The sequence below is a fragment of the Ciconia boyciana genome, chromosome 1, assembly GCF_034638445.1.
Source record: "Ciconia boyciana chromosome 1, ASM3463844v1, whole genome shotgun sequence".
NCBI lineage: Eukaryota > Metazoa > Chordata > Aves > Ciconiiformes > Ciconiidae > Ciconia > Ciconia boyciana.
Window position 1 is genome coordinate 88282115 of NC_132934.1, and position 144179 is coordinate 88426293.

Below are 144179 nucleotides of genomic sequence, written 5' to 3' on the forward strand. Positions count from 1 at the left end.
TGCTCGGCCCTGCTATTTTTAAAAAGGCCACACTTGTCCCCTTTGCGCATGACCCCCCGGGGGATTTGGGAGCACCTGAGGCTCGTCCCGGTCGCTGGAGAGCTTTCCCGGTGCGGGACGTCCCGGTGCGGGACGCTTCTCGCACTGATGAGGAAGGAGGGAAACGCGGGCAAATGTGTGTGCAGGCGAGGGAAAAGCCTCCAGGTTCCCGGTCAATCTCTGCCAAACAAGCAGTCAGACTCAGATGAGCGCTTAATTGCTATTGTGTTTTTGTTTTCCAAAGGCAGAACCCCTATTCCCCGAGCGCGGCTGCAATGTGGCACAGGCTGGCTTTGTCTGGTTGCTGTGCGGCCGCTCTCGTCATGCTGGTCCCGCCTGACTGAAGCCTAAAGTCAGGAGTACCTATTTAGCTGCCTGCCACCCACGCACTACAGAACTACTGGATGCAGGCGGCTGAAGACTGTTCACTCGGGCAGTGGGCCCGAGCCCTGCAGCGGGTCTCCCTCCCTCGCTGGCTGCTCACCGCCGAGGAGATGAAGCCTCTCTGCGCCCCGGTCTGTGCTGAGCTTGCCAGATCCCGCTCTCAAGCTCTTGCTTTGCTGCCCCCTTCTCCCGTGGGCGAGCTGCTGTGCCCTCCGCAGCCGGCTCTCCCTCCTCACCCGCCCGAGCTCCACCGCAGCCGGCCGGCCGTGCCAGGCGAGAGCCGGCGCCTGCTGCCAGCGGTGCCTTTCCCAAAGCCGGAGCCCGTTGCGGCTGAGACGCCCGCGCCGGCTTCACACGAAACCTCCCGGTTGCTGCGCCCACCTCGGGCAGCCTCGGGAAGCGCTGCCGGGCTGCCTGCCCTCGCCCCGGCCGGTCGGGGGAGCTCCGCTCTCCCCTGCTGCGGGGATGTCCCTGCGGTTCGGCCCCTGCGGTCAGGAGCTGGCTGCTGCACCCCCCCGCCCGCAAAACATTGTTCTCCGGGAGCCTGAAAGGCGCCATTGCGGGAGAGGGCGAGGGAGGGCTCACGCGGCGGGCTGGGCAGGCCGGCCGACGTCCTGCAGCTCTGGCGTCCCGCTCCCGCCGGCCCCCGGCCCCCCGCCGGCCCCCCACCGGCACCGCTCTGGCTTCGCTGCGGCTGCCGACCCCGGTGCCCGGCCTCACGGCCCCAGCCCCGAAAGCGCTGGGGAGTGGGGTCTCTGCTCCCCGGGGGTGGGCTGCAGGGTCGGCCCTCGGACTCCTCCTCCGGGGATGCCACACGCCGCTCGCTTGACCTCGGGCGACGGCGTGGCCCCGCCGGCAGGGACGCGCCGGGGGCGAGCACGGGGGCAGGGAGAGGCCTTGCGGCGGGGGGAGCATCGCACACGCTGCCGGGGTCGCGGGATCGCCTGCTGCGTGGCCACGTCTCCTCCGGGGCACGGAGAGAGAAGATAAATTCACTCGTAGTATCAATATCGTGATAGAAAGTGACCCGGACAGGAAAACATCCAGCACCGAGGCGGGAGCAGGGGGGATCTTTGTAGGTTTCCGCGCCTTTGCTGGGAATTGCCGGGGTGGGCTGTGGGGAGCCGAGAAGGCTGCGCCGAGGAAGGGAAAAAGGTTCAACCGGATCAGGGCCTGCTCCACGGCGGCATGGCCCGTCGCCCTCCGTTCGCTTCCAAGGTTTCTTCTGTCTTCCAGCCGGGAAAAAGCCCTGCGAGGCGGGCAGGGCGCACGGCAAACGAGGGACCGCAGGCAATAGCAAATCCTCCCGGGACAGCCCAAAATTTCGTCCTGAGATAGCCCAGGCCCGGCAGCTCTTTCGTTACTAGAAACTAATAAAAACAGTATTAGAAACTAATAAAAGTTCGCTTAATACTAAATCCGGGTAAATTCCGGGCGCGGAGCAAGAGCGGGCGAGGTTTGCAATGCAGAAAGGGAGCGCGGGCCGGGGCCTGACGGGTCACGGCCATTTTGTGGGGACCGGAGACGGGTTTCTGGCGTGCCTGCTTTACACAGCAGTCGTGTTTCACGTGGGGCGAAATAAGCGGTGTTTGAGGTTACCGGGGTTGTGCTGCATGCGTTGCTGCCCGTCCTGGAGGCCGGGGACCGCTCTCCTGCTTTTGTGGTGGTGCCTAGCGCTGGCAGCACGGCAGGATAAACGCCTGTTTTCGATAGCAGGACGATCACATCCCGCAGCCACCGCTCTTTTGAATAGTCCCATTAAAGTCTGCGGCGTTTTAGGATCGGCCCTAAACGGGATTGTTTACAGTATAACACATCATGTATGAGGTAGGGGAGCGCACAGACCTCTCTTGGTTCAAAGAGCTGTGCCTTGAAGAGAAAAAAAAAAAATCCCCTTATATTTATTTTTTTGACTGAACACACATTGAAATGCTGTGCGCAGCTCGGCTTTCTTCCCCGGAAAAGCGGACTTTGGATCCCGGCTCGGTAACAAGGAGCCGGTTGTCCGTCTGCAGCGCCCCATACGAGAACCATTGTGTGCAAGACCCGCAGCATTTTCTGGGGGACGCCGCTTTTTCGGCGTGTGCGAGGTGTGGGGACAAAGTGGGGACCAGGGGGGAGCATGGCTGCCAGGTGGGTCCGGCCTGGACCGGGGGGAAGTGAAAGCACGCTTGGCCGCTCCCGCTCCTCCTCCCAGCCCGGCAGCTCCAGCTGGGGCGGCTGCAAGGTACCGTAGGCCCCGTGTGGGGGTGAAGCCCCGGATCTGCCCACTCATCACACTCAGTCCTGCGGGTTTGGGAGCCGAGGGTTGCGTTCCGTGGGGCTGGAAAAAAAAAAACAAAACAAAAAACCCCAAAAACTTCAAACCCCTCAACCTACCCCGAATTATAATAGCGGCAATAATCTGCGAAGAAGTAGCTCTTCAACGCGCCGCCGTGTAAATGCTGTTTGCTACCGGCGTGAAACTGATTTCTTTTTCTTTCCCGGCGGAAAAGTAGAGTCGGGTCCCCGGCTGGGAACAGTCATCTTTTAGACTAAAATCTCCCCGCCGGGACGCGCATGCGCTGCCCCACGCCTGGCCCCGGCCTGGCTTTCCCGGTGCTCCTCGCATCCCTCCGGCCGCGCCGCGGCGAGGCATGGGGCGACAGGGGAGGCACCCGCGGCCCGGTCCGGGCTCGGAGCAATAGCGGTGCTGAGCACGGCAGGACTGAGCCCCTCGTCCTCCGGGAGATACCTGTCGCCTGGCGGGCAACCTCCCCAGGACGGGCTCATGTGCCCTGGCTCTGACAGTGAATCTGGTTAAAGCTCTTGTCCTAGAGCTTATCTAGATACAGCCCCGCTGCCGGCTTTTCCCCGCTCTGTCCGAGGTCCGCCAACCCTCTAGGTCTCCTCCGAAATCCCGCAAGGGCGGTTTATTTATTGGAAAAAGAAAACAACAGACCCAAGAACGGCTGTGAGATCTCTCTCAGTCCCTTCCCGCCGGCCACCACCACCCCCGAGTCCACCTGCAAACGGGGTCAGGGGCAGGAAGAAGGAGGCCCCTGGGAAACCTCAGCGACCCACTGCAGATGGGGCCGGGGGAGCGCGCAGGGGGGGCCGAGCCTAGCCCCCCCTGCCCCTCGGCACCGGCCTTCCCGTGTGAGCGACCTTGTCTTGCTTTGCCACCTCTTCTAGGGGTGTGTGGGGGGGCAGATATGTCTGTCAGAAAGGCAACGTGGCGGGTGGCGAGCTGTGGACAGGCTGGCATTGTTGATTAGACACCTATTTTCCTCCGCGTCCCTCTCCTCCTCGGAGGGGCCGAGCGGAGCGCAGCCTTTTTGGGGAGACCTCTGCTCTCCAGCGGGCCTGCCAGTCCATGCCCTCCGTGGAGCTGCTTCCTGCCTTTCGCCACCCGAGAGCTGCAGCCACGCAGATTCACCTGTCAGCAGAGACCTCAGCACCAGGCAGGGAGAAAATCTGCAGCGGAAGGTTTCTCCCCGAGGAGGAGGGGAAAAAATAAATATATTATAGCAAAGCGGGCGGCAGGAGCAGGAGCAGCCGGGAGTGGGTCCCGGGACGCCCGTGGGTGTGAAGCGGGGTGTCCCGGGCGAGCGCGTCCCCAGGCTACGCCCGGGGACTGCAGCGCACAGGGAGTGAGGAGCAGACCAAGCGTGCCTGGGTGTATCTGCGGGTTTTATGCAAGCAGCGAAAGCTGAAAGCTGCAGAAACTCCGCGACCAGGCTGACAGCCAAGCGAAGTGGGTTTGTAGGCGGCAAATGAAGAAAGAGATCACCTAGACCCCCGCTTGTCGTTCCGGGTTGTTCTGAAGTTTGGCGTAGTAAATACAAAATGCATGGTTTTTAACCCTGCCTGTGTTGTTCCAAGGTAGTAGCTGAGAAGGCAGAAGGGTCTCTAGCCGGGACTTTCGTCTTTGTTTGCGAGGGGAACCTGCTTTGTTTGAATTATTCATCATAATTGCCTGTTTCCAAACAGCTCCACAGGGAGGCTCCGAAATGGAGCCAGGTCTGATTAGTGCCTGCGAAGAAGCGACGCCCGGAGCTGGAGGAAGTTCAGGGACAATTTAAGTTCCCGATTAGCCTCCCGTCCGGGAGCACTGGGGCCGGGATGGGGCTGAGGCGAGGGACAGGCCCGGGGACAGGGGGCATCGTGTTGCCTTAAGCCGAGGAAACCTGGCGATGCCGTTCTGCTCTGCCTGGTCTCCTTCTGCCGCCCCGGAAAAAGGAGAGACAAATAATGTACGTGCCCTAGTCTGCGGTGCCGAAATGAGCGGGGGGAAAGTCCTGGTAAAGTGGAGGGAAAGTAGTGGCTGGTTTTTATAGTCCAAATGTGTAATCGGATTTTTTTTTCTCTCCTGATAGAACGCAGATAAATTTATGAAGGGAGAGCTAAGAGAATAATTACAGGGTGAAGGTAGTTAAATTTTATTTCGAGTCCCAAAGGCAAAACCTGACATTTTATTGCAAACATCTGGAAGGCTTAAGAGACTGGCATGGTGTTTGTTTAAACACTAATAGAAATTTTTATTCTGTAAAACACAAACAAAGCGCATTTAAAAACACTTGAGACTGTAAATATTTTGCGGTGGTTCAATTCTCAAGGCCTGAGAAAACCGGGGGAAGGGAAGGGGGGAGGAATCGACGGCATAATAGGGGTATAATTATGAATTAGTTAATAATAAGCAACAATACCGTTTGTGCAGACAATAAAAATAAATTGCAGGCGTATTTTTTTCCGCAGTCACAATAGCTGACCCCGCGCAGCCCGGGAACATCACCTCGCTCGAGTTTCCAAGCGGAGACTTGTATTCGCTTTAAACTCGCCTCTTACGAGAGCGCCAGCCTCGAAATCCTTCGGTCCGTTTTAAAAGATAATCGACGTTGCATTAAAGTCCAGTAAATCACTCGCTCACATTATCGGACAGCCTTCAGCCCGCACCCGCTGACTAGTTTTAACATTGTTTTCAATTGCTAACTTTAAAGAAAAAAAAAAAAAAATCCCCGGACTAGGTTTGGCTAAAGGACCTTCGGTGAGGTTTTCCTTGCTGTGGAGCAGGGTTTGAAACCGGCTCGGCTCAGCCCCTGCGAGCAGCACATCTGGACAGCACTCCCGCCCCGCAGCCGGCTCCGCTTATTTCTCTCTTTTCCAAATATTGCCATATGTAAACAAATATTTTCAGGCTCGCTGTGCGACAACTGAAAAGCAGGAGTGAATGATTTCTTTATAAACCCCGGGGCCTGGCCCTGCGACCCTTGCTCCTGCCACTTTATTCCAGGGAGCCGTTTCCTGGATTTAATGGGAGCTACCCCTGCGAGTAAGGGTCTGGAATAAAGACCAGGCAAAGGGACGCATTCATCTCTGGCGGCCGGGGGTCAAAGTCGGATCTCAGCGCCTGAATCCAGATTAAGCCCAGGCTGACTCCAGATTTACGCCGCTTGCCGCGGGGAGCGGGGACCCGGTCCCTAACACCGCTCCGGCCGAGAAGAGCCCCGGGGACCGGGCACCGGCGGCGCAGCGCGGGTGCCTTTTGCTCAGCGATGTTTTGGTGCAAAGGCTGAATCGAAATCCCATCCCCCGGCTTGGGGAGTGCGGGCGAGTCCTCTCCGCGCAGGGGGCAGAGATCCCTGCGAGGAGGCAGCGCTGGCTCTCCCCCTCTAGCCCCATCCCTCCGCTTTACCCCCGGCGCATCCGCGTGTGCACGGGGCCGCCAGGTCGCTGCGGGGGCTGCCCGTTCCCTCCGCTCGCACCGAGAAGCGGCACTGCCTTTGTGTTCATCGCTTTTGCACCGCCCGGCGCAGACGGACAGAGGGACGGCGAGCTGTGCTAAATCTCCCTGGCATCGGCGTAGCGGCAGGGGAGGAGGGAGAGGAGCGGCCTACGGCGGCTGTGTCCCCGCGCCCCCGGACACCGCTCCCGGGACGGCGGGGAGCTGCTCTCCCACCCCTGGCAAAAGGGTCTGCTCCCTAGGGTCTGTCAATTAGGCGCCGTATTGGCATGGAAACTCAGCAGTGTTTCTGCTTGCTGCTGCGGAGGCCGTGTCCCGCTGCCAGGGCCGGGCGCGGGGTGGTCTCACATGGCTTTGCAGACCTCGGGCGGCAGCGCGGAGAGCCCCTAGGTAAGAGACCCAAAAGGGGTCGGGGATGCTTTAAGTTGTCGACCCGTAAAACCACACTTCAGGCTGTGAAAAACGTATTTCTGAGCTCTTACATCAGCCTCAAATTTCGTTTAAATCGCCCTGCCTTTCCAACACCATTTCGTCTCGCTAAAACGCTATAAATAATCCTCTGTTTTCTTGGGCTCTCTTTCTAAAATCTCCCACCAGCTTCTTTAGAAGCCTTCCTCGGTGTCTGTCTCGCAGACGAGTGTTTCCGAGGCTTTCGGAAATAGGGAAACGGATTTTTTTATTTGTGAGACATTCATTCGCCGGGGGAAGGACACACAGCCGAGGGACCCGCTGGAAATGCATGTGCCCCCTCCGGGTCCTCACTTATCGGCCAGTCCCTCTGCCGGCTCCCTCCAAGCCCCTGCTTCTGGCGCTCCCTTCTTCGGGCTGCTCCCGCCCCGGCAGTGCTCCCCGCGGAGCCGGGAAGCGGGGCAGTGCCGGGAGACACACACGACACCCTGTGTGGCAGTGCCGCCGTGCCCGGCGCTGAGCCCTTGGCGAGTGACCTGTCAAAGGCGATGTACAAGAGGGGAGGGGAAAGGAGCGGCGGAGAGGGGTGGGGTAGGGGGGTGTAAGGCGGGTGATGGGGACGCACAAAACCTGCTCCTCGGCCTACATAGCAGGGCTTAGCTTTTCCGGGATTTCCCGAATAAATCGCTTCTTTCTCGCTTTTCATCCTAAATCCCTTTCCGTGCGTGTGAACCCCGGCAGGCTGTTGTCACGTCGGCGAGAGCCAGTGCGTTAGGCCGGGGAGAGGGAGCTGAAGGGCTCCGCCGTACCGCGTAGAGGTGGGCATCGTGGGGTCACTCTGGTAGCTAAAGGAAGTACCCCCCCCGCCTGCCCCCTTCACTTGTGTCCAGCCCCATCGAAAAACCTCGCCTAAGAAAAATCTCGCTCTCCCCCGGCGCTGCCCGAAGCAGCTCAGCGCCTTCGGGGAGCATCGGAGAAACACCAGCCAAAAATAATCCCTTCCTGAAATTTGGTGTGTACCCTCGCCCGCTTTTCCATCGTGGCTCGATCCATATTAATTGCCTCCCTTACTTTATAATTATTTATTTTTCATTTTGAACCTGTATTCGATCCTCGGGATCGAATTAACCCCCGGCGGCTTTCCTCGCTGTGTTCTCCCTAGGCGTGTTTCGCTTGAATTCACCTATTTTTCCGTGGTCCCATCAGCTAATGAAAGCACACGGTGCTTCCTTCACCTTCTCAAATGCAGCCCTTTTTCCTTTTCACTGCGAGCCCCCCGCGCCACGCGCGACCAAGGAGCGTGCGAACAGATGCGGGCCCGCCTCAGCCTGGGGGATTTCGGGGCAGAGTGAGCAGGCGACCAGAAATAAAATGCTGAATATCGTCCAGGCAACCGGCCGGGATCTCTACCTAGAGGGTTTGTTCTCGCTGTAGCTAAAGTGGCAAACAGAAGCGGGAAAAAAAAAATCCCTCTTCCCAAAGAGAAGGTGCTGCCCTGCCCGGGGGTGTCGGAGTCTATCTGCCCTGCTGCCAGCGCCAGCGCACGCCGCCCGCTCAGCCCCGCCGCTCCACGGACACGCATCGTTTCGAGGTGAAACTTCACCCCCCGCCCCCCCCGAGACGTTGCAGTCGCCGGGCCAAACACCGATTCCGCCGGCAAGCGCAAGTAATACATGGCATGAATGACGTTTTGAAAACACCCCCTCATCCGGCACCCCCGGGCGGTAAAGCCTCTCTAGGGTACTTTGCGTGGGGATTAGCTAGCACCAGCCCCTGGGAAACGTGGGTGCGGCGGAGAGAAGTGCGGGAGTTGTTACCTCTCTGTATTTAGAGCTATGGGTTTCCTACTGGCTCTCCGTTCTTCAAACAGTTAATTCTCCCGGCCGGTGCTCCAGGACTCAGATGGCCAAAATTCCTCGCCCTGAAGCCCGAGTCTCCCTCCCCTCCCCATTGGGTCACAGCTTTTGGGTCTCTCCCGAGCTCTCCCTCCTATTGGCCGGGGACAGGTTTGGTGGGGTTTCTTCCCCCCCCCCCCCCTTTTTTTTTTTTTCCTTGACAGGCGCACGCAGCCTGCCTGGCTCTTGGAGGAAAAAAAAAATCCCAGAAGTTTGGATCAATCAGAGAGAGACAGAAGGAAAGGGGAGAAGGGGGAAGAAAAAAAAAAAGATGAAATCCAGCCTGCAGCCCCTCTGAGCGAGCGCTGGAGACCTGGGCTGAGCACACCCTCCCGGCTCTGCCTACGGAGTATCTGCAGCCTCATGTAGTGCCTTCAGGAGACTGAGGGCTGGTTCTTCTGGGGGTGCAGCTGGGGAGGGGTGGGGGGAGAAAGAGGCGAGAGACTCTGCCTCTGGTCCCCGAGCTCTGCGGTCCCAGCCACTGGTCGCTCATCTGCCCAAGGGTCTGGGCTGGGGGATAAGATGAGTGAGAGGCGAAGATCGGCGGTGGCCCTCAGCTCTCGAGCGCACGCTTTCTCGGTAGAAGCCTTGATTGGGACAAATAAAAAGAGGAAACTGCGAGACTGGGAGGACAAGGGGCTGGATTTGTCCATGGAAAGCCTCAGCCCCAACGGCCAGCTAGGGGACAATGAAGACCCGACTCAGTGCCTGGAACTCAACCCCGGTTAGTGCAACTCCTTCCTCTTCGGGGACCCCCCAGCCCCACTCCCTCTCGGCCGCTCGCCGCTGAGCCCTGTCAGCAGCTCTGGGCAGGGAGGCAGCGCGTCCCGGAAAACATCCGGGACGGGGGGTAGAGGAAAAGCGGGGGGGGGATTTTGCGGAGATTCTTTGGATTTTTTTTTTTTTTTTCGGTTTACGGGGACTTTTCTCCTACTCACTGCGGCTCTTTCCTCCCCACAACTCCATGATCTCCCGGGAGGGAACGGCGTGTCCTCCCCCGCTTCCTCCTTCTCCCTTCCTCCTCCCTCTCCGTGCCTGCCGGTCGCAATAGTTCTTCTCGGGTGTCTCGGGACACGCGTTTCGCCTTGCCCGGGAGCTTCCCGACCATCGCGGGGGTGCCGCGTGGGTCGGGGGCAAAGGAGTGGGGCACGACACTCGCATCCCCGCGGGCGGGATCACCCCTTTCCTCTGCCGTGTGCCTTTCCGAGACACCGGCCACCACCCCGAGTCTGCCCCGCGGAGACCGTGCCGCCCTAACCGGAGGTTTCGGTGGAGGAGGAGGCGGCGGGCGCCCCAAATCAGCGTTGCACCGAGTCGAGGGGCACCGGCTCCGTGCACAGGCACCTACGCCCCGCGGCGAGCTCCCACCCGAGACCTCCGCGGGCCGAGGGCGGGCTCAGCCCAGCAGCTAAGGGCCGGGGGCCTGATCCTTCCCCCGGGATCGGGCCCACCGGGGCTCAGCGGCGCGGCCTCGCTCCGCGCCCGGGACGGAGCGCGCAAGCCCCTGCGGCGGCGCGGGGGGCGGCGGAGGGAGGTCTCCCCTCTTTGCAGGGACACTGCTCCCGGCAGGAAAAAGGGCCTCAGCCGGGGCTAGGGGCAGTGGGTGAGGGGGACTCCGAGGAGTCCGGCCCCCGCTACCGAGCCTGGCGCCTCCCGGGAACAGGGGTGTTTGCATCAGCGCCGGGGCCTGGCCCCTTGGTCGGCTGCACGGTGTTTGGGGAGAGAGAGCACGAGACTTCCTTCGTGGTATTTTTATTTTTAATTTAAAACTTTTACCTGTTTATTTATTCTTATTTAAAAGGGAGACGGTAGCTTGGAGTGATCATTTGGCTCAAGCGAAGCCCTCGGTCTGCTCTTGTCCTCCTGGCCGTTTCGCTCCGGCCTAAAACGACGGTCCCGCAAAAGCAGCCGCGGACCCGCGGCCACCCCGAGGGGTGGAAGCGCGCTGCCCCCCGCGCCCGCGCTGCCCCCGCGCCCTCCTCGCCATCCCCCCGCCCCGCTATCCAGCGCCTTGAAATGGGACGGAGGGAGTGGCCCCGATCTCACAATTATATTGTTCCGAGAAAAGGAATTTTAGGTAATTTCTCTTTACTTTTTCTGTTAATACTCAGGTGGGGGGAAAAGGTCAAGCGATTTCTGTGCGCGACCCCCTAAGAGAAAGGGCAGAAATTTCCTCCACTCACGCCAAGTCCACTCCGCTGCACTTGGAGAAGAAAACACCTTTTTTTTTTTTCTTTTTTTTTTTTTTGCGTGACGTTCCCCGCGCTATCCATAAGCATCAGCTGCCTAAAACCCGGCATAAAACACCCCAACCAACCAAACAGAAAAACAACGAACAAAAAAAAAGGAGAGAGAATTAGAGATCGAGGCGTAAAAAATATCTGCTGTAAAAAAAAAATCTATTAAGTGTTTTTGAACGGAGCGAAAGACCGGGAACTCCGGAGACCTCGCCCCGCTCCACTCTCAAGGAACTGCATTTCAATCTGCTTGTAGCAGCAGCAGCCTTTCCCGGTGCGAATCCTAAGGAGAAGTAGGTAAACTCTGCTGCCTGGGACCTCCCTCTCAGCGGAGCGACGGGCGTAAAGGAGAGGGGACAGAAGCGATCAAAATATCAACCACTAAAAAAATAGCTCACGGTTTCCGAGTCTTCCCCGTTCTAAATAATAAATAGGCGAACGACACGACGAAAATCCGCTTTCCAATAACAGAACATATATGTGCATCAGTCTTCTTTTTTAGAACCGTTTCTCATTAATTTTTATCCACAAAAGGACATATTTTTGGACGGCCTAGAAGTTTAATTTGCCCATTTCTCCATGAATTCAAAATAAAAACTGGAAAACTCCCCCTGCGCCAGACTGGAGAGCGGGAAAGAATGGCCGCTAATGCCTGAAACCTTAGAAAGCAAACGTGATGTTTTTCATAAAGCAAAGGAAATCAAGACCAGTTTTAGAAATCATTTTTAGGTGGTTGATAGACTTTAAATAAAGTCCGCCACTGTAATTTGCACAGTCACTTCGTTAAACCTAAATCCTCCGCGGTGTACCGTTGCTGCTGGGTGAAAATTGATTAGCAGCTGTATAATGGCCACCAAATTCCATCTTTATAAGACCCAATTAAGAATAAACTTTACACCTAAAGTATTTTAAACTTGCCAAATCTCCAGCGATATACCAAAAAAAAAAAAAAAAAAAAGGAAAAGGGAGTTTTTATAGCATCCCAAAGGTTCGAAACTCAAAGTTGCTGCCCCCGAGTAGCGTAGGAAATAACTCAGGGCTGTTCCTTCTGCTGGAAATATTATTGGTACGGGTGTGCTTACAGAGAGGCCCCGAATATTACAGTATGTTCTGGGAAATTATGTGTTGATTTTGCCTGTGATAATGTAAACCGGTCTAGCCCGATTTATCGATCTCTTCAGCTCAAGAGGGTCTGAAAGGCTCAGAACCGTTCGCCGCGGGGAAGCAAACACCGCCAAGGGAAGAGTAAGGCTTCGCTCTCCTTTTTGCAGCTCTTCTCCGAGTAGACGGGTGTCGGGATTCCTCTCCCACGCTCTGGCCACGTCTCGCGGGGATCTCCCTCCCCACCGCGAGTGGCACTGGGTGCCCCGCGGCTTGGGGGGTGTCGGCGGGGCGGCCCCGCTCCGCTCCGCTCCCTGCGTGGGGGTTTCGCCGCCCTCGGTGCGGCTCTGCCCTGGACGTGCACAAAATGCCTCCTTCGGGGGGCGTGGGAGGCAGCGCTCCTCTTTTCCCCGTTTTGGCGAAATCCCTCACCCCTTGTGTGCGATTTTCCAGCCGTGCCCAAACCCTTCGGTGACAATATTGGCGATGCCGGGTCGCCTCGGGTGCCCGAGAGACCCTCCCCGCGGCCTCATCTTCCCGGGAGATACGAGGTGGCAGGCTGGGAGGTGCCGGGGCGGCGGGTGGCGTGGGGAAAGGTGAGAAAAGCCAGCGGATAAATCTCCCAGGTTTGTAAAAATATCTCCCTAGCATCCGAGTTATGTATGTCTCAGCAATGAATCGTACCGCCGGAGTTAATGTGCTGTTTTACGATACTCATTTAAAAGGGGGATAAAGCTGGATTTTAATCACGTGCGGGTTTTAATCACGAAGTTGTGAAAAGGGATTCGGGATTACAGCGGCTCTCCCCCTCTGTTACTTCCCCCCCCCCCGCCCACTCGGGGCGCACCGCGCATGGGGCCGCGGCCGGGCCGGCGGGAGGCAGGGGTCGCCGTGAGGCTCGGCGGAGCGGAGGGGAGCGAGGCGGCCGGGAGCCTTCCCGATCTTGCCCCGCCGCCGGGCCGGGCCGGGCCGGGCCGGGCCGCCCCGCATCGTCCGCTGGCCCTCGGCTTTCGCCGCCGCAGCCGCCTCTGCAGCAAGGAGGAGGAGGAGGAGGAGGAGGGTGGCGGGGCGCAGGCGGCGGCGGGCGCCCCTCCGTCCCCTTGGCAGGTTTGGTTTCAGAGGGCAGCAAAACAATGGGCTCGGATGTCTTGTGGGTATTTATAGATTAAACCTGAGCAGCGGAAAGGTCACGGGGGGCCCAGGCGTTGCCTCCCTTGATGTATATATTATTTACCATCGTTTACAGCCGTGGCTTTCGTCGGCCCTTCCCTCTGGCACCCCAGGGGCGCAGGGACAGACCGAGACAGAGCCGAGCGCGCTCCTTTGCTCATCGAAAGTTTCAGACGGTTTTTTTGGGGGGCGACGTCTCCCCGCGGACGGGTTTCCCCCCCCGAAACACGGCTGCTTCCTTAGGCGGTCGTGGTCGCTACACGGAGAGACGCTACACAGGCGCTTCAGAGGCAGAGCAAAACGGTCCGGCTAAAAATTTGTAATTTCTCGGCTTTGGGACGGTCTTGTTCCTCGCAAAGAAACACGCTAGCAAATTGTAAACGAGTTTCGCCAGTGCAGTCTTCATATCACACATCCCATCGGTATTTTTGATTGCATCTATTAAAAATGCACATATCAGTTTAAAAAACCCAACCAAACAAAAACATTTTCGAGAGTTTTATTTTTGTCAGTCAGCGAACACATCGTATTGCAAATTGTTTTTTGTTCCATGTATTTTTCTAAAACCACGAACTACTGCAAAGCTTTGCAATGAGAGAAAACAACACGGCACACATTTTGAGACCTACAACGTGTTTATTACAGTCGCTTATCCATAAGATTAAGATCCGATAGCTTGACAAAGCCTTCCGTGGCTGGCAAGAGTAAAACCTCCATCTCTTTTATGACGGTGTGTTGTTCTCCTGCCTATCCTGGGAGGCTACATGAATATCCATCCTAATCCCACTCCGCCGCAGTGTACCTGCTCCTCCTTGCCCCCGAGCAAACCCCCTCCACCGGCGGGGATGCCGGAGCCATGCAGCCCACCGATCCTCAGGAGAGGCAAACAAATTTTAAGAGCAGGAGAAGTGTGATTGATCATACGTGATTTTTTTTATACCACTGCTTCTGAATGCTCATATTGATGAAGTCCCATTATTTGAGCAGCGGCTGTTAAATCCGTGAGTAGGGAGTGACTTAATTTGGTTCCAGACGTAGTTTCTCACTTCAGCTTTTGTTCGAGCGCTTGGTGGATGGGACTAGGACTTCAAGAGCTGGCAGAGAACTTTTTCTTGTCTCTTTCCTGAGGCAGGGTGAATGGGTGTACACTGTCCTTTGCATGGTCCGTGAGGCTTGCCGATGAGCAACGCTCCATAACAATGAGGTGTAAGACAGAGAGCGTCAGCTTTGCCTTTGGCAGAAGAGCTTGGGACTGGAATTTATTGATGCAATGTCTTTCGAACAAATGCATGTGACTGGGATTATATGAATTCATTCCACCTGTTGGATCATCAGTTTGCCTCTTCAAGAGGGGATACCGAGCTCAGATCCATTGCTCCCTTGTGTATACGATGGAAGGAAATGCGAAAATCTGACCCTCGTAATGCCTCTGCTCCCCCTGTACTCTGGCCGCAGAGCTAATGCTCTTGCCCTTCCCAGAGGAGGCAGTTGCAGGAGGCAGATGGAGCTGTCCAGATGAGAGCCAGGAGAGCCCTGTGGGGGCTCGGGAAAGGGTTGCCTTGGTCAAGTTCATACAACTCTGACCTTGGAGCCGGAGGAGACAGAGAGTGAGAAAGATTTGTCTCTGCAGTAATGTGTCTTACTGAATTGGTGAACTCCTGCTGCTGGGTTTGTGAAACTCTTCCTGCAGAGAGGTGAATTGCTCACACTGTATTAAGAGGGCAGGTAATACAATAATAGACACAGATCTTAGAGAACAACAGAGTGATAGAAAAAAGGCAGCATGTCAAACAATATCTTCCTTTCCTTTATATGTATTTTAAAACTGCAGTGTTTTTTACGCAGGTTTATTCCATCTGCTGGGAAGGGGAAAGCTGCTATTTCAAAAGATGTTTCTTGTCTTTGACAAGAACTTTGGGAGAATCCAAAAAGCTTCTGTTACAAGCAAAAGTCAAGTAATTCCTTACAAACCATCAATCACATCTCCCTCCTCCCACTTGGGACTGAGCGCTTATATCAAATATCAGCCCAGCTAGCCTCTCCTCAGGCAGAAGTGTCCTGCTTTATCTGTATTGGTCTTTAGGGAAAACTGATGCTTTTTTCAGATGGAAAAGTTGAAAGATGTCTTCCAAGAGCGCTACATTCAGGAAAGAGCATTTGCATTGTTTTACAACACAGTCAGTGCCACTTAAGTCACTTCTATTCACACAGATCACTGTTCCTGTCTTAATCAGTTGGATTCCTGTATGAATCTTTGCTTGCGGTCTTATGTCTTCAAAGGTCAAAGAGTGGGGGTTTTTTTAACTTTTCTTTTTTCCTGCCTTCTGATCCAGATTAATAAGCTTACACTAGTTTAAAAAATGCACTAAAATCAGTCCAAAAGCACTCGGAAAATTCCTGGATATATTGAGACCAGCTCATATGGCATTTACATCAGTTCCTGTTGCAAGTAAAATCTATTCAAGTGCAATTTAAATCACCCCAAGCGTCCATATTGAGATCTGTAGTTTACACCAGTGATGTAAAATCAAGTCCAATGAAAGAAGCTTAAGTTTTCTAAAACTGACATTTCAGAGATCAACAGAGTTTCCCAGAGAGGCTGAGCTTGCTAGTGCCTGTTGATGGAGTTACAGGATTTTAAGCCAGCCCTTAGCTCTCTGACATCCTCCTGAGCAATACAATTACTTTGCAGTAATGGGATGGGAAGTTATGTTTAAATCCTGACAGCAAAAGCAAGGTGGGCATACATGCAAATGGTTAGTATCTGTCATCCTGGGAGCTCTGTGGCTCCATTAGGAAGAGAAACAGGGAAACGCAGGCAACTGGGGGCTTCCCAGCGCTCCAGTGCCTAATCCTGCCCAGAGCAGCTCTGCATAGCAGGACACTGAAAGATTTTGCTTTTCTGGCTTATTATTCAAACTAGAGTTTCCACAAGTAGAGAGTACTGTGCAGCAATGCTAAGCCATTTTCATTTTCAGAGAAAAAAATGGTGTAGCTTTTTGCTGCTTATTTTCAATACTGGTTAAAATAGGTTATGATTCCAACCTTTCTGCCTGCAAAGCATCTCCTGCCTCAAAATACAATGCCATTGCATTTCTTGTGGTAAAAGCTGTCATGTGCTTTGGTGAGAAGGGCTAGGGAAAGATAACACAGTGTTATGGTAAAATTAAATTGAAATATCTTTGAAAGCTGATTAAGAAATTTTAAAACTCTGAGAGGAAATGTAGCGCAAATTCAAGTTCTAGCAACAATATTCATGCCGAGGGCATCTTTTAATTGCATATTCTGCAAGATCAGAAAACAATGAATCAGTAAATCAATCCAAGAAGTGACAAAAGCACTTGTTACAATAATATTTACAATAATATTTCCATATGCTGTTTGCTCAGTTGAGCTTTTGATCTGACAGTATTGTGAAGATGGTGAAAGGATTGCCCGAGTCAAACCCCTGTGACAGTGGGTTGTCCACTGTTTGCTGTATATTTGCATATGTAAACTTACAGCTGCTAGAGAGAAGGCTGCACCTAGCAAATGTCTTAGGCCAGCACATACTGATTCACAACAACAGAGGAATTCAGAGGAGGATTTTTAATCCGGGGACTCAGCAGAAAAAAAGTGAAGATGGTGAGGAGTCATTTAGGTTTGGTTGAATAAAAGCTATTTTTTTTTTTTACTTTATTGAGAAACAGGAAAACGTAGGTTTTGGCCAACCTTTAAATATTTATTTTTGTATCGTCAAACTACCTCACATTTTCAAGTTATGCAACCATTTTAAAATGGATTCCCAAACCTCCTTGTTTAAATTAATTAAAAATATTTTTAAAATAAGTTATAAAATGAATTTTCAATTAAAAAACCAAGACATTTTGATTAGATAATAATGAAATCAAGTATTTGGACATTCAAAACTGCTTCCCAATTTTTCTTCTTTTAACAATCAAAGTTATTTGCCAAATTCTGCAGGATTTCATAACTAATTTTTCATATCTCCAAAGCTGTATTTTCTTGGTCATTTCACTACATATATATTAAAAAAAAAGTTCAGCTAAACTCTTGCACGGTAGAATTTAGTCCCTGTCATAGTGGACAGTTTCACTGCACTGCATCTGCACCTGCTCATTCTTCTTAAGGCTTTTGCTTTTTGGGAACAAAATCTTCCAGTATTGTTAAATGAACATTTTCAGCAATGTCCACACGTGTAGCTCTTGGAAAGGAGCTTGGGAAGAAATTATTGCCAACCACCTTTAAAAGAACTAATTTACAGTTTCTAGAGAGTACTTAACCAACTGGTTAAGAACTGACACAAATCATATTAATAATCAGCACATTTATATGAATGCAGCCACAGCAAAAATTGTTTGAAAATCAGTGGGCCAGGGCACACAGAATAATTATGAATGACTTACAGTTCTTTCACTTCACTCAGGGATTGGATGCACTCTTGGCTAGCATTAACATTTTTCCCATGACCAAAGTATTAACAAAACCAAGCCTCTACTTTTAGGAGCTTCAGGAAAAAGAGAACTCCCTGGTCAGAAATCTACCCCAAAACTAAGGGGAAAACTGAAGACACCAGAGTGTCTTTTCTTTTAATGAGAGTGAAGAGCTGTGCATCGTAGACTTCTTAAGAAGCTGCACCAGTTAATAGCAGTATCAATAAATAAGATATCAAAAGTGCTGACTGACTGTGTGGGTGCTTACGGACAGAAAATAATTCTAAGGAGCATACGTCATAACATTTAGAAAGGTATGGTGCGTACGATGAGTAGGTTAGGGAGTCTTCAAAAATAGGTTCTTGTTTTATCCCTGAAATGCCTGCAGATCAGTTCTGTAAGTTTGAGTTTGCTGAGGAAGAAGGGACCTTGGGAATAGATGGAGAGATTCACAGATAGACTTTTTTTCACCTACTTGCTGCAATGGATTGTCCTCAATCCTGCTCGGAGGTTCCTATTAAAAGGTCAGTTATTAAATGTTCATAGGTGTTATTGTCATCACTTCTACAAGCATCACTTAGTTGGATGAATAAATTATCCCAGCGCTGCCCTGGCATCCCTCTTTCAGCTTTGCATGTAGATGCACTTTGCACAGAAAAAATGCAATTGTATTTTTATTGTGCTTTAAGCAGTCATTCTTATCAGGGCAAAAAAATAGCAGAAGAAGATGAGTTGAGTATTCCCTTGTACCCCCTCAGACCTTCATGGAAACACTCGCACTGGCTTTTTCGAAAGCAGACTTCAGCCTTGAGGTTGTACTGGACTCTGCTGCTGTCTTAGCTTGTAATAAAATACCATGCAATAATTGGGATTAGCAATCCTAAATTTTTAGTTTACATATCCTCTTGCAAAGATGTGTATTGCCCCTGAGTTTGTTCTTTTATTTATCAGGTATCTGCAAAATTAGAAAGCAAAGACATTGGAAGTGTCCTATGACATTGCACAATACAGTAACACGAAGGCTGTGTGGAAGCACATTTATGAGGCAGCTGCTAAAGGAGGCCTGATTCCACAAGATGCCAAGCATCTGCATTTCAAAGGACTTTATGGTGCTGATTTTCAAGGGCGCAGCTTTTGTGACCTTATTTTCAGTGGCGTTAAGAACACATAATAATCATGGAGATGTTGACCTCTCGCTTGATTTCTGCTCTGAGATGCCCTAAACAGACAGTGATAGCCAGAAAGTAGCCTCCCCCTCAGCACAACTGTCAGATTGGAATAATTTTGACTTATGTACGGGGATTTCTTTTTCATCTGCTGGAATACTGAGTCTGTATGAGTAAAATAATCATGACAGTGAGGTTAATGCCTGGGTGATCACTTTTATGCTATGGAAGGATCATGTTTTCCTCTGCTCTTCAGTTTTTGTGCAAATGCCTGATGGTGTGAAAACTATCAGGTTGGATCAGATACAGGTTTCTGGATTATGCCCGTCTTTGCAATTTCTAAGTGCTCCTGCCTTTTTATTGTGTAATACAATAAAACAGTGCTCCATACAAGGCAACGAGGCTGTTATTTTTAAACTGAGAAGTTGTTTTTTACTTCAGAAAACTTAATCTTTTTATGCCAGAAGGTTGTAGGAAGCTGGGAAAATATAGAATACAGCACATGACCGTGGGTCCCTAATGGTTTTTATTTTGCTCCAGAATTTAAAAGATAAATAGAAGATTTATTATTGTAGGATTTGGGGTTTTCCTGTGCCAGGCTCCTTGGAGCAAATAAAAAAAAGTCTTCATTTACCATCAAACAACCCTAGCAAAGTCTCCATCTGCCTAGCGTCAAGCCAGTCACGTTATTCACTTCAGTGCTTGTGAGTGTTACCCACATAAGACTGTAACATCACAGTTCTGTTATGCAGGTCCCTGCAATGCTGACGGAGTGGCGGAAAGCCTGTGCTGCCCTGTTAGAGACTGCTTAGATTATTTTGTACATAGTAATTCTGTTTACTCCATAACTCAGGAAATTGCACCTGGACTGGGGAAAGGGAAGGTGGCTGTGAAAGTGCCTAGCAGCGTGCTGTTACAGAAATGGACAATAATTAATAGCTTTTTTGAAAATATAGTCATATAATGCAGCTTCAGGGAAAACATCTCATTCTCCTTGGAATGAAAGATCCGATTGTGAAGAAGCTGTTTATTAAGAGTGTTTCAAGACTGATTGCTTGAGTGACATTAACGTGCTGAGCATCATTTATCTGGGGTAATTCGGGAATAATTAGAAAAAATTGAGAGGCTTGACTGAGTACATACGGGGCACATGAGTGAGTAATCCAGTATGGTTACAGCCTTTAACAGAAAAGCAGTTCAGCCCCAAAAGGGGACGGAAAATGTCTAGGGCATTTGTTGCCTCTGTCCTTTTGCCATGTCAGATGCCCTGTCCCTGGTTGTGCTCTCAGACACCCGCTGGACTGGGATGTCCCTGGGCTTCTGTAGGTGCTGACTTGTCCTTGGGCTGAGAAATAGTAGAGGAATAACAAATCAAGAAGAGGAGTGCTGTAGCTCAGCCTGGATGAGGACGGGGTGCCCCGTGTTGCTCTGAGGGGCCCACTTGGCGGGGGCAAAGGACATAACATACCAGTGAAAGGGCCAGGTCACTGTTGTGTTAGCTTCATTTTAATGTTGAGTCATGTGTGTACACTATCCTTCGGGGGGTGGAATGATGGTGAAATCAGGAAGAGATGAGTTAATAGGGGCAAAGGAGTAGAAAACCATGCAGAAAGCGGGATCACTGTTGGGAAGGGACGAGGAGAATGAGGCAGGAAAGGGAGTGGTTCAGGGTTTCATCTCCTACCCACCAGCTGCTCGCATGAGGAGGAATTAGAAATTATTTTCAGACTTTCTTCCTGCATCTGGGTACCCTCCTGTTTTTTGTTTTTTGTTTTTTTTCCCCCCAAATAATGAATGGCATGGTTCCTATAAATGAAATATACATTCAAAATATTTTATGAAGGCAACTTAGTACATTATACCAGACAAACGTAATCATTTGGTGTAGCTTAGATATGTAAGAGGCCTGGGGGAAAAAAGGGAAAACATTGCAAATAAGCAGAAGCTTTCAGGAAAAAGAACAAGGTTTCTTCCCATGGTCTTTGTTCTCCATGGTTTGATGTGAATAAATCAGGAATTTCAGGAAAAATTATAAAGATTCTTCTAGATGAAATATTTTTTCTTACAGTTAACTCCATAGGGTTTTTTAGAATAATATTTAAAATCTTTTTTGCTACTTTTATTCAGGCCTTCAGTCTTTTTATAATCAATAGATGTTACACATGGAGTTGTTTTAAATCTATTTTATTATTCAGTTGCATTGGCTGTACATTATTGATTTCCATTGTATATAAAAATCAGATATTTCAGTGCTTTATATTATTAATATCTAAATTGTCAGTATACAGAAGTTTTTTATGTGTCTGAGAGAACATGTTAGTCATTATTGCAATGAATGTAGTTATTTATTATATAGGTATACCTAGAGGCAATTTCTAATTGCTAATTAAATTACACATAGCACATTTCTTATTGTTAAGGAAGTAATTAAACTTGGCTTATGATAATCAGCTACCACAAATAATTCAGTCTTCCTCCTCTACTCAAAATTTCTACTTGTTATTTTGTTTATTTGTGTGCTTTTCCTGGGGGTCGGGGTGGAGGGAAGAGGGAGGCAGCTTTTCTGCACAGCAGCAAAATTTTTTGGAAATGTCACTCTGGGCTAGGGCGATGTAATTTGAATTATGAAGAATTATGAATAGTGGTAATGTTTTCTTATTACAATTATTTGTAGTTGAATGAGAATATTTATTTGTAAACTGACCCTTAATAATTTTATTTACACATATTCAGACAATTGCTGTGTATTCATAAAAACACTTCACAGTCCTGAATTAAAATATAAATAATTACATCTCAGATAGCTGCTATTCACTGCAGCATTTACACAGTGATATTTGCTGTGCAGATAAATGGGAAGAAAAAGCTTATTATTATTATGGTCATCTAATGAAGTGTATACTAGTTATTTTGTATTTCTTTCCTGAAAAATAATTGTGTGTCTTTTTTAGTCTTTTTTGCCTATTTCCACTTCCTTTTTTATTTGCTCTAGATTCACAGTTGTAGTATTTTTGACTTGTCTGAGTCATGACTTTTCTCCTGTAAATCAGGATGCTTATCTAGCTTTATTTCTGAAGCAAGAAGTGATTCATTGTTAGCACTTGGGCTGTTGCACATACTTAGACTGTTGACTCTTTGGGACAGCACGGTGATCTTTGCTTACATTTAACAGTACAGTGGAGCATCAATCCACATCCAGGGCTTTGGATATTACAGTTGTACAAAGAATAATATTTTGAAGGTGTTGCTGGTTAGTCACCTTCCTTTAATAAGACAACATTCATACCAGCCGTTTACACTGTGGTTGGCTAAATTTTTTCCCATGTACGTACTAAGATGTGATCTTCATTTTGTATGCCGGACTTTCCTTCTTTGAGCACAGCAGGTCAAATGCTCTTAACTCTTCCCTGTAACTCCATCATTAGGGAAGCAGGGATTTCAACCAGGATTTGTCATTATTTTACTTGTGGTCTGAGTTTGACATAATTTAATAATAAATTCAAAGGGACGCTCGATGATATTTGAGTAGGAACTCAAATCTCAGTACAGTGGAAACCCTACATGAATAATGAAGAAATAATGAAAGTAGAGTTTTGTGAAGTAGAACAGAGGTATTGTGTTGTTTTGGTGCACAATGAATTACAGGTGAAATCTCCATTTTATAAAGGAATATTTTGTGAAAAAAAGTCAGAAATTCCTGAGATATGTTTCCTCTTTCTCTCTCTAAGATGTTGGGAGAAAACCTCTTTCTTCTTGTATATCTTAAAAATAAACAAGGGAGTAGAAAGCAGTAATTTCTCATTTGTGGGTGCAGAGAACAATCTGAAGCTGAAGATTTAGTTTGCAGAGTTTGCAGAGCAATTAAGAATAACAGGATTCCCAATTCAAATTGTTGGCTCGAAATGCATCCTGATTTAGTAAGGAAAGCACAGGAATCAGTCAGTGATTGAGTCCCTTACGCAAGGGATTTGCAAAATTGGAGATAGAACAGTTTCATTTTCTTCAGTTAAACTTTGGCTACCCTCGCACAGATATAAAGCTTATTTTTTATGAGGGCATGAGTTTCAACAGTTATTTTAAAATATTTGTTTCTTTGTTTCTCTTCAGAAGAGTCTGTAGATATCTATTTGGGGCCAGATTCAGCAAGCAGCTGAGAACTCTAGCCCATCTTGTCACTGTATTTAAACAAAAGCTTAACAGTGACAAGACTTATACAAAATATCAAATATTCCTCATTTTTAGTGAATGTAGTTCTCCCTCTCTTTTTTGTTTTTGTTCTAGAATTTATTTTGTTTAAGAATTTGGGATTTTTTGCAAGGAAGAAATTCCCGCTGCTTTTACCAGATCAGAAAAAGTGACTGTCTAATATTGAACAGCAAAGAATTTGGGTTCAAATCCCATTTTGCTTGCTATGTACTTTCTCCACATTATGTGCATGTATAAGCCTCTCTATATAGATAGATTTATAGTATGTACATGTATATATTATACAAATAATATTTTTGGATATATATATATTTTTAATAAGACTGTAGTCTAATCTTTTTCTAGGGCCACTAAACCCCTGAATTTAAACATTTAACATATTTTAAGAGTTTTAGAAATACCAGTCTTTTCTGTTCCTATTTTGCACTTACAGTTTGTTATGGCAACAAGTATTAGATACTAGTATTACATTTGACAGCTAGAAATAAGAGAATCGTGCTCTGCAAACGGTTTCAGGCATTTGGTAATGAAATTTGGTTCATTTTACAATGGAATTTAAACACCTGTTTTTGTATAGGGCAGCAAAAAAAAAAAAGCCTTGCTTTTTAATGGGAGAAGCATTGTTTTATGCATCGATTTATCCAATTAAGTTTGCAGCAAATACCTAATGTTCAGGAGTTGAAGGTAGAACTGTCTGCTGTCTTTGGTGAGAACCATGCAACAACAAGAGCATTCCCATTTATCCAGCAGATATATTCATGGCAGCAAGGGTTTCCCTCCAGGCAAAAGTGGAGGTGAAATCCTCTTTTAGAAGGGCAATTAAAAAAATTCCCCGTGTTAAACAGAAGTGCAAAAAACTCTTTTAATGAAAGACAGATTGCAAGAGTTTGCCTAAGATTATCACTCCGCTAAACTGAAGCAGAGCAGCTGAAATTCCTGCATCCTTTGCATCCCGTGAGCAAGGCAAGGGCAAAAGCTGGGGCAAAAACATTAAATAGCATGGGAGCAAACAGCTGTGAGGAAGAAAAAGCTGCACTTTTAGTCACTGAATCTCTTAGCAAAAGAAAATAATAGTTTAGTAAAAGCCAAAGTAAGCAAACTCTGGGCTGTGCCATGCCATAAATCCTTAAAGGGTCACTCTCAACTGGGATTAAAAAAAAAAAAGATCAGTTCTGAACTCCTCCAGTTTCTGCTCCCTTTAAATACTCTGTGGCATTTAAAAGTGTATAAAACTTCCATTTTTGTCCCTGGGATCTTTCCTTCTTTGTGTTTGCAAAGGTGGTTTCTGTTAGCCAGCTTCCTCCTTGCTATCTGAGGCCCTGATCCTGCCAAAATGTATTCATGTCCTTTATTGTGGCGAGTCTCCCATCAAAATCTCTCCCAGCAGGAAAGGTGAGCTCACATTTATGTGTTTGTAGGATCAGCGCCTAATTGTAGGGGAAATGGAAACTGCACAGAGTTCTGTCCATGGCGCAAAGTAAACAATAGAGAATATGGAGTAAAATATATTTTTTTAATACTTCAATTATAGAAACACTAGATGTGATGTGTAACTCTAGTAAGGGACCGACCCTTCAGAGAGGAATGTAATTTTTCATGTTGTAAGTATATAGTTTTAAGCAGAAATAGCTATTAAAATAACATGTATTGAAATTATTGTAGTTGTGAGGAGAGGAATCAGGTTCTTTATTTTCATTCTATATTTTCCTTTTAATGTAAAATTGTCAAGCCCTTTTGTTGCTTGCCATTGAAGTGCAGTGGGACTTTGATTTTATTTCCCTGGTTGCATGATCTTGTTTTGCATATTTAGCAGTTCTGATGATGGAACTTAAGATAAGTCCCTTCAGAAATTGCAGTATTTGTTAAGTCACCTTTTATGGTGGCAACAGAAGACAGAATGTTAAACAAAATGAAATTGTGACCCCTTATATGTCCTTATTCAAAAAAATAGTCTCACTGAAGTCACTGGGAGCTGGAAAATATACCAGATGCAATTTAGACATTTACTTGAACCTAAAAACTTAAACTGCATTTGAAATTGCAAAAAAAAAAGTGTGCTTAAATCATCTACATGCTTTCAAAGATGCTATCAAGATTTAAAGTATGATACTGGCATGCATGACCATAACTGAAAAATCTAATCTAGCCATAGCATGCTACCTTTAACTTGTGCTACAGCTGGTTGAGATAAAGACTGCAAACCTGCTGTCATCTTACAGAGCTAGGTAAAGTCACTGCACAAACCTCTGTCAGACCCAACAGGAAGAATGGGAATGATAGCAGACTGAACTGTTAGGTGAGAAATGATCTTTCTGAGTATCAACCTGAGATAAAAGTTGGGGAAAGGTGTTTTGCTGTTACTCAGTTTTTGGACCTCAGTTGCAGGAAAGTTATGAAGAAGAGAGGCAATCTTTATATCTTCCTGTCTCTTCTCACACACTGGTGCAGCTGTTTTACTGAGAGCCATTTGCAGAGCACAGGTGAGATGTTAGTATTTAGAACTTGTAAAACAAAATATGAACGACTGCATAGCAGCACTTCAGAAAGATTTTATAAGCATTTTCCACTCCAAAGGTCTAGTTTTGCTCTTCTTCTGGGCCCAGAACTCTTGATGACTTTTAAAGGGTATTTCGGTGAAAGAAGCAAGCTTCTTGCAAGCAGCTGGACAAATGACTTGCATTATGTCCTGATGTCCCCATCACAGAAATGTTAGTTCCTCCTGTCCCTTCCCCAATGGCTGTATCCTGTTGTTTACCAACATTTTCAGGTCCACATACTTTTCCCTGAATAACTCATAGCATCCCAATTTCAGTCCCAACTCCTCTACTACAGTCAGGCACAGGGTAGCGTTTTCTCCATCTGTCTCTTATCTCAGGATGTTCTGCCTGGATGTGCACGTAGAGCAAGTAGCCAAGACAGCCTCTTAGTTGAGAGTGCTAATTTGTTTAGCCATTGATTTTCACAGAATTTGTAGAAATTAAATTCCTCTGAGACCTCTATCCATCTGTCAAAGTTGGTTGAAGCTGACCAGTGAGTCAGTTTGGATCAGTGGGTCCAGAATATTAAGGGGAAAGGGAAAATTGACCATCTGATGGCCTCCCGTGAGCCTAATTTCCCAAGAAATATAGCTTAAACTTTTGATACATAGACAATCTATCCCCTTACATTTTCTATCCCAGTGTTCAAAGGAGATGCTTTAGGCTAGAGTTACTTTATGTGCTTATGAAGGGATGATGAAAAAATAATGTTCCACACTTTCACACAGTTTTTGTCATTTGTATAGCTTCATTCTTCAACTTTCAGATCTGAGTGCCACTTTAGGAAAAAAACCCAACTGCATAATGCTTATGCACATACTGCTAAAAGGCACTAATTCTCTCTGCCCTTTTATTCCTGACATAGGTCTTTTAAACACAACATTTCCTCTTCTTTCCCACAATATATGATAAGGAGAGACATAGCTAACAAAATGCAGTATATCATGATTAGCGAACAAATCAGCACCTGAAGATATAAACAGAACGTCAAAACTTAAAACTACTGGTTTAGAGACTTTGCAGATTCACACAGATGTTTATAAGGTGGTTTGCAGACTTGCTTGGCAGCTTGGTTCAAAAGATATTGCGCTTCCTGGTGGTGAGGGCAGAGGGGTGTGTACAGTGGGGAGCTGAGCTTGGCGCCAAGTCCTGCTACTTACCTGCTGCTTGACTTCAAACCAGATGTAGGCCATATTGGTTTTGATCCTGTTCATTTTGTTTCAGCTGGTATTTGAGTATTCAATCAATGATAAATAAACTTGTGTGTGTATGAGACCCATTGTCTGATATCTAAAGTACACTCAAATATGGTGAAATAAAGATTACCATTTGAATGCAAAGCTTCAGTCTTAACTCTTGTTTTGAGAAGTTCAGTGTATTAAACTGCATTATTAAAACACTTTAGGGTTTTATGAATGTCATTTTACTTGCTTGATTTTTCCGGAAGGAGATTTGAGTTGTTACACATTCAACTGATGTACTGTAACATTACCTTAATGCTGACTCGGACAAACTGGTCAGGAGCATTTTCCCAGAGATCGCTGTGCCTTCGCCACTGCCCCTTCCCTTGGGCTGTTTTAGAAGCCTTGACAACTCAGAAGGATATGTTTCCCCTTATTTGTTAAATGTTAACATTTGTCTAATGATAATTAATATAGAATTAAACTTTCATATTTTTTTCAGTGGTTTCATATAAATAGTTACATCCTCTGAGTGAAAATCTCCCTGACAGGGAAACCCAGATTAAGAACCAGTTTACCACCTAAGACTAATTTAAACCCCATATTAAGGGTTTAGTATAGTTTGCTGGCTCTTGTGTGGAACACTGGATATGAATTTCACCAGAATATTTATAGATACAACATTCGTCCTTTGTATCACCATCTGCTCGCCACCTCTATTTCTCTAGCTGAACTTCAGGGTCTGTACCAATGTCATTGGAAGCTTTAAAATCTGCCATTAAAATAACAACAACAGCAGAGATCTGCTGTTAAAATAATAGCAACAACATCCCTCTGTGGGATGCTAGGGAACACACGACTATGGACAGGCCTGATCCAGCATTCCTTTCCTGCCCTAGGAGCTTTTTTTGGGGAAAAAAAAAAAGAAAAAAAGTAATGCATGGTCTGACTCCGTTTGTGTATAGATAGATGGAAATGTGGAACTACTTTCTCCCATTGTCCTTCTAGCTGAACACTGGGGAGAGAGTGGAACAATGCATGGAAATGCCATGGAGGGAATGTAAAGAGATGCTCAGCAAATGAATTCAATATAAACAGAGATAAAACCACTGATAATGTTAATTTATATGCTTTTCAAATGACTCTCCATGTAATTGTGACTGAGCCAGCTTCTACACGTTACAGTTAATGGTAGCAGGGTTACAGTTAAGGGGAGCAGTCCTTATATCTGATAGCAGTGGGACTGAACTTGTGGGTCATGTGTGAAACACCCTGAAAACACAAGCACAGTTGTGAGCAAGAAAACAAGGTGTGAAAATGAAAGTAATAATTAAACATTAAATGTCTGGCAAATTTTTATTTGATTGTAAGGGAAAACCATTGTGGCAATATCACCTGGTTTGGTCTATGAGTTGTTCTTTTTTCAAAGGGTCTAGGTGGCCAATGATATAGAAAAAGTTGAGAAATGCTCCTGGATAGCATCTCAGCACATGCACATGTCTAATGGATTCACATCATATTCAACAGCACAACTTCTTAGCACATTTTCATGCGTTTGACTAACAGAACTTCAGAGACAGTGTAATTCCTGACATGAAAATAAGATTGTGGTGCTTGTATGAAAGAAAAAGATGATCACAGTGATCAGTAATATATCTTGAGAGGCTTTACTTTTCATATTTTGATGCTGCTTTGATAAAAAAAAAAGTGTAAGACTTTAAGGAGACAATCTGAAATGTAGCATAATGTGTTTTTTTGGACAGAAAGAAACTAGAGTGCTTTAAAAATTGCCTTTTTCACAGAAGAAGAATTTAGGACTGAGGAACTAAGCTTACCATAACAAAAGGGTAGAAAGGACAAATCCTCAAGACAGAAAGTGCCTTTGGATTATTTCTAATCCTGAAAAGTGCATGAATGACTATTTGAAATGGATATTAACGGTGTAAAATCAATGGGGTGTTTTAGGTGCCTGGGGTGGGATAGGGAAAAGGACATCTCTCGTGCAACAAAACCTATGAATTCCCATCCTTCAAAAAAGAAACTTACTGTAATTAATTTACATATAGAAGTAGAAGGAAGTTTGCTGGTTTTGGTGCAACTATTTGGTGAATAACTAGGCAGAAAAACAATTTTGTCTTGTGGTGCAATCACTGTGAAGTGTAATACTCACTGGAGGAAGCATAAGGAATAGAGTCTGGAGGACCAAGACTGTTATTAAATATCAGCTGTATGACTGCGTGGAAAATATTAGTGATAATTGATAACTGGTCATTTCAGAACAGCAACATTGGTATTGGTAAAGTCTTCAATCTCTAAAATACTCAAGATCTTGCTCAGCTATTGCATAATACAAATAGACACTTGCAGTTTCATGGCATAGGAAGAATATACACAGAATGAATTAACAAAGAGCAACATAAAATGTCAGAGTATTAAACAATCAATTATTATTTTCACAATGGTGAAGAGTAGCAGGAACACCATCTCTGTATGCAGCTTTATTGCCTCCTATATTGTGCAGGATTTTTTACTTTGCTTCCCTTACGTGTTCAGAGTGTGCTGTTGGCCAAGTGGAATATCAGATGAAGGTGTGAACTGCTAGCATCTCTACCGTTAGAGGGGAAAAGGCTGCTGCATTTTGTTTTCATCTAAACTGTGTGAGTCTGTGGAAATGAACAGGAGACCAAAACAGGATGGGAAAAGAGGAGATCTCCATAAGATAAGGGAACCCAATTTATTATTTTTAAAAAACAGGCATATAGAAGAGACGTATACCACAGTAATAACAAGAAACAGTCTACCATTTAATAACTGTAGAAGATAGCATTTATTTTTATGGCAGGTCAAGAGCCTGATCCACAAAACAGATGAAACTTTGCTTTCACAAGCTCAGCAGGCCAGACCCATACCATGCAAGCCAGGACTGCAGTTGGACTGGTCTTTGAAGTTAGTTGTATTTGCCTTTGCAGTATCAGGCACATGAAGCCCAAGAATGTTAGGGGACAAAATTTTTAAAAAATTACTGTAGAGAAAAGGGGAAGTTGTATAAAGGAAAACAAAGAGAAAATCCACATTCTTGCGGCTATAAATCAATTCCAGTGACCTGACTGAATTTTCCCTCGTTGATACTATGTGAGGCTGACCCAGAAAGACAGAAGTATGAATACAGTAGCCAATTCAGCAGAACAGCAGTGAGATAGGCATTATCTGTGTAATCTGAGATAAATTCCTTTTATTTTTGTTCAATAAAAGTAAGAATTGCACAGTGCAAGCCATACAGATGAGGTCAGACTGGGCTGCATGTCTTCTGTGTGCCTATGACTGCCTGTCAGTAATGTATAAGAGCTTGAGACATGGGTTCGAGACTTTAATTTGATCTTGCAGATCTAGTGCCTTTTACTTCCTTGGTCTATTAAGACACTGTAGGATCTCTCCTACTTATTCTCGGGTTTTGCAGAGAAGCAAATTGGAATGAAATGCTCAGAAGAAGGTTCCTGGCCAGACACACCTTCTCTGTCAAGGATGTACCTGCCTTGCTAGGAAGAAGTATCCACCATTAAAACAGATAGTTTATTTGGGTACATCAGCCCTGCTCCTTCTTGCTTATTCCTGGCTACTTTAAGCTACTTTCTGTTACGCTTGTTTCTTACTATCTCTTCCTCAACTGTCCAGCTTCCTTCTTTTGTTTCAGAAGCCTCTTTCTTTGCTTTTCCCTAGAAAACTCACCATGTTCATACTCTTAGACCATCTTGCTTACAGCAACATTACTGCTGATAATTCTCTCCAGATGTCATCTGGCACATGATCATCAGGCCAGGCACTTCCTAAGCTATTTACCTTCCATTAAAGAAAAAAAACAAAAACAAAACCAAAGACAATCTTCTGTTTAGACAACTAAAAAACCGAGACCAAAACACAGCTAGAACATGCAGAAATTGCAAAACAAGTTATTCAAGATCCACAAAAACATTAACATGATACAATTCATATAACAGAAGAATTACGCCTGTTAACAGAGGTGAAGAAAAGTAGTATGTGAATGATATATGTGGAATATGTAAATAATCAATACTATTCATAAAAGATATCATGGCTAGGAACTTGGGCTTATTACCTGGTGAATTTCTGCTTCCTGTGTAAGTAAAAAACAGAATCTGGATTTACAAACACTTTTCCCTCTTCTGACTAATTTCTAGAAATGCAGCCTGATGGGGTTCTCCGTCTGTTACCAAGGCATCCCAGAATTAGCAGGCTGCATCTTTAAGGAGGAAAGGAGAGGGCTGGTTCAAGGAGGAGATTTGGTATCTTCCACATTTGATCATTTCGCACTTACGGTCTCACAGCAAGAGGGATATCCTCTCTTCCTTCTACACCAAGTGAACTCCATGTGAGGAGCAGGCAGTAGGCAGCCCAGCAGGTCCAAGAGGATACTGCTGTCTGCTACAAGGGCTAGGGCTCTGGTCAGGTCCACTCAGAATATTTGGGTCCCTGGTGCAACCCAGGATGACAGAGAAGGAGCTTGCATCTCAAGAGGTTCTCCAGTGGGAAAAGTCACCGCCACAGAATATACACTGAATTGCTACTGAGACAGATACATAGATAGAATTATCTTTTATTAAAGTTTTTGAGGAAATCATGCCTGGAAGATGAGTAGCTTATGTGTTCTCTCTCTCATTCCCTATGCTGATGTATCTATTTCTCCATTAAAATTACATTTATTTTAGAAATTATTCCATTTTTCCTTGAGTTCATCTATGTCAGTTTCTCAAAAGGGCAAAAAGGTCAGATGAGAGCTCTTATACGATTACTGCTGATTGCTGTTGCTGATAGAAGAGAGGAATTCTTGCTTTATTATCACAAATCTTTTCATAAGATTTTATATCCTCCTCAGAAAGAGTTAATCTAAATGGGTGTCATAATGCAAACAGAACTATCCATTAGATTGAGTGAAGAATTCTTTATTTTTAACCAAAATGGTAAATGGGGAAAGATGAAGGGAAAAGAGTTCTTCCCTATTTATCTTTGTATATCAAGGAAGGCCAAGTAAAGAGGTGGCTTTAATTTTTTTGTCCTTAATTTCTTTCTTATGCAGCACTCATGTCAGAAATTTCCTCACACCATTCTCATTCTGTATCAGTCTACAAATATACCTTTGCCCACAAGTATAAAACATCCTTCAGCTGAGTTCCTTATTTTAGCTGAGCTCTGTAATAATGTGCCACTCTTTCAGCCCTGTAAGATTTCCCATAGTGGGAGGCCTCAGTAGTTTGGTTTTGGCTCTATCTGTTGCCAGACGAAATTCATGACAACAGCTTTTCAAGTCTTTAAAGTGCTGTCTGGTACATACACAAGTAAGTAGTGAAACAGGAAAAGAATGTGAGGGAGTATATTTATTTTCACTTTTTTTTTTTTTAGCCCATTTCAGAAATCTCTGTTCTTATTCTGTTTCTTAAAACTCCTTTTTTTAAAAAAATAAATTTTATAATTGGGACCAGATTAATACACCGTGACATATTAAAAGACCTGAGATATCCAGGTATCTCATTGGATCTTTAATCTGCAATAGTTTTTTATCTATCATCTGAGCTTTTTTTGGGAAATGCAGAAACCAAACACTTTCCTTTTATCTTGACTAACAATTTTATGTGTAGAAGCTGAGCTGTATCTGCATGTTTGGACACCACTGCTTATGAGGCATCCTGTGCTGAAGGTTTCACAGAGAGTTATCACAGGTCCTGTCTCTGATCTGTCCCTCAGTAGCTTTATTTTGAAAATTCTGCTTAATTCCTCGTGGCCAAAATGAACAGCCATCAGCTGTCAGCAGGGCCTCGTCAACTGTCTTCCCCTTGAAGACATTCAGTCCACTAACAGATGAGCTGTAGGATCTTTATAGAGCATAAGTGCAAGTCCTCAAAATCATACTTTTAGTGTCATGACTCTAAGTTCCTGCTATTTGATCAAATATAATTCTTCATCCAGAGACAAGAAGTCCAACCTGTATAATGTTCAAACTTTGCAGCTATCTGGGTTTTAAAGTTTTAGTTTATTTGTTTCTTCTGGAAGAGAAACTACCTCTTCTTTGCATGATCTTGATATATTGACACTTGGTCTAATGACACTGTATTTGGTCATAAACCCATCTGTTCCTGCTGCCTTATTTGCATTCAGACTTTCGATGGTAGTACTCACTTCCTTGTTTTAAGCGGGTTATCGAAGAATTCTGTATTTTTCTTGTGGTTCTGTGGGAAAGAAGTCCTTAAAGCAATTTAAAAGTTGTTGACTTTTGGAGAGTTGACCTGCAATCAATAAAACCTTTTGGTCTCAAATCACCCAGCATCTCTTCTCAACATGTTACCAGATGTCCCTTGCTGTCCCTTTTGAAGAAACTGCCATATTATCTGCTTTTTTAAAAGCCTGTCCACCATCTTTCCCTTATATAATGTTTTGGTTTATGCATTTTTAGGCTGGTTCTGTTTAATAGATTTGTAGGAAATCCAGTACCTCCAATCCCTATGGATTTATGCATTTTTTAACAAAACCTTTTAGTACCTTTCTGCTTATCTCGGACTGAAAGGGATCCACCAGGCCTTTTTCTTCACTGGTTCTTGATTTTTTAAGAGGGAAAGCTTTACTTGTAACTTCACCATTTATCCTTGCCTTACAAGCATCCCACAGAATTTTCTTATCTCAGTGAGCTTACTGTTTTCTTTTAGATAACTCTGAAAAGGCTATAGATATTTCTTTTGCCCTAAGTTATAAGCAGAGTTCCATCCAGTTGCCATCAATACAACTTGTTTTAAATTTCAGTTTTTTAAAATTAGGCACGGGGAGTGAGGATACTGACTGATTACATCCAGAGAGATCAAAGTAACAGGATTTAACAAGCTACTAGTGACAAGGAACACATCAGTGCCTGAATATGCATCACATGGTTGACAACAGTTAGAGCATCCCCTGAGTTAAGAGCTTACTGCCTTTTGAACATTACCAGCATCTAACAAGGTGACTAGCTTTAAGTTACCTTCTTATCTGCAAATCCTGATCACCTTGGTCTATCAAGGGCTGGATTCATGAACTGATTACAGTTCTCTCTCCTGTCCTAAATTTTGTTAAAAATTCTTAAAAAAAAAAGAAAGTGAAATGAAAGAGGCTTGTCCCTGGATAGAACAATATGGAGCATACACTCTTTTAAGTTACCCTTTTAGAGGTCTTTGATCAGAATATATCTGCCATCTTCAAACACCAGGCTTTTAGGATGAAAAGGAGGTATTTGAGTAATAAAACTGCCACCCCTTTTCCTTTTGATGGCCTGAAGAGCAGTATGGTGTCTGTTCTCATATTGCATCTCGAGCAGCTTTCATTGTTGGTCTGCAAAGGAGCTTCTTGTAATTGTATAGTCGTGTTATTATATATTTTTTTTTATTGCTTGTAAAACTTGTTGACCTAAGCTGGTCAACCATTTAGCATTTAAAGGCATCAATTGAATTGGTTCGTCTGTTCTACCGGCTTTCCAGGTGTTGCTTTTCTAACGTTTGAACTTAAAGGCTCATATTCTACTCCTTTTAGCTGATACTTTTATAAACAATTCAATGCTGCCTGTTGCAACAGCAAGTATCCCCTTTTATTGATAGAAGAGATGACAAATATTCAGATAACTTTTCAGGCTTCTTACTACACTTGGTTTACTTCCTTGCTTCCTGTGTTTCATATTCTATATTGCTGCCTAACATTCATTGGGTTAACTTCAGTCATTCTGAATTTCTCCTGTCTTAAATACCTTATTGCTACCCTTCTGGGTCTCCAAGCACTGCTGTGTCTTGTGCCCTTTGGAGCACAACTGCAAATTTGAGGGACCAGAAATTACTTGTTAACAGAAGGTACTGACCACTAAAGTGGAAGGTGCTTGCAAAATGGAGAGAGATGCTGAGAGTAGGGAAGGGAGGGCATCATTATTTTAAAAGGTCTGCTGGCCTGGCCAGGGGTGTTGGTTGCTAGCCTGCCTGACAGCCTACACAAAAAGCAGCTGTTTGCCTGCCGATCTGTGGCAGATCATTCAAATCAAACGAAGGACAGGGTTTAAAAGGCTGCCTGAACCTGAGCAGCAGCATGCCCAGTTCAAGATGGTGTCTCTGCATGTTGTGCGGCCGCTGCCAAGAGAAGGGTGTCCGCTGAGTTTTATTTCATACATATGGAGGGGGCCTCACCATCCGGGGTAACTTGGCAGTGAAGTAGACTTTGGGTGTCCCCAAAGCTTTTGCTCTCTTTGAAAGTCAAGGCAAGGAAGGCACCCTGCCTCGCTAGAGAGGTTTCTGCTGCCCAGACGGGGGAAGTGCTGCTTGTTATTAAGTCTCTTGAAATTGTGAGCAGTTGTGAATGCATGTTTGAAAGCAGGATATATTCTACAGTGATATCCAGGGCTCATAAGAGATTTTAAAGCAGTTTAAAGAGGAAATCAGACCTGATCAAGAGAGCTTGAAGATGGTAATTTAACAGGGGAACTCTATATAGTTTGAGGGTGTTGCTTTCCTGTGTATTGATTTTTCTGTGATTCTGAACAAAAAAATGCATTAGGATATTAAAACCAGAGCTTCTGGAGTATGGTTTGGATGAAATCATGAAGTGGGAGAATGTGGCAAATTTGACCACGCAAAGCCCAGTGTAAGCTTTTCCTTAAAAAGTCACATCAAAGACATAAACATTGCAAGATGTAAAGCCCGACAAATGTGCAAGCAGAAAAATACTTCTCCCTGTTCTTTCCATCTGAGCCTACAGAGGAGAGTATAGGATAAGCTAGAAAAGTAAACACTCCCGGATGCAAAGGGAAATAGCAAAGCAACCTAATTCAGGACCTAATGCAAACATTAAATTACTCTTGCAGGCTTTGCTGCAAATTTACTGTCATATCGATGTATTCGAGAGCTGTCTTTAGCACAGAAGCTGGTGCAGACATGTGGTCCCGATAATACCTCTCCTGTCAACAGAGATCCTCTGGATTCATGCCATGGGTGGGGGAAGGTGAAGGGCATTATGGAATTTGGTCCATCTGCATCAGAGGAAAAGGAACTTGCTTTACCTCTCAGTTTTTTTCAGCTTTATTTCTGATTCAAACACTCACTGGTTTTGAAGCTTGGAGGAGCTGAATAGGGTAGATAACTGATCACTCCTGTGATGTCTGCATCCTTTTTGTAGTGAAACTCAAAAAGAACTTTTGGCTTTCTAACTTTAATAACATTCTTTCACAATAGTGGCTTTTTATTTTTAATACAAGTAAACACAAGTACACTATGTACTTTAACACTGCAGCTCAAACCTTTCCCACTAGCAGCAGGGATATGCTGCAGACCACAAACAGCATAGACCGAATAACCTACTGATAGCTTCTAGTGGCCTTTGTAGGATTTTCTTGGTATTATGCTGATTAGCTATAGTATTTTACTGTTTTCTACCAATAAATTACATTAGCGGCTTATATGTTTCTTTTACAATGCAAAGCAATATTCACTGTTTCTACATTTGCTATCATATGACATTAGGGAAAATGCACATGTTGAACTTCTATTTAATTTTTTTCTTTTAACATTAAGAGGGCTAAAGCCTCACACAGAAAATGGTCTGTGAAGCCCCCCTGAAGTCATCATCATTATCCAAATCCAACAGCTTCTTTATTGTTCAATGCTTTAATACAAAAGCCTCTAAGTTCAATGAGCACAAGGACTAAAAGAGTTATTTCTTCTTAATGAAACCATCCAAGATGCCTGTAGCTTTACAGAATCCTTGTGTGGAGTAAGGAATGGTCTTTGGCCTTAACAACATTCTTGGTTACTTTGATGAAAATCCACGGAGACCTGCCTACCTTTTAATCATGATAAGTAACAGCAGTTTAGACATATGGAGTTTAAGGACCAAAGAGACCATTAGATTGTGTCATTACCTTTCCATCTATCACAGATTGCAGCATCTTACTCAGTCACCTTTTTATTTGGCTAAAAAGTATCTTCTAGAAAAGCACGTAGGCTTCATCTGAAAGGTTCAGAAGCTGGAGAATTCAGCACCGCCTGCAGCAGGAGATATCACCCCACTGCTAAGAACATGTGTCTTCTTTCCCTCAGAAAAGGTCTTCGCCTTCCTGCATTGGTTCTTGTCATTCCTTCCTCCAGGAAATTAAAGAATTCTCTTATATTTCATGTTTTGTACTGTAAGCATATTCCTGCATTGTAATAAACTCACCCTGTCTTCCTTTAGTATATGAAGCAGGCAGAGCTCCTTACATCTTTCTCTGTAACACATTTTTCTCCAGACCAGAAGTAATTTCGCCGTTTCTTTTCTCTATCCCATTGAACTTTTAAACATCCTTTAGAAAGGACTGTATACAGTATTCTAGTAGTAGTACCACTACTTTAAAAAACTTTAAAAATCTAGATTAAAACTACCTCAAATCCCACTTAATACTCCCCAGTTTAAACACAGTTACTTGCTTTTGCCAGACCATTGCACTGGGAGTTCATATTGTGTTGCTTGTCACTGTGAGCCCTCACCCCTTTTCAGACACACCACCATTCAAAACACAATCCTCAGTTTGTAGGTTTGGCTCCCATTCTTTGTTCCTAAATATACAACTTTGCATTTGCCTGCTTTAGCATGCCCTATTTAGCAAGATTTACGTTCCATAGAATTATGTGATATAGCTTTATTTATATCTTTATTCTTCGGCTATTTTATGAATGGGATCCCTTCCCGGCTTTCGTGTTCTTCTTGCCCAGAAGGAATACCAAGCTCATCAGCAGACCTCTGCTCATCCCATTCACTTCATACTGACACTATTCTAGTCTTTCAGTGTTCCCTTGCATTTCCAAGATACGTTCAAGACCATCACAGAAGGCCAGAGATCTCTTCAGCCAAGTCTCTTAGAATTGTTGTGCACAAGTGGTCTTGGCCTGCCAAGTTGAATATACTTACTCCTAGGGGACTGATCTGAATTTATCTAGCATCCTCCTCTTATATAGCATCCCTTAGATAGCATCCTCCTCCAAATATAAATGTTATTCATCATTCTTACATGGTGCTGTCCTACTTCTGAGTCCCAGGCATGAGTAATTGTTATTTTGTATTTATATTAATGTATCTGAGTGCATTGATCTTATTAATTCAGCATTCTTAGTGTTATAACTACAAGCTAATATTTATTGCTGTTTTCTGATTAAGAATGTTATGCCTGTAAGATTCCCTTACTAATGCAGACTTCCTTGCTGGTTTTGGCTAATTTACCCTTGACTTATTCAGATCATTTAAAGCTCTAGCCAAAATTGCCTCCTTTGCCCATTGCTTCCCTCATGCTATGGGTTCCTAAGGACCCCTACTTTTTCCCTCTGCGAATCAAGTAATATTGGGACATTGAAATGAGTTGCTTCTAAATACAAACACCCATGCACTTTTAACCAACTTTCAGGTCAGGCTTGAGAACACAATCTGACCCTTAAACTGTTAGCTACAAAAAGTGTTAATCTTTTGCCCCCTCCCTCAAGCAAACTATTTTTATGAAAGTGATTATCATGATGGAAGCTCTCACACCTGCTATCAGGAAGCCTTGGTGCGTGCTAATAGTTTACTGTAATACTAGAATTGCAGCTGCTTTGGGACTGGGGGCTCTTGGTCCTGCTATCATTCATGCAGACACAGGGCTTTCATTCTTTGGTCCTGTGACCTGGGGTTGGTGGCTACCAAGTCACCCCTGTTGTATGACAGGGTGCTGCCTCCATCTTCAAGCACCAGAGGAGATCCTGATGTTTGCTCAGTTCACAGAACAAAACATAATTTCCATAGGTTTGAATTCTTCCTGAGCCTGCTCTTCCTACCTGCAACTGGGAATCAGAATACCGCTGTAATTGCATACATTTAAACACTTATGGGAGGGAACCATTTTTCTTCAGGTCAGTGTTAGAAGAAAATGACAGAGGAAAGGAAGAAATAAGGGGAACATTCACTTACAGCTGACAACCATCTGGGGGATGCATGTTAATTTCTGCTCAGTCCCCCACAAAAAAAATTGATGAACAGAAATTATATCTGACATTCAAGCCTTCAGAGCCTGAGAGACTGAAAAATTGCAGCTACTCAGTGTAGAGAGAAATGATAATTACCAACAAATGAATAGGAGACTGAAGGTAAATTTTTGGTTCTAGTAATACAAAATGAAGGAGACAAATTTAAGAACAAAATTCCTGGTGCATGTAGCAGAGATCGCAACTGAACTGAGGGCTTCAGGTATGTCTGCAGTAAAAAATGCAAAACGTGCATAAAACATGGAATGCAGTCTCCTCCCACATGAAACGGTTCAAAATGTTGGCACGTGACTGTGTGAAATATCATATTATATACATACTTAAATAGGTAGCACCATGGTCTCTATTGTAATCCTAGAGAACTGTTCTGAAATATACTGTGCTTGCTCTTTGCTCAGAGGTGATTTTCTTTACTTTTCAAAACTGGACTAAAAATGGTTCAGTTGTTTGCAGAGACAAGGTGAGGGTCCACTGAGCAGTTTATGCATTGTAAAACAGAAATCTCCCTCCTTTCCTGCAGGCCTGTAGGTTGGAACAAGAACTGGACATTTTGCAGAGGGATATTTCCATTCCACTCAGATTTGGTACAAATGACTGCCGGCTCATGTTCATTTAAGGTTTCTCTAGGCTTGTCCCATGAGCACACTGCTTTGGTGGGCAGACTCCAGCCATACAACTTTATCCTGCCATGGGAAGGAGCTTGGGAAGATGCAGCAGCAGCAGGGATAAGTACTGCTGTTTATCCTTTTTCCTAGGAGGAGGCAAGAACTAGAGAAGGGGAAAACAGGGGTAGTACCAGAGCTTGCATTCTTTGGTTTGAACTGGATGTTTGCTTCTTTAAAAAGCAAACACTTGCCAATCATCTTCCATGAAAAACACATCCCCAACCCCCCCATTGTCTTTAGAAACAGGCATATGTTCTGCTCAAATTCACTCATTTCACTTAAGAAAACAGCATACCCTAAAACTGATCCAAAATGTAAGTTTTTCACAACACACACCAACATTACCTCATAAATCATGAAGGGCAGCACAACCAAGATCTTTTCTCATCTCCCTTAGCCATTAGAGGTACTTACAGTGTAAGAGGCTGAAAATATTACCAAGAAAAATGTAAGGGTTCCTGAGTCTGCCAGGGTGAGTAACAGTGGGCAATTAATGAGGCAGAGGACAGCAAGAAAAGGTTTGAAATTTTGCACAAGCAAATATAAATCTGCCACCTTCAAAGTGTCCAGAACTTGAATATTATCCCAATTCTTTCTGTACACACTGTCAGTATATAGACAACTCGGTATGCAGGGATTATATTCACAAGATGGTGGTAAGAGACAGTGACAATAAAGCAAAAACTATTAAAATGTAAATCAGGAAAAAAGTCAGATATCCAAATGTCAGGCGTGTGGGACAGCAGGAGCAAAAAGCTACATGTGGATTTACAGTGATGTGCAGCTGGACTGGTCTGATGCCTCCCTGCAGAAAACATGCAGGCACAGCTCATGCCCAAGTGGGCTATAGGTATGTGGGAGGGAGTGCAGAAGTGGTAGCCTAGTTTATATAGAATTTGTCGACCACATCTGGACCGTCAGAACAACTGATGATTCTGTATGAAAATTCCTCTCTGCTGTTGCTTTTCCAATGATCCCTGTGACTTGGGCAGCAAGTGGGTTGCAGATGAAATGAGCTGTTTTGGCAGCTTAGCACTTGCAGTCTTCTTGTTGGACCTGTCTTCCTACTGCCTCTGTCCTATGCGTTTAGCTCATGAGATGAAGGGCCTTCTGATCTGCTGAAATAAGTTGGAAGTATATATAATCACCCCCAGAGATGACAGGGTTCAAGAACTCTTTCAAATAGTCATGGTTAAAGCAGCGTATTTAGTCTGCTGTAGTTTCTCTTCATTGACACAGTTGCTAGGTATTCAAATAGTTACTCAGGAGCTACTGAAACCTTTTGAACTTCAATGGTAATACTGGAAGTACATCAACTAAGGACTTTGCTACAGAGGAATATGCTGGAAAGTTAATATGAACTAATTTTTTATGTATTAGCTAATTTACATGGAAATCCTGGGTAGCTATTCTCTAGAGATGAAGTAAGTAAAATCAGATCAAGGTCATCTTAATTCTCAGTAGGGATTTCCACTTAAGTGGCTTAATGCAGTTTAGCAAATCCACTTTAAATGACCAACTTCATTGGTTTAGTATAGTTTTCCTGAATATAGATATGGCTTGTATACAACTATGTAGATAGTCCCTTAAAGAAGAATTCCTGTAAAGTGGCATGAATGTTTTTTTCCAGTTTTCTTGAGATTGATTTAAAAAATAAGGAGCTGACTTAAGGTGAAGTGAAATAATCTACTCTTCACCTAGCTTGGAGAGTTCCCCATAAGGTTTAGTGTTGGCTTTCTTAGTAACATTGCTTAACTAATTCTTTCTAATAGAACCTTTCTAAAGCCCAAGAAGGAGTTTTTCAAATACAGATTACATCCAGGTAAGCTTCTGGTGATAAAAGAGGGGCTAATATAAGCGAGAAAGAAACCTACTCACTGCATGAGGCTGGAGGGAGGAGGCTAAATGAGACATTCTGCAGAAAGCCTGTCTTTTGGAAGTGCAGTTTGCTGTCCTCATAAAGGAGGAGAGGCATGAAAATCACTGTAATTAACATGTACAGAAGTTTTCATGAGGAAAAAAAAGTCATCACAGAAAGGAAAGTGGTATGAAAAATAACATCATCATAAAAATAATAGAAAACAGGGGGTTAGGAAGATTGAAAAGCAAAACTACTCCTGCATAAGGGAAGCATCAGGAAGGCATAATTCAGGTCACATTGACTATGTAAGAGTGAATTACAGAGCAAAACCAAACCTGAACTGGAAAGGTTTTCTGTACTAACTATACCAGCAGCTGCTGATGGCTCTAAATTGGAAGTCAATTTTGGCAAATATGTTGCTAATTTTTTCCTCCTCTGTTAAAATGTTTTTCATTTTCTGGTGCACTGAAAATATCTCTGAATAGGACCTTACAAATATATGAACTTTTACCACAACCTATGAAGGCAGTGGTATGAAGAATGCTGGAGAAAATTGCTTTTGGCTTGAGGGACTCAGAGGACAATGAGAAGCTTCTTAAAAAAACCCCTAGTTTGAGTTTTGTTGTAGAGTGGACCACAGGACTTGGTTATGGGAATCATCCCACACAGAAACCCGGTCAGCATCTCTCACTATAGGTTTGCATTGTGCAGTGGAAGATGAACCGATATTTTCTGGGTGTTGGTGGGGAACAAGAAGTGTAAGTGAACAAACTATCACATACTGCTCTGCAAGAGGAGGATAGCTTCACTGCTTCAGCTTTCCAAGGCAAAGTAAAAGGCTGGAATCCTTCTGTCCTCTAGAAGAGGAAAAATTCAAGGGAAAGCCTGCCCACCATACTAGAGCTAGGGAAAACAGTGTGATGCTGGAAAAAATAGGAAACTAGCAGTTTATAGCCAGGCTGCACAGTATATTGCCCATAAAGATTTTTCAGAACAGAACATTTTTTTTTCAGCGTTCACAGAATAACTATTATTGGCCTTTAATAAGGAGCAAAAGCTATTTGGAATAACTACTGTACAGAAACGAAAATGTGCAGAGGCGTAAATCCAGACTTCAGCACCTGGCCCGAGCAGTTGGGCCCAGCAGTGGGCAGGGAAGTGGGGTGGGAGGAGCAGAGGGAAGGAAACCCTGAGAACTGCTTTGAACCTTCTCCACAGAGTCCCCACAGTCTCTTTTGTACCAAAGAGCAGCTGAGCAGGCCCTGCTGGCAGCAGTGTCTCTGTTTATCCTCCTTGCCACCTTTGTCTGCTTTTCTGCAGGGTACCACGCAGACTCAGGTCATGCATGTCTCCGTTTGGGCTCCTTTGAACTGAGCAAGTGCAGTGATGATACTGGGTGGGGATTTTTGCCCACAAGTCATGAAACATGACATTTATGATTCACCAAGTCCTTTTGCAATTAGATTTTCTTTTTCTCTGAAAACCTCTTGTGGCATTGTTTCTTTTTGCTGCTTTTCTGCTTCAATTCGCTATTTCCATTTGGTAAGGTACCTCAAGCAGTATTTTGTCAGCCTCACTAAGAGTTGCTTTCTCTGTCTTCTGTATGGTCGCGGACTTCATCCAATACTTTGTGTCTTTTGCTGGTTTTCATCCAGATGTTCTCCAGTATTTTATGAAAGGCGAACTCCCCACTTTGCACACACTAGCCATCATACATAGTCCTGAGGCTTCTCTTTGGAGGTTGAAAATTGAAAAATGAGGGCAAAAAGCCTCCTTAGAAACAACTTCCTCAATCAATAAATCAAGGCACACATTTTTCAAAACTGCCTGTGCATTTTTTTGGAGGACAAACCTGAATCGCTGTGTGTGCTTATTTGTTTTGCATGGTGTTTTATAGATTTCTCAGTATTTGCCTTAAAAACCAGTTTTAATTGAACACAATCACAAAAATCATACAAGCAGAACACTAGTTAAACATTAAATCCTAATTTATATCTGAACTGCCTTTGCATGCAGTCAGATAAATGGCGATTACAAATAATTGTGCGGCCAGCACACTGTGCAATCCTGAGAATTCAGACCACAGGGTTCACCTCTGAAATTCTCCCACTTCCCATTTTTTGGTAAGACAAAAAGGAAAGGAAAGGAAAGGAAAGGAAAGGAAAGGAAAGGAAAGGAAAGGAAAGGAAAGGAAAGGAAAGGAAAGGAAAGGAAAGGAAAGGAAAGGAAAGGAAAGGAAAGGAAAGGAAAGGAAAGGAAAGGAAAGGAAAGGAAAGGAAAGGAAAGGAAAGGAAAGGAAAGGAAAGGAAAGGAAAGGAAAGGAAAGGAAAGGAAAGGAAAGGAAAGGAAAGGAAAGAAGAAAAGAAAAGAAAAGAAAAGAAAAGAAAAGAAAAGAAAAGAAAAGAAAAGAAAAGAAAAGAAAAGAAAAGAAAAGAAAAGAAAAGAAAAGAAAAGAAAAGAAAAGAAAAGAAAAGAAAAGAAAAGAAAAGAAAAGAAAAGAAAAGAAAAGAAAAGAAAAGAAAAGAAAAGAAAAGAAAAGAAAAGAAAAGAAAAGAAAAGAAAAGAAAAGAAAAGAAAAGAAAAGAAAAGAAAAGAAAAGAAAAGAAAAGAAAAGAAAAGAAAAGAAAAGAAAAGAAAAGAAAAGAAAAGAAAAGAAAAGAAAAGAAAAGAAAAGAAAAGAAAAGAAAAGAAAAGAAAAGAAAAGAAAAGAAAAGAAAAGAAAAGAAAAGAAAAGAAAAGAAAAGAAAAGAAAAGAGAAAAGAAGGTGAAGCTGTTGTTATGAATCAAACTGCTTGTGTTATGTATCTAAACTGTGCCTTGTTTCTGCCCTGGAGTCCGTTAAGTGCAGCTTCTAATGACATTGCTCCAGCTGCAGGAATCTGCTCGGCGAAAAAGGAGGAGGAGATGGAGGATGGCTGCTGGCCATTTTTGTTTTCTAACGTGCATGAGTTGAAGAAAGAAGAATCCCTCGTGGGATTTGATTTATATGGTTTTGGCAGCTGTAAATTACTCACAGCATGCTGTGGAGTTTGTGCTATGAGATATTTTCAGTTCCGTCGGAATCTCATGCTAAAAAAAACCCCCCTCACTAAACTCGAACAAAAATAAGGCAGCAGGACAGGAGATAGCTGCAGACGACTTTCAGCTGGTTCGTGCCTGCCTGCTCTATAGAAAGAGTTTTAAGGAGCTGGATTAACCACTTAAGGAATCCTGAAGAAACGACAGTGAATGGCACCAAAACGTTTGTTTTCACTGTTCATGGCAAAGAATATGCTTTTCTTTAGACTGCATTACATTAGGGTACACTTACAGAGGGTACTGCCTGTTTGTCTTAAGATTATGCTGCAGCACAGATTTTTAAAGGAATCGGGGAGTAATGAGTTAGTACTTTCTAAAACATTGTTTACTTCTGTGGTTATGTCCTGAAGGCCATTTAAAAGTGATTCTTAGGCAGAGGGCAGAGCTGCTGTTTATAAATTGTACCTCCACAAATAAGCAAACAAATAAACAAAAAGCTGTGCTAAAATTAAAAATCTCTTGTAATCTTACAAGCACTGTGTGCAAATACCTCTATTTTGTGGAGGTCTGCTCTTAGAGTAATTTCTCCTTTAAAAAAAGAAAAAAAAAAAGATGTATTTTTACAACTTCCTATTTCTTCTGCTGCAGTAGAGCCAGAGTAGCAAGAGAAGTGAGACTGCTTTCCATCAGGAAAGGTGTTGCTGCAATTGCAAGAATAAACTCTATTTCAGTGGAGGGGATCCTCTTGGAAAGAGCTCAGCTTGGGTCTCAAATCCCAGGCCAGCTTGCAAGGTTAGACCCCCCCAAAACTAAAAGAAACAATAATAAACAAAAAAAAACCCTCCCCAAGCTTGCTCTGCTTGTAAATTGAGAAATGGAATGGATTTAACCTATGAATGGTTGACAAGTGGGGAACACAGGTGTCCTTGCTGACACTTTAGTTTTTCAGAGCAGTCGTGCTCTTTCAGGACATTTTACACTGCAAGAGGCACGTGGCCGTACAGCCTTCCCACACCAAACGGAGCCTGCAGCAGAGCAGGACACCTGTAAAAGCAAGTGTTATGGTGGAAAGGGAACAAGAGCTGCTTACCTTTCCTTCCATCAGCTGGATCATTCCAGCATCTCTTCTTGCTCCGCAGCTCTGCCCAGTATCTACTTTATTTTTCTGTTTCCTGTATATACTACAGAGTAAAATATTTTAGTAAGTGGGACTATGCAAAAACATTTCAGAAAAATATATGGACATGATAATATCGACATTTTTACAAATGTCAGTACAAAAATGGTTGTAATCATCAAAATTAAACAGGGAATTAGACATAGTTTCAATTATGAAATAATAATACCTCTTTGAAACACTTCTACTTTTACAAAATTGCATTTTCTGAAGAAAAACTATTTCATCAGCATTCTTTGACCAGCTTCTGTTATAGTTTCATTTTACCATTGTTTTCTCAACTGGACTAGAACAACAAAGAGTCAAGAAAAATTCTAGTATCTTGTATTACTAAATTAGTGTTCTAAGTTGAACTTCCAGCCTCATTTCTGCCTTCCTTCTCTCAGTGGATCCTTTGGTGCAGGTACAAATGCGCACAGCCACCCACACATACCCACACACCCATCCCTGTGGCTGGGCAGTGGGCAGCTAGGCAGCTTCTGGTCTTGCTTGATGACATGAGCTTTGTGTCATGGTCCATCTACTGCCATCTCCACCTTCTGGTGTGTGAAGCCAGGTAAGGCATCATAGTTATAGGCTTCTCCTCAAGAGACTGATGCTATGGGACCCAGCCAGCTGGCAGTCCCTCAACCTCTTCTGACCAAGAGGTATTGGTGGAAGAGAAAACAGGGGAGAAACAATGTGGACTGCAATAAATTCTGTTGTTACTGTTCATTTTGTGTAAGGCACCGTGACCTGCCCTCTCCCTACTATCAGGGGAATTTTGAAGGCTGCGCAAAATGTTTTCTCCTGTTCCTCTGCTGTATTAACAGCTGCAAAAGCTGGGGCAGCTGAGCAGTTTTCATCCCTGGGTTCCTGTGAGTGCTTTCTGATATTGGAGGCTTCTGTTGGTGGAGAAGAGAGAGGTCATACCTCAGTTTGGGGCCGAATGATATAACAGTGGTTTCATGCTGTCATCTGTTCTCTTACACATTGCCTTTGTGTGTTTTCCAAATAAATCCATAATGGCTTCTACCTGAGCTTCCCCAGGACAGTAGGAGAAGTCCTGGCTTTGACTGTCTGAGTAGGTTCATTCCAAGGTCCTCTGTGAGAGCTTGATAATTTGAGACGGAGCTGTAGAAATATTTTCTCCAGTATATTACACTGGAGAGCTGATTCTCCTTTGGTTTGCTGCCTGAGCTATACCTGTGCAGAAAGAGAGCACAATGGAGAATAATTAGAAATCTCTAGTATCACTGCAAATGAGGAAAAATGCTATCAAAGTCGATAGATGTAACTGTTGTGATTGAGAAGAGAACTTGCACTGAGTTAAATGCACACAAAGAAATACAGTGGTGGGTTAAGATTCAATATTGGAGGAGTTTCATAGATTTCCTCCATAATCCAGCATATGTGGCTTTGTGCCCACCTGAATGTGGTTGTCTGTTTCATGCAGGTGGGCATCTCACAGAAGTATAGAAATTATACCTAGGGAGCACGGGAAGCTGTTCAAACCATTTAGTAGTGTCAGAGTAATTTCTGAATTTCAGCTTGACTTGCATTTTCTGTAGTCTGTTTTCTCTTTATGTTTTTCTTTCATGTTTTTATGTCTTTCTAACAACCTTTTAATGTCTTTATGATTATTTTGCTTTATTATTTGCTCTATGCTTTTTTAAAGTTGTGTGTTATAGCTCTTTACTGTCTTTTCTTCTCCTAATCTCTTCTCGCACTGATCTCTTTAGCTTTCTCCCATTCTCCTTTTCCTGTGCTTTCTCCCCTTTCTTACTGCTGTGCAACCTGCAGTGTTTCTACCTGTTTCCTCTGAAAACATGCGGACTCAGGACAGTCTTAAGAGTTTTTGGGGAGAATATGAACCAACAGATCTTTTTGGGAATCCTACCATCAAAGCCTTAATTTTAGTAAATAAAAAGTATCGTAGCCTTCCCTGTGGCAGGAGAGGTGGCTACTGAGTGTTTGCGTCGGCTTCCAAGCCACGTAGGAAATTCTTGAGAATGTTTTCAGTGATTCAATTTGTTGGTTAGTAAGTCTGCAGTCACTGAATTATTTTGTGTATGTGTGGGCAGATTTTCTCTTTTTGCTTTATTTTTTATCTTTTCTTTTATTTCCTTTATTTTCCCTTGTTTCCTTTATTTCCTCTTTGGCTTTTTGTTTTTATTTTTCTTTTCCCTTCCCTTAAATTATTTTTCTCCCCATAACACCGCCACATCATCTATTTCCATCCACTGTGTCCTTCCACGTCCTTTTCATCTTGCTTCTTCTACCCTTTTCCTCCTTGTATTCTTCTTGCTCTTATTGTCCCTATCATACTTTGCTTGCTCCATTTAAAACTACTGAGAGCAGAGAGCCCCATGCCTCTAAGGAGCAGGTTTTTATGATATTAAAAATTAAAATTTGGAGTGTTCAGCTTAGGAGGTCAGAAGGTTACCTTTCCTGAGACAGTAACTGAATTGGACCTAAAACTCACCTGTGTTTCTCCTGTAATGGTCCTTGCTGGATGCTCTGACTTTAGGAGCAGAGCAAGGAACTGCCTGATGTGACTGTTTTGTTTGCTAAGCACTCAGGTAGCATGCAGCCTTAGAGAGCATCAGCAGCTGCCACTTGCCATTGCCTACATCAAGGAAATAGGGAAGAGTGTGAAGGGATACAGACTGGGAGAAGGGATCTGCTGCCCAAGCTCCTCCTGTCCACAGTGGCTTTCAGATCTCTTTTCCCTTGGAGCCTGGCTTCTTCCTTCCAAACTTGGGAAAGCCCTGTGCAGGGAGGGATGTCCTTTCTCAGTGAAATGTGTGGGTGTGAAAGCTATTGAACTGGTGCTAGTGTTAACAAGGTGAAACTGTTTTAAGACTATGTGGTGGATCTATCTACTATAAAGCCGATAGTGGTGCTGTAAGCAATAACTTGAGGTGGTTTGTGCAAGTCCTCAGGCACCATCAGTGAGCCTGACTCATCCTTCTGTGTGAGGGTTTCATGTTTGCACAGGAAGGCAGTCTGGCCAATGGTGAACGTAAATGGATTTACTGCTACTTTGAGGTAGCAACTGTGAATTAATCATAGCCCCTATGAGGGAATGGCTCAGATCTGAGCAATTCTGGTAAGTGTGATTCAGCTTGGACTTCCCCAGGGTCCTCCTAGTGCAGCCAAGCAGAGGCACAGTGAAATAGTCCTGGCAGGGGTTTGAGGGCATTGTATGTAAGTAGATGTCTGTGTCTTTGCTCTTGGGCACGTGTAACCCTTGTGTAAGCCCCCCTCAAACCAACCTTGGTCTAAAATAAGTGAGAAATTGATCGAGCTCATTGAAGAAGCTGGAATAGAATAGTTTTCTGTGACGAATTCTGCATAGAATTGCTTTAAATTGTATGCAGAAATTAAAGCATTTATTGGGATCTGCACTAAAACATGTCTGTGCTACCATAGAGGATTTAGCTTTCTGGTGGTTTGTACTATCAAGGCAACCATGCTGCCTTATGAAGTTTGAAAGCTCAGTTCGTTCTTAGGCAGACTGTGTTGGCTTGTATGACTGATTTGTGTGAACTGTAATTTGCTTTTTGCTCAAGAGCTGTACGTTTCTGGCAGATTCTTTCGAGTGTTTTGCAAACCTTTGAAATAAAAAGCTGTGGAGTATTTGAATGCATAAATAAATGGGAGGAAATCACATGCAGTAAATCACCAGGAGTGCATAGACAGTCTAAGGTTTGTGAAAGAAATAAAGTGTGAAATAGCAATGATACTGTAAAAAAGATACCAGAAAAAACAGTAGGTCAGGTGCTAAGCAGCCTAAAGGCTGCTTTGCTCCACTCGAGCAGCTCAATATAGCAGTTAAACAAACATTTTATAGCTGGAGGTACACATACTCCAGTTCCTCTGAAGCTGAGTTCTGTGCCACTCTCACTGTGAAGGTGAAATAATAGCACACAGTCCTTGCACCGGCAGTCTGCAGGACTCATTCAGTGGGTCAGTGTGTGGGGATGGGACAGAAGCAGTATTCACTGTATGTAGGTTTTCGTGTTCAGAGTTCCTGCTTAGTTCCCTGCCAGTTCCCAATCTCCTCTGCCTAGTCCGGTATACAGCAAGAGCGGAGGAACCACAAAGTGATGCTGAAAACTGTGGAGCATCTCCTGACTTAACTGAGGCAACTAGGCAGTTATTCTTATCTTTTAAATACATTACGTCCTGCAAGCAAATATTGTGTTTCATGCATTAGTGGAATGTCACAGGAAATTAGGCATTAGAGGCAAAAAATGCAGGGGAGAGGTTCGTAAATTTGGTCTCAGCTCTGCCCCCTGGTGCCTGGGCATTACAGCATGGCCCCAGCATAGCTGTAATTAATTTGTTAATTAATGAGAAACAGTGACGTATATTTTGCAGCTGATCTCCTTCACTCACAAGTGCTGGTGTGCATGTGTGTTTATGGAAATTGTGCTTAAACTAGACCAAAGGGGTGTAATTACAGGGGCATTGTTATGCCAGAGCGTTTTCCCCATGAGATGACATTGATCCGTTCAGTGGGTGACGGTGGTGAGCTCAGCTGTACTGTAACTGTTCCCAGGGCTTTCAAATGGGTCTTGTGGGGACAAGTCTGAAGGAAGGGTTGGAGGGAGAAGAATGACCTGGCTGTGTAAATGTTTCCTGCGTATGTGAAACGTGCCATACGAGAAGTCACAGAGGTGCTTGCTGAGATCTGTAGCACCTCTGTAGCTGGGAATAACTGCTGGCACTGAGAGCCTTTCAATGTCTTCTGTGGGTATGGGGCGAGGACAGAAAAGGCTAAGCAGGTCCTTGAAAGGAGAAGATTTTTAGTTTTTGTAAGATGTGTAGAAAAAGGGAAGAAGGTGGAGGGATGTGATAGAGCAGAAGGGTCAGGTGACAAGATGGGAAGTTTATCCTCTCAATGGTGTCTTACACAAATGTAACCGTGGCAAGACTGTGTTAGGTCCCAGAAAAAATGATTTAGCAGTAGACAAGATGCCAGTACTGACAAATCTTATCAATACTGGTGCTGACAAATTGTATGGATTTATTATAAAAAGGCACAGGGTTTGCTCATGCTGCATCAGTTTCACAATGCAGAGACAAGCTACTGGCTGTACATGGTTTTTAAGAAACCAAGTAAAAGAGAAAGGGCTGCTCAGAGCCTTGTAGAGAAATGTGTTACGCAGGAAACCCAGAGGAAGCTCCAGCTCTCCTTATGAGCCTGGGTCTCACACCTCTAGGTATGGGTAATCTTTGGTAATGGCTCATCAAGTATCTCACAGACAAGGTGGGTACCTGGCAGAGTTGGAAATCAAGTGAGGTGTCTGTCCTAGCAAAGTTCAGTCTCATTCTTTTTTCATGCAGTCTTCCAGAATGAGCATTTCAGAGAAGACATTTCCTTTTGTTTAATTATCTTCTTGTCTAATAGCCATTAGTGCTGCATATGACCCCCTGCAAGCTGACCTACACGTGGCTTTTCTTGACGCTTCTATCACTGTTACATGAAAAGCAACTGATTCTTTAGCTCAGATATAGACCTGAGACTTTTTTTTACATCTAAAGGCTTCCCTTGAACTCTTGACTGGCAGTCTTAATAGGACTTTATTATGTTTGCTCATTTTGATGTTAAATGCTAGACCAGGGGTAGAAACTAAAAATTTGATGGCCACCATTTTTGACTAGTAGATTAATGCTTTGGTCATTACACAATGTAACATTGGCCTGTTCATGTAAAGAGTAGCAACATACTTCTTACTTATTACTTGCTCTGCTGTAATTTTGCCTTAAAAGTTAGATAAAAGTAGGTATAAGTATAAACATTTTGGCCTTAAGCCCTGCTACTCTTTCCATCCTCCTGAGTTAAATAAAAACGTGCATTTATGTGGGAAAAAAAAGTGTAATGTTCCTACAGTAGTTATTAGCATGTTTTTGTGTCATAAATCTATGAATGTTGTGCTGGGTGTTTTATTTGCAAGTGTGCAGTTTTTGTTTAATGCTAAGGAGGTGACAAACAAAGCATTTGGACCTGAAGATGATGCTGTCTGTTATGCAGAGAGAATGGAAGACCATTAGGGTATGCTCTTAAGATCTCAGCTTTGGTTCGGTTGATTTCTTTCCAGAAAACTAGTCTCAGTTTTGAATATGTAGCATTAGCACCAACAGGTCTTTAGGACATAGCTAGTGGTGTATGGAGTCTTTCAGCACCAGAGCAGAATCTGGATCAAGCCCAGCTCAGGGTGTGTAACAGTTACCCCCAACTTCATGGATGCACAGTGGTCCCTCTTTAAGATGAGTTTGATGAGTCTCAGTTCTTCCTCCTACTGCACAAACTGGCTGCTCAGTCTTGTCTTCTGCAGCAGAGATGCTCTCTTTCTGTGTGCTTCTTGGGGGTTTAGCATAATGATTGCCTGCGTCCAGGTAGACCCTCATATAAGAGCTCCTACCAGGGCCAAAATTGCTCCATGGCAGATGTGATGCTTACAGAAAGCTATTTGCAACAGCCATTTTACAGCATTTGAATCTCTGGCCTGGTAAATGATGAATGTTTTGTGAGGTAGGCTACGTAAAGTATGTCAGAGAAAAGCTTTGGAAGCTGAATTCTAAGGGTGAATTTTTAACATTTTTCTCCCACTCAGACGATGTTTTCCCTTGGTACCTCGTGGGTAGGATTGGGACACTTATTGGGTGTCAGGGTGGAGGTGTGCTGTTGCTGAGGAGAAGGCTTGTGGTGGACCTCCAAACAAAGCTTTGTGTGGACTTGCTGAAGTCTGTTGAGAAAGACTTCGAAATTTGAGTTGCATGAGTTTCATAAAGGGGGGGGAGCCTTGCAAAACAACAACTAAACAGTGCCTTTACTGAATGGCAGGAGCAGCTGTCTTGTAGCACTCTCTGGGATACATTCTCCTTTTCTTTCTCAATGTATAGCTGACAACACTTATTGCTGTATAATGGATTAGGTGCAGGGTAGCAAGGGAAAAGCATAATGCCACATTCAGAGGTGGAGCGCAACCGGATGGTCGCAGGAGGGATGTGCTGATGCATGTGCCCCATGCTACATGCAGAAGAGAACCATGGTCTTTCCTGGGGTGAGAGAACGCTCTTTGTCACAGCCTTTCCCAAAGGAGGGGATGGCTGTGGCTCAATTTCAATGGGGGGGACAGCGCATGCCTCCTGTTTGTGCCATGGAGTGGGGAGCGCTCTGCCACCTGTCCCTCCAGGGAGTACTGCATGGAGACTTGCTGGTTGAAACATAAGGGACCTGAGCAGTACAAGTTTTGGTGGTGTGAGGGTGCATGAGTGTCGTGGAGGTGGGTGGGATGGAGATGGGTGGGACACCACAGGTTGCCCTAGCAACATCCTGCACAGACACTTGCTTTGGGCTCCAAGGGCTTCTCTGTGTGGGAGGTTCTTACTGAATTTTTTTGATTGCCAATCAGTGTAAGATATCCTTTACTCAAGAAAAAAACAAAACCAGCATCATGCTTGCTATCTAAGTAACCCAAAAGTATCCATGGAGATGCCTCGCTGGATTTAGAAACACCAGAGTTATTACATAAAGCATGTCTCATGGATGTGACCTCCTCTGCTCCTCCTACTCAGTAAACAGTGGAATCGATTGTTCTCCAACTGTGTCTTCCCTGCAAGAAAGGCACATTTTTAACATTTAAGATACATGAAAGGAAGTTAGCTGTCTTTCCCTAAAGTACTTGATATAATGAGCTTGTGAGGGGTTTGCCCCAGTTGCAGAGAAAGTAAGAGAGAGGCAGGGGATGTAACAGATGTACCATTGGATTTGCTTTGCTGCCTTCTAGGGGAAACTTATTACTCCTATTTTCCAGTGAGGCCGCCAAAGTGCATTAGTTTACCTTTCTGTAAATATCCTGACTTGTTTTAGCAGTAGAAAGATACCTGTGGCTGCAAAACTCGCATTTTGCAAAGACACCTTAAGATTCAGCCATGGAAATAGCAATTTAATTTCAGCCAGCCACTTTTATTTTACTTTCTTTTTTTTTTTCCTTTATGCCTCAGTGGAACTCTCCTGCAACTGTACCGTGTTGTTAGTGAGGAGTGTTGTGAGACATGGTGTTTGCTCAGAGCTGGGAGAATGAGTCTGCAGATGGGTGAAAGGCTTTTTAGTACTGGTTTCTTTACACCTAAATGCTGTAAGATTTAAATAAAGAACAGACTTCTCAGCCAGGATTCTGGGTGCCTCATGCAACAAAAGGTATCCTATTGAAGCAGCCCCACATTTCTGTATTATGTTCATATTTTCCTCCGAATATGAAATGGAAATGGGCAAGCAAGCTGCTGAGATGGGTTAAAAGGTCCCTACTTACCTAGTGCACACAGGAGGAAATAATCTCATCTGCTCAAGCAGATCAGACCTGCAGCCAGCAGTAGAAAGCAAGGCTGTCTGACAAAAGCTGTGAAAAGGGAGGTATGGCATTGAGGACATTAGCTTGGCTCACTGTTATTCCTTCTCCTGGGGTGTTTTGTCAGAACTTGCAAGGTACAGTGTTGTAATGCTTCCTGGACTGTCCTCTCTTTACAGCATTCAGTGTCAAGAAGCCAATTCCAATAAACTGTCCTAATCCCCAGCCTCTTCCTTCTCCTTTCTTGCTCGTACATTTGTTTAACTTCTGTTTTATCCTTGTTTTTTCCCCTTCCCTCCCTCTCTTTCCCTGCCTTCCATAACACATCTCACTGAAGAGCAGCCCAGCTGCTTCTCAGACCCTCTGGGCTCCAGGATGGAAGGGGTGGGTCACAGATTTGCTTTGAAGCATCACTGTGGGGCTTCGCAACTGTACTAGGAGAGGAAATTGCTGCCTCCTCCTGTAGCCACATGGTCAAGCTCAGCAGCATTAGAGACAAGCTTGGGCTGCTTTTCACATCAAATTTTACCACGCCAGAAGCAGCTGACAGTCCTATGATTGGAGGTGAAGAGATGGGGGGAAAAGTACATTGTTTTGAAATGAAACTGTATTTTCCTTCTCTTTCCCCCCATGAGAACTGGTGGATCTCTTATTGGCTTAGTGCTTCTCTCTGACCACTGCATGCTGTAGGATGGGAAGGGCTGAAAGGAACTTGTGAGCCACAGATGGCAGCATTTCAGCAATAAGGAGAGCATGGGAGGATGCACAAAAGCACAAGAGATAATAAATTAAGTGATGAAATAATATGTTTAGAGGCCCAATAAGGGATGTGCTAATTGGCTACTTGTGCACTTATACCTCACTCATAATGAAACCCCAGTGCCAGTTAAAACTCTGCTTTGCCCCTCTGCTCTTCTTGAGCTGACCAGTAAGATAAATCTACAGGAGCATCTGGGAAGTATGTAAGTGATCATCTGTATATCAGAAAGTCACATGCTTTTGCATTAAGACCTTTCATGTGGAATATACTGAATAGTAAGAGCACTGGTAGGACTGGTAGATACCTGGATTCTTGGTGTGTTGGTGTCCATGGATGTCTTTTTATCTCTAAGCTCTAGTGTGAATGATTTTGACTTTCCATTCTGTGTATTTTCTGCAGTAGCACACTATCAGTTTTCTCCATGCCACTGTTTGTGGCGGAAACCCCTAAGTCCAGGAGGAGTGTCTCAGTGTGCAAGCTCTAATGCCGGACAGCAGAGTGAGGTTGAACAGGGCTTTTTGGGAGGCATAAGGAGACTGCAAAATCAATATGTTATCCGTATATCTGTTTATTAATGACATGGTTAATGATATTATCACTACCTGTACCCTTCGATTTCATAATTAACACCACAGTGAGATACATGGAACAAATCACATCATTCAGGGCTGATATTCTGAGATGCCCAGAACCCTGAGAAGTTGCTGTTATATTAAAGTATATTCATTTAACTATCAGGAATTTTTGTACACTTGAGATCTGGAAACTTGATTATTTTAAACTCATATCCTGAAGGCTAAAGTAATGGTGATGTTAAGTAAAGTAAAGTTAATGGTGATGTAAATTCTTCTTGTTTTCTACTTCAAAAATATATGGAGTATTTGCATTCTTACCTGTAGTTGAGATCGAAAATTTTGAGAATTTTGCAGATTTCCTTTCCACATGAAAATTTTCATCCTCATTTTCTAACCAGAAGTTTTAAAGTAATTCAGTAGAATGCATCACATTTCTTCTTCTCATCTGCAGTAAGATACAGCAAGCCATTCTTCCTACTGTCAAAAAACCTAACTTTTTTAGAGACAAGATGGTTGGAAAAAAAACCTCAATAAACTCAAAATATGCATATAATTTTCCAAGTGTAGTACATGATTTTAAAGGTTTTAAAAGAATGTGTTATGAAATAGTTTAGTTCTGCACGGTTGAAAATGTCTGGGTATTCATACACATAGAAAATTACTAGCCCTGTTTTTGACATCCATAAAGGATGCTATCTGAGGTCACAGAAGCCAACAGGTTTCTGAGGTCAGCACTGATGCATTGACACGTCTGGTGGGGGAATCAGGCAAACCTGAGACCTTTGCAACTTCGATGCTTCCAGGCTGTGTACTTTCCAGCATATTTTGCTGTAAGGTATAGTTTGCTGAGAACATCACGGTGGGGCATCCCATTGTTTGCAGTGCACTGAACCAGGAAGGCACAAGCATTCTGAATTAAAATATTTTTCATAAAATATCAAACACAAACTATCAGAAGTTTTTGCCTACATTCTCCCTGAACATATCTTTTAGATTAGATGTGGATGGAAAACAGACTGGAAATTTCCAACATCCGTAAATGCAGAATTATGCAAGTACCAATTTTAGTGTTAAGCAGTGGGATGTTTTTAAGTTAACAGATATCTGGATATTTGGATGTGTTTCTTCATTTCCTTTTATCAGTTTTATTCTGGCATGACTTCTAGCCAGAAAGTGGAAAAGTGAACCTCATAGCAGGTAAGGGCACGTAGGCACACATACAGGTATGACTGAGAAATAAAGAGGTGTATATCTGTATGCACATTATGTGCGACATCTGTGAAGTGTTTAAGTCAAAAGGCATTCATGCCCTGTTTTTCCGAAGGGACTAAATATATGCTTTAAGAGTAAGTGCAAGTGCTTGGTTGTATTTCTCTGTGTGTGACTGTGAATGCCAGGTTAAGAGCACATACTTCTTTCAGTGAAGTGGAAAAGGTTATGCACCTCTTCAGTAGATGTATAGATGAAGTGTTTGTGAGTTTTGTAAAGATGAATGAAGTTCATGGAGTTATTACAGTTAGCTTGTGATCACCAGATGTTGGAATATGTGAGTGCATGCATGCTGGTGCATCTGTTGTTTGGATAATAGGATATACACATGTGAGACAACTGTGCAATGTAGGTGTTACTACACTTGGGACCATAGCTTCAGCAGGTGTAAATCAGGGTGGCTCAGTGGAAGGCAACAAAGTCCAACAGTGTGCGCTTCCTGGAATCAGTACGTGTGACTGCATGTAGGGATTTTGACGTTGGAGTTGCAGTTGGCAGAGTGTGTCAGGATGTGACTTTGGGAGCTTGAGCTGAAGACAGTTAGTAAAATAAAAGAGAAAAAGCCGAGCCACAAATACACATCCAAGGAGCATGGATGTTAAGGGAAAAGGAAAGAATACATGCACTGAGACTGATCCTCCAGGCTAAGCCACCAGTTTTGTGCTGCTGTTTCTCTATGGAAGTACATGGAAACTGGAGAATTTTAGAATACTGATCCTGTACATAATTCAGTTGCTGGCAACGTCTGCATTAACAAATTATGCAGCCTGACAGGAGCAGAACTGCAGGGTGAAATGGTTGGTGTTCAAGATCTGATGTTCAGACTGTCCAGACTGTCTGACTTTTGAGTAGGGTTAATTTAATTTAATTGCTGTGGTGGAGCTGGGGAGGGCCTGGAGTCTCTCTCAGCCATGACCTCATTCCTTGTTGCATGCTGCTCCATAGGGGAACAGCTTATACCTGCTGTTGTGCCACCTCTGAGCATGGGCATGAAGCTTGTGCTCATCTGTATCCTGCCTGTCTGCTGGATTGAGGCGGAACGTAACTCAGCCTCCTTCCTCTGCTGTATGTGAAACGGGAGTCTCTAGCTACAGGGCTTCCTCATGCCCTGGTTACTAAGTGCAGCCACAGCCTGGCTTTCATTGAAGCATTGTCTTTGCATGCACTGCCCAGAATTGCACGGGGTTATTTTGTCTGGTCAAATTACATGGTATGGAAGTCCACTCATCCGTCCTTTCTTAGCCCTAGGTCTCTTTCAGCATCCCCTTCCCTGACTTCTGTCAACTACAGCTGCTGTTGATGTGCTGCCTACATCAATCTTTCAGCTCATCTGGGCAGTGGTTTAATTATTAAGATGTTCCTAAACATCAGTGTCTGGCACTACTCCCTGGATGTGAAGTGAAGAATCAGCTTTTGCAACTTTGAAAACTTTTACAGTTTTAACACTTTCTGTGAATAACCGCATCCTAAGCATCGTTCAGTTTTGCAAGTTGCCTGATTATTTTAAAGTTGTTAAGATAATTGTTTCAAATTGATATGAGGTACATTCTTGGTTGTAGTTGAAGGGGAGATTTCATTTATGGCTTGGCAGGTGTGTCTGATATTTCAAATTTAAAATTAAGTTATTTTTATATGACAGAGCTGCCTTTCATAGCACAGGCTGGATTGAAGTTCCTAATGCATCCTTTCCAAGTCCATGCACCATACTCTCGTAACACAGCTCTGTAACCTATTCAATCTCTCATGGTTCTGTCCCTCATGAACTCATACCAACTCCATCCCCTGTTTTGTCACTTTTAAAAGTAATTTTTTATGTTCCTGGTTCGGTCTTGAAACACTAGAAGCTAAAAAAATCAGCACTGTGCTCAGGTGCTTCTGGAGAATCTTCTCTCTCAAACCTATCTGCATGGCTACATAGTCAGAGGCAGGAAAATTGGCTGGTTTGGATGCAAGTCAGTTGTATGTGAAGCAAATAAAAGGAAGAATATGTTTATCACTTGTGAAAAATGCCCGAGGCTCATTGTTTAGTAAAAACATCTGGTCACTCTGCAGAGGTGATCAAAACAACAAACAGAACGTTAGGTTGCAAGAAACTTCTCGACAGAAAGTACCATTGAAAATACTGTAATTTCTGCTATGCCAGCCAGTGGCAGATCACTGATTTAAAAACCAAATACATTTTTAAGACTTCAATCCCATACATATACTTATGTATCTTTGTGTGTGTGCATGCACACATATATGTAATAAAAATAGAACAGATTCAGAGAGCGAGCAATTAAAATGTTTAGAGTCAAGGAGAAGCTTTGTTATGAATATATTCTGAAAGGATTTGGATTATAGTCAAGAAGTTTAGATAGAGGGCAATCAAAATTGTACTAGGGCAGATAGTCTTCCAAAGTCTGGTTCAGAAAGGGGTGGGGGAGGGTCTGAAGGACAGCTTGGCTAATGTAGCATGTGGATGAAAAAAAAGTAGTTTAATGATTTGTTGAACTATTACAAACCCAAACATCAGTTCAACAGGACTAGCCTGATAAATACTGTTTTCCCAAAAGAAAATTGTAGATTGTGAAAAAAATGAACAACTTAAACTTGAAACTTCAGCTTAATGGAGCTGCATTTTTCCCATGGAAAATTTCCTAATGATTTCCTTTTGAAATAGTTTCATTTAGAAAGGAAATACGAGCAATACGTAGAGTGGTATTTATCTCGTTATAACACTGCAGCAAATGAACACTCATACTAAAAAGGCAATGCATTTTAAAGTGAAAAAGGACTCTTTTTCATCTTGTGTGTACAGTTACATGGTGGAACTCACCGCCATGTGACAGCAGTGCCAAGAGCTCAGTAGGACTCAGGAAAGGGTTGGACATTTCTTGTTATTAAGATGCCAGCTGGCTCCCTGATATTGCTGTCACGATAACCATCATGGTGTAGGGAAACATATGTAATGTCTGTTTCCCTGTGGTTTGTAGGCCACCAAATATCAGCTTGCAAATATTTAAAATGTTAATCTTAATTTGCTTGAGCTGTGTTCATACCTATAAAAAGACGGCAATATTTTCTAGACTTTGCAGTCATTTTAAATTTCTCGGTGATTTCACATTGGTCTCAGAGAGCATAGATACCTCTGCAGCATTAATCTTGTGTCGTGTTTTCCTTTTTTACAAATGATTTTTTTTCCTAGCTGGCAAAGAACAGTCCAAGCCACAGAATCCAGAAACAGACTGTCCCAGAGCTTGTGCCTGCTCCCATCAGGGAAGGGCCTGCCACAGAGCTGGGATCTAGTTTCAAACTCCTGCACAATTTGTGGTTATTTAGAGCCAACATTTTGGTTTAGGCTGGTCTCTAAATATTTGTTGTATGGTTTTATTTATAAGAATAATGACTCTATGTTTACAGGCTACAGCATATAATACATCTAATGCCTGGTCTCTTATTTTTTTAGGTTTCCCTAACTTTCAACTGCGTTTCCACTCTTTAATTTTACACAAACTCTTGGACATTGGCCAGATGAATTCTTTGTAGTCTGTACAGTTCAGGATCTTGGCCAGATTAAAGTTGTCATCAATTTCACCTCCCTCTTCTTTTAATAACATCCCACTTTCTCCCTAGTACTTCTCATGTTTTTAAAGGTTGCCATTCTCGGTGTTCTGCATTTTCTTGAATATTATGCTCTTTTATTTTACCTCCTGATTTAACTGAATCTTATTTTTCTGCATGTTCTTCTTAAGCCCTTTACCATTTTAAGTATGAGCTTTCTGAATATTTGCTACTGAGGAGTCTTTTTGTAAGGCTGTGCTGGTGATTCCTTGTCCTAAGGCAATGCTGACTGACAGCTGCAGAGAATCTCCTCAGGGAATTTTAGGAATCTCTTGGTTTCTTCTATACTGAAATTTAAAATTTTACTTTCCTCAAAGCTTGTCTGAGATACTGAAGACCCAACCTATTTTTTGCTTTCTGGAAGACAATAATGCAACATCAAACACTGAGTCCAAGTTTTCTACTTCAGTGGGGTTTGTTCTCCTGAAATATGATTGCCAGAAGCCTCTGCTGGGGAAAGGTTATGCTTATAAAATACTTTTAAGCAAACAAGTTACCTCAATACAGAGATGGAAGAATTTATAGAACAGGTTTTTGGTTGACATCCATTTGATGGGATATTTTTAGTTGTGATGGATATTCTAAAGCACAGACTGATGCGTTGCAGGCAGTTTTCCTGAGAGAATATGGTTGGTTTGGGTATGAAGTCTACAAAGAAATCCTATGCTGTGACACTACTCAGAACACTCTTGGTCACCTAGCTTATGCTTCTGTAATGAGAATTTGTACTTGCCAAGGATGACTTCAGAGCCTAGCAGCCAGCATCTCAATTTTTAGCTGATGCAGCTCGAAACTGGAGCTGGTCTCTTGAACGTCTGGTCCTAAACTGTATCTTGGCAAAATAAGTAAGTTTTCTTTTTCTTAGCATTCTTAAAAATTACAATAGATTGTGAGATAAAAAAATAACTTTAAAGTTTAACTGTGGCTGATATCCTTTCTCCTGGCTGGAGCAAGAGTTAACTTTTGAGGGCAAACCCCCAGGGCTGAGTATACTAGTAAACTCCAGCTGCTTTGTCCTTCTTTGCCAATACTGAGAAGCCATAAACCCAATTTAACTTGCTGGTTAAACCAGGTTTACAGCTGTTTTGCATTGCTGGAGTGGAGCAGAGCAGCTGGAGCATACCAGTGAATCAGGGTGATTTTTATTTTGCAGGGTCTTGTGTTCCTTTGTTGAGTCTTACACAGAATAAGCCAAGGCAGAGGCAGTCAGTTCTTGGCAGTGCACAGTCAAGTTGATGCAAGACTTGCATTTAGAGCCAAAGCCACCATGTTTTTTTGCTTTTGTGTTTGCTTTTATATTCTCCTACTAGTTGTGTTTGCCATGGGGATATAGATGTGTAATAATTCCATGTCAGACTCAGTCTTTGTTTTGGTAAGGGCAGCCATCAGCTTGAGTGTATTTTACAAGCTTTGCTGGCTCAAGTCATCTTACAAAAACACCTTATAAAACTATAATTCAGGAGGATGAAAAAGTCTTTGAGGTTAAAGTGCCAGAGGAATTCTTCACTTCAGAATCAGCTTGTCTCTCATTGATTTCACTTGTGACTGTATCAAGTCTCTTTATTTGTCTATGCTACATTTTCCCATCTATACAACATCTTCTAGTTTTGTCTTTTTGAGTCTTGCTGACATTAATGCCATTTTGTCCTGCTGTGTTTTCGTAAAAGGGTCTCAGGCTGGAAGTTAATTACTTCTATGCTTCTTTTGACAGTCTGAGATTGCAATGCAGCATGAGTATAGATGAAGTTATTGGTTTGGGTAAGCTTGTACTGTCTCCAGATGAGTAAATCCTGATATTGGTTGCAACTTGTAGTCACTAATGTAATAATAATAAATATTATTGGGGGATAGACTAGATGATCTTTAAAAGGTCCCTTCCAACCCAAACCATTCTATGACTCTATTATCAGTAATAAACAGGTTACAAATTCTAGCTGTATGTAGTTGATAATGGGCCTAATGCTGGAAGAAGGCACGATTAATGTAGTAGGGTATATGAATGAATAGAAAACAGTTCAAGGAGATAAGACAATATATAAGAACACCTGCAGAACTATCTTTGTGTTATGTTGTGTGCAGCATATGCATATGGTTACAATCACCTGGAAAGTGTTTAGAAACCTTTGCCTACAGCAAGAGCAATTGCTGGATCAGCTGTGTAAAATGCAACCATGCTAATCTGAATGGCTCTGTTGAACTCCAGCCTGCTTCACCTCTGCTGCTCCTGCTGTCTTTGCCAAAGCCAGACTTCTTGTGTAATTTTAAAGTTACTAAGGTCTTTGTTTTAGCTTCTGCCCAAGTGTTAGTTATTGGGGAAAAACAGTTGTATACCTGAAGCAGTTGCAGCAGCAGCCACCACACCATGGCCAGATGAACTTCCACTGTTCCAAACTGTTTGGACTTAGTGAGTTTCTGTTCTGTCACTTTCGCAGGGTTGTGACATTTTGTATCCGGATTCCAGTAATGTCACACTGCTATATGCATGGTTCCTATGCTGCTGATTTTGTGGGGTGGCAGTAGCCAGTTTGAAAATTAGAAATCTAAAAAGAACCATGAGGTCTGTCTGCAACCAGCAGCAAAAGCAAGGTGTCTGCTCTGTTAATTTCAGCTGAGTTCATAGAAAAAAAATAAAAGTGATATCTCACAAATTTTCTCTGCCCACGCATGTCCGGGATTTTGTACCTTCTTTGTAGTCTGCAGATCCTGATTGCCAGCAAATCAACTGCAAGGGAGAGGGAAGGACCACCTGTTGCCCTAAATGTTCACAAACCTTGCAAACAAAAATAAACAGTTAGAAAAAAAACCCTAACAGCTTGTAACAGCTGCCACATTCCACTCAAGAAAAATCTTTATGCTAATGGAATCTGACAGGATCTACATTAGATACCTACACGTATGCAAATAAAAAAAAAAAAGAAAAATAAGAAAAAAGATTAAGAGAACAAGTTGTTTGGGATCCTCTGGGTAGGTGGTGTTTTATGTATATAAGGTTTTTGTCACTGTTCTCACTCTTGCAGTTTACATTCTTTGATACCTTGGAGTAAAACATTTGTTGAGTGCATGAGCTGCATGATATGTCCAAGGACTAAACTGAGCTGTTTTTGTTTTATTGGCTAAATAAGGGGAGCAGTATCCCTGCTGTGCTCCAGCTGCAGAGAAAATTCTGCTGAAGATCCATGTATGAAGTTGCTTAGAAAATTAATGTCTTTTAATGTCTCACATACCAGTTTGTCTCTTGTACCAGACTGATGAAAAAGCAGGGAATGTACATGAGGAATACTAGGCAGCTGAGTTGTAGAAAGGCAGTAGCAGTTCACTGTTTTGTGTAAGAGGGCCTGATCCCAGGACACATAGTGTTGGTGCAGGAAGCCAGTTGGGGTTATTTTCCATCAACTTGGGGCACTCAGTGGGGATGCTGACATCATAGTCACCATGCTTGTGAGAATGGTGTTTTTGCACAGTGGCAGTGAAAGAGAGCTATGCTTCAGGCCTCAGAAAATTTTTTTGCACATTGAACCCATGGGGCTTCTTCATGAACTTTTCAGTAGTGTCACATTAGATAGTTTCAAGCTCCTTGAAATACAATGCTTGCAAGACCCTGTCTGTTTTTGACAGATCAGGCCAAGTCTCATGGTCAAAAACACTTGGTCAGCCTGTTTGTCCAGAAAGCTGCCTGTAAAAAGGGACAATATTTTAGGAACTTTGCTCTGTATTGTCTCTGGGGAGAACATATTATTCCGGAGGAGTTAAGCATTGGCATTCCCCTATGGTCACCGGGTCTTTCACACAGACCAAAATAGCTGTGTTTTCTTCTGGCTACACATCACTCCATAGAACAGCACAAATAATCGGTGGAAACATCAGAAAAAAAAAGAACATAAGGAACAAGTAAGAGTGGAAATGGATAGTTTTAGAAGAGATTTGCAAGAAAGGGGAAATAAAAGAGGCAGCGTGATATGAACTGTGCATTCAGCAGGAGCTTTGGAGATGTTCGCCTCGATAGCTATGGTGCAGCAGGAAGGGCCCTTCTTCAAGCAGACAGTGATTGTAGGTAAGATCAGAAAGTGCAAGTTCATGGGTGCCCGTAAAAGCAATGAGGAATATTTTGACCTAAGACTGTCTCAACTGAAAGTCCAGTGGGATACGGTAGATTTAGAAACCTCAGTTACATCTACTCCCACTTTTGCTAGTTGCCAGCAATGGATTAGCTTCGTTTTGAAGTATCCTTTCTCAGAGACTGTACTCTACCTTAGCAAGAGAAAACCATAAAACTGCTTTAATTGCCGCTTGCCTAACATATGCCAAAAGTGGCACGGATTGCAACCTAACATGGCACCAGAGAACCAGCATTCCTATGGTAGTAGTCTGAGAAGGTCTCCTAACTCTGAAAGGAAGCCACTGCATGGGAAGTCTGCTTTTCCCTGTGGCTGGGCATTGAATTCAACATGTGGGCTTTTGTACAAGGCACCTCTTTAAGGAAAGGCAAATAATCTTACCTTGACACTTTGGAGCTAGGAGACATTATAGAAAGCCTATCTTCCTCAGAAATCCTTCTGTTTGTCCTTCAGTCAGACACAATATGTAGTACCAGCCACAATCTGCACCTCGGGGTGTTAACAGGCATGTTCAATTTTGTTGGAGCTTCAGGAGCTATTCCCTAATTCCCCTCTGCTTACACCAACATAAAGTAGAAGTAATGCCTTTGAGTTTAGCGAAGTTGCACCCCACTGAAGCTGGCACATGAAGAAAACCAAGCTCCCCATTCAAATGCCAGAAGAAAACTCAGATCTTCTTCCTGTCTTGTTTCATTGTGAGCAAGTACGTGCAGCGGAATGGCTTGAGCTGTGCTAGCTGCCAGCCACCACAATTAATCATTACATATTGAGACTGGTTCACCCTGTCTCCTTGCTCACTTACAGATGTTGACACCTGTCTCTTGATTAATTCAGAATCATAACACATGTATAGAACTCTAGTTAAGAGTCACAGAGTCTTATAGAACTGGATGTCATTAGGGATGATTTTCATATGTCAGATGCACTTAACTTTCCCTGAATTCCCTGGGCCTGGAAAGAACTCAGTGTCTCCAACTAGATGACACCATTCAGGAGGGCTTAGCTCAGGAAAGGCTGAAGAAAACATAAAACTCATCTCAGTGCCTACTGAGACTGAACTAAGAGCAGCAACACTAGTGACTCTCTCCCATTTCCAAAACTGGAGGAAGGAGAGGTACTTGCTGTTCTGTGCACTAATTTGGGGGTAATTATAGATCATATTTCAGGGCACAAAATAATAGTCCTTGGAAGAAAAAAGTTATTTTCTCCTTTGTGTGGTACTGCATGGTATTGTAGATACTGGCTTTTTAGTAATTAGTTAATTCCTTTTGCAATTTTTGATTTGTGCCAGCAGGGCAAATTATATCCAAGGTTGTGGCTCTCCTTCCACTTCCATCATTGTCAAAAAATCCCTCCAAAAGTCTGTAAAGTCAGTGGAGTGATATCAGCATAAAATCAGTGAGAGGGGGCTTAAGCCTCTGATATTTAATTTTCTGCAGCATGCAATTTCAGTCAATTCCCAGAGATCCTCAAGGCTCCAGCCACATGCTCAGTTTGAAAGGCTGTCCAGGAAATGCTGGAATGATGCGGGGAGAGCATCTAGCCAAGTGCCATCTGTTGGCCATTTACCATACTGCTTCAGAGGATGCACAGAGTTTCTTAGTGCCTGAACCAAGCACTGATGATGTGGCCTAAACCAGTCTCTTCAGATTCAAACCTGAAGTTTAGTACCTCATTTCAGGAGGAGGACTCCATAATGGAAGCTTGTCCCTAGGTCCAGTCTCTTCCGACTCCCAGTGTAGTTTACTTTTACTTTCTTAGGACCTCAGAGAAGATGTAAGACTTTTGGTTAATGGTTCAGCACATGAGTAGATATACAAAAAGGTCTTACTGTGATTTGTGAAGCATACCCTTGCTTGATGTTGAAGGATAAAGTGCTTAACCATCACTAGGAAAACAAATGTCCTAAGCACAGTGACCCCTACTCAGGCTTACCCGCTCCAACCCTTTGAGGTGGGATAATTTGAGCTAGAGGAAGCAGATAAGTATCACTTTGTTTCTGCATCACTGGGTTCCTAAAGCAGGGAGCAAATGTCTCAGCCCCTCTGTACTCTCAGATCGATTCTCTGTCTTGTGGTCACAGAACTCCAGCAGGCTATCCCATATTATCTTGAATCAGCTTGCGTCTAGGATATCAGTTTTGGGTGTAGTACTGGTCTCCGTGTAACAATCCTCTGTTGGTAGGTTTGTTTTACTCCTTTAGAGGAATGGACCTGTTATTGCTTCAGCCCAACTTGGAAGTCAGTGGGAGACATAAAGGACTCCATATTCAAAATGGATTGGGAGCAATACATACTGAACCTTTCTAATGTCCTACAGAATTTCTACACTGTACTGGCAGATTGTCTAAATCATTGGCAAAGTTTACTGAAAACGTCCTTCAAGCAAAATGTCTACTATCCAATGACATATCATCTAGGGTTCTCACAGAAGATAAATGCTTCCTGATGGCACTTGGGGCTGGAAGTTTCTCATATACTATCAGCCAAACAGTTTATGTCCATGCCACTGCAGCAGTATAAATTTTCCATAAATGTTTCCATGTGCTGGTTCTGCAGGTAGCAGCTTCACCCCCAGCCTCTTCTTAACTATAGCCCTCTGCACAAGCTGCTCCAGGAGACACTGTCTCTCAGAAACACTGTAAATCTGAGACTCAGCCTGCATGACCTCAGGGTTATTAAAGAGTTTCTGGCATTTGCTTGGTATGGATAAATTTTAGCTGGGGTGATTTCATCACATTTTTAACACACATTGTTACTTTTTGTCTCCTTAAGTTTCCCCTGCAGACAAAGATATCTCTTTCTTTCTTAAAGTGCAGAGAATATATATAAATAGCTGTTTTATTCCTTCACTGGGATGCTTGTAGTTATGTGATCAATGAGGACACTCTAAAGTATTGTTTCTGTACCTTCTTTGAAATCCACAGAGCTCTTGAGCCATTTGATCGAGTGCCTCACATCACTTTACTCCTCTGTCAATCATCTGTATAATACTAGTGCCAATTTGTTAAAAATCAGGTTCAAAACATAAACACATTGCTTTGCAGAATGTATTGTGAATTCTTTTGATGTAATGTGAGTGTGCACCCTGTTGCAAAATAACACTTCTATTTGCAAAATTCCATCTTAGCCCTACTGTATGAGCACTAGGATCATATATGTACCATACCTACCTAATACATACATGAGATATTTTTGCAAAGAAATGGCCATCTGACTCAACATGCCAGCCTGGACTTTTAAACTAGTCCAACCTCACTTTTTTGTTTGCTTGCTTATTTTCTGAGCAAGCCTTCTTCTTCTTCTTCTCCCCCATAAAGAGAGGTGGTTGTCTCACATGCTTTTTTCTGCAGTTTGCTTCAATTGCTTTCCTTGGTAACATATTCCATGTGTTTACTATATCCTCTTTTTGTCCTTCAGTAGCCTAGAGCATTTTCCTCACCAAAAGCTGCATGGTTATTTTCCCAGGAAATATCATTGTTCCAAAAAAGATATTATAGGAGCAAATAAAACACATTTCCAAAATGGTGCTGCCAAATAGCAAAATAAAGAAATTGTCATTATTTTTTGATGACAAGGATATTAAAAAGAAAAAAAATGTGTTGTTTAAAAATAACCAGCTCTTCAATAGTAGTGTGGGAGGATATTCAATTAAATGGAATGTAGTTTTCCAGTAAGCCCATGTAATCTTGGATTGAAACTATGGGTGGATTTAATTTTTTTTTCATTTCTATTTTTTTAAATCTATATTTTGTACTCCATTCCCAGCATTGTTTGTCAATATTTATATTTTATGTTGAGGGTCCTTTTTTCAGCTGTTTCTAAAACTTTAAAAAATGCCAGATGTCATGTTGGAAACCCAAAGCCCCGGATCAGGCCATAAATCACAACAAACCATAAATATGTGGTTTATATATATATATAAAAAGCCATTGTACTGTTTTTTAGCACTTCCCTTGTTGGCTTTCCTCTTCCTTCCCTTTACCACTCACAGCAGGTAGAACTGAAGTGTCTTACCTGGCGTGTTTACCTTGCAGACTCAGAGCAGAGCACTGGGTCAGACACAGAGGTGCTGGCAGAAAGGACATCCTGCTCATTTGGTTCCCATTCTGACCTTACATCTGGTGGCTCAGGCCCTCAGCCTCCTCCACCTTCATCCATGGAAGAGATCCAGGTTGAGCTGCAGTGTGCTGATCTCTGGAAAAGATTTCATGACATTGGGACAGAGATGATCATCACGAAAGCAGGCAGGTAAGATATCTCTGGCTTTCTGTCTAGTCTAAAAAAAAAATCATAATAATTTTTTTTTTTTTTTTTAAGAAAGACAGCCTTTTTTCTTCTTGATAAGCCAAAGGAATAAATATGCAGAACAAATTAAATGGCTGTCAGAATTTCACAGCTGTATCTCCTACTAGCTTTCTTAAGACAGGTAAAGTTGTTTCATATTACTGCCTGAATCAATGGCTCCAAAGGAGAACTGGCAGCTGCAGGAAACTGTTGAGGATAGTCTTTCCTTTGAGCAAATAAATCAGGAAATGATCATTGTACTGTTGGCTGTGCCGAATTTAAGATGAGTTATGAATTTGAGAGTGAGCCATTTGAGTTTCCTTTCAAGTTGCCACAGCACTTCATGAGCCAGTTGACTTAATCTCAAATATAGTGAAATTCAAACTCACCTTTGCACCAAATGAATGTCTTCCTGCAATTCTAAATAGATAAAATTTTAATGACTTCCTGTATAAAAAATATGCATACTTAATGTTTGCCTCAGCTATTGCAACTGATACCACCTTAGCTGAGGTTAGGAAGAGCAACTAATAAGCCAGATTTTTTTAAAAATAAAAACTCACCATGCCATGTTGTTAACCAAGGGTCAGATCTCCATTGTTGTCTACTATTAAAAAATGGCTAGAAGTCCATTTGCCAAAACACAAATTGAAGCTAGCTGTAAATTTCTAGATCCCTCAAACTAGGATTTTTAGCCATGTTTGCGTTGACATCATGTTCCTTACTTCCACCTAATGATGTTTTAATTCCGATTAATGCTGTGCAGACGGAAGTCAGCACCATGGACAGAGCCGGTCAAAGCGAACAAACCACGTGACTGTCCCAGGAGCTGTTCTCCCCCTTCTGCAGGCACGCAGACGGGAATTTTTCCCAAATTTTGGGGGAAAACCACGGTGCTCTATTGTTTATAATTTTGTTTCATGTCTGTGCTCTCAGAATTTGCCAGAACAGCTAGACTTGTTGCTCTATGTTCTTGTGAAGTGAGTGCTCTTGCTCTGTAGCCCCAGGAAGTCCAGATAATTTGAGGAAAGTTGTATCAGACAAACAATCCAGATAATCACTGAAGAAGATTGTCAGAAACCAGATTAGCTCCCGGTTTTAGATACACGATCTCACTGGCACAGGAAGCATCTTGCATCAGTATAGAGTGGGTTGCTCTTCTTGCCCTTCTGCCTCAAATGGAAGAGGCAAAGTAACAGGAATTATAACGCTTGCTATTATGCAACACCTTTTCTCTGGAGATGTCAAAGCAGACACAGAGAAAATTATTATTATCCTCTTTTCATAGGGTGTGAAATTGAGACCTAAACAGACTAAGTGATCTGTCCAGCATCATTAAATATGACACTGGCAGAACCAAGTTCCTTGCTTCTGACTTTGTTGTCCTGGTTCCTGGGCCATGCTGTCCCAGAAAATTAAAATAGTATATTACCTCTTGGATTAACTATAATTAATTCTCTTATGATACATGGAGTAGATAGACTTAACAGCAGCATAAATATCTCAAAGCCCACCAACACCAGTGCACACCAAAATGACCAGAGCTTAGTGGTATGAAGATGATCTCAGCAGCTCACACATTTCTGAATGAAGTAGCTGACCTTTCTGGGATCTTAAAAAGCCATACCCTGATTACAGGTTTTTTTTTTTAAAAAGTCACCAAAAAAGTTGCAACATCAATGCCACTGCAATTTTGAAAATAGTTCAACACAAGTTCTCACAAAAGCCTTGACAGCATTGGCAGGGGTCCTGGAGAAGGAAGGGTTCATGGAAAAAAACACAGTGAAATATTCTGGGGAGATATAACATAATGAAATTAAATACTTTGGATCAGTTCAAAAAATTAAAAATTTCTATTTGGTCAGACTGATGCACATATACAAAAAAGATTCTGTAGTGCCTTAAAAGTTTTTAGGAAATTACAATATTGAATAAATTGCTGGGTTTTTTTAAAAAAAAAACCAACTTTTTGTTGAAATTTGTCATCTGCTGTCTTCGAGCTATAAACTTTTATTTGTTCATTGGAACTATGTATTTTGACACTTTTGATATAAAACTATTGTTCTGACATCATGAATTGAAATGTTTCATGTCAGCAATGGTTCATGGAACTTGCCATTCATGTTTCCTTTCTGACAAATACAGCTTCCCACATTGCATATCATCATAACACAGAATAGATACATATCCCTGATTACACAGTGATAAGAGGAAGCTGATTAAGAATTATAGTGAGATGTACATAGTTCCTTCCATGTGGGTACATGATGCAGCTGAACTACAATTCCAGTGAACCACCATGCCAGGAAAAATGAGTCCATTTAGTAAAGAAGCATCCCAAAACAAAACATTCAGATTCACTTCCCCTACCTGATTTTTTCTCTTTGCTTCAACCTGGCCCCAAATAAAATAAATAAATAAATAAATATCTTAGATTTTGGGTCAAAGATTTTGGTTTTCATGTTTTGGAGGAGAGATCTCTGTGCTCTGGGGAAAACCTTGGTCTGCATTTTCTGATGAAATATCTCTTTCCTTATTTAGGCAGCTGTCAGAGGTGTTTAACAGCACATGTTAAGAAAGACAGACACCCTAACTTTATCTTAAAGAGTCCAAAACAATATGTATTTTGATAATTTTTAGTACGGAATAGACATAAGGAAACCTGTAAGGACTGTAAAGAATATTTCTCTTTCCAAGATTTTTTTCTGTAACACCATTAATAGCATTCTCAAGTGCCTTTGCAAGCTCTAGTCTTGATATTTTTCCACTTATGGAAGACCATGTATCACAATACAGAGTCATAACTTACTGTGCAAATCATATGTTCTTTACAATCCTAAATAATATTCTTTCTCTCTGAAAGGAGATCATTATCATTACTTTAGTCCTGATGGCCAACTGGCTCATCACTGTCTGCCCACACAAAATCTATACAGCTACTAAATATATGTATTTTTTCTGCTTGATAATGCTCTTCTCCAGAAGTGATGTTAACAATATGGAGGGAATTTTTTTTCTGCTGACTACATTTGTAGGTTAACCATTGCAAAGCATAATGAAGAGTTGGGCAGTTTCTTTAGGTAGTACATCTGTTTATTGGGAATGGTCCTTATAGATATGATAAAATTCACAAATTAAATGTTTAACCTCTCAGGTTAAACATTCTTCTTTCAGAAAGGATGTGCCTGTGGTGGGTGAGAGCCGAGTCTAGCAGTCCTGTTTCTCCATATGGGATGCATGATATATGACGCATCCCATAGATTAGATTGTATAATTTCTGGCAAAAATAGCAGAACCAATGTAATCTCCTGAAGATTTCCTACTACTTATTGAAATTGTGAGGGACGCACAGTGTAGTTTGCAACTTCTTCGTTCCCCAGGGAAGATTTTGCTCTTCTTGTTGCTTTCTCTTTGGAAACCCTATTTGAATCCTGTAAGGCCTTCTTGTTTTGAAAGCCCTTATAATTACAGATTCAGTTGCCTACAACTACCGCTGCTCCTTAATTTTCTGTGACTCGTAAGGCACTGCTTGGTTCCTGCCTGACCCCACAATGTCTTTCTGCTCTTACTGTGTAATGCTAGTTTCTAACCTATGTTCTCATTTCAAACATATTTCTGGAGCTATATCCTGCCTACGCCAGGCCTACTACACTTTTTAACTTTCAGACTCCCACTCACATTTAATTCTGCTTTGCTTTTTCTTTTCTTGATGCTGTATTTATAGATGTCTTTTTTTTGTCTGTTTCCATGAACCTACTTCAGTCCTCTTAGAACTTTGCTGTTCTTCCTTTCCATCAGAACATTGTTATTCAGAATTTAATAAGATGCTTATAACAAGACTCCTTTGTTTTTTGTGCAAAACATGCAAATGACTTTCTGTCAGCTGCAGTGCATTCAAATCTGTAATCACCTTTATCTCCTTTTTGTTTGAAAGGCAACATTAGACTGTACAAAACAAAATAAATTCAACTTAAGCCCCAGGTCATACTAATTTAAGCAACCCATCCTAAAAACATCTTTAACTCTTTTTTCTCTACTCTCCTTCAGCAACGGTGATCACGCATGTACCCTGGCAACATCATCAGAGGAATCTGAATCCCTCCCCACACCCCTACAATCCCTAGCTAAAGTCCATGGTCACCTGAACTGCAGTTGACCATGACCAACTAACAGTTAGTTGGTCATGGTTAGTTAACTGCTGCATAGAAGTGCTGCCCAATGTGCACTTATTACTGGGGAGATACACTATAAAAAGTGCTTGGAGCCCTGCTGTGGAAGGGAAGTGCTGCTTACTGTTTATGGAGGTGGTTATATGAGTGCGACCACGCACACAAGCACAGCCAGGAGGTATACCTCTGGGGACCCTGATTATACCTGTCACAGAGCCAGGATCTCATCTCAACAATGAGGGAAATGATCTCATCTGTCATATCATAGTTATCATACCTGTACTGCAGGATGGCTCAAACCTAAGTAAGTGCTGAGGCTGGGCTCAGTAATAAGAGTGGAAAAAGCCAACAGTGAGTGGAACAGGTGACCTTGTCCTCTTCTGACTCCTCTGTACCTCCTGAGAAGTTAAATGGTATTTTGTCTGGAGTTTCTTTGCCCCCCTGAAACCATGAGTCTGAGTTGTCTGAAACGTGTACTTGGGACTGTTTACATTACCAAATGTGTTTTTTTTATTTCCAGTGGAAGGAAGAAAGGAATGGTCCCACAATGCTCTTCAGTTAGAGGTAGCAGCAGGGATTTTGTTGCGAAGCTCTGTTGATGCTGAAGGGGCCCATGGAGAGGACTTCTCAGAGTGAGGGCTGGCAGGCTACAGCTACCAAACTGCTGCCCAGAGGTCCTGGCCCAGTGGGCCAGATAAGCTTTCTCCAGCTTCCAGAAAAATGTCCCCTTTGGGAGCTACTGAGAAGATCTGCTGGGCTCCCTCTCCCTCATAAACAATAAATCCTTTTTCTCCCAAACCCTGCTCTCAGCCTTTCTTCTCAACACAAACATCTCTACATGATCCCACACTGCAGAGGGAAACAGAAAGGCATTCCTCCCTTGCCTTGCTTTGCCTTTCCTTACCTTTCCTTGCCTTCCCTTCCATTCTCTTCCATTTCCTTCCCTCACTTTCAGTCCTCACAAGTTTGTTTTTATAAAGAAATATACATTTGGCACTGGTCTTAAATGCAAGGAAACATGAGGTATGAAATAACAATGATAACTTCAGGCTGCCCTGTAAACTCATGCACATTTTAAACACCCTGCACACTTAATCTGCAAACCTAAATCAGATTATTTCACAGAGTTTCTCATTCAGTTTTTTTTATGACTGGGACATGACTACTCCGTCTGTTACTGTGAATAGTTAAATTGTCTTTTGCTACAACTGAAGAGCACATCCCTTCATTTTAGGGTTTGCATTTATCAGGCATCACCCTTAAGCAAATATAATCTTATTTAAGTTGTTGTTTATGCAGTGTATAAATCATTACACTAAACAGTCATGAAAACTGTACAGTAAATTGTGTCAGTCCTTTAAACTCTCATCTGACTTCTGCTCACTAAGCTGTCTATACAGGATTATTTCCAATGTCTGAAGAGCTTCAGGGAATTGCATTTGTGTTTTGAGACAACCTGCCCGGTACCTTTTAATTTCTTATCCCTTAATGGGGAATTACCCTCTCTAAAACTAAGCTGTGAAACAGAGAATGAATTTATGTTGGAAGGGATCTTTGGAGGTCATCTGGCCCATGCTTCCAGTCAGAGCAGGCCAACTTTGAAGACAGATCCAACTTGACACAAGCTTCAAATGTGCTGGTTCAAGGGGCAGGGATAAGAGTTGGCACCTTGAGACTCCCAAGGGTTAGAAACTGAAGCTTTATTGTATTGGGGAAAAAAATCCAGTTTGGGGATATATCTGTGATCCTCCTTCTTTGAACAGTTTTCACAAAGGAAAATTGAGCTATATTTTTGTGTTAAATGAAAATTTTAAACAACAACAACAAAAATCTGGCTGCCACAATCCAACTACTTCTTTCTATTGCTGAAAGTTCCCAAACATGGTTCTTAATATCAGTACACTCCTGTGCTGGCAAATACTATTTTAATCAAGTTTTAGAGATCTTTATATATCATTAATTTTCTTCACATTCAGAGTTTCATAAACCTCATTCTTGTTACGGAAGGAGACAGGATTTAGTAGACTGAGGCACATGGTTGTTACAAAAATGCTTTTTAAAACAATTCTAAGTGGTCCTAAAATAATTGTAATAACTTATTTCACATCACATCATATTTCCCCTAAAAGGGTACTGTGTGGAAGTTCACAGTCTAAGTTTAGGAAGACTGTTTTCCTGCTGAGTGGTAAAGCTAACATATAAATAACTTGATCATCCCAAACTTCTGCTGATATAAAACCTCCTCCTAAAATATATCAGATGTCATCACATGTTCCCTATGAAAACAGACGGCCTTCGTGTCTGTAGCTGTTGACTATAAAGCTACCTGATATCTTTCTAGATGAAAGGTTCTTGACTGTTTATTAATATAGCCATATTTAATGGCCTGAATTCCTTCCAAACCTTTGAGCCTCCCTTTTTCTATGGGGCTAGTGCCTCTGGGGGCCAAGAGCCAGCCAAGAGGAAACATAGAGCACAGGGACTTCACCAGGATTACACCTGAGTACATCCCTAAGTCGCCACTGTTTGCCTCTGCCTTTTCCATTTTCCCCTTTCCATGCAGCAGTGGTGCTGGAGACCTCCTGTGACAGTTCCAGGCCACATCCTTATGGCAAAGAAACCTGAGTTACTTTTACACCCACAGAAAAAGAAGAACAGTAGTAATTTAACAAACTTTAAAAGTACATTTAAACCTTAGAGAAAGCAGTGGGATCAGCCGAGCTCTCTCCGATCATTTTAGCGATTAGCCTCTAAGCCTGTTGAATGGTCTGTGGTAATCTTTTATAAGGTATTTCATAAGAAAACAACCTCACAGGCTATACTGCAATGTTACACGGGGCTGCAGATTTGGAGAGAGCTTCTTGGGACACACAGCGTTCAATTTCCCCAATACAGTGCGCAGACTTAGACCGAAAGAGCCTCAGATTTAATCCTGGGTTTCTCATCAACCCTCTGAAACATGACCTACCTCTTAAGCTGCTCCCAAGCCACCTCTCTCCAATTAAGGAGAGCTGGACTGTAAAATGCCACATCCTGTACCCATTTGGCTTGGCAGATTTAATGAGCCATTGTGGTAGAAACAAGGTAATGCCCTCAAGCCGCCGAAGACTAATCCATTATTCCTTTTTTTCTGACCAAATAATTCAGCTAGCAAACTCACACCATCAGTTGCACAAATCTGCTCTCTCCTTGAAGGGTTTCTGCAGACAATTTTTCTGTCAGTTTTATGTGTCTCATAACTTGGGTTAGCTGCGCTCTGGCAGCTATGGGGTGGCGCTCTCCCTGCCCCCCATGATAAATGCCCTTTTCCAAGGCAGATGCAGTTACTAATAGGTCAGAACTTTCCTTCTCAGTGGCCTGAAATGGAAGAGCTGTGGGTAGGGCAAAGGCTGAGCACCAACCTCCTCCTCCCCACCCTCTTCTGCAAGTGGGTATATGTGGCCTGGATGGGAAAGAATAAAATAGCTTCTCATGATTGCAACCCTTCAGTGCAAAGTTTTAGAGACATATTTGGAGATGTTGACAGCAAACTTTCTTTTCTGCCTCCAGGCTGTGTCCACTGGTAATACTTTGAGAAACAGAAATGTTGGGAAGAGATCTAAATCTTCTTCTCTGACATTTCATTGCTCCTCACTAAATAGAAAGGAAAGTGTCACGATGGTTTCTAGGCATGGCCCCTAGAAACAATGGACAAACATTTCTTGTACACTTGTCCATGATTTTCGCATTGTGATTTTAAGTTCTCCTTTAATATCGTCCTTCCATCTGAACCACCCTCATTCCATAAGGATATATCTACTTATCACAGGAGCAGAATGTATTTTCGTATAAGCATCCAGTACTTTCAGAGTTTCTCCTACCAAAGCTCTGTATCTTCTAGGCAGAAGTCATGCAATTGAGTAACACCATCCTGCAGGACCTCAGGTCAAGGTTTTCTCAGATAAGGGCTGAGAAGCCACTCAAGTAGAGCTCAGGTTTGAGTTAACAGTCAGTGAAACAACGCAGGATTTCTTTTCAGTGCTCTGCTCTGCTGCTCGTTCCCTTTTGCACCCAGTTCTGCTCCTCAGATTTTATGAAGATGTTAAAATACTGCATTAGTTGCAAATAGAATATGGCATGAACAATTCACTCAGCATGCTGTTTGAGGGAAGTGGCAATTGGACTACTGACAACCAGAAAATTTTTAAGAAGGAGAAATTATGCCATAGCCACACTAACGTTGACATTCTTTGAGGTTAAAATTGTTCTGAGCTGTTCTCTTCTGAAATAATTGCCTAGCTACAAACACCTCCAGAACAGTGACTAGTGCACAGCACAGCTAAACTTGTGCTCAGACAAGAAAAGAAAGACTGGGAATTGATTCTTGCTGCTGTAGAGTTTCATAACTTGCCTATCAGGAGAAAATGCTTAAGACAGATCTGGATCATATGACGTAGAAAAGACAACAGTTATTATAAAGATTGCACAAAATACTATCAGGACTTCAGGGAAATCATGACGATAATGCTAGTATTTCTGTTAAATGTGAAATATATGCCTAATAAGCAGATTAATTTGAGGGACATTTTTTCTTAAATAACTATAAACATAAGAGTGAGAGGATCTTTCAGGATGATGGATTTGCTTTAAATATTACTCCAGTACTATCAAACTGTAATGAAATGTGATTTTCTCAAAAAAGGGAACTAAAGTGATCCTGCATTTAATGCAGTATGAGAGAATATTTATAGATGGACGGCCAGCAGGAAAAGCAGCAGGAAGAAGGTACACTGCCCATCCTAGAAATGCCTAGAGAGGACAATTTGTGTGGAGCATAGCAGAACCATCTGCTAGGAGCTGGGAACAGAGTGCTCGACTGGGAGTGTTTTATTGTTACTCACAGGTCATTATCCTGCTAGCCCGTTTCTTAAGTGGGAAAAATTTGAAGATTCAAACCACTGCTGGCACAGTCTTTGCTACCCACACCAAGCCCAGAGGAGTCATGCCAAGAACCAGGCTGTGTAAAGTAGCATGCTCCTGGTGTCAGAGAGAGGACTAAGGAGCCCCTTCAGCTTCCTTATTCACCATTTTCTTCCTTATTTTTACTTTTCTTTTCCTAGGAGAATGTTTCCAGCCATGAGAGTGAAAATTACAGGCTTGGATCCCCACCAGCAGTATTATATTGCAATGGATATTGTGCCTGTGGATAACAAGAGATACAGGTAAGCTTTTTAGGCACAGAGGTAGGAACCTTGTGATAACTTACTGTCAATGACAGTCTAGGAAAGACACATGCCATTATACACCATTGCAAAGGTATGCTGGAAGAGACTGTGTTGATTTACACCAACATAATTGATTTGACCAGAACTGTGAGACACAAAACCAGAGGTTTAATATACTCTCTTGCACTTTTGGATTGAAATCTTGCTCTTTTCAAATAGCAGTTTTTAATCGGAGAGTTGCCTAGCATGCATCTCACAATTGACATGATTAACAATGACTGTCTGAGGGAACTGATAACTGGAGTTATCAACAGGGAGTCTGGAGACTCTAAAACTACTTCAGCAGAAAGGAACGGGCCAGTAGTGGCTGAACTAAGACAGGCACCTCAGATCTGGCCTGAACTGAATTGGGCGATTTTTGTTTTAAAAGCGTTCACTGTTCAGCACAGCAGCCACAGGGGATATGGGCCCTGACCTACAGTACAGAGACACTGAGAAACCCTCTAGTGACTGTTCACCACTGAGCTGAAAGACAGGAAGAAGAGATTTCTCTGGTGTTAATGGGCTCCCAATCCTAAAAAGTACTCTGGAAAACTCATGGTCCTCTGCATCCCAGAAAACTATCCAGACAGAGGTGATTTATCTATACTCTTTAAAAGACTTCTGAGAGCAAGCCTTTTCCCCAAACAGTCTTGACTGCACCACATTCAAGGATTCAAGAACTGATCCTCTGCTTCAAATGCTAAATATTACATTTTTGCTCTCAGATTGTGCAGAGTTCCTCAGGAAAATACTTTTCCTGGGAAGCATCAAGGTAGTGTCTGATACTCAGCTAGATGTTTTACCGCTTTCTTTGAGTGTGGTTCTGACAGCATTAACGTCAAAAATAAATATATTGTCTTACACTTTGTTTCTGTCCTTGTTAGCTTGTGCAGCCACATAGAGGAAACTAGCAGTGAAAGAGTGAAAGGAACAGATTCTTTTTTTTTTTCATTTCTTTTGAAAATACATGAAACGAGTCACTGTAGGTAAGGACTGAAACAGCCTAGCAGAGCTGAGTAGAGACCCAATGAGGGGCAGCACAGGGTAGAACTCAGAGGTGTTAGGAGGACTGTTTGTGAAATGCCTTGGGCTGAAGGATCCACAAGACAGAAAGGAAAAAAGTGTATAGGCAAAGCTGTGGTAGAGAAATTTATGGCATATATAGGATGGCTAGGTCAGGAACACAAAAGACCAGGAACACAAAAAGTGTTTTTTATTCTAATCCCAACATTTGTAGTACTATATGGAATTTCCTGTTTTGCAACATTTCAAACCAGAAATTCTGTTTTATCAATCATTCTAGTGTTATCCATTGGATTTTGCCCTTTCTGGATGAAGACACATGTGTTTTGCACAGTCTGGCATGGCAGCCAGTAGAGATTTCCAGAAGTTACAGGGCCTTTATTAATATTTTCAGAGAGGGCTTTGTTTACCTGTATTTTCTAACCTCTTACTCTGGCTCAGAGAGGGTTAAGGAGTTGAGAAGGTACATGTGGCAGAGTTTTACAGGGCAAATAACTGCAAAGGTGGTTTTAATAAGGAATCAAGTCTGAACAAGTGGCTCAGGGGTAATATGGCTTTCATTTAGAAGGTAGGAGGTTACAATAAAGCACATTCTCCCCTGACTGCAAATGAGAGTTTAGGGTGCGTGTGGTAGGGTGGCAGGGGAGGGGAAGCCCTGGAAATGTTCCAATGAGTGCCACCTTCCCTTAGCCATCACCCCTTCCTCTTTCAGGTATGTGTATCACAGCTCCAAGTGGATGGTGGCTGGCAATGCTGACTCTCCAGTGCCCCCGAGGGTTTACATCCACCCTGACTCGCTGGCTTCTGGAGACACCTGGATGAGGCAGGTGGTCAGTTTTGACAAGCTCAAGCTGACCAACAACGAGCTTGATGATCAAGGCCATGTAAGTTAGAAGCTAATCCTGGTGTCTACTACCCTAGCCTTGCTCCTCTCAGATTTGAAAGGGTGCTGCTGCTGCTCTGATGCTCCTGTGTCCTGCTGGGCACACATGCCTGTAGCGAATCCCCAGAGTTATGAAGCTTTTTCCCCTACTTCAGTGCTTTTCCTCAAAATGTTGCCTGACCCTATAAAGCCTCTTTCTCCCTCGAATGGGAGTTCTGCTTTGACATGGCACCTTCATATAGCACAAACTTTGTCTCTTACATACTTGTAAGAAAAGAGTAATTTTCTTCATATTAGCCCTTACTCCATCCCTGCTTCCTTGTACCTCTGGATGTAGTGTAGATGTCTTGGGGAAAAAAAAAATCCTTTTCCTTCTCCTTTTGTTTTTTCTTCAGATAATCTTACATTCAATGCATAAGTACCAGCCCCGTGTTCATGTCATCCGCAAGGATTTCAGCAGTGATCTTTCTCCTACAAAGCCAGTTCCTTCAGGAGATGGGGTGAAAACCTTCAACTTCCCTGAGACTGTCTTCACCACAGTGACAGCCTACCAAAATCAACAGGTAAAGCTGTGTGCCTTCAGGCTCCTTTTATGTTGGGTGTTCATAAAAATACCAGTGCGCTCTTTGTGTTTGAGACATTAACTTCTCTAAGAAATGTAGCTCAAGAAGAGTGTATCCTTGAGAGGTTCACTGTTTGTTTTTGGTTTTTTTGGTTGGTGTTTTTTTTTCTTCACAAAAAGAAAATGCTTACTATGGGGCAGTGTGTAGACATGAGGTATCTAGCCAGAAAACCATCTTGCAGATAAGGTGCCTGCAGATTTTATTGTAAAGTAAGTAGGTGAGATCAACCATGAAGAGATGTATTGTGTTCACTTTTCCTTGCTGCTTCATGGTACAAACTACGGTGTCCTGTCCCCACTGTAATTTTAAGGCAGTACAACTAGTCCAGATCTGTTACCTCATAGAGAAAACACATAGGTTTTTTTCACTGCTAAAGTGAGGGAAAAAGTTTTATAGAAGAGAAATTTCAGCAGTTTGCTGACAAAAGAAGCCTTTGAACATAAACAGCAGCAGTCCATGTATTGCATATGAACTAAAATTCTCCTGCATAATTCATGTTTGATTCAGATCTTGCACAGTTCCCAGTGGAGAATGTTACCATTGACTCCAGATATCATAAGGAAGAGATGTCGCTACAGTGGGATCCTATCTGCAGAGGCCTTGACTACTGAGCTTTGTTACTGATTTTTTTCTTGAACTAGACTTCATGGCACTCAGAAATGTAATCTCAGTCCACACTTGTGTTTGATTACAGAATTACCTGTCTATTTCCCAAAAGATATGATATCTTTTAGAGGAAATTAATTGCCAGGAAAATGTGATCATTTGAGAATGTAAGCATTTGAGGCACCAGCAAAGAAAGGAGTTTTGGAAAGGGCTCACTGTGGATTACAAGTTTGCTCCCCCTTCTCCTTCAGTGGCCAGTGAAAGATGGTGTCCTAGCCTTTGAGGAGGAGGTGGCCTGCTTCATCTTTTCTGCAGGCATGTTCATTGCACAAATTGAGAGCTCCTTATGTCCACCCATTCCCTTTGTAGTCTCCTTATGTATCACTCATCTGCCAGCCATCTCTGCCTCAGGGATTCCCACTAGCCTTCACACCACCTCTGTCATGCTTTGGGCTCAGTGTGCTCCTCTTCTCTTGTTCGTGTGCACATACCCTCTATTTTATTCTCAGATGAGAGATGCTGTACACATCCCATTTCCCTTTCCTGCCATTCTCCCCCTTACTGGGGTGGGTGTTGTGATGGCATTAAAAAAGCTGTGTAAGGTAATTTTTTCCCAGTATGTGAAACAGAATCTCAGTTGGTGAAGCTTTTTGCTGTGTTAATAGTGTGTCCACTTACAGAGTTTAGGTACTGTTATAAGCTAGAATGAGGGTACAAACCATCTTGGAAGAAAAAATAATCTGTTATCAAGCCTGTTAGGAAAATAGGTTATACAATTTTCTGCCAAAAATTGTGGAGGAATCGAATTGGAAATGGTGTGCTAAATACTTCTCCGTGACAGCATCTGTGCTTCTGGAGAATGACTTCATGACCTCAGAATGGACGTCATTATATTTAGTATTCTTGGATTGAGGGACAAACCCATGTCAAGTCAGCTTAGGGCAGATTGTCACATTTAGCCAGTGAATTGTTACAGAGTTTTTATTTTGCAACAAATAAGAGAGAGCACGTGTGCTGACAGTGCTCCCATGACTGCTTCTGGATACCCACTTCTAACTTTTTCTCAGTCTGGTCCCCTTGAATTGACTTAAATCGGGATCCAGAATGGATCAGCTATTCCAGCAGAAAAATATATTGCAATGCAATGGTGGGTTTGCTGTCACTGCAGCATCTGAAATTTCCTGCCCCTCCCACCCAAATGCATGTACTCCATAAACTTTAACTGTAGACCAGACATGGAAAGAGGATAGAGAAAGGAGAAAAAATGTCAGGAAAAAGCCTGTCATTCTTCCCTAATGACCAAACCTATAAGATATAATTACACAGGTAAGGGAGGTGCTAAGCGAGGGATCTCTATCAGGCAGTGGCACTGTAAGCCACCTCACTGTAAAGAAGCACTGAAATTTCTTCCTGTCTCTCTGAATTCCAAATGTTTGGGGATTTTGCCCTCCAAAAATAGGGGAGGGCATTTTTATAATACCAGTAAATGAAATTCTGGTAGATTGGAGAAACCTTTTCATTAAAAATAAATATAAATCCTCTGAATCTGCCTGCATGCCCTCCAGTGGCTGTAAAACTTTGCCTTACTGGGAGAAGCAACTCTGGAAACAATTGTAAAATGTTAGCAAATCCACCACAGGGATTCCCTCTGCTGTAATTCCATCCTCCACAGAACATATCTGTCTCTGTACACATAAGTCCCAGGACAGCTGCAAAGTCAGGCTAGCGGAAATTAAGTTCACAAATTAAGCTTCTGCAAAAATAGGAGCTGCATTCCAGATCTGAGGTTAATATCCAGAATAAGGGCTTGGTTCTGACAGAAGCAAAACACCTGCAAATCCGCTTCAGATCAGTCTGTATTAGACTAGTCCCTTTTGAGCAGTTTCAGCAAAAACACCTCAAATTTGATAGTATCTGGAGATCTCGCTCCCTTTGTCACTCCAGAGACAGGGTCTCCAGGACAAGGTGAGGCTGGCAGAGGGAACCTCTCGTGCTGCACCAGGCTGGGGAATAGCTGACAAGGAGTATGATAACATGGGCTGCAAGGTCAAAATCGCAATATTATTTTCCCTATTTACCAACATGGAATTCATGTCTAAAAGTAAAGCAGGAAGGAAGATTGCCCAAAAGCACTCAGTCTGGCTGTTTTATTCTTTGTTTAGAAGAGGGGAAAAAAGAAAAAAAAAAAGTGGTTTCCAGACCAGAAAACCCTTGAATGGGCCACCCAGATGCTGGTCAGAACAGCAGCACCTTGTTCATGTGACTGGGTGGCCAGCTGCCGTCTTTGGAGGATGTAGCCTGTGCTTTGCTTGGTTTTTTCTCCTTAGCATTGTTTGAAGGTCCATGAGTGCATCCAGCTGCTGGATATCTAGAGTGTTGAGCCTGGGATAACCCAGATACCAGCCAAACCTGAGCAGTACGCCTGCTTCCCAAACCCCACAGCTGGTGATGAGGTTCCTGGGATTTTGCACCTGGGTCCAAGATGCATTTCTCCTTCGGGAACAGCCTCTCAGCCCCAGCACTGTGCCAGGTTTCCCGATGCTGCCAGGTTTCTGCCTCTGGCACCGCTCATTTGCTAAGCACATAATCCATTCATGGATAACGGAAGGGCGACTTTAATATAAATCTAGGCAAATAAGTATGAAAGATCATTGTACAAGTGGGAAAGACTGGTAATCATCAGTAATTTTCATTTGTTGAAAGAAAAAGATTTTGAAGAGATCATCTAATTCTCTTTTTCTTCCTTTGTAGATCACCAGATTAAAAATTGACAGAAACCCCTTCGCTAAAGGTTTCAGAGATTCTGGGAGAAACAGGTAACAGCAGCTCGTTTGCGTTTCCTCACTGATGTCCTCTCTCCTTCCCCTGATGAGTGCACAGGGCATGTGTCTAAGGCTGAGGAAGGCATTTTGCAAGCCTAATTAATTTTTGCAGGAGAAGTTTGCTGTAGACTAGTTCTTAGAGGAATTAGAAGGACTGTTTTACTTTGCCTGAATGGATCCAATGTATAATGATGGCTTCCTTAAAATATACTTTCCAGGTTAGCCAGCTAGACTGACCCCGTTTCTCTACAGAAGTTTCTTCCAGTGCTGCTCCTACCTCTGCCTGGATCCTGCAGTCCCAAAACTCTGAGAGAGGGTTTTAGATATTATTAGGCAATGTATCTGCAAAGACATCTTATCACTTTCCTGCTTGACAACATTTTTTCTGTGACTATTTTTTTGCTATTGTATGTTTAATTTCCTGTTCACTGCTACCTCAGTAACCTTTCTGTTACCACTGCTTTCAGGGCTGTTTTCTTCTGTGTATATGTTTTGCTCTTGTTTTTATTTCCGGCTGGGTAATTAATTTATTTATCCTCATTTCTATTATTTTCATGTTCCTCTGAGCTTTACCATTTATTGTTGAGAAACACAATTAAAATGTTCTTTAGCATCCCTGATATAAATTACTAATAAACTGTTCATGTATTACTGGTATGGTGCCACAATATCCAAAGAATTAGGTAAAATAAATGAACTTGTAAAGATACTGTAGAGTTTCTTAAAAAAAAAATAAATTTTTTTTTTGTTACTAAAATGAAGAACAGAGATAGAAAAATGGATGACTGCAGATTGTAAAACAGACAAATAGGTCACATGCTAAAACTCTGCAAAATAATGAAAGTTGTAGGAAAGAGGGCCTAGACACTTTTGCTTTATTATAGACAGAAATGGTATGAAAGGCTGAAAGGCAATTTTTTCTTTAAATTTTCACAGGAAGTTCCAAAACTTGGAGACAAATGCTTGCTTTACATTAGAAGAAAAAATTGAGTTTCTGACAGGTTTGCAGGATAAAAGTGCAAAAATGTTCTGGTTTCAAACCACTTCAGTTTTTCTCCAGTGATGTCAAATGGTTTCACTTTGTGTTGCTTAATTTTGTCAGGATTTTTATGAAACTGATTAAGTAAAACACCAACATTATTTAGAATATGTTGTATTTTAATAACACAATAGCAAAACAGGAACCTGAATCAAAAAACTTTTGTATTGGTAGAAGACATTACCATGTTATCAAGAAAGAATAAAAAAGTCCAAACAAAAAGTTTCAACTTTTTCTGCCATTCATGAATCCAGCAGAGTGTGCAGCAGATCTTAGTATTTCAGATCTAAATGATGTGGGTATCCTTTAAATCAGTGTGACAAAGGCTTTAAATGTTAAATTAATTATAGAATTAGACATATATGACTATGTTACAAGAACCCTAGGGTTGTAAAGCAAGGTTCTCAGTGTGTAAACCAGAGTGAAAGTTGCGTGCATAGCCCTCATTTGCTGTCCCCATGGGCACTGTAATTCAGTTTTTGCTTGCATGATCCTCTTGTGTGTGTTTACCAGGACTGCTACCTCATTCATGGTTTGGTATGGGAAGCGTTCAGTGAATGGGCAACTGCCCAGTATTTCCCATCACCCATTTAAATGCTACATTCTCCATGATCCCAAAGATGACAGCTTACTGACCTAGCAGCTTTCTAGCTCAGTTCCTCTGTTCTCATCTTACTGTAGTTATGCAAAAAGATGTTACCGGCCTTATTTAATTCCCACCGTGAGCGTTAGTTCTGATACTTGAGGCATATGTGACTTTTACTCAGCTCTCCTCTCCTGTGTAGGGGAAGTAGTATATGCCCTGGGTACAAGGTCTTCCCTGTGTGCAGAGATACAGCTGCACTGGAGGCTGGGCTTAGAAGAGGGATTGATGCAGTTCCCGGTACATGGTGGGCTAGATTAACATGGAAGGCATTAATAAGGTCCTAGCCCAGTGAATTTGGACAGTTTCCTCAAAAGGCTGGGAAATGCTGATCTTTGTAGCTTATTGATTTAAGAAAGGGCAGGAAATTGCTACACGGCTGCAGCTGTGGGGAGGGCTCAGTAAGGCTCTCTGCTGATGTAAAGAGGAATTAAAATGTTTAAGGTATTACACATCAAAGAGAGCAGCCTGAGGCTTTAGGAAGAAAAAATAGGCAAAGGTATTTGCAAGCATATATAGCAGTCAGGCGCCTGCCTCACAAGCAGTGGGCTGGCTAAGGTTGCATCGCTGTTGTCAGCTAGCGGAGGACAGTCTAAGGCTCAGCTGCTCCCTTTAAAGAGGACATGTACATAGATGTACACATAGGGGGGAGAAAAGCATTAAGGTCCAAGCTGTCTGTGGAAAGGACTCTCCAAATGGGACTCTTCTTAACGGTGCTGGCTGGCTCCTCTTCCCCTTGTGACTCTCTAATCTCATCAGGATCAGTGGTCAACCTGAGTGATGATCATGATGCTCTGTAGCTTCCCACAGCCTCACAACAACTTTGGTCAGCTACAGTGCATCAGGCTGTAGCTGGAGAATGTCCCACTGAAAATGCAGGCCTCCTTTGAAAAAGGAACAGGGTTATTTGAAAAAGGGGCCATTTGAGAAGCAGGCAAGTGTAGTATATGTCCAAGAGGTTTTCTGTATAATGTCTTTAAAAAAAAAAAAAGTGTGGCAGCAGCAGGGGTACAGAATGTCTGAGGCTGCTCCAGGGCATCATATCCCAGTGACATCGGGATACTGAATCAGAGCCATGGTTAGAGTTTGCCAGCAAATGATGGAGGAAAAAAAAACCACTCAAAAATACAGAGCATGGTGGGAGAGGAACTCTTAGGCCACTTCTTCCCTAGGACACTTCCTTTCTGCTTTGTGTTGAGGCTTTTCCATGAAATGGAGAGGGATGTTTTTCCTTCACTTATTTCGTATTCTGATATTGTTTCACTGTTGTTGCCTGCTGCAGAAATTATGGGATTGACTGTTATTTTAAAAACTAGTTTCCCTTTTAAATCTTTCATTTCCATCAGCTCACAGCCTTCCCGTATGGTTCCTTATGACTGTGGTCTCCCTTCAATAGTACAAGAGACTGCTAAAAACCTGCTGCTCTGGGACACCCCATCATGATGTAACTGCCTGTATCCATCTGCGGGAGAGATCTTTTCATGGTTCCCTTCTTGGATCTCCTTCAGTTGTTTGCATGGTTATCTGCATTCACAGCTGACTGCCTCAGTCCTTGCACTGGGAGAAGGAGCAGTGAGGTATTTCAGAGGGAAAGATGCAAACAGCTCAGCAGCTGGATGTTGTTTTGCAGTCTTTGACCACTCAAATTGTGTTAACTAATGGTGTTCAGCAATCTAGCCATTAGCCTTGATGGATTAGGGAGTTAGCCTGTGTTAGAAGGCTGAGTCTTAGTTCCTGCTTATTAGAGATTCCCTGTACATAATTTTTGGTCCCTCTTTGTTTTATCTGCAAAAGCACGTGAAGCATCTGTAAAAGTGAAACGAGAACTGGTCCTGCTGGTGAAAGGATACCTACGTAACGTACGTACGAGGCAGGTATTACTTGGTTGCTTTCCTGAACTTCAAGAGTTTGAGAACCAGAGTTTTTGACATATGGAGCTCAGCTAGCCAAATGTTTGGGTAGCGAGGGTGCAGGTTTAATGCCACAGAACCTATTTTTGGAGACTGAGTAAAGTTCATTTGACAGTGGGATGCCTGCAGGAGCTCCTTATCCAGGAGGAAGCCAGAAGGGACAACAGTCAGGAAACCCAGCAGGGTAAGGGAAGAAAAAAAAACCTAAGCTGAAGGCAAGCAGCAGCACTTTCCTTTCAGATGTGGGCAGCTGAGGTGGATAAGTTGTTTTGGAAATGCTCTTTGAGCTTTTGTCTAGGGTAAGAGAGCTGGGAGGGCACTTGGAGCCAATAGTTCGGCTTCCCCAGTGAACAATGAAAAAATGACCTGAATCCTGCATGCAGCAGGAATGGCAAGGTCGGCCATATGGGTTGGATTATGGAGGCGCGCAGATAGCTTGTACATCTTTTTTCATTTTTCAGACAATGGAACTGTTTCATTTATTGCCTATTATTAAAACTTTATAGCACTAAAAATAAGAAAATGAATGAAAAAGAGAGAGCGAATTTTGGATACCTTTTAAAGGACTGACCTTATTAAAATAAAGCTGGCAGTGAGTCCTCTTCCGATACTCTTTTTTTACTTCCTTCATAAAGATGGTGTCAGATGGGAGGGTTTATGGCCTGATAGACAGTTTGAAGTCAATTTTTCAGTGCAGTTCTTTGGAAGAGAAAGTGGATGCTACATGGATAATGTTCAGCACACTTGGTACCAGCAGCCCTCACCAAAGCCCAAAAGAAGTTGCTGAGATTTCAGAAATGCTGAAAACAATTCTTTTTTTGGAAGTGTTTATTGCTGTCCCAAAAAGTCTCTTCATTGGCCAGGTGGGGTTTGTTTTCCCTGTTAGGTGCTGGAACACACAGAGAATGGCACTCCAGTATTTCTGCTGACTAGGAGAGCATTACCTTTCTGTCCTGTGGTAGAGGTCTGTGATTGTGGCACTGCATTTCTTGGTACCACACTAATGTCATAAACTGCTATGGGAGAGAGGGTCGTTAGAGTTGATAGCGATGGAGTTTCTTGATTCCCACCCGTCACCCCACCTTTTTTTTGCAAAAATAAGTATACATCACAGGAAGAAGAAAAAAATATATTGAAAGGTTAGGGATAGAGTTGTAAAATCAGCCATGCAAAGGTGGTGTGGATTCTGACCCAAGGTGCTTTTGCATGCCTGCACATTGTTTTTCTGCAGTACTCCATACATGGAGCGGTAGGTGCCTAGCAGGCTAGCACAAGAGCCTGCTGTCTCATGGATCTTGTCTGATGTATGGAAGAATCTGAAAGTTCAGTAAGGATGTGTTCTGCTTAGATACTATTTCAGAAACACCCACAACATTTGTTCTGCACAAAGATTTAAAAAAAAAAAAACCTAGGAAAAAAAGGATGATCTAGTATACAGGGACCTAAATTTGTGCATAGGACATAACTTGTGCACTGGACATAACTTTGAGCTCTGTCACCCACATACTTAGGGAGGCTGTTTTATAACACGTGTTCAACATGTGCACTCCTCTGGGGGAGTAAAGGACTCTCATTTAGGGCAGGAAGAGGAAAGAGGTGGCTTGAAGCCAACCGTGGAGTTTGGCATCAATTCTTTGAGTACCTGTGGCTGCAGTGCTGCCCAGAGCATTACACTGCAATCTGTGAATTCGGTGAAGCCACGGTGTTGCTGCTAGCAGTTGCGGTGTGGAAAGGGGAGGGTGACAGGAGCTGTGTCCACAGCAAAGGGTCTGTTCCAGACCTGTTCCCCTGGAGCAGGAGGAGGTGGCTCCCTGGTGGCATCCCTCCTTTCCCTGGCATACAGGGCAGGAATAGAGTAGCTTTGCAAGCTGCTCTAGTACACTCGGTGCTGCCATTTACCCTCTGTGGGCTCACAGGCACAGTGGAGTCCAACCCCTGAAAGCAGTATATTATTCCTGATTTACTCTTTTATTTTTTCTTTTTATTATCTCCTGACCATTCTCTTTTTTCCTTTTCTTTTAGAAGTACAAATTATACGGTACTTGCAGGAACTATATTGATACAGGGGAAAGTGGTAGACAGAGAGCTAGAAACTTTGAACTGTGAGTCAAGCTGAGCTGAGAATGATGCAAGCTCCAGGCAGAGGCAGGGGTAATAGCTTTAACCTGCCTTTACTGTTTCCCTGAGCCACCTCCTGTTAGGGGTTGGATTTTACTGGAAGGAAGTCATGAGAGCAGAGCTAGAAGTCAGATGCTGGTGCAGAGTTGGGGTATGCGCATGGGGATCTAATGACTGAGCCAGAGTATGTGAACACTGATTTTAGTGAGCTGGCCTCCCTACTTCCCTACACAATCCTTGTGGCCAATGCAGAGCAGCTGGATTAGCATAGCTGGAACTTTCAGTCTGCATTTCTGGATGTATTACTTGGTTTTAATCATCAAGGCAGGTCCTTCCGACAGTAGGTCTTGTTGCATTGTGACTTGCTCAGGGCATTTTATGCCCCCTGGATATATGGTAGCCGAAGGTCCTCCCTCAGTGTTTGGGCTGGGGATCGTTTATAAGGCTGCAAAAAGGTACTGTTCTCTTCCCAGCTGCCTGTGTTGAGAAGCAGATGGAGTCTGAACATGTGTGGCTTTCTCACACAGGGAGCAGAGGAAATCCTGGGGGTGGTACTGGTAGTCGAATAGCTGCTTTTGCACACAGAGCCCGGCTTAGCAGATGGGTTCACATTCTGCGCTGCCTTGTTGTCTCTGAGCTCCATGAGCTGGCAGAGGCCACTGTATTAACCAAATAGTTTTGTTGTAATGTGCTCAGCGCTAGTGTGAGACTGCTATGCAGAGATGTCTTCTGTTTCTACTTCTAACAGCTTAGCAGCTAATAAACACCATGCAACAACCTCTCTTCTAAACCTCCTCTTAAAATACAGAGTTTGGTTTGCCAACTCCAATGTATTTAAAGCATCCGAGCTTCCGGGGAGACTTTGGAAAGTTAACTGAGTGGAGGCACGTGCAGAAAGACATTTTCAGAAGCAAAAGGCAGCTCCAGTATCAGCTCAACATCTGATGAGAGGCTCTGGGGATGTTAGAGCCTTTTGCATTGAAAGGGGATATGTTCTCGCATTTGATGAAGCATCTCTAGTGTGTTTGGTCAGTGCGAGGGCTATAACCTACTGCTGGAAAAGAGGCAGGGGAAGGCGAGGAATGGGGAACAGAGCAATATGCAGCTTCCACAAAGGAGAGCCTTTCCTGGGAAGAAACTCCAGGGGGTTGTCTCACAGAGAACATGGGGGTCTTTCCCTGATAATGCACCTATGTCCTCACTAAGCCTGTGGAGTTAGAGACTTTCAGCAGAGATAGCATTCTGTGGTGAAAATAAGAACAAATCTGAGACCCCAGCCCTTCAAGAGGAAAAGTTCTCACTTGATTTTTGGCTTTCTCTTTGGTACTGTCTTTGTGGTGAGTTAGGGACCCCAGGCAGAGATGCCACTGATCTTTTATAAAAAACCTCTTATGCATTTCTAGTTGAAGTCCAAAACCAAGGAGATTCCCTTTTGGACAGCTTCCCATAGCACTTCAAAGCAGTGTCCAGAACTAGGAGGTGGCAGGGAAAGGCAATTCACAAAATCTCTCTGATTCTGAAGGCTGAATCCCAGACCTCCCTCATTTGCATCACAGCTTGCATCCATGAAGTGTGGAAGCCTGCTCTATGATAAAGCATGCCTTGAGGAGCTAACGGTCATGTGTCCCCTGCAAAGCAGACAGAAAGTTTGGGATCCTTGTTAAAAAAAGAAAAAGGAGCTGGAAGACTGTTAGGAGCTTCTGAAATCCTGGGCTGGGGAAATTTCACTTTACTCTAGTGGCTAGCACCTGTGCAGGAAGGCTCTCTTGAGGAATTCACAGACGCCAAGGTGACCTTTCAGTGGCCGCTGGCAGCCTGTCAAGTGAAGTTGGAGCCCTCTTCCCCTGGCACTGATACCATTGCCAGCTGACTGACATTCTTCTTCTCTCTTTGTTTTATTTTCATTGCACAGGACGGGGCTGGAGGCCATTATGGAGACCTATGCCTTCTGGAGGCCCCCCGTGCGTACTCTCACCTTCGAAGACTTCACCACCATGCAGAAGCAGCAAGGTGAGCATACAAAGGGCATGCAAAGAGCTGTAGAAAGAGCAGGTGTAAGAGCAGCAACACACTCTGCTGTGCATCTGGCAGCTCGGGGAGCGTTCATGCATCTCATTGAGCTCTTGACTGCTGTGAAAGGACACCAAGCAGAGAAGATAGATGGAAATGGTGGACAGGCCGTGCCTTATGAGGTCAAGTGCAGCCACTTCACCTCCCTTGTGTCCCTCAGTTCACCCAAGAGCTAGAAGGAGGAGCAGGAAGGAGCGCAGGGTTGGGAGAACCAGCCCAAGTACACAGCATGAGTTAAGTGTGAAGAGAGCACAGAGAGACCAAGGAAACACTCCAGCATGTCAGACACGTTGTTCTCCATTCACAGTTAGAGTTTGCCATTTGTGTGGCAACACAAGGGGAAGAGGCGTGTCCTCTGGAAACTTTAGGAGACCAGAAATGTGCCTCCCCCCAGGATCATGCTGCCTCACTTTCAAAACCCAGTGGCCTTGCTGGAGAGAGTTTCTGTTAGTACGAGGCTGGGAAGAATTATTGGGTAGGCCAAGTGTTTTCCGCTTGTTCGTGCTGTGTCTTTTCATAGCTTCTGCCCTTTGCATCTCTCATTTGCTAAGTAGGGCTTTCATCTCCAGTTTCAGGCTGCTACTATTTTTTTTTTTTCACTGATAGGACTTCCCCATTCACTTCATTGCAGCTATTTCTAGTTAAAAACACAGTAATCACTGGGAAGAGAGGTATCAGGGCAACCTGGTACTTTTTTTATTCCAATATAAATGCAAGAAAAGAAACAATCCAAAGTCATGTTCAAATGTGACACCTGTGAGGTTAAACAATCAAAACCAAATGCATGCTCTGTGTAGCAGATTCTCCAGCCTCTCACATTTGAGCTTGACATCACCCCAAAACTTCCCTCTAGACCTCAAATCCATCTGGGGATGGTGTGGTCTCCTCCAGAGGGAGGGCAGCAGCAGTGGCTGCCAGAGCTGCCCGTCACAGGGCAGGTTGGCACAAGCTCAGGGGCATGTGTCAAGGAGCACTTGCAGTGAGGCGTGTAGTCAGAGATGGGTTAACAGGGATTCAGAAACGTTTCCATCACCCACCTAAATAGAAACATAACAGCCTCTCCTCCTGGTCACGGTCACTGAAGCAGCCTCCCTCCTCTGTCTCACCCCCTATTTGGGCTCGCACACCTCCCCTCCCCTCCCCTCCCCTCCCCTCCCCTCCCCTCCCCTCCCACTGGTTATCAGATAACATCCTAGTGGCAAGTCCAGCTATTGCTTACATGGTAAGGTAATATTAGGAAAGGAAAATATTTAATGTATTTTTAGCTTGTTTTAATATAGTTTGGCAGCTGAAAAACCAGGAAGCAAGCCAGTACCCTGTGACCAGCCGGCTCTGTGCAGACCACCACCACCACTAGGTTTAGGGCAGTACTTAACTAAAGTTGTGTCCACAGGTCAGTCTCCAAACTCAAAACTCACTACAAAACAGTGCTCTCGAGCTCTGCATTTAGCCATGTGAAACAACCTCAAGATAATAAATCAGAAATATTCCCTCCATCATAGTGTTCACCTCTCCAGTGGTTGCTGTAACAAGCTGACCCCTGGTCTCAGTGATAGGAGCAAAGCCAAGGTACAAACAAACTCTATTTTAATTTCTGGCTGCCAGGACAGCCCCCAGGGGCCAGCACAAATATGCTGGTCTGGAGGCCTTGGAATTGCTGGCAGAAAGAGCAAGAAATGCTGAGGTGGCTTTAAGCCACATTAGATTCTTCCCTCCAAACCTAAGACAACCAGGATGTACAGTGCCCATACCTCTTCATCTCCTTGCTTTCAAGCACATGAACTGTGTGACAGGTGAGTAAATCACTGGTGTTTAACAGCTGACTTCAGCATAAGCTATTGCACCTCAGATCCTCTGAGCCTTAGCTAGTCTTTTCATGTAGGAGACTTGCCTGGGACTCTACTCCTCTCCCACCTGAAGCTTCAGTGCTCTGAGCTGCATGCTGTTATATCATACACCTGCATATTTATGAATTAGAAATTTTCAGAGTATTATTTTAATAAACAGACACTTTAATTCTAGATCATGCTGTTGTCTCTAAAGCTGGGTGAATATGTGGCATTTCTGAATAAACACTTGAGGAATTGCAAGCCTCCATTTTATCCCTTGAATTGTTAGTTGGGAAACTGCACTGGGGCTACAGGAGACTTTTGGGACTAGATGTGTCCACTGCAGCTTAAGAGGAGTGCATACTTACTGCAGAGAGACAAGATAAGAGCAGCAAAAGTGGCCACATGCCTAGGAGAAATATCATCAATGAGGTGCAGGTTACGGTTGTTCATCCTGGTAAGAAGGGAGAGAGTACATAACAGTACTGAAATAAGATGCTGGCTGTCGTGGATAGGAAAAAAGCAATAGGCTCCAGTTATATGAAGTCTAGAGAAGTGCTGGAACAGATCCCCTGTAGGAACTGGAATTTAGCCTTGATTTTCTAGAGTTGAGTCCCCCTTACTGTGGTAGAAAAAATGATGCTTTCTGGGGCAGAAGCTTGGGACTTCAGCAGTATAAATATGGTGCCTTTGCTGCTTTCCAGGTAGATTTTTCTGTACTATGGATTGGTATGGATTCTTAACTTTTCTTTTGTCCCTTGGTAATTTTTTCATGCAATAAAAGTGTTATCTGCCTTTTCCGAAACAGTTTTGTCAAAAAAATAAACTGAATTATTTGGTTAAGTTAGAGGTTTGACTGATAGAAAGAACTGTATAGGTGTGATGGATTTTTGGAGAGCATTTAACTTATTGCCACATGTGCCAGCTTGGAAAAGTTAGCATTAGCATGTATTAAGAAATGAGTAGCTGACTGATCTCAAAGCTGACGTGATAAACGTGAAAACACCATCCAGTAAGGACAGTCTCAGTGTTGCTCTGAGAGACTGGTTCCAGTACTAACTTGTCCAGAACTAAATGAAACAGTGCAGTTGCTAAAAGGTACAAATCTCTTAAAGACTGCAAAGTGGTCAGTAATGATGGGGACAAAGGTATGAAGAGCAATAGAGATTGTTTGGTAACCTGCATGCATTCAAACGAAGCGTGGGTTTTAGTTCAGCCAGATACAATATCATGTGTCTAGGAACAAAACATAGGACATACATACCCACTGAGTGTGCTGGAAAATGTTGGCACCAACAAGAACTTGGACGTCTCAGTGGATAAGCCACTACACATGCAAGGGACAGCGTATGTAATACTGTGATAAAAAGGGACATGCTGTCTCTGGTGTAGAAAAAAAATAGTGGTAAGCAGTGGGGAGACAATTTCCTAGCTGCAAACTGACATTACAATATAGTCTTCCACTGTTTGTATTTTTAAAGGGTGGAAAGAGATTGAAGAGGATTCAGGAAAAAAAAAAGTAGAATGATCTGTTGGCTGGAGAAGATGCCTGAGAATGAAAGCTCAGTTTGCATAGTTAATCAAAAAGAAGGTCAAGTACTGAATCTTTATGGCCTATACTATCTTGCAGAGAGAAGAATATGTGGTAGCTTTGTGTCACCCATCCTCGACAGACTCTTGAGGCTGTGATTTCTGTGTTTTTGTGACAAAACTGTGTGGAACATGCTTCATTATGGTGGTTCTGATTTTTCTGTTCTAACTGAATGTTCATCCCTTTTTGTGGGATGTTACGAGATAAGGAGAACAGAAGTTTTCCGTCATCCACCTTCTTCATACAATTAATTTTTTTACAGGTTCTTATGTTCCTCTTCTGTGCTTCTCACAGTGACTAGCACCAGTCATTTCTTTTCTCTTCAAGTGGGAAGTTTTCCAGGTCCTTAATTGTTTCTTTAAAAACAAGTCTGCACAGAGTATTCCAGATGCATCCACATGATACAATTATCTAAAGGTATTATAATTTTTTCCACATTATCCTTTCTCCCATTCAACATGCATCCTAGTGCTTTGCTCATCGGTTTGGCCCAAGCTCTATGTTCAGCAAGGGCCACAGTGACACACCAAATCAATACTTAGCGTGCTGGATGCAGCTGTTTCATACAGGGATTAAGTAACTTTCTAATCTACACAATGATAGGTTTCAGCTGCTGCACAAACTGAAGAGCCTGATATCACAACCAGTCACACAAATGCCTGGTGCGGCTGACTCTAGCGGTCCACGAGCTTTATTTGCACGTGTTGCCATTGAAGTAAAGCTCATCAGGAAGTCTCTGCATGTCTGTGACCTGAGTGGTCACTGTATTGTCCTACCAAGGAGAAGAACATGCTGTTTCTGTCAGTGAAACCCTCTGACCTGAGTACAAAACCTCTCTTTTTTAGCATGCAATCTAAAAGTCATCACAGCTTTACAAGGGCAAGCACCACGTTTGACACAATCACAGCAGATCTACAGCCAGTTTGAAAAAAGAAAAGTCCCCTCAAACAAAAACTTTGCAAAAAATGTTCAGAAAACAGCAATCCAGGCAAGGCTGACCTGGAGAATTATATCACCCACTCTGCAGTCTACTTATTACTAGGGAAAAAGGGGGCTTGGGATCATTGAATGCACATGGCAATGAGATGTGGGGAAAGCCAAGAATCTATTAAAATCTTTAATTGGAATATATTTTCAAAATTTAGATTGAACCTCATCCAGATTCTCATTATTAAAAATACGTGGCTCAGTTTCTTGATTTTAACAGGGAACATAAAAAAAAAAAAAAAAAGAAGAGAGGAGGGAAAAAGAAAATAAGAGTTCCAGTGACTCTGGATTGTGTCACTTTCTGTAAAAAGAGCCATTGCTGGCTCCTATGTGATACACAGTTTCCCACAGTGTATTGAGATAAACAGATCACTATCAGTGACTGTAAGTTTTGCCAGGTTTTGCCACTAGAAAGGCACTGTGACAATGCTAGAATAGTAATCAGTATCTGATCCTTCATATAAAAGCTGATGACTTATGCAAGAAGTAAAATCGAAGGTACCATGGCAGCTGGTAAAAAGAATGGCCTCCTAAGCAGAATTTCAGGACCAGTATGAGAGTCACACAATATGGTATCTCAGCAGATTTGCAGCACATAAATTTTTACTTCACCATTAAATTACTGTTTTGATATGTGCACACCAAGTCCGCAAGAGTCAAACATCTTAGCTTTGACTGATGAGTTCTCAAGGCAGCTTTCCTTTCAAATGGTGTTTCTTCACTTTAATAAGTGCCTTTGCTGAGGACTCTACCAATTGTTTTCAGTAGATTGAACCCGTTCTCCATCAACTTGAGCATCTCCATTGATCTTGCACTGGAGACCTGAGGTAGAGAGGCCACCTATTAGGGAGTCTGTAAAATCTTTGTTAATGGTTGTTGAGATTAGCATCAAAAGCTTGAAGTTTGTCTAAAACAGTACCAGAGGCAAAGAGGGGGTGCTCCTTGCCAATAAGACAGCTGTTGCTATCTGCCTTTTCGGGCAGGCATCACCTCTGTCTTGCCAAAGTTTGTCTGTACTGCTTGTTACTAATTTCTTCTTTGGTATACTCTTCTCCATGTTGGGTGTGGTGCTCAGAGAGCTGCCCTGACTGCACCCATCTGAAAACAATATCATGAATGCACAAATGTGTATTGGTGTCAAGTGGAGGGAGGACTGAGCCCTCCAGAACTTCATCTGAAGGCATCAGAGGCGCCTTGAGGCAGAAAGAAGCAAATGACGTTAGAAGAAGTTAAGATCCTTTTGGCTTTATCTGAGATCCCAGATACCCAAAATAGCGTCTCCCAAAAGAGCGGAGCTGCTGATGTCAAAGGAGGCTGAACAACCTATGAATACATCTGCTTGGCCGCTTGCCTCCCAACGGCAGCCATCAGTTCTCCCAACCATGCCCACCAGGATAATCTGGATGCTGCTTCCCTTTCAAAATCAATTGTGAACGGTCTAGGGTATTGGCAGAGGTCAGATATCTGGGTTTGGTCTCAAATATCTTCTTGATTCTTTTGACCTTGAAGACAAGATTGGAAACAGAGCAGTTGTTGCCAGAGTTATTGGGATCAAGAGCTGGTTTCTGCTGCATACTTCAAATGGCTAGTAGATTGCCTCATCTAAATGAAACAACAGGTAACAAACTGTTCCAGCTTCTTCTTGATTGAGCTGCAGACAGTTTTTCTTTAGGGAAGAGGTGTTTCTGATGCTTCAAGGTCTCATCTTTCACAGTGAAAAGCTAAAATACCCTCCCAGGTGTGACACGAGGCGCTGAGAGTCAAAGTCTGTGCTGCTCCCTGACAACCTGAAAGAAGCCTGAAGCACTCTGTTACTCCAGGGAGGTGTTTACCCTGAAGTCTAATTACTGAAGCCTAAATCTCTGTTATCTCATGAGTCGTGATCAAATTTCACATGAATGAATGGAGGGAGGTAATTATACTTTGAAGATTTGCACAATTTCCTCAGAACGGCACATTAGTTTGTCATGAGTAGAAAGTGGCGTGTGCTTTGAGCTTGCCACAATACTGAGACATTTTTCCTCAGTTCAGAAATTTTGAACCACAGTGCCTCTGGGGTTTTATAGTTGTTTATTGTATTTTTTTGTTGTTTATTATGCTGGAGCTTCCAGGGCCTGTGTTGGCCCAAAGCAGATTCCATCAAGAATGGCAGGAGAGGTTTGCAATTCAGTTAACTTTTGTCACCACCAAAGGGATCGGACGATTATGGTTAATCTCAGCTGCAAAGTTGCAGCAGTTTCTGTTATGACTTTCTGAAGGATTTGTGCCACAGGGAGTCCTTTTCTGCATCCTATTTTCATTCAGTGTCATCTCCTGGGGTAGCTTTCATTACATGATCCCCTTGTCAATGTCTGTGCCTGGCTGATGGTTGTAAATGTGAGGGACAGTGCACAATTATCACTGATGAACAGTTTTCTCCACTAAAGTGGGGTGCTCATCATCCTCCAAGCCTGAGTTGACTTGATCTGTCTGTACTTGAAGAAGGGAAACAGGAGACATTTCTGTAAAAGCCGATGTACAGCTCACGAAAGTGTTGTGTATGCTGTGTTACAACTGTCTGCACACAAGACAGAAAGTCATGTCCAACAGGCCTTCTCCTGAGACACCATGGAGTTGGCCCAAGAATACCATTTATATAAGGAGCAGAAACCCTTGTATAGATAAAGATAGTCTGGGGGGACTGGGAAGGGGATGTTGTCTCTTACTTTTGGGAAAGCTCTCTCGGTGCTCTGGATATAGATGGGAATTGAAATCAGATGTCCTGAATTGTACTTTTTGTCCACATTAGAAAAAAGTGTTGTTTTTTACCATTAGATCTTGAAAATATTTTATCTTGGAGGATGACTGAGGCAAGTTTTATCTCTAATTTTCTGACTGCTCAGTTTGTGTTGCAGAAATCTGTAAGAGCTAAAAGGAAGTAAAATGTTATTCTGAGTTGTTCTAGATTTACCATTAATTCCAGTGATTCTCATAATTTGAGGCAAACTTATAAAAAAGATCCTTCTCTATAATTTACTAACCTTAAATAAAATTTCATTTTATTCCTCACTTTTATACCATACAGTACATACTTTCTCCCTTAAATCTATTGCTGTAACCATCTTTTTTGTGCTCTGTGAGCTGTATCTCAAATAACTACAAAGCATGCTCTATGTTTCTCCTACCAACCCAGCACCTTGGCATGCAGTAGATTTTGGGTCTCATTTGGGCCTTTTAAAGATTTTACCAGCTAATTCACAATTTGATAATCGGCCAAGGGCTCTAGAGAGAAAACAGGTAGCTATACCCCATGAAGACAGAAATGGCTGTCATTCCCATGAAAGAGGGAATGTTTCATTCCTAGAAAAGGGGAAAGAACAAAGAAAGAGTCCAGCACATCACAGACCAGATGTCCCTGCCCTTGCTTGGTGAGAGGATGAGGAAGAGGCATCAAAGCTGTTTAGTTTTCCAAGGTGGTGAAGAAGGAGCTCAGAGGGGTAGTGGTGGCACAAGAAGGATGTGATGAAGAATCTTTCAGGCCTTCTGAACGTTGTAGGTTTGAGTTTTGGAAAACTTGGAATGGGAAGAGAGACCTCGGGCTGTCAGTTATACTTGCAAGACAAAAGTTGTCATGATATGTGAGAGCAGGAGTGACACCTGATTTTGTGGCATTTAGATGCCTGGAGATGCAAGTAGGCATTGAGCAGGACTGGGGCATGTGCTGCTTGAAGCAGGAATGAATCCAGGTTTGTGCTAGGCCTGGCTCTTAAAGGACATGAGATCAGATGATTAAAGTGGCGTCCGCTGGCCTCATAATCTATCAGTCTGCACAAATCTGCACAAACCCTCCCTCGTAACCATCTCAGATTTCCACCTTTGGGCAAGTACTTAATTTTTGTTCTGCGATGAAAGGTACAGTAACTTGGAAGACTGGGAGTAAGTTTCACAAGTTTCATAAGACATACTTAGGGTTCATGCATGTGCAAGTGCACAGAATGGGAAAGGGATTTTACCTTTTTGTTCAAATTTGTTTTCCTGCATGCATACCATCACTTTTATTCAATCTTGTGTCCAAGGGTAGAACATTGCAAAAAATTGGGAAGGGTTGGTCTCTCCCATGCTTTAGAAAATCCCTTTACATATGTGTACATGTCCGTAGAGCCTTCACAAAAATAAAACCTTTCAGGAGTGACTTAGAATACGTCTGGATGGACAGGCTCCTCTGTCTGTGCTCCATGCTGGCCAGACACATGCCAGGTCCCAGCCAGCTCCATCTGGAAAGCTGGAGAGCTGCATTAGCATGGCTTTGTGCCCAAGTGAATATAAACTGCCTCTCAGGAGGGCTTATTAGCTCAAGCAAAGTGCCAGGAGGAGAGCCACAAGCCAGATGAATGACTGGGGGCCACAGCCCCTCTTTCCCACACCCTCAAGTGCTTGAACACATGCCTATCACACGATGGAGATGCTGACGTGTTGGGCGTGTGTCAGAAGAGGGGCCGTGGCTCCTCCAGGAGACCAATCAGCAAGGCTGTGCACTGATCACTCCCAAGCATCTGGCCATTCAGGCTAGGTCCTGCTCACATCTGAAGGTGGGAGAAGATGGCTTTGCTGAGGCTGTGGGCCAGACACTGTCCTGCTGGGCTGAGTACAGCCTCTGAGCCATAGGCTGGCCATGCTGAACCTGCAGCCCATATCTGTGGCTCATGATAAGCTAAACCAGCTTGTAGGTGGAAGTGGACTGAGCTGTTTAAGAAGCATTTGCACTCAAAGAATAATAACTTTGTGGCTGACTGACACATCAAAATGTAAAATCGTAAGACAAATCACCTTGCAGTTCTCATCCTTGTTAGAAAGTCAAGGATCTCAGGACCCTCAGCCACATTTGTGGTCTGAGTACCCTCAGCCACATCTGTTCTTAACGAGACCGTGAATACCAGGTTATCACTGTCTAAGCCCAACCATGCCAAGAGCTGGAGGCTGCTGATGTGGTCAGATAATGGCAGTGATCAAGTTGCCCAAAATACCCTAAAGCTCTTGCCTGTAGCTGTCTGATGAGACTCTACTGTTGCACAGGGCATGGCCCTCATGTTCAGATATCTTGTGCTGACTGCAGCTTCAGTTTGTGCTTGCTCTCCTCCTCAGCGCTAAGCAAGGACTTCAAGGACTGAGAGGTTTGTATGGAGGCACTGCAGGTGATGCAACCGATGCCTGGAAACATTAGCAAGGAAAGTACACTGCAGTTGAGTCCAAAGTGTGATTTATGTGCACCTTTCAGATAAAGGAGGTTGGGATAAATTGTGGGTCAACTGACTAGTGTGGTGTCATTCATAAGAGAGATCCCAGAAATTTTTCCATGCACAATTGCTTCAGGCTCCCTTGACACTGATGCCCTCCCCCCATCTCCTTGTTGCCAGAAAGCTCCCTTGGCTAACACTGGCTGCTGGCAGATGTGTTTTCCATCTACACTACAGTGTTAAAAGGTCTCTATGTGACCTGCCTTCTGTGGAAGAGGTCCCCTTTGCCTTTCAGACACACTGGCATGCTGAATGCTTCAAGTATAGTACAGCCCCTCTTTTTAAGGCACATCATACCTGTGGACTGGGTATGTTTGGGCTTGCAGTTTACCCTGAAATTGTCCTTAACACAAGCTCAGTCTAGGTAAAAGAAAAAGCAAGGGTCTATTGGGAACATATAGAGAGACAGCACCATTACCAAGGCTTAGAAGGACACAGGTAACAGGAAGGAAAGACCGGTCATAAGCTACTTGAGATGAAATTTTAATGGCAGTTCTTATTTGTATCCAGATGAGACACCGTAGTTTCTTCCCTAATCCTTGTGGGCAGGTATTTGATACTGGTGCACAGCCAGCATTTCTATATGGTGTTCACAAGAGGGAACGCTAGCGTGGGGAGGAAGGTTTGCCTTTACATCCCACACTCTCCACAGGGTTTCCCTGCCTTCCGCCATGATTTCATTCTTCTTTTTCCCACCTCCCCTCTTTACCAATGATTTCTAACTTCTTGGTCCCGTTTGTAGTTTTTGACCTTTCTTGCACTAGATCATTCGCCACCCCTGCTCTTTGGAAATGCTCCTGTCCCTTTGATAAGGTCAACTTAGTTATCACTTACATGGCCAGACAGAGAGCAGGCTCCTTTCAGGATGGCACCAGGGCTTGGCTAAGCCCTGGACATAATGGCAGGACACTGTGAGGACCTTGCATTTTATACAAATGTGACTTGTTATCTGCACATACCTGGGACTGATGTATGCAGGGCCAGAAATGATCTTCAGAAGACTGGACACAATGATAATTAATCACTCTGGAATCATGATAAGTGTGGAGGTGAGAGATACTGTGACATTCATGGTAAATGCTGTTGGTGTTGGCAATTATTTCTGGGGCAATAGTGAGTAGAGAAAAGGAACAGAGGAGAATTATTGAGGGATTAATTTTGTTCTTTCTTAAATGTGGTTTCACTTGACTTAAACCAGACCTAAACATAGCCTTGTGTATCAGTTTAACTAGATTGGTTTGTATCCATGCCTTCCATTAAAATGACATACACATCTGTGTATTTGAGACTGTAGTATGGTGTGGATATACTTGCTGGGCTTGCTGCCATCTCTAGGGGTATTTGGCTGACTTTGTAACAACTACAGTCCAAGTTATAACGTCACAAAAGTCCAGGTTGTGTTTGGCCCATGCTTAGTTCTGCCAGCAAAGATGGATCAGAAATATCGTTCAGAGCAGAGTAGAGCTGTTTGCCTTCTGAAGAGGGTGAGCTGAGATGGGACTTGCTTTGTCTTGTTTCCCATTCCACTTAAAGGTGTAAATATTATTCTGCAAATGATCAGGAACTTCAGGCTTCTGTGTTATGCTCTGTTGCAGCAGAATTGTGATGTGTCCTGTGCTTATGGTTGGCATTTGCAGCAAAGCATTCTTGAAAGACACTCATCAGGTCTGGCATTTGCTCCAGTTGATAGATCTCTCACCTTCTTATCATTTTAAAGTGATGGAGAAAAAGAAAAAACTCTTTTTCACTTTGCTTCCTAATTACTGTGTTGTCACTTCAGGGTTTTTCTGTTGGCGTGCAAATAGGGATAATTCAGAGCAGAATCACTTTAGTCCCTCTTTTGGGGTAGCCTGAAATGTGCAATTCAGTGTTTCAGTTTTGGAACCATTAAGAATACCTTGTAATTGCTAATCAGAGATCTCTACTTACTCTCTGTGGAGACAAAGCCTCAGCTATGGGTACGACTCGATCGTAACTCCTTAGCGGATGTTTAAAGCCTAATGCTTGAGGTAACTGGTGTGTGTGCTCTTCTCCTGCATAGTTTTTAAAGGTTAACTATGGGGTAAAGGAAGACTGAAATGAAGACATCGTATTTAATCATTTATTCTACATATTTTATTTCGAACAGATCATTAAATGCTCATACATCTATACATAAGTATTTTTACTTATTCTCCAGACACTGTCAGCAAGTAAGTCACTATCTGAAGTTTGTTCATTAAATATGTGGTATAAAGAATCAAGTGTGGAATTACTGTGGGTTAAATACATCTCACTTTGTGCTGTATTTGTTTTGTGATTATGTGACCTCTGTATTTTGAGCTTTGATAGCTAAGTAATGATATATGAACTCAGCTGTCTGCCTGCCCTCTCCGTCAGAGGTTATCCTCTTTAGTGCAGGGCTAACAGGAAAATGTGTGTCTGTAGTTGTGTGCCTCGGTTCAAACTCACCTTTATCAGCAATTTCAACTAAAATAGACTTTGAAATGAAACTACTTACATAGAGGCAGACATTCCTTTCTGCCGATCCTGCTGCAGTATTTGACAACCTGTAACAGAGAGACAGGGAGAAAGGCTGGAAGAAGTACCATCTTAACTTACCACAACAAAATTAGCCAGACATTGCCTGTCAGAAACTTTAAATGAACCAGGGAAGTGTACCTTTTAAAATAAATAGAAATTCACAAAAAAGTCTTTGAACTCTTGAGCAAAAATGCACTAGCAAGTTTGAGCATTTCAGTGTTGTCAAGAAGGGAATATAGAGAGCCCATGATGCCATTTGAAACTTCAAATTTTCCCATTAATTCTAATGGAGATATGACTCAATGCTTCTCTTTTATGCTTCTGAATGAATGTCAAAAGGAGTGAGTGGCTTAGCAATAAGCATTCATCCCCATGGTTCATAATGGGAATGACTGCTTTAACTTAACACAGAAACATGTATTTTCTTGATACTGCCCAGGTCAGCTGCAGCCACCCCAGGCTGTGCTTACCCAGGGCTGTTTTTCTTTTTCTTGTTGGCTCTTGTTTCAAAATTTTTTTAAATTAAAAAATCCCAAATATTATTAATATCTCAAAGTAATATTTTCACTCTAATGCCCCATTCTGTTTCACCCTAGATGTGTTAGAAAGAGTCAGATATCATAGAATCGTAGAATCATAGAATAGTTTGGGTTGGAAGGGACATTTAAACGTCATCTAGACCAACCCCCGTGCAAGGAGCAGGGACATCTTCAACTAGATCAAGTTGCTCAGAGCCCCGTCCAACCTGACCTTGAATGTTTCCAGGGATGGGGCATCTACCACCTCTCTGGGCAACCTGTTCCAGTGTTTCGCCACCCTCATCGTAAAAAAGTCTTCCTTATATCTAGTCTAAATCTACCCTCTTTTAGTTTAAAACCATTACCCCTTGTCCTATTGCAACAGGCCCTGCTAAAATATTTGTCCCCATCTTTCTTATAAGCCCCCTTTAAGTACTGAAAGGCTGCAGTAAGGTCTCCCCGGAGACCTTCTCTCCGCTCTTCTCTCTGCCTTCTCTTCTCCGGGCTGAACAACCCCAACTGTCTCAGCCTTTCTCCATAGGAGAGGTGTTCCAGCCCTCTGAACATTTTTGTGGCCCTCCTCTGGACCTGCTCCAACAGGTCCATGTCTTTCCTGTACTGAGATATAATCTCACTTACATTCTCACCATCATATACTGACAAAGAACCTGTCTTTCTAGTGTATCTCTTAACCATTAGCATCACCTATTCTCTTTTAATCAAGCAGCACTGCATTCAGCTCCTCCCCCATTTTGCAGCAGACCTAGACTGGTCTCAAAATCCTGCTGTTTTTTTTTTTCCACAAGGCAACACAAGAGAAAGTAGTCCCTTACTTTTCATCCTCAATATGCAATCTCTGCCTTGGTTAAATTTCAGCTGCCTACCCTAACGCCCTCTTTTCCAGTCCCTTTGCCTCTCACCTGTCATCTTCTACCCTGTCCAAAATGCTGCCTCACCAGTTGTCTTCCTAGTTCCTCTGATACTACTTATCCCCTGGTCATGTCTCTTCACCAGCACCTCTTTGCTGCTTTTGCAAGAGTCTTCAGTGTTAGTTGCCCTAATGCAGAAATGGGATCTCATGCAAAGGGAATCACTCAAAAGAAAAAAAAAAGTTTCACACCAGAAAACTGGATTCCCTTAAGCACAGAACTGATTTCCTGGTTGACCAAGGAAGCTTCCTCTAACCTAGAATCTTGCCTACAAATAATCTCTTCTCAAGCTCAAAATTGTGTCATCAGCTTCTTCCTATGACTTATTTCAGTTTGTTACTGTTCTAGGTAGTATTACACAGTATTGTTTTCCCAGGTCAGAACACGTGAGCATCCCTGCTGTACAAAATAATCAATTCTATCATTCATAGCATAAACAATGTATAATACATTGATACTACTGACATGCATATATATCAATATTTTGTTAACACCAGTGATACAACATATGGAATCCCTTTTAAAGTTAAAGCACATGATTGAAAATTCTGACACATCCCCTTTCTCTGCTTGGTGGAACAGGCTATAGCTTGAAACTGTATCCCTTCATTTTAGTGTTACTTCTGGCTTAAATCAGTACCACTGCACCACAAGCCATCCAAAAAAACTGTTGAACAGTGCAGAAGTCCAACATGCTTTCAGCCACTTCCCGCCGCAAGCCCCCCAAGCGGATGGTAAAGCATGTGTGTAGCGGGGCCATGCAGCCCACTGACTGGTGGTCTTCCTGCAGACCAGGAGAGGGAGACAAGACTTTTTTTTTTTTAAAAAAAAGGACTAGATAAACATGCCTGGAAATGGCAGATCTCTTGACTGATGGAGTGGTGCTTCCTTGCAGCTTTTCCCACTGCCTTTGATTGCTCTGTGGCATGCTTGCTTCCCTCACCTGTTTTAAAAGGAAGACAATCTCTGTTGAAAAACAAAATCATAACAAAAAAGCAGCAGAAAAGACTAAGGGATGCTATTAATAAAGTAAGAGCTCTTGCCAAGAAAGGCTGAGTTTTCCAGCAGCCATTTTACCACCCTTGTTTCTTTATTAAACTAAGCTGGTTTTTAATGAGACTGCCTCGTTTTGTAGATGTGGTCCCAGGCTCTGAACATTCTCTCATGTGTTTTGTTTTGCAGGAGGCAGCACAGGCACCTCCCCGACCACCTCCAGCACGGGGACCCCGTCGCCCTCTGCCTCCTCTCACCTTCTCTCTCCATCCTGCTCCCCTCCCGCCTTTCATCTGGCCCCCAACACTTTCAATGTTGGCTGCCGGGAGAGTCAGCTTTGCAACCTCAACCTGTCTGATTACCCCCCGTGCGCCAGAAGCAACATGGCCGCCTTGCAGAGCTACCCAGGGCTGAGTGACGGCGGCTACAACCGGCTGCAGAGTGGCACCACTTCTGCCTCACAGCCCTCCGAAACCTTCATGCCTCAGAGGACTCCATCCTTGATCTCAGGAATGCCGACTCCTTCCTCCCTGCCCAGCAACAGCAAGATGGAGGCGTACAGTGGCCAGCTGGGGTCCTTCCCCAGCTCCCAGTTTCAGTATGTCATGCAAGCAGGCAACCCTGCCTCCACATCCTCCTCTTCACACATGTTTGGTGGCAGCCACATGCAGCAGAGCTCCTACAATGCCTTTTCCCTGCACAACCCCTATAACCTCTATGGATACAATTTCTCTGCTTCCCCCAGGCTGGCGGCAAGCCCAGAGAAACTCACCACCTCCCAAAGCACTTTACTCTGCTCTTCCCCATCCAGCGGGGCCTTCGGAGAGAGGCAATACCTTTCCACGGGGATGGATCACGGGATGCACATGATCAGCCCTCCCTCCGGCAACCAGCAGATGGCCAACGCCTGTGACAACAGACAGTACAGTGCGGTTCAGGGCTCCTCCTCACAGATGTCTGTGCACATGGTCTAACAAGCCATGCCTCTCCTTGGCATCGAAGGCAGCTGGACCTTTGTCATTTCCAGGGGTAAACCCATCCCAGTGCCTTTTTGCCTTCAAACTTATAGTGGAAATACTATTGTAATGATAAATAAGAACACAAGCCACCTAGGTATGCACCACAGAACCTTGTGGAAAGCCTCAACTGACAGCCATCGCAGCTTGTTGTAGCCCAGGGCCTCCAGATCTGGCACAGAGTGTCTGTTCTTTCTGGACATTGCAGAGAGAAGGGCATGACTTTAATGAGAAGCTGGAGAGAAGCAGCTGAATATACCTTTTATGCATTAACTCTCAGCTTGTGTGAGCTCTCGGTGTGGAGGGAGCTGTGCCCCTGTGCTGTCTCCTCTGGGTGTCGAAGAAAGGCAGTCTCCCAAGGCTTCATCCTCTGAAGCTGCATTGCCCATAGCTTTAAAGACCTTCCCCTTCCCAGACCGTTCCTCACTGCTGGAGTGGCTCAGCCCATTTCTGAAGCCAACAGTGGCCTGTGGCTCCTTCTCCCACTGTAGCACAGGAATGGTGCTGCTGGGCTGGAGATTCTCCTCTCAAAGAGGTATCTGCATTTTCACCAGAGGTATCTGCATTCTCATCAGAGCCATGGTGAAGAGCAGTTCTTTGCGAGGGTCGAGCTTACCAGCACCCAGCCTGCAGATGGAAATTGGAGAGAGAGAAGAGAGAGAAAAGTTTTAACCTACAAGTGAGCCTCAGACATAAGCAGGGACAGATCTTTGGAAAGATGCATGGGGGAGAGGGGGGCTCAGCTCCTGTTGATGTGACCTGAAGTGGTGCATCCAAACTGAAAGGACGACAGCCTTTGTTGGGAACATGTGTCCCGTAGCACTCAACCCAATGGGAGGAAACTGTCCAGACTGAGCTCACATGGAAGAGCAATGAGAAAAGAAAGCTCTGCTCTACAGAAGTGCAGCCAGCCTCCCTCACCTTGCATGCAAGAGTTGCCATAGAAAACCATTAGCATTTCAGTAACAGTGAGGTTGAGTATTCACCAGCCTCCCACCTGCCACATGATCTCTGTTTAACCAAATAGATCATTGCGTTTTGACATCTTTCTTTTCTGTTTTTTTTCTTCTCTTTTTTTTTTCTTCAAATCCTTTAAAAATAAGAAAACAATTGTAGCTTGGTGCAAGCTATGCATTTAAGTTGTGTGAAAATGCAAATACCAAGTAACAGAATACAGATATTATTGAGATTTGTTGTGAGGTGTTGTAGATAAATGTATTTATATGCCTAGTGGGGGATTCAATATTATGAATATAAAAGAGGGCAATAAAAATGGTATGTAAAATATGTATGAAGAAAAAGGTGTATAAAGATTTGCCCTATGCACGGAACTCTGTTTCTAAGTGCCAAGCACAGAATGCGCTAAATAAATCTTTGCAATTGTTCCCTCTGTGTTTTTCTGTCTGTGAGGCTTCCTCAGTGGTCTTCTAGAGACAGACATTTTCAAAATACAGCTACGTGTGTTTGCACAACAGAGGAAATGAAGACACACTGCTAAATTGTGAAGTCCAGGCAATATTACAATAAAAATTAAAATTCTGTCTTCAAGAAATTTTAAAAATTGAGTGCTTGGGATCTGTAAGGTGCCTGCCTTCACAGGAAGTGTGTCTTACGGACAGCTAGAGTTGTTATTTTGTTAAAGTGTAATAAAAAGCTCTTCAGAATAATTTTTCACAGTCAATATAGAAAATAATACTTACAAATAACAGTATAATTTATTTCTCATTTTTAGATGTCATTTTGGGGTACGTGTCAGTTTTTCATTTGCACTATATTTCTAATATGAGATTGAGACATTAACACTGAAAGCAGTGGGGAAGCTGAAGCCCCTCCCAAACCTGGCTGTAAGTTATGGCTGCAGAGTTTACGTCTTTCCTTGTGTCAATAAACTTTTTTTCTGAATTCAGAAAGCACCTGGAAGGTAGAAAGACCTTGAAAGGTAAATTCTGCAAGCGTTTCTTAATTTTTCTTTTTACAGAAGAAGATAAATATACCAATACCATTCCCAGTTCTGTGCCTAGTCTGTCCGACTGTCTTCTGGCTTTTATTGTGTCTAGCTGCGGATGCTGCCAAAAAGGGTTGGAGGGACTACGGGTGGGAGAGAATCTGTCCCTCCCCTTGTTGTCTTCTGTTTACCCCCAATAATTAATTCTTGGTTTAATCTTGAAACAGGGAGTTTTATAACCTTTCTAAAGTCCTTTCAGAATCTTTCAGAAATAGTCTTCAATCTGTGCTTTAAGGTTCGCTGTGCTTTTGGATTTGACTCCATCCTATGGCAATGATTTCTACAGGTTAATAGTATGCTGTGTGAACCAGTATTTCCTTTTGCTGGCTATTTGCATTAGATTGCTCTTTCTTATTTATTCCATTTAATTCTTTGTGAGTGAGTCTGTATTTCAGCTAAGAAGAGAATGTGATTCAACAAAATCAAAATCATTCTCAGTATCAAAATATATGTTTCTAATCTTGATTAAAACAAAAAATTAATTTCATCAAAAATTTTCACTGGAAACAGTTGCTGAAGAAAGCAAAAGACAGATGCAGGGCACAACCTTCAATATTAGTGTGAAGAACTGGAATCCCAGTCTCCATGCATTTTAGTAGGAATCCATGCGGAAGAGCTTTGAAATTGTCACCCAGAGTCTTCAGCAATATGATCCTTCAAGGTACTGAGCACGCTGCCCCCGATCCAACCAAGCTCTTTAGCACACTGAAATAATGTTACTCCATCCAATTGCCTTCAGTATGAAATTTATTGACCTTAGGGTGAGCATTTATTGGCCATATTTATTGACCATATTTATAAACATATTTATTTAGCTCTTATGTGGCGCATTTATAAAATGAGAGAGCTTAGTTAGCTAGATAGTTATTCCTTCATCTTAGCACATGTTTAAATGTTTTGTTGATTCAGGATCAGAATATTCAGCATCAAGACTGAAAAAGAACAGGAAAAAAAACTGAGAGAGGCTTCCCTGTCCTAAGATGTAAAGTTGTAAATACACAGATATGACTCAGTGTGAAAGTTACACTGACAGTCTATGGGGATTAAAAACAAGGTTACAGTGAAATGGGAAAAAAATAGTAAACTTTTTCCTTGGTTGTCACTGTGCAAAGCAAAAGTAGAGCAGTGTTTGGAGGGCAGTATCAAGAATAACAGGCTAAAGCATGTTAAAATGATTTACTTAGTGTTCAGTTAGGTGCACAGCTGAAATCCCCCCAGGATAACACTCCCCTGAGCAGACAACCTGCTTAAGGCCTTGACACCCCCCCAGAAACACGAGGTGAGCATTGAATTTGAAGTGGACCCAGATATGACAGAGGTATCTCATGTACAGCAGTGGCTCTTCTCCCCCTGCCACCCCCATACAGACACAAGGCTCTGAGCCATTTGCCACTTTTTACTGAGGCTTCCCAGAGAAGAGGCGGGGCAATGGGCAATGGGAGAGTTGCACCAGAGCCAGTCTGGGAGGTCTGCTTGGGACCAGCTCGCCTGGTGGGCAGCCCGGGTTGCAGTACACACAACAGCCACCCCTGGAAGACTCCTTTTCCTTGGGTGACTGCCCTAACCATGGGGCTTGAGAACCCTCCTGGCATGGTCACGCTCTCATCCAGGAGCCTTTTGATTGCTCATTTGCAAAGCATGTGTGTGTGGAGAGCAGAGGTGGCAGTTGCGTGGTTCCGCTCCCCTTCCTTCCTTCCCTACTTCACCATGAACATTTGAACCCCTTGGCCAACTTTAAGCAGCTTTGATAGTGTGGTCACAGTCACAAAGATGTAAGTTCTCACATGTTTCCTTAGAAGAGACAGGGGAGGAGGACAGGGACCTTATTCATTTTCCCAGTGCACGGAAGACCACCATGTGACATCTCCTCTTTCAAAGAAGCCATACAAGGAACAGGTATCCTGCATGCACGCCCCCCACCCAAGTTTCATCTGGCATATGCATGTTATTAGACACCAGAGGACCTACTAAGAGTTGCAGAAACCAGGAGGTCTTTACTCCACCACTCCTGGGCTGACCCATTTCCTCTTAGCCCATGCAGGCTTCTGGCTTCAAGTCCAGGAGAAGAGAAGGCTCTGTATGTCCCAGTTAGATGCTGCAAATTTAAAAGGTGAAACATCATGTACCTCTTTGAAGAAGTACCCTTTTTAAAAAGCCTGATCCAAATGCCAGGAAGGGTAGTGGAAGTCTTGATGATAGGAGATCACTCATCTTGCAGCACAGGGCTGTTCCAAATGCAAACCTGGCAACTTGTTACATAAATGAAAAGGATGGGGCAAAAATAATTAGAGCGGGTTTGTGAGCTTTGCAGAGTTTGTTTAGCTTCATTCCTTAACACACTGACAGGCACAGGACATAAATATTACTGTGACCATAGTCACCACAGCTCAGCAAAACCAGGGCATTGCACTCCAGTGTGACATAGTGTTCTTCGAGGGAATGTAAGTACTATGTGCTAAAGCAAAATGCTCAGGGCACAAACATAAATACAGCTTAGGTACACAGCCTGTGACATTATGTTAAACATACTACAGCAGATGATCTGCTAGTGTGGCTGATTTATTGCATACTAGATGAAGCTTTACTGATGTGGGTGAGGGCTGACACATAGTCATTTGGCATTAAAAAAAAAAAAAGTGTTCAGATTTTTTTTCCCTCAACACAACTAGGTGCATTGACCCACACATCCCATGTTAGACTAGCACTAGCAGATGAGTTTTGCTGGATGTTGCTTGTTGGGCATCATACTAAACAAAGCAACAACAACATGAAAGTGCACCCAAGGACTGGGCAGAGGAACGCCTGAGCATGCCAATTACATGCTACAGATGCACTAGAAATGCAGCTACAAAAGCAGTGATGGAACTTTGTGAGGAGGGTGCTGGTGTGGCTGAGGGGTAATTTGCTATAAATAAGCCAGTTCCCATCCAAGGGAACTACTTCTTCCTTAGAGAATCAACCTGCAGGACCAGGCCTTTTGGCCACGTTTGTAACCCAGCATTTTGAGTCCACTGATGGGACCATTTCTGAGAGCTTGTCTGTTGGTCTGCTGGGAGGGCTTTGTGTAGCCTGCTGCTGACCCACAAAACTTCTGCTGGAAAAGCAACTCAGTTTTCTGACTGCTCCTTCTAATTTGTCTGTAATTGTTATCTAGGAAACTGTAGAGAATACAGCTAAAATCCCTGCAACTCTTTTCAAGGGTTGTTTTTCCATGTCAGTAACGGTTGCTGATCACCCCAGAAGAGTAATGTGACTGCAAATGGCAGGAGCAGTGTATGGAGCACACCTCTTTAAATATTCACTCCTTTCTACAATAAAAATCTCCAATAATTCTATCCTGCCTGAACGGAGGAATAGACTGGAAAAGAGCAGTTCACATGGCTGCACGCTGTCGTGTTGCAACAGCCAGTGATGAGCATGGCTTCTGTGCTGGATAGTGGTTGGCATTGGCAGATTTGGGGAGGAGAAATAAACCTCCACAGTAGGGTTAATTGTGCAATAATCTATCTCTGGAGCACTGAGCTCGTCTATTTTTCTGACTCAATGTGGAATTCACTGCATGCTGTGGGGGAGAAGGATTAGGAGCCTGTATAATTTTACACTGGTAGAAGTTCCTATAGATGCTGTTCTTATTCCAGTAATGTTCTAAATTTGTTGAGCATTTTGGAAGCTCTGACATTCAGCTGGATAATGCCCTTCTCTGCTGAGATAGGATGACTTCTGAGGGCTCCTCTCGGAGCTTTCACAAGCAGTCCTAGGCTCTGCTAGGCCATGTCTCCCCTTAAGCATCCAGCACCGTACACACCTCAGGGAACTATTTTCCAGCTGACTGGATGCAGCAGTACTGCAGAGACACAGAGTTGGCCCAAGTGGGGCTGTAAGCAGAGAGCGTCAGCCCTTCTCTTAGGATGATGGGGAGGGTGGTGCTGGTTCAGCCAAAAAGACAGGCTGCCTGTAGTCATTCTCAGTGAAGGTGCCTGTGCCTGGGAAGGGCTTTTACCTCCAGAGTACACAGATGACAGTCCTGGGGACATGCTGCAGCACCCACTGCCTTCCCAGTTTTTCCTTTGTCAGGGGTACCCAGGGGGCGGTGGGAGGGGTGACGTGGCCTTGAGTTCCTCTCCTACCTGAGCTGGTTTATAACATTTCCCTTAATGTGTAGTCAGGTAATTGCACATTAATAATAAAAATTGCATTTTAATAATAAAAATTGCATTTTAAGCTGGTGTAACTGGCCCAGGAACAGGTGCAGAGAAAAACTGCAGTCAGTTTGATATATTAAATAAATAATGTGGTCTAGGGATTGGAGAACTGATATAATTACCAGCATCTGCCTCTCCCAGTAAAGCTGGAACAAGTTGCAGTGCAATTAACCTGGCATAAACTTAAGTGCAACCTGCCAACCATCCAAACCAGGGCCAGCACTGTACTCCATGGTTTATATTATGTTGCTATGCAAAGGTCTGTATACAGAAATATTAAGATTAGTTAGAAGTATGAATGCAGATGTGTATGTGTAAAAGCACCAGAGGAACATGAGAGCAAAGATTCAAAGAATGGCCTGTACTGATAGCCAGGGACATGATCAGCAGCAGCAAAACTGGTAAACACTGAGGAATGTGTTGCTTTCACCAAAATCACAGCATGGATGACTCACAGCAGAAAACCTGCAATCCAGTAATGGGAGGATGGCAACAAGACCACAGCACGCTGTGTGTGCCATTTCTCTTCCTGTAAGCCCAACAAGAAGCCAAGCTTTAACAGCAAGCTACCCAAAACTAGGATGGAGAAGGCAATGTGCAGCAATGTCACCCAAAGTTTACAATGGGTAATAAACCAAGATTCCAAGGTGAAAGCTCACTACCTGTAACTCCTGAAATGTATAAAAGACCCATCTAAAAACCAATTCATTACTACCAGTGAAAAGAAAACCAGAAGATGAAGTGAAGGTTTGATGGCGATCTCCCCTTGCATGCAAGTGATTCTGCCGAGAATACTTGGAGACATACATTTGGAGCTTGTGAGTCCCATGTGTGCATTGGCAGTCTCATGTTTTTTAGAAAACTAAATAAAAATAACTTCCACTTCTATACAGTCTTGCACTCAGTTTTGTTAGATCAGTTCCTACAGCTGTAGTATTACCCATAAAATACTCCAACTCCTAACTCTGTGAACATTACAAAGTCAGGAGCAGTCTCAAGTTTTACATAAGACCAGCGGAAACCAACAAAAAATGTGGTGAACTGATGGAAAAAAAAAGTAAAAAGAATAAAAGAGTATATATAAAAAGTTTATATTAGCCTGAAGAAACCTACATAAAAATGAAAAATAAAGTGCACACATCCAAAATAAGAAAGAACTGGCCATGAACACATAGCAAAAGGGACAACATAAAGTCTGTAAAAATGTTTTGTAGATAGCTCACACTTGCGATGCTCTAGCTTCTGACCACAAAGATAAAAATCATATAAACAAAAAAAATAAACGTTTGAAAGGAAACATATTCACGCCTTAAACATAAAATGTGCTGTATTAAATTTTACACTGTATACACTGTTGTATACACTGCTTATAGCTACTAAATTTATCAGGCAACTAATCACTAAACATCCACAATTAAAGACCCATAAAATTGATTACGTTGTCTGTATACAAACATAAGTCGTTTTATGCTTTGCCTAATTGTTTTTTATTTATTTCCAGGGTGACACAAACACCATGAAGTGTTAGGATTTATTATCTCAGCTGTCTGTCCCTGTAATAGGGGACTTGGGAAGCATTTTCCATCATTGCCATGGTCTGGGAAGGAAACAGTCTGATTCAAAGAACTTCTAGAGTTAAAAACCTGTTTAACAGTGATTCCTGATTTGTCATATGTGCTTTCTGTTGAAAAATTAAGACCCTGGCTCCTGTCTTAGGTCATGCACAACTCCAAATTGGGGAGCTAAATAATTCTGGGGTATGTGTTTTCCACCACAGAGGACAGGGTGGGGAAGTTCTGCAATGGCACAGGAGAAATGTAAGTCTGGAAACATCTGTCTAACATGACCATAGTTCAAGCTGTCAACTAAGGCTTATAAATAGTAAAAAGCGAGAGGGGGAGAGAAGGGGAGCAAGACTTAGCTGTCATATGGCATTAATTCTTTGCCTCCTCCTTTCTAATATCCAGGTCATATTCACATTGTGAGTGTACGAGCGTGCCATGATACCTGATGTGAAGGGATCTGCCAATGTCCATCTCTTTCAAGTCTAAGCTGGTAGACTACTCAGCGTTCATTTTATTAACATCAATGAACAGTAGCTATGAAATGGAGCCATAGCCATATAAAAATCAATGTGTCCTATGTTCAGGGCAGTTTGACACCCCTTGACAACAAATTTCAGCAATGATTTACTCTTCATCATATACAACATGTTGTGAAGAGAGGATACATCAGGAAAAGGGAAATTCAAGGGGAATATCAAGTCAAGTAGCTTGACAGGCTGAATTTAGCTGTGGAACAGAGTCACAGTGCTAAAGCTCGGGAAAGTCCTGCAGGAGCAGTCCTGGGTGGGCTGTGGACTAGATGCCCAGTGCTAATGCTATTTTCCATTTTAAGTCCAACAGTTTTACAGCAGAAGGAGCAACATACAGATTCCATGAGTTGCCCCTACAAGGCAAGCAGGGAGTTCACAGTTTCAATTGAGCTTGAATCCAAACCTAAAAAATTCTCTAGGTTCATCCATCCGTAATATCTGTTTTTTTCTCCCTTCAGCTGTTGCCACAATTGTGCCACTGGGGGCTTCTTTAATTCAGTTCTCCACTACTTTTATCCATGTCTCCCAGAATGCTAACAGCTGCAATATAACGAGTTTATTTATGATTTCTAAATATCATTTTCTAATGTATCTCCCAGACCAGCAAAGCGGCAGCCCAGCAAATGTCACTGAACCAGAGCTGCCTGTAACAATCCCAAAGTGTCCAGCCATCCATTTCCATTTCCTGGCCCCACTGGCTTCTCACTGCACTTTTTCAGATTTCCTTCTGGATTTTTTTTTCCCACAGCCATAACAGAAAGAAAAATGTTATTGGCTGCTGGTGTTCAATCCCTGAAGAGGCATTGCAGCAGAAGCCTCTCTTCTAGGACTATTATGGTGGTGTACGGAGGGAGGAATATAAGTTCTGTCCTCCATGCTGTCCCCAGACATGGACACAGTGTCCCCTGACCCAGCAGCCCCTGAAAGAGAGTCTGCAGTGACATGGACGGATGCAGTCCCACAACCTTCTGGTCTGGTCTCAACAGCTGGCATTTCTTCCATTCCTGCATTTTTCTCACCCAGCTTGGGCCTTGCCCTTTCAGACAGGTACATACTTTAGGGTGAACACATTTCTAATGCTGCAAGTGCAGCCTGAATCTCCTTCAGTGTGAGAATGAGTTGACTGATTTTCAGCAAAGTTGTTGGGCATTTATGTCTAAATAAAGATGTTCATATAGCAACAAAATGTAATTTCAGGTGTTCCTATTTTATGTTGATGAATTTTTAAGATAATTTTTGCTGCTAGAAAAATAGCTAGAAAAATACCTACAACCTTCTCTTTGAGACAGTACTTGAAAATTTTTCCTCTACTTTCCATGGCCAAGGCACTTAGAGACTTCAACTAAGTTATCCCTGCACCTCCCTTGCTGGTCAAGGCAGTATAGCCCCATTTTACATACCAGTAAACTGAACAAAAGACTTGCCCTTGACTATGCATACCCTACACCAGTCTCTGCTCCATTTGTTGCAAAACTGTAATCACTGGTAGAAGTGACGACAAAGTCCCCATCTTTGCCAATTTAGTTCTGCATTAAAGGTAATGTTGCTCCATTTATACTTTCAGCATTTACGTCAGATGGGAGGAAGAGCATGCTGTGTGATGACTGACACCACCAAGCATAGGTAGTCTGAGCTATATTTCTCCCGTCACTGTTGCAACATCACCCAGACATGCAGGCTTAGTGGGACCAAGCTTAGTATTTTATCACTGACCCATGGCAAGGGGGTGGTGAAAGAGTTTCCAGCTGAGGCTGCAAAGACTGTCGGTTGCACAGGCAGCAAAACTTGACCATTGTGTGCTGCTCCAGAGCAGTTCTGCTGCTGGCCAGCTGAAATCTCCAGGGCACAATTGCTGGCTCCTTACCAGCATGCAGAGCTGAAAAGTGCATCCTTGTAAACACAGTACTTGTGCCGATGGTGCTCTTCAGTTTGGTTTTATGCTCCCTCTGTGTGCAGATAAACACAGCCCTGTGCCAGCAGCCTTATGTAGGTGCACAGAGAAAAAGAGACAGTTGTCCAAACAATATGGTATGGAGGGCTGGGGAAAAGGCATGTTGAAAATGTAAAGGACATTTACGTTAAAGGAAGGTGTGAGAGCTGTAGGAAGAGCCAAATTACAAAAAAAGTGAGTACTTCAAGCAGCCAAATTAAACGAGACACAATGGGGGCCAAGTGTGCCTCCTAGGCATTTCATGAGCCCACACCCCAGAATTCAGGGGGTGCTGGGGGGAGAACAATGTGTCCCTCCAGGTCTTATTTAACTTGGCCATGTGTAAAGAACTTTAACTCTTTTGTGACTTGCCTGTTTCTACAGCACTCACATCTTCCCACTTTTTGCTTTATTTCTGGGTACTTTTTGTTGGGTGAGTTTTAAATCCTTTTGAAGACAAATAATTTTTTTCTCTTTAGAAAAATAATCAGTGGAGGCAAAGCGTAAAGTCATTTTGGTCATAGTATCTTGGAGGAAAATAGATACAGTATTTCGGAAAGTATTTGAAATGAAAACACAAAGCGTGATGGGACTTAAATGTAGAAAATCAAAAATTCAGTCTCGCCCCCTCTTTTCCCTCCCCCTATTCATGAGGTCACCATTTCTCATCTCACAGACTATGGCATCTTGCCGGGATCCTAAGACAGCCACCAGAAAAAGTGTTCTTTCTCCTGCAAGCACAAAGCAGGATCAAACTGGCCAAGAGAAAATAATCAGAGTGGTTTCTCGAAGCTACAAAGAGAGAAACCTTGTAGAAACAGCAAGAAAAAGATGTCCAGAAAATGCAGGCAGCCTTTCTTGTCCCCTCAAAAATTTGATGCATAAGCACTTGAGAGAAAGGAGACTAGATGAAAGTGTGCGAAATAGTGAATGTGCACTGAAATTCAGCATTGTTGCTTGTAAACAGCTTGCTTGTAAAGGAATTGTGCATGCACGCATGTGTGTGTGGACGAAGGATGAGAAGCGGGACAGGGTCCCTGCATGCGCAACATGCGGCAGACCTCAGTTCAACAAGTTTAACTTTAATCTTGCTTGCAAGCACTTTGCTGCAGCAGGCTGGCTCTCTGAAGTGGGAGGGCTGACGCCATTGACATCTCAACTCTACTCCTGCTTCTGTGGCGAACAACTTTTCTCACAGCATTACTTGTACTGCCTCTGCTCAGACCTCAGGAGGTGGACCTTTGTTCAGCCCTTGCCCAGTGCAAGCAGCACCTAAGCTTTGCATCCCACGTAGTTCTCAGCCCACTTGGAGAGATAGTGATCACTTGCTCTCTGACACTGCATTGACCTTATTTAGCTACAGATAATTCACCCTTTTAAAATAAATTGTGACCCGTTTGGGGGCAAATTGATAGCATGAGGGGAGTAGGGATTGTGAATATTCTTCTGCCCTTGCAGATTTCTCTGCAGAAAGACCCTGCAAACTCAAAGGACCTCCTGGCCATATCGGTGGCTCCTACTTGCTCTGTCACAGCTTCTGGGGCAACAGTGGCAAAGTGAATGCTCTAACTCTTACCAAAGTCAGGCTGCAGCACAATTATTTTCAGTGTACATTTCTGAGTTATTTTGTTGCTACTTAAATCCAATGTGGACTTGAGTTGAAGATCTAGTTTAAAAATGCATCCTCATGACAATTTCCCCAATGCAAGAAAGAAGGAGAACTTACTACAAAGACAAATTTGTGCCCCTTAGGGAGAAAGATTTTTTTGTTGAATTTTGGCTCTGGATCTGAATTGCCTTCAAGAAAAACTGATGGCATTAAGGGCATGGAGTCAATTTGGCTGGATGGGATAGTCCTCTGAATTAGGGGAAAGTCTTAAACATGTGCTCAGCATCAAGCACATTCTTAATATTCTGTCCATAGTAATACGGATGTCCATATGCCAAAGCCTGCAGCCAAAGTCTTCAGCTCAGTAAAAGCACATCTGCTGCCCATGGGCATAAGTCAGCTACCAGTGAGGAGCACAGCTCCTGTCTGTACAACTACAAAGCTCTATCTAAAAATCACCATTCAGTGATTTACCATCATGATGACTTTGTTGCTCAGGACAAGGCAAGCTCGAGCTGTACCTGACGAGAGTTCCAGCCTATCATGGTGTTAATCATATCGTTCAGAATAATGGTAGGGGATTCTCCTCTTAATTCTCCTTTCCAATCTGAAAGCCTTCACCAGCCACGTTCTTCTCACCTTCTTAAGAACAAATAGGTGTTTATTTCTGTGCAATGTCATGCAGCACCTTGGCTTGAAGCTGTCCCGTACAGCTCCTGGACTACACACTGGGATTTTTACCTAGGTCTGCAGTTGTCCCCAGGATCTCTGAAAGCCAAATCTTCTGGTCTTTATTCTTTTCTCATCCTCTGCTGCGACTTTTGTCCTGGATCAAATGGAGCTCCTCAGTCCTGTAGTAATAGTATTTTCCTTACACCACTTGCAGGAATGTAGGGATGAGCGCAGAGTGTCTGGCTCTGACACTGACAGATCTCACACTGCTCCCAGGGAGATGCCCAAATGTTACAAAGATGAACCATATGGGCAGCCCCAGCACTTGAGGGAATTCAAGTTCCACATTAATAGGAATTTTTAAGCAACTGTGATTGATGGGGCAGCTCTTACAAGTCTGAGATCAATGAAAATGCAACTTGATCTTTTGAACTCAACTCCTTAATTTTTTTGTTCCTTTTTCAGCAGAGAATCTCATAAAACCATTTCTGTGCAGACAAAAGCTGTCTGGGACACTTCATGTGAATTTGTCATGCATTTTCCTTTTGCTTCCCCCTCCGCCCCATTTGCAGTTTCACATGCAGTTAGGTTTTGAGTCTTTCTCCATGATTTGTACAGGCACTTCAGGATGAGCTTTTTCTATACTTGTGATTGGACATTGCCTGGAAGCTATTTTTTGAGACTTATTATTTTTCATTTGTTTTCAATTTAATTTATTTACCTCTCATTATAACCTGAACACCAGGGGAAAAAATGGCAGGGAAAAAATAAAAGCAAAAGTCATCAAGGACAGAGGGAAGGCTGAACAACCTTCAGGAGAAAGCAGGGAGCCCAAGAAAAGAACAAGAGAGAGGACGCAACATATAACTATGTCTAATGAGGCTTGAATTATCTGATATTGATATTTTTCCCTCATGACCTGCTGACACAAATCAACACTATCCAAAATGTCTCCATCTTCCAACATTCTCTGTTGGACTCTTGACCAACAGAGCAGTCACTCCCAGTAACTTTGAACTAAGCCAGTCATCAGTCAAGATGGCAATAGTCTTCCACTGGCTGGATGCTCCTGGAAATGAAAGCCTCTAAGAGGCTGGCAGGCCACTTACAGCTAGAGGAGGATGAACCTAGAAAGGCAGAGGGAAGGGGCAGTTTCTTAGAAAGCCAGACAGGGAATTAGGGAGAGCCTGGGGAGCAGGGACAGGTAGTGCGAGTGGCATGGGGAGCTGTAGTTAGCTTGGGGATACACAAGAAAGCCCAGGGTGCAGGAGGGAAAGAAGGCCAAAAGCAATATGGATAGCATGGGTGAGCTTGAGGGAGCAGAGAGAAATGCAAGGCATAGCTAGAAGAGAGGGCAGAGTGGTCCAGAGTGAGGATGCGAACAGCAAAGGGCTGCAGAGGAGAGGAGGGGAGCACAGCAGTAAGGAAAATTGTGAGAAAGGCAAGGGAAGAGCCTTGGAGAGGTTGGGAGGGATGCAATGGGAGAGGGGGAAAAGCAGAGAGACAAATAGCAACTCTTCCCTCTCCAGGGAGGGGAAGAGCAGGAAATAGAGCCCATGTTTTGTGTGGGATTGACAGCTGTATTTTGAACTTGAAACAACCACATATGAGTCTTGACATATGAGTTGGGAAAATGTCCCTTTGGGCACTAAAATGAAGAAATAGCTGAAAGCAATGAAAGCCATGTGTTTAGTTACACGATGCTTAAACCAATGTCAGTGCAAAGGGGATTTAGAGAAGGAGTTGCAGGGGTGGTTCTGACTCTTGGATTAGTAGTGCCTGGGGTGGAATATCTTCCCTTCCCTTAACTAGCTGTGGGCTCGAACAACTCAGTGCATGGCTCAAGGTAAATAAGTTTTAGCAGAGTTTTGGGGACAGGCTGCACATACTGGGCTTCCAAGAAGGATGAGGATCTGTTCCCTGAAACCCCAGTTTGAATGCATTTTCTAGAGCACACCAAGCCTTAATGGAGTAACACTCTACTAAAAGTGGGGAGGACTTTTTTGCTACCCCTTCCTGCTTGACTGCTTGGTGTAAGATTGGGCACACTTACCAGCTGATTATGACAAATGACAACAATGGGAGCACTGGTGGTGGAGGATGCAATGCAGTCCCTTGGAGTTATATAGCACTTCTGAAACATAGTGAATCGCCATTCTTGCCTTTCTTGGGGGCTGTGGGTGTAAGGCCCAGCTAAGAGAGAAACAGAGAGGTAGAATGAACTGGTTGAGAGTGGCATGAGTCTAGGAGCTGGGATTATTCAGTTTGTCTCAGTTGCAGGTTTAGCCCACCCTGGTTCATGCTGCTTCCCTGCTCTTGGCCACGATTGTCAAGGAGCAAGTCTGGGTTGAGAGCACAAAGCCAACTCAGAAAAAGAGTTGCTGAGGGCATTGATGGGATTGGGAGTACCCAGCTCTTCATCACCTATCAAAAGCACAAAGAAAACTGAAGGTGTTCCTAGGACCCAGTGACACAGCTCAGCTCCAGACAGCTGGTAACCAAAGTAATCTGGGAACTTACATTATGTGATAAAATTTCCAGCATAGCCAGGCTTTCATTACAGTTCTGTGTCTCTTTTGCTAGGGAAAGAGTCAAAACTTTCCTCTGAACAACACCTGGGATTCTCCCTTACATTATCAGGTTTCCAAAACTAGTCCCTCCGTGATGTGGTCCTGGACAGGCAGGAGGAAGGGTGGTTACAGCTGCAGGGTAGGAATGATGGGTCCAGCACACTCCTCTGGAGCTCCCACCCACTTCTGGGAGAAGGGTAAGCAACTACTAAGAAATGGAAAGCACTTGTGCACTCTCCAGACCTCAAGTACCCCAAAGTGTTCAAGCGCTTTGATAACTTCTAGTAGTGGGCAGAGATCCAGTTGCAGTTCTATGCAGCCTGGAGACTTTTGTCTTCAAACAAGCCCTTCAGTGGTGTCACACAGATTCTTCACAATGTGGGTGACTTCCAGGGCCTCACCAGGATCTTCTGGAGAACCCACATCTCTGGTTTGCAGTTCATATGTGACAATGTGGTATCCCCAGAAATGCACTCACACTAGATGGGTTCTTCTATTAAAAGCCTTAACATTTGCAAAATGCAACAGTCCCTCATTAAAAATATTACAATCATTTAGCTGATGGTAATGGCTCAGATGTGCCTTAAGCCCTGGAGTGTGCCAGTGACAATGCTACTAACCTGAGTGGTTTGGACTTTATAGTCTTTTCTTTGTAACTAATACATGTGATTAACATCTTCCTTAAAAATGGTCAGTGGAGGAGTGAGACATACCAGGCTGGCAGCATTAAAAGTTGGAGCTGTGTCCCCAAAGAGCAGATGTAAGTTGACAAAAGACAGGGCTAGCTTCTCACACCCACACAGGTCTCTGGCCACACCACTTGGCCTCACACCCAAATTGGAATGACAGCTTCGAGAAGTGAACAGCAAGTTCAGTTGCCACAACTTTCTTAGACACTGGCTGCAATTACTGAGGCTGCCAAAAGCCACAAAAAGGCAGCCAGATAGCATCACAGATAGTCTCATCTACTGACTGGAAGCTGTTTCATTGCCATCCCCTGGCTTTTCTAGGTCAACTGCAGCACAGGGTTGAGCTTTAACAGGAGACCCAAAGCAACCATCCATTGGCCTAACCCACCTCCCCTTGCAAGACAGTTTGCCTCAGCTGGGCAATCCTTGAACGAAGTGAGTGTTTGCTTCATTGAAACAGCAGCCTAGTCTTACAGAGCCTCTGCGACTAGTCGCATTTAGCTTTTCCCCACCATGAGCATTAGGGAAGGACTAAATGGTTGCAGGGAAGTTCCTTTCAGCCTTGCTCTCTCTGAGTCTCTGCTTTTTTCTTTCTTTCCTATTTTCTCTTCTGTTTTTAAAACTTCCTTTAAAATGACACTGACTCTCCTACTTATATTTGCTGCTCTGTAGCTCAGTCAGCCTTGTTGATCCCTGCTGCAAGTGACAACACTTCTCACTGTCTTTTTTATATCAGCTTAACAGCCTGGTAACAACTGGGCAGGACTGGATATTCTGGCACTCTGTGCATATACTGTTCAAGGCTTGTAGTATGGCACTAGCTATATTTTGCTGTCTCTTGCTCTTGAACTGTTACCTTCTGATTGCTTGAAAATGACTCATGAGGTTCATATGGTCCAAATTAAGCCTATGGCTGAACACTCATGGTGCTGTAAATTACTTAAAGGGTTTCAGGCAGAATCTTAATATTTCATTGTATGCCTGCGAAGTCCTGAGATTTTTTAGCAGGAAGCAAAATGCAAATTTTGCAAACTACAGCAATGTTTCATCAGCTGAAGATCTGAACCCTACTTCCATGCTCATTTAATACCTTTTGTAGTGCACTATGGATAATGCCACTATGAAGCAATGTTGTTACAGAAACTTTCAGTCTCTCAAGGCCATTTCTCCATTTTTGTACACTAGTTCAACACTAGAATTGTTCTTCATACAGTGGAGCATCTTCACCAGGTGTTTCTTTAAAAGACATGATAAGCATCTCATGGGACATTTCCATTATCTTGGGTTGTAGAACATGTTATGTGTATATGAATATCCATTTTGAGCTCTGGCTGGCAGGGTAATCTCTACTGTCAGTAGTTCTTTTCCAAGCCATCCTAAGAGCTTCTCTCCAATCCCTATCCTTTTTCTCACCCTCTCCACATCTGCAGCACTGGCCCTGCACTCCTGGTCTACCAGCTCTGCTTCTCATCACCAAAGCAATGCTTGAGCATTTTCCAGAGTAGCTTTGGTGATGTGAATCGCTGAAGAATAGGCAAATACTCCTCCTGTTGTGCAGTTACTGCACTCAACAACACTTTTTCAGAGCTGCTGCTAAGCTTACTCTCCATTTGACAAGTATGTAGGTGAGACTCAAAAAGCTGAAAGGATAAAAGTTTTGCCTTCTCTATTCTCCATTACCCCAAAAACCTGACCTACCTACTGTTTTGGGGAGCTGTACTGTTGGTCTGGAAGTTGCTCTTGCACCCCAGAATCTGCCGTGGAAAAAGAAATTACCCTTCCCTAGGTCTTAATTCTTTTACGCTTGATTCCCCAGCATTCCCAAAGGGTGTTCAAAATGCCTTTAGCACTTGGACTGTCCATTTTAAATTTTAGCAAAGGCTGGAAGGTTTGCCAGTGGTTTTCCTTTCCCAGCATGAGCCAAACATGCCTGCCAGATTTCTCAAGAGGGGATGTAAGATTTTCCAATTTCTAAATAGGCCAATGCAGCATAAAAATATCAAAACATAAAATGAATGCGTTTTATGAAAGGATTCTCTGTTGTCAAGTAAGGAGGGCTGGCAAACACCTGAGGGCGCCGGGAACTTTTCTCTTCTGTGACCTGAGGCTCTAGGGAAATGACCTTTACCAGCCTGGAGGTGCAGGAATGCGGTGGTGCCAAACTTCCCCTCTGCGTGTTGTGGGCAACTTAATGGAAAAACCTGTAAATATTGCAGAATGTCGTGAATTGTTAGTAATATTACTAAGTCTTTAGATAGAGGCATGTACTGTGCATTTTATTCTCTGTAACTCTCTTTTCATAACAGTTAACTACTGTCTAACAAGGAAAGAAAAGTCAGAGGTTTCATGCTTAAAGGAAGTATATAGTGTTGATGGATTTGCATAGTATTTAGAAGAGTTAGAGTTACATTGCAGTGACGCAGTTCTACAGCACTTGCTAATTCCCTCTTCTCCCCAAATACTTCCTCCTGGCTCCCGTTCTTGTTTGTTTGAACATACCCAGTCAGTTATTCCTCTCTCCAAGCACTGTGCAGTTACCGGACAATTGCAGTTTAACATAGTAATGCTGCATTTAATATTCTGCAGCAGATCTCAGGCTGACAGTGCATCCAGATGGGGGTCCACTGCCCCATCCACAGGCATCAGACATGGTCAGCCAGAGTCTCGAAACGGGAACCCCAAACATTCGTCTCTTGCTCTCTATTTCCATCTTGCTTTCCATCTCAAAATGTTGCTCTCCATTTTTGCATCTATTCCAGCAACTGCAGTAAACCAGGTTTTAAAATCCCACTTGATTGCCTAGCAAAGTGGAGCGTGAAGCGTTCCCAGGAGAGTTTGTGCAACAGTGATCTCCACATCAGAGGCAGGCTTTATATTTGTCAGATTTCTATCCAGAGTTCAGGTTTCACATAGATATTACCTCATCCTTACTTACTCTGCAGTGCCTGACCAGAAGTAGCAGAGCTGTTGTACCATCTTTTGCTCTGATTCTGGTAAAGGGGCAAACGTCCCATGAACCATCTAACAGCATTGCAAGGATGACCCTGGAAAACTCCCTGGAAATGCCCTTTCCTCTTTCTACCTTGAGAGCTGGTTTCAATTGCCCTCCTTTTGTGGCAAATGGGGGTAGAGGTGGTGACATCAAGCCCTTCTTGGCAGCTCCCTTTTCACAAGGAAGCATGCATTCAATTAGAGGATTTTAATTAAAATACTTTTCTGTAGCATCCTGTTTCCAGGCCCTGCTGTAAATTTAACTTGATGTTCTCTAGTTTAACAGGTGGGTGAGATTATTCTGAGAGCTGCCAGATGGAAGAAAGTAGAACCAGGGCTGGCTGTTGAGATAGAAGAATGAAGAGAGGAAGAGGGAGAGCAAAAGCAAGGAGTGGGGCAGATATCTGCTGCATATCTGTCAATATTTACTACGTAACATGCTATGTTCTGTGATGGTTCTTCATTGACATATGCATGCGAATTCTTAAGTTTCTTTTGAAGGATAAAAGTGGCAAATCCAGGATCAACACAGTTGCATTTGATTTCCTTTCCTTTTGGATTAGAGCAGTTCAGGAATAACCAATGAAAGGCAACTGATGCAAAATTCAAAGTACCTCCATCCTACCCCCAAAAAAGAAAAAAACCACCCTTTAACCTGGAATCTGGGAAGCAGAGTAACAGCTGTGAGGCTGCAGTGGTAGCCATGGGAGTGGGCAGTTTGCTAGCGGTCCCTTCTGCTGCTGCAGCTGTGTCAGCACCAGCTTCCAGATGCAATGGGTTAAAGGATATGGGAGAGAAAAGATTGTTTCCAAGAGGTTAAAACTCAGCAGCTAGCAGGAGCAAGGATGAGGAATGTGGAAAGCTGCCAGCTGGGAGTCTGTGAGGTAGAAAGGCTGGAGACAAGGGGAGGGTAGGAAATAAAATGAAAGGGACCAAAGGAGAAGAGAAAAAGGGGAAGGAAAGTCTGGGAAGGAGGAACCTCAGGGAACAGGGAAGGAAGAACTGCTGGGGGTTGCTGAGCACAGGGAGAAGACTGAGAAAGCCACAGAGGTGACAAGGAGAGGAATGAGGAGGAAGAGGAATGAAGATTCTTATGCTCTCTTTTTCCCTTTGAAAGCAACAAAACATAAGGGAATTAAAGACTAAACTTCAAGCTAATGTGGAAGGGTGCCTGCACTGATGTCCTTCCAGTGTGCTATGTAGGACCGTAGCACTCTGATCCATCCACCACTCAGCATGTGCTGCCAGAGGTGAGACCTCCGGCGCAATGCAGGGTAGAGGCTGCTTGAGCCAGTACAAAGCCATGGTGCAAGCAAAGAGGATGTTATAAATCCTCAGAAGCATTGCACACTGCTGTCATAATTCATAGCAGCAGTGCAACTAGTCTCACTTTTGCATTGGTCGCCTGAACCAGCTGCTTTCAAAGGAGCCTTTTGCAGCAGAAGGCTTAGCAGATAAGGTGCTACTGGGGAAAGTTCCTGGTAAGCCCTGTCTTTCTTCTTTACATTTGGTAGAGGTTGGTTTAGGCTCCAACTTCAGAGGTCTGGAGCTTTCAAAGCTATTGATTACCTCTTTAGATTTGCTGTTCTAACTCCAGAGGCCCGCTGAATGAATCCACGGTCTACGTGATTTGGTTGTAGATTGATAAACTTGAAATTGTCCAGGTAAGTGCTGACAGTCCTCATGGTTTCCCCCCAAAGAATGGGATTTCAGACAGAGCTGCGGTCAGTCCAGGATGGACACAAGAACTATTCATGGAGATGTAACCCCACCAAAAAGCCTGCCCCTAGGATGGAATAGCTATTTTGCATAAGCATATTACACCTACATTTGTGATTAGACTTTGCAGTATCATGGGCAAGTAAAGCTTTGCTTCTGTTTAGCAAACAGAAATATTTCAATATACACCAAAACATATGGTTTCAATTCGCCAAACAGGAAAAATCCTATATAAAACAAGCTCCCATTTAAAAAAAAAAAAAAAAGAAAGAAAAGAAGAAGGTTTAGTGGAAGATCTTCACCAACAAACACAGCCTAGATATTTGTACATGCAGAAGCTTACATCAGAAAGCCATCACACAAAATCAAGTGCTTTGGTCAGCAAACATACTTCTATCAGTCATGTTGTAATCTCTCTCTAAAAAGAGATCTTAATTTTTTCCAGCAGGATCTGCTCTCCATATTATTGCACCAACCGTCTTTAATTGCATCAGTATCCTTTAATTCTTTACCAGTCATATCTCCTATGAGTCGTTCTATAATTTTCCCTGGGATTGATGCCAGGCTAATGTGCCTGTGTTTGCTTGAGCAATCCCATTTATCCTCTTGAACACAGGAACAACAACTAGCTTTTTTTCCAGTCATCTGGAACTGTCTCAGTGTTCCAGGACATGTGAAATATCAACAGGAATAGCTCTGAGCGCTCTTCAGCAAGTCTCCTTCAAGCTCTCTGGTAAAATGTACATAGTCTGTGGACCTTAAAATGTTTAATTTTAGTAATTGCTCAGAACCTTCTCAGGTTACTTTTGAAAGTATTTTCAGAGATTCACGGGGAAGGGCCCACCGGGCTGCCTGCTGAGACCTTCTGTGTATCACTGACTTGTGATACGCATGTTGCCCGGCTACTTTTCCTGTAAGTTCCAAGTCCAAAGCCTGACAAAAGCCAAGGGCAAGGCACACCAGAAGCCTCCGACAAGCCCTGTGCCCATATCCCTGCAGGAGCAGGGACGCGATCCATGAACACAACCGACAGCGCTGCAAAGTGAGCTCTGTACTGCAGAAGAAGGTGAAACGCCCTCTGAGTCTATGCCAGTGTGACCTTGGGGAAGCCCAATCTACGCCTCAAGTAAGTCAGGGACTGTGACCTTGAACAAAGAGGCACAGCGTATCATCCCCAGGCATCTACAGCAGAAGCGCTTTGGAGCACAGATCAGCTCCCACTCAAAGAGCTGTCTTTGACTTTAGGTGATTTCTCAGGCCTCAGGAAAAAGCAAAGCAAGAAAACAAATGTTACTTCTTTCCCCAAAAGCCAGAAAGCACACTGGAACATGTCTGGTCAGCTGAGCACAGAAGAAAACCTCCCTTCTGATACCTGCAGGGAACTAGAAGAAAACCTGGTGAACCGTATTTGCTTTCAGCTGTTGCTTGTTTAGAGAGTTACGCAGAACTGAAGGGGTTTTCAGCATACTGGGGCAAAGGGTGATCATTTTTTCACTGAGAACTTTGATGCATGTGACTTTCTCTGAGCCATTGCTTTCCAAACCATGGGCTCTCATGATGGAAACTGAACAGGCATTTGTGAGTCTCAGGATTTTCGCATGGCTCTATCCTTTGTTAACCCGCAGAGCAAAAGTAAGAATCCTCAAAAAATTCAAAATTTTCCCAGATTCACAAGATTTGTGAAAAGAGTATGAGTCAGGAAATTCCCTTCACTACTTCAAGAAACACTGTTCTTTAATTTAAGTAACTTCTGTCTCGCACCTTCCTTTGCTACAGACCACAAACTTTTTACTCCATCCATAGTATCATACATAATAAATCCCCCCCTCCCCACTTTATTTTGTCTGTAGAACTGAAACACAATGTGGACTGAACACCTTTGACTTCAGAATTTTGCTGTTGCTACCTGTATCTGAGCAAGGCTTTTTTTCCCCCCCCTAGTATATTTTTAAATGTTCTCTTTAAAGCCACACTGGTCACTTTTATTTTAAAAACAGCTTTATTTTGACTTTTCATGCATATATTTTTAATTTATAAATTATATTAACCACCTGCTACTTTCTCTTTTCCTATTTTTTTATCTGACAGCTTGTTATTTAATCACTGCTTTCAGATAGCCTTTTAACCAGGGTGATTCCTTTTCAGCTATATTTCCATCCATACCCAATAAAATAGCATTTTACACATGCACACGATGATCTCTTGTGATCATTCATCTGGTAGGGGATCCACAAAGGACACCCAGGCTTAGCTAAGCCTTTCCAAGTTTTCCAGTCAGAAATACTTACAAGCATTGGGAAATGGCCTTTGGAGTTTTAAATAAAAATTAAGTTATTGTTTCATGCAATGCTGTTTGCATGTGACAAATACACTTTTGCCATCACTGGTGTTGAGGCTACGAATGACCCTTAGGCTAGTTATTAACTCCTTGTCCAGCGCAAGAGTTGGTACTGAGCTACCTCATCCCAGATGCAGGATACCGTGTGTAAAGACATTACCACCTATTATTTTTAGAAACTCTTAGAAGTTTTGTCACTAGTAACATGAGAAGTCCAGCAAATACTCCCTAGGTTCTTCTCGGCCAGATGTCTGTCATTCCCCATCCTCAGTGAAACTAGTTAGACCTTTAGCCCACATGCATTCAAATTTTGTGATTCTGAAACAGTGCCTCTTCAGTACATTACAGCCCCTCTGATGTCTGGAGGCACAGTCTCTCTGCTGCTATCCCTGCTGGACAAGTTGTAACTGAATTTTAATGCCTGTGTTGTAAGACCTACCCCATCCTAGTTGTAAGGACTACTAGTTTTTTGGCTCTAGGATTGATGTCACTCAGTTTGGTTATTATCTCATGCACAGGTCGAACAGAGAAACATTCCTTTCATTCATGCACACGGAGGCATCTTAGAACTTGGACCCCATCAACTGGTTTGAGAAAGGTGCCTCAATGTCTTTACTTTTACATGTCACTACTGAGTGTACAGTCATCTCAGGTCAACCATAGCCATCATGGTCTGACTCCACGCTCATCCTTTGGAAACAGATCTCTGTCTGTGGCCAAAGCTCAAGGGGAAGATTTCCTATCATTTTTGATGTACAAACGTGAGTTAAAATAATTTTTTGAAGTTTATGTGAACACAGGTTTTATTTCTGATATAACTTATTATTCTGATGTAATTTACTTCTGATTACTGTAACAACATGGCCTACAGGATTAGTTGCCCTGAAGGTTGCCAATTTTTAAACCTTTGGACTCTGTTTCATGCCACAGACCACTGCTCAGACCTCTACATCTCCCATAGCCTTGTTCTTTCTGAGGAAAAAAAGGAATAAAGTGATTTAGGAAGAGTTAATGCCCCTGAACAGATGCACCAGCAAGAGATGTGACAAAATGTCAAGTGGAATGTGCCTGAGGGCTTGGAATTTGGCCGTGGAGGCAGCAGATGAGTCCCCAGGATGGCATGTCCCCCAGAGGCCCAGCATGCTTTGGTGACAGCTGTGATTTTTATGACTCGGCTTCGATGACAGTTTGGGAGGGGTCAGTTCTGCTCTTTTCTGACAGGAATTTGGTTTGTCATCAGATTCTAAAATCCCTCTGATTTATGGCATCAGCCACTGCTGGTGTTTTACTCAGATGCATGTCCTTTCCACACTCCCTGCAGACTGGGAGGTTAAGGTGCAAACGCTAATGTTCAAATTAAATTAGTCGGAAGGAAAAGGAAAGTGGTAGGTCATGAGGTGATAGGAAACGCCAAGAAGAGCTAGCTCCAAAAATCTCTCATTAAGAGCACTTCATCTGAAAACAGACAGCTCTTCCACCACCATCTGAACACCAACTCTTCTACTAAGCTCCACGGTCCATAACCTGACAGACTTACACACGTTGCAGGGAATTAAAAGATAACAGAGGCCTATCCCTTGGCACCATGTCCCCTCATATTTGCCAGTGACAGAGTAACCTCCCAGAAAGGTGATCAGCTTGGAACAAAAGCTTTAAGAGTAGGTGTCGAATGCCTTCAGCCACACAGGGTAAGGGCCATCTCAGCACAGCACTCCTCAGCTTCTCAGCTTCCATTTGGTGTGACCATGGTATGCATTTCTATGGTCACTTAGCACCCAGCAGGGGACCCATGTGGCACTTGCAGACAGTCATTTAGGGCACAGGTATCTCCTGTTTCCCTCCTGGGTTTTCTGACCACTGAAACACTTCTTTTTTGAAGGCCTGGTAAGACACAGTAGCACAAACAGTTCTCCTGCAAGCCAAGAGCCCAACTCCCACCAACACTGGCATTTAATTCACATCCTAAGAGCAGAAGTTATAGAACAAGTAGGTCCATTCTGATTACTCTTTCAGCTGCCACCACAGCTTAAAACAGGGGAAAAACAAGGTTGTTGCTTCCAAACATCACTTTCTTACCCTTTACTTACCTTACAGGTACAGCTCTGTTACCAACCAGAGGTGTTAACTGTCTCCTGCTGGGAGGTCCAGTTCTGTTCAGGCTTCGTAGCATCTGGAATATCCCAAGGTATGGTATATTCTCTGTGGAAGTCAACAGAGAAAGCTGAAGGTGACCATTCAAATGTTCGAGACAAGAAGAAAGGACTGGTTCTGAAGCAGCCTCCCTGCAACGGTAAGAAACACTGGCCTCAGAATAATGCAGTTGTGATCACAACATTATTAGAAAGTCCTAAAATGGATACAAGAAGCCATGGGTACATCCCCATGTAAAGGGATGAGTGTCTGCTCTAGTACCCCTCATGAGCTCTGCTATAAATGTGACTGCACAAGCCTGGGACAGAGGCTGGAGACTTCAGAGATCGCTTTTTGGGGAGACGACAACAAAACATTCAAAATCACTGGATACCCTGTGGCCAAGCTGTGTGTGCTCTGTGGGATCAAGAGGGGCTGAGTGGTGGGAATTCTCAGCATGGCACTGGACACTCTTCTAGCAAAATACATGTATTTCCTGCCTGGATGCACCACCATTCTTGCCTGGCATCCTCTTACCCTTGGGCCTCATGCATTTGCTTCCCTCTTTCCTCCTTATATACTGCCACATGGCATTTTTAGCAATCTGATTAGAAGTTCCTTCCATTCCCACTTACTCAGGTTCTTTCCATGTTTGTAAATGCACAGTCTTACTAATTATCCAGTGGTCCATCTGGTTTTCCAGACAAAAGGTGTGAAGATGTAACTTTCTACTGTAAATTTCTAATTTTTAGAAAAATTAAAGAAAAAAAGATGAAAATATATTCAATCCTTTTTTATCAAGCATGAATTGAAGGAGTCACAGGCTCATATTTCTCATTGAAACTTATATGACCACAGGGTTTTACAGGATAAATACACTCCTTTCCACACAACTGATTAAGTGGATTTTACATCAGCTTTTCCACAACATTTGCTTGAGATGTTTGGCAAGTTTCTCTTTGCCCAGGCAGGGGAGAAAGTGCAAATATTCCCAAAACTAAGAGAAGCAATTCAAATCAATCAAGTATTTTTTCACCAAAATGAAAAAGCCTGGGAGAATCATGGTAGAGCAACGGCAAGAGGAAGCTCAACTCAGATTCTTGCCCACAAAGGATGCCGGGAACACAGAGGCTCCCAGGAGGTCCATCACACCTCCTGGGGACTTGGAAAAACAGCTGAACTGGCCCTTGCTGTGGAAACATTCCAGTTCATTTTTTTCATAAACCAGCTACAGTTTTGGTCTGTTGAAAAACTTCCTCTCAGTATGAAATGTCAGGCAGAGGTCAATCAGGACATCTCAGTACTTGTAGTGTGGTGGAAAACCATAACAGCTTTGTCATCCATACATCAGGATGAAAAATACTTTGAAATATCAGTTTTCTGGTGAATGGGTGCTACAGATTCCCACTGGATTTATGTAGATTTATGTAGAGTTTTTTCTCCATTTGCCATCACAGGGCTCTAGTAGTCATGTTATAGCACTTCTCACAATTAGCTCTGTGTGAGAGAGGTATATGAATGGCAATAGAAATCTCTTCCTGAGAGACTGTTCTGCTTCCTTCAAGGCTATTTTGGTTTATGTTCCAGTTATCATCCTAATTAGGCAACTGCCTAATCAGATAATAAATGCTCCCTAAAGACCTCAGGATGCTGCATGCAGTTTAGGGACAGCACTGAAACAAGAAAGGCCAGTGCCACATGAAATAGAAGAATATATATTTTTAATAATCTAAATATTTCTTCCCTGATTTCCAAGCAGCTGAGTAGGCACAATCCTCCTGTTTCCTTAGTTAGAGGGATAGCAATGCCAAAACACAGGCTTTGGGCAAGATGAGTGGCCAAAGAGTTGCAGGGAAAATAAAGGACCAACCAATTACAACTGCTAACACAATCAGAAAGTGTGAAATACTGGTCTGAGGGCCCAAAAGACTCCCAAGCTCCACAGCTGTTTGAATAAGCAATCAGAATTTCAGTACCATCTATCTACCTCTAGACTCCACAACACTTCACAGATATTTTTTTTTTCCCTGATAAATGTTTTCCAGATTTCCTCTACTTCTGCTTCTTGCCAGCGATACAAATACCACAAGAACAGTCTATCTCAAAAGTGTTCTGGCAAAAAAAAACAGGTGCTGGCTAAGACTCTAATGCACATTGGCTACATTAGGCTTTTATAACGTGTCAGCTAGCCCCTGATAGCTACCATGTGGTGATAACGATTGTTCAGTCCATGCCCTAAATGAGATGGAGAAAGCGCATGTGTAAAGTGGGAATCCATCTCTGCAACCATGCTCTCATTCCTACACTTGCCAGGGGTGAATTCGGAGGCCTGGGCTGTTACCACTGAAAGAGGTCCTACTCTTCCCAGCCTCATATCTATAAGTTCATCACCACTATTTGTTACCACTATGTCTTCATTTTTTTTTTTTCCCCCCAGCTTAGTGATCCAAAGGTGGTGGAGAGCATAGTGCAACTCGCATATCTCTCTAAAGTAGTCCCACAGTCCACTGGAGAAAATTGATTGTGTCAGAGTGAATGAGCCACTGCTGGGCTGATCAGCCTCACCAAAGTCAAGGTTTGTACTCGGTTGCTGATACTTTGGAGTTGCATGTCAGGTATAATTTAATATTGGGAACTCAAAAGCATCTGACTGGACTTTGGAGAGAGCCTAACCACTCTGTTCTGCATGTCAAATTAAATACCCAGTAGTGAGCTCCCCTGGCTAAATGATCACCCGTTGGCTAGCTGCCACACCACAAAGCTCCCCATACAACCGTCTCAAAAATGGAAACTTGTTATTCTGGAGCTGCCCTGTGAATACCCTTTCTGTCAGGGCTGGAGGGAAATATTTGGGGCAGGCAGGCTGAGAAAACAGAGAGGTGTTGGGTGTCAGAATTGATTTAAATGGGCTGTAGCTTTCCATGGGAGCGCTGGAACTCAGCAGCCAGAGGATGGGAGGTAGCCAGGGTTGGGGACTCAGGGGCAGAAGAAAATGCGCTAGAGATAAACCTCAGATGCCTGAGAACGTCATTTGGATGAAAGAACAGAGCATTGTCTGTTCCCACTTGATGTGTGAGGCCTTCCTAATCTTCACAAGCACTCACAGGTAGCAATTGTCTTCTGCTGCTGGCAAATCAAAGGAGGTCGCTTCCCAGGGGTCCTTACAGGCTGAACTGGCAGGGGACCGGGTACAGCTGAGAGTGACAGAGTCAGCCTCAGCAAATCACCTTTACTCGAGTCAGCTGTGGAGTTAACGGGGCACTGCACAGAGCAGGCAGTGACTGCTCACAAGGCCTTTCTGAAGATCCTCTGAGGGTGCTGAGCACTTCTGGGTGCTTCTCCCCACAAAAGATTTCTGTGTCCCTAAAGCTCCTCCATTATCTAGACCAGGAGACCTACTGGAGCATACCACATCTCCCTTGTTCCAAAGGAAACCATGCTGGTTAGGGGTTGGTGAATACCAGTTGTCATCCAGACATGCCATCAGGATATAGTTAGAGTGTGCGCAGGAGTCAAGAGCTGGAAAGTGGTAACTTGGGATCCCTTGATAAAGGTGTGACCATGACCTAGAATCACAGGATCCTGCCAACCTGAAGGAGGTCTCTAGCCCAAGACCCTGCTCAAAGCAGGGTCGGCTGTGAGAACAAATCCGATTGCTCAGGGCTTGCTCCAGCTGTGTTGTGTAACCCCTCTGGGCAGCCCATCTGCTTTACTGCCCTCTTGGAATGAGCTTCAGCTGTATGAGATGTTTTCAATGCTTCTATGCCACCAGAAGGCCAAAAAAGGGACAACTTATTCATGAGGGATGACAGAAAATGCACCACTGTAAGTCAACTGTTTGTCCTATAACATTTTCATTGGCCACAGGCCACCCAAACCTGATCATGTCAGCTTGCATAACACAACTAGTCTACACCAGATTTTTTCAGACTATGGGCTGCTGTCACCCAGACTTCACGAAGCAAGTTCACTTATGTAAGTAAGTGCAGGGTAAAGTATAGCTGCTTATGCACTGTTAAGCAAAGAAACCCTGTTCTTGCAACTTGCAGTCTCACATTCCCAGTTCTGAGCTGGGGTACAGCACCCAGTCCTATGCTTCCTTATCTAAGGATGCTAGAAATAGACCATTCAATGAGTCAGTCTTCTGGGGAGAAGTGTCTTTCCTGCTGTAGGTTCATCACCAAGAAATACTCTTCCTCTATCCTCAGGAAGCCACATGCTTCACTAACCCTACGGGTACAAGTGCCTAAACACTACAAGTGACACCAAGATGCTACCATACTGGGACCAACACAATAGCAAAAGCTATCCAGGTCCACAAGAAATCTGGAGATATTGGTGTGCACGTGAAACCAAGTGGCAACTAAAGTCTACAGGAGTGAAACTGAACATGAGGAGCTCTTCTGCCCCTCATGGTGTGTTGTCTGGCACACTGTGCAGTCAGAGAGTACAGATCTTCTTGGAAACAGATACACATACCTGCCATTTTGTTCAGGCGGACATGTTCTACATGACTATTTTCTTAGTTGTAAGATGATATTAGTTCTTGCCATTTTCAAATCAATTTTCTACTCCAATTTCCAACATCCATAGAAAGTCACCTCCAATCTATGATACCTAAACAGATTTGGGACAAGCAACAGGCACCCTAGATAAATATGTTAGTTATAAATATCTTTCACTCCTCTTCCAAAACTATTTTGAAACTGTTTCCATGCTTGGCAAAGTTACCTACATTAAATTGTTTCCTCCTTACCTTGCATTGAGCCGTTTTCTTCCTCGTCTTACACTAGTTTTTTCTTTCTATTCCACAGCCTGTTGCCTGAAATTCTGACCATTTTCAGAAGGCTTTCTGGCTTATTCCACCTCACAGGAAAAGACCCCGTACCTTATTTTCTTCCTCTTTTTGATATCCAATAGTATTACATACAATAAATCCTTCTAAAATCCATTTTATATCAAGGTAGTGTAAATCCAGTTATACATTGTGCTACATATCAGTTATATGTTTGCATTTACATTGTTCATTTGTTTATAATAATAAAGATAAGTTTATCGTAATTTATTTTACTTTCCAAATACGAAGATGCTAAACTCTTTGATAATAACTTTGCTGGGCACACCTATCATGTGACAGTCTGATCTGTCACCCCATAAACAGTTGAGCTGGTTTATCCTTTTTTGTTACACAGCTCTGTTAGCACTCCTGGTGACCTTGGTTCATCCCTTTCAAACACATCACTCTGCAGGGTCTGTGAGTCTACAATAAGAGTGCTATAACTTACCATATCTTCAGCTTTAGAGAGGCTCATCATTGCAGGCTTGATGTGACATGTCTGATAAAGAGCTTGCTCAAAGATCTCTTCTGAACTTGCAGATAGGACACAGGTGTGTATCAGCACTAGCAACTTTATAATCTGGTCTGATTTTTATTCTTGGGCTGGCAGGCTACTCAGAAAAGATGCTCACATATGTTTCACTATCATCCTGGGCTTCCAGAGAATGTGAATGGTCAACAGGCTTGATAAGGCCACAGTATTAAGCAGACATTGCACTGATATGCAGCATGCAATAGATTTAAACCACATGAGAAGTTTAGCAGTCTCACAATTTCTTTGTGTTGCTCTTTCTGCAACTAGAAGTCTAATGCTACTTTCATAGGCATTCCAAGTATTAGGACATTTACGTATGTTTTTAACTACTGTTTATATGACAAGATTGCTTTCCAGAAAAAGCTTTGTTATTTGCTATAAACTCAAAGGGGTAGCTGACTAATTGATGAGGTGTTGGGTGCATTGTGTCTGGTTTGGAAAAACAAGAACTCTAATCTCAGGGAAGTCCTGAAGAATTTAGTCAACAATATCAACTTCTGAAGCTATGCCACAAAAAGTCTGACAGGAAATGCTGTGAAAGGCAAGAAAGTAGTAGGGTTTAGTATGGAATGACAAACAAAAGCTATGTGGATCACTTTCCATTTTTGAAAGTTTTGGATAAGACCTGGATATGATGACATCCCCAACAATATAGTTAAAGCAGAAGAAGCAAGAATTCTGCTTGTTTGCAAAAGGGGACTGCAAAAAGGAGTATCTTGAGGACCCACAAAATGGCACTTGGGCATTGCATGTTAAAACTGTTTCTTTTCTAGTTACTCCTGGAGGGACATCACAATTGTCATACCTGACCAAATGGGAATGAAATATGCCCTAGTGTCCTCTCTGTAGCCAAGTCTGTGGAATGGAATAATGGGAAAAGCTTATTCTTAGTTTCTGCCAATAGAAGAGAAGGTTCATACTATTGCTTTTAAAAACATTGTTTTCCATCATAACTTCACTATTCTCCTCCACCATGCCCACTTTTGAATCTCGTTTAACTATTGACACAGTCCTCAGATGTTTTTATGACCACTATGGATTCACTATGAACTATGTAAAAAAAAAATCTCCTTAGCTTAACCTTCTAATCTGGTGCTGCCATTGAAGTTCAGGGATGCCCTTTGCTCTTCTTAGCATTTCCCCTTCTCCATCTCTCCTTTCTACACTGAACAGATTTGGTCTCTTCACTGATCTGGAAGTCTGTCATGCTTACAACCATTTTTGTCATCTGACACAAACCCTTTCCCAGAAGTTAGCCAGAGTTGTTCTTTACCTGGTCAGTTCCATCTGTGTGGCCACAGTGCAGGCTAGCAGTATGCAACTCAGAGGACCCTACCAGATTTGGATCTGGTATTCTGCCAGCTGTGCCATTACCAGCAAATTCTCATCTCGTTCATTTGACAGAATGAAATGCAAACATTGGAAGATGTTTCAAAAATGGCTTGTGAATTTTCACTTGCCCACCTGAGCCTGTGTGCAAGTATGGGGTATGATCTATTTTGAAACCACAAGCGCAAACGTCGTCAAATTCAAACACAGTAAGCTTGTGTGCAGACAAGCAATATAGGCTGTGTGTTTGTGAACTTGTTACTGACTTGCATTAAAGGCCTGGCTGTATCTTTGCCTGCAAAATCAAATTATAGAAATGGAAAAGAGTAAATCTCTACCCTCCCCCAGCAACTCTGTGCTTGCAGAACAGCAGGTGCAAGTTTCAAGGGCAGGTCAAGGTCACTTTCAAAACGTGGCCCTTCATGTCAGGTTATCAGACAAAGATCATCTTCTCTTACTTCCTAGAAGCCTGTAACAACACAGGCTCCCATCAGAAACTGAATTACCTTGCCTTTGCTAGCAAGGAACCTTTCTGTTTCATAAATCTGATGCCTACTTTTTGCATCAGTACTGTGACACAAATCTAACACCAGGTCTAAGGGTCTTTAACTACTCTGTGATAGGTGAGGAGACAGAGATTCACACACAAGAAAAAAATTGCTCCTAACTCTTTCCACATAGTCTACCGGCCTCTTCTTTTTTGGCCTTTTAGTGCCTATCACCAGCATGAGTAAGGTGGCTGGTGTCTGACGCATTGAATTCTCACCTCCCTACTTCACAGCTTTCCAGATGGCACCATATACCAAATAGGTCTGACAGAGATCCTGTCCACACTGACATTCTTTGAAGCACAAGCAAAATCTTTCCAGCCTTCCAGCCTAATCAATATCCTTGCTCAACTCATGCTACCCTTTCCTTCCCCCAGAATTTCCAGGCTTTCTCCCTAAAAACATGAGCTGCATCTAAAGGCCACTTTCCTCTTAAAGAAATAACAAGGTAGAAATTGCCTGGTGGTGTTACCACTGCCTGTGGTCTCTCAAGGGAGGCATTCTCACAGCTGCCTTCCCAACCAACCTGGGCGAGCTCTTGTCAGCCTACCAGGAGGAAGGAAGCTCAAAGCAGGCAAGTTCAAGGGTTTATTTCAGGGATATGAGATTTCTGTGTGACCTTGTACAACACAGGAACTTTCCCAGCTTAGCAGTTTCCCCAGAGGTGTAATTCTAAAACACCCCCTGAAACAGCCCCAATACAGCTGCTCTGAGAGCACTTCCCAGCCCCACCATGCACATTCCTCTTGAGATTCAAAGTGGCACTCAGTCTGTTTCTCACGAGGAACAAGGCACGTATTACCTCCTCTGTGGCCCTCCCAGATGCATTCCCCCAGGTGCAGGTCTTCTCACCTGGTCATATTTCTTAATCTCCTCACTCTTTGACTGTCCTTTCATAGCTTCTTTTTTTTTTTTTTTGAGAATGAGGTCTCCCATCCCATCTTGTAAACGTCATCTGCACTTTTTTGTTGCTGTATGTGTACTGTGTATTTGGATATATTCACATATATGTTCAACTGTTTTCAGCCTAACAAGTAACCCAGTTTTCTTTACATCCACCAGATGCTCCCATCCTCATTTACTATGCCATAAATCTTCTGGCTAACTTACTTAGAAATACTTTTTATACTTGCTTTCAGATTATCAGTAAAAATACTCAACAGTGCTAGACCAAAAGCAGGCCTCTGTGGGACTGTATTAGAAACACATACCCTTTTACTGAAGATTCCCCATTAGCAAATACAGTTTTCAGTCACTTAGCTGTTTTCTACTTTGTTTAATATGTGCAATAGTGTCTTGGCACAGTCCTAGTTTTTAATCAGAATGCAAAATATTTTAAAATCACATTTTGAAGAAATTGAATCCTACATTAACAGGATTAGCTTTGTCAGCCAGGAACACAATCTTTTGAATTAACAATATGAAGTTATTTTAATAGAATCCCTCTTCCATGAAACCACATTGACTAACACTTGTTGAATTTCTGTACTTTAACTGTTTATTGATTGTGTCCCACTGTTATTTTTTCCCAGCATCAATATCACCCCACAATATCACTATAACTTCCCCTGTTATGCCATTTATCACTTTAAAATGTCAGCAGACTAACTTCCTAATATTTCACTGGAATTCTTCCAGTTCTGCAAAACTTGAGAAATTAAATCCAGTATCTCAGAAATTATCCACTTAGAAAACCCTTGACTGCAAGTTAGGCAGATCTTCTGACTTTACAATATTTAAACTTTCATAGTTACCGTTTTACTCAGCTCTGCTGGACTGTGCCATATCTACCAGTACACTACCCTAATGCAATAGATCTTTTTTTGGGCTACTTTTCAAGTTTTGTTCTCCAGGAATTGCATAGGCTTTTGGCTCCTTTTCAGAGGAAGATATTGTTTTTAGTTTTTGGAGCTCTCCACATTTTTGTGCCTGGTATGATGATTATGACCATTTTGACCGAGATTCTTCTCATGATGGTCCTTTTTTGTGCAAAATCCCAGCTACAAGGTCAAACGTTCTCCAAGGAAAGTCCACATTCTAGAAGCACATCTTTAGCAGCACATCTGAGTGTGAGCTACGTTTCATTTTTGTTAACCAAAGATAATATTTTTTTTCCCATTTCTGTGTTTTATTTTTATTTACATTTTGCTTACAATCAGCTGACAGCATGTGGGCATTTGGCATTAGCAACACAAATACTGAATAAGTTAATCTGCATTGGATTTCTTATATTTGTTATAACAATCTAGCTAACTGAAATTTTACTGGTTTTGTGTATAATGCAGGATGTATGTCTTCCATATGTGCTAATGCACATGTGTGTGCATCTATGTAAACTGTATCTGACATCAGTATATTTTGCCTGCATTATCAACACAGCAAACTTAATTTTCTCATTGTCCTTCATCTTTTCCTTTCTTTTTCTCAGGGCTAAGTCACTATTCATAAGCCTAGGACACCAATTCTGTATGCCAACCAATCTAAAAATAATAATTACCTTCCTTTAATTTGAATCAACTTTTTTACTAGCCTGGTTAGGAAAAGCAGGCACAGGTAGGTATATTTTTTTGTTAACTCTCTTACTACCAAGTATGTCACAAAGTACATAAGTATCTACCCAGGCTGTCTTTATCTTCAGTAATCCTCAGGGATCTTCTTGCTAATTTTGGTTAAGATCACTTTTCTGATTGGAAGATCAGAAGATGTAAGTCATTCCTGTTACTGCTGCTGTGCCTGTGCCAGTGCCTCTGCATCGGGAGGCACTCCGGATGGGCCCTGAGAGACATGGCCTCTTCCCCAACACAGAGATGTAGAGAAGATAGGACATACCTTTTTGAAAAGTCTGAGTCCTGTGGTGTAGCAGGCACTGGCACTCAGCTGAGTCAATATAAAATCTGTATTTTTAACACTTCCTTTTTCAAAGACTGGCAATTAGGAGTTGTTGAAAGTATTCATTAGAATTGGCTTTTTCACAGCAAGCATGCAAAATTGCCGAGCAGACGGCACATCTGAGGAATTCTTTGAGAGTGTCAAGCAGTAAGTGCAGTGCCTTTTTTAACCATGAAGGTAACGTTCACTAGTCACAACACTACCCTGTATGCTTCAGTCCCTCGGCCTCTTCCTTTTTTTTTGCAGTTGTCAGTGCTGTGTGTGTAACAGGACTCCACTGAAGCCATGCAGCACTTTCCATTCTCCCTGGCAGCGTTATGCACATGCTCTGCTAGCTCAGCTAATCCCTGTATTTCTCGAGAATGGAGGTCACCTCCTGGGAGAGGACTGAAGGGAGATTCCTCCTCCTCTGTGGAGATGCCAAATACAGCAACACATGGAGCCAGTTGGTGCAAGTTCATGAACAAACCGTGACACATAAAAAAGAATTTCTCTAGCGCATGGTCTTTTTTGACATTTCCAAGTCTATAAAATACAAAGTGACTATTAAAATGCAAAATTCAGACCTATTTCATCCTGTAGCTGCTACAGGGTGGTAACAAGTTAGGAAGGAGAAAGGAGTTTTCCCTGCAATCATTTCTAATTCTAGCCCGGATCATCTTCCCTGTTTGTTTTTACATTATGTGGTACAAAGGGGGAAGGACTGGGCTCCCTTTAGTCTAGGAATAGACAGCTGACTTACTGGCTTTCTGCGATAGCACCCTCCATGATCCCCTCCTACACTGATAGTGTCTTGGGGATATGTCCAGGGTAGTTTTTCAGCATTCTTCACTGATGGACTTTGGGCATCAATGCCAATGTCAAGACAGTCTTTTAAATAAACACAGATACAGACCAGCCAAGGCTTTGAGATGAAAGACAAAGGCTTGAATGAGGGGATCTCTGTGGCATGCTCAGCTGGGGTGCTCTGGACAAATCACCAGAAAAAGTGGGAATGGCACCGAATTGACTTCAGCTTCCTTGGATCTCATGTTTTCATGACCTTGAAGAGTCAGAGAGAAGGGGAAGACAGCTGGTATTTTATGTCAAGGTCATGAGCAGCATGGATAGGACTCTGTCTCTGGGCCAGCTGAGGGCAGCATCCAGAGCTCACACTAATTTTGATACAGCAAACCTCATCACTTCTGCTGGCAAAACAAGTGTTCTGTAAGGTCCTCTAAACATAGGCCTGCTGCCTCACAGCAATCCTTAGGGAGACCTTAATGGGACAACTGATCTGACACACTTCTCAGTTACTTGTAGTTAACTTCACTATAACTAGGCTTTTCCCTCAAGGACAGAGAAGAGTAGAGACTGGACTAAGGTATTCTCAGCCTGGGATGTGAGCATTTTCCTCTGGGAGGGGCAATCAGGTGTTGTGTTTGTTTTTGTGTTTGTGTTTGTCTAAAGTCTGGACCTCCATAGTTCAGTGCACAATCCTCTTGCCCCTTGACAGTTGAATGAAAAATGAAAACGATGTAAGTGAAAAGTCCCCTAAATCCTAACCCCCCCCAAATCACTATTCTGCTCTTTCACTATTATTCAGCGAGTTCTCTGCAAACGATTTCCATGCTTGTTACTATCATAGCATTACTGGCAGTGCTGACTGCTCTTGCCCTTTTTCTCCTGCAGCACTGGCTGGAGCACTAACCTTGGCAGAAGCCATTGTGAAAATCTTATCCTAAATCTGCCTCATCACTTTAATAAAAAAGAAGGTCTTAGCCATGGTGTCCTGGCTGAAGGCCAACCAAGGTAATTGCATACTGGATTCTTGTAGTTCCATGCAATGTCAACTAGAGTCAAGGTTCTTCAGTGCTGCCTCAAGGCTTTATGCCATGCACTCTGATGATCAGCTCATAACAAACTATACTCTCCATCATCACCTGAGCACCCACTCCATAACAGTCTATGCCTTCTTTCAGCGTCACCCCAAGATATGTCACATTTCTATGCCTGAATAGATTTAATCCAGAGCTGTAATGTAAATATTTTCCAAGCTTTATGTCCTGTGTTGTGTGCTGATATAATTAAA

General features: G+C 43.1%; 1 protein-coding gene across 1 annotated transcript; it reads left to right on the forward strand.

The window, feature by feature from the left end:
* The first annotated feature begins 8970 nt into the window (after nucleotides 1–8970).
* Nucleotides 8971–106978, forward strand: TBX15 (T-box transcription factor 15). Its single transcript, XM_072851112.1, has 8 exons — nucleotides 8971–9172; nucleotides 67960–68173; nucleotides 77478–77579; nucleotides 79360–79531; nucleotides 79926–80093; nucleotides 83511–83575; nucleotides 91204–91301; nucleotides 106194–106978. The coding sequence occupies exons 1-8, from the start codon at nucleotides 8971–8973 to the stop codon at nucleotides 106976–106978; spliced, it is 1806 nt and encodes a 601-aa protein (XP_072707213.1).
* The last annotated feature ends 37201 nt before the right edge of the window (nucleotides 106979–144179 follow it).

Bases quoted from the DNA above. Each gene is read 5' to 3' on its own strand.
- TBX15 (XM_072851112.1), top strand. From the start codon at position 8,971: ATGAGTGAGAGGCGAAGATCGGCGGTGGCCCTCAGCTCTCGAGCGCAC. The intron at 77,580-79,359 runs GTAAGCTTTTTA...TTCCTCTTTCAG, and splicing joins GTGGATAACAAGAGATACAG to GTATGTGTATCACAGCTCCA. The intron at 79,532-79,925 runs GTAAGTTAGAAG...TTTTTTCTTCAG, and splicing joins AGCTTGATGATCAAGGCCAT to ATAATCTTACATTCAATGCA.